The following is a 144,179-nucleotide window of genomic DNA, read 5'->3' as shown; positions in this document are numbered from 1 at the left end:
GTAAAACCACTGTAACATACACTAAATAAAAAAGATAAAAGAAGTGCAAAAAAAAGTACATTCAAAACCTCCACCTGGGCCATGGCCAAGCCCTTAGAAAGCTGCAGCTATACACCAGACATCAGACGGATTAACAGCATGGAATGTCTTAACAAATGTGGGGAAACGGTTAAATCTATACAGCTTGACACTACTTTCATTAGACTACATTGCACTGTGGTTTGTAAACTGTAAAGTCATAAAACCTTCAGATCAATGGCATTTTTGCCATTGATGGTGGTGTAGTGGTTAGCACTGTCACCAAAGAGAGTGGCTCAGCGTGGTTTACCTGGGGTTCCTGATTCCTCTGTGTGGAGTCCGTTTCACGTGTAACTAAATGCCCGCATTCACCAAGTGTTATTTGGCACAGATTTTCACACTGGGTGCCCTTTCTAACATGTCCACGATACAGGGATTTGTGTTTTCTCCCGGTCTCAAACCAAGATTTCTTGTATATTATCCGAATGTGTTAGCTGCTACACTGTGGAGTAGGGCTGCCACACACGATTATTTTGATAGTCGACTAGTCACCCATCATTTTTGCGATTAGTCAACTAATCAGATAATGCGTAAAACATACATCTTATTGCACCAGCATGCATCTTCTCTTATATAACTATCATTAGCTTACAGTTTAAGGTATGTGCTAACTAAAAATAAAGACAAGATGATCGTTTATTAAACTTTTAATGAAATTAGCAGATTGTCTCGGTTGAGTTTAATAAAGTCAGCCAGCTACTCCTTGCTATCCAAAATGTAACAGGACGTTGGAGTAAATTCTCGATCATCTCACACTTCTGTTAAATCAGTTGTCTGTTTGACGTTTATCCTACTGCTTTCGGATCTTACAAAGCTTCAAACGACGCGTCGACTACTAAAATAATTGGTCGTCAATGATTTTGATTGATTTTGTAACCAGTTGGGAAGTGGTTCCTGGCAGTTGCAAAGTGAAATTGAAGGACAAAGGGGTGCTTCACTGAAAACTTCTGTGATTGGTTTGGTAGCTAGCAGACTATCGCAGGCACCAATAGATGTCGACTTGTCAGTTTTTGTGCTATTTGTTCAAGTTTCACCTCAGCTTGCAGCATAATCAAGCATTTGCAGGCCTGCAAGTTTGACAATTTTGGTTTTTACAGAGTGATTATGTCATCTCACTAGCAGACTAATGTTGATCATTTGATTCTGCTGCTGTGAGTGACGTGACTAAAGCAGAAAGATTGCTTCAAGCTGAGGTCTGACTTGTGCTGATATGAGTTTTCTGATAGATGAGGGTGATTTTTGTTTTCTTATCCTTTTTTAGACATGCAAATGAAATGCAGAATGTTCCAAATAGTGAAACCACTGACTAGTAACTTCCTGCAGCAGAAACCTCAGCTCAATCAAGAAAAACCACAAAAAAATTCAGCTCTAAAGGAAGCTCCTGTAATCATTTACTAGTGAAAAGCTCTGAAGAGCTATTAATACCATCACATTAGAATAGGAAAACAAATGAGCTTTGCTTTTTTTGTTTGTGATCTATTTGTTTTGCAAACATGTCTCACATCAGGACATCATGACATCTCACATCAGGATTTACATGAAGCTCAAACAATTTCCCAAAATCTGAAGGCACCAGAAAGTAAAGCAAAGTCTGCCGGCTGGGAATTCCCACTTCTTTTTTTGTTTTTTTTTTACCCACCGCTGTAGTTTCACTGTAGTCTGTGTTGTTTCTATCACACCATCGTCATGCTACAGTGTCCGTGTAAATGAGTAACGACACATTTCCCACTTGCTTTCTGTTTCATTTGCCTGTTGCACAATTGCACAGTGCATGACAGAGAGCAGACATGAAACTAGGCCAGATGCTTTTCCTCTTTTAAACTTATCGAAGTGTGTGTTGTATTTGCTCAAGGACTGAGAGGAGTTCGCTGACTTGGTGACAGAGATTTGCTTAAATCTCTCCCAGCTACCAAAATGTGTAAGAATGCTCTGTTTGAGTTTATGTACAGGCTTTATCTCTCTGTTGGTACAGCAACTAACCTCATACAAAGGATATCATCCCACTTTGTTTCCGATTATGCACGCACACATACATTCACACACCCACATGCAAACACAATCCCAAAGGACCAGCTTTTCACTGGACAGTTGCTAAATATGGATTCTTCTTCGCTCTAAACAAGTTGAGCGAGTTTCTCCTTCCAACAGGTTGCAGCATAAATATTTTTCCTGTTAGCTGAGCTTTACCTCCTTTTATAGTGTGTTGTGCTCTGTTCCCAAAAAGCTTATGGGGAATCGCCGATTTAGCTGCGTGGTTTATTTAGTATATCTTTATTTGTGTTTACTGTGGTTTATCTGTTGTATTTTATTTCTTTATTTTTTTTAACCAGCAAAATGTTGAACAATTTTTACTGATGTCTGAGTTGTCATGCCACAGTGTTTACCACAGAAAGTCTGGCCTTGCAGCATGAAATAGGCACTCTTGTAGCAATCAGGATCAGTTGACGTTAATCTCTTTCGGGGGGGGGGTTATTGTCGTGTAGTTAAGCCACTGGGATTTCCTTGTATGCATGAGTCACGCCTCAAGACTTGTTCCTTTTTATCTAAAATCTGAAAATATTGGGCCTTCTGTTTTTTCCCTGTAACTTTCAGTGTTATCTCAACTGTTGTTGGCACGTAGTGGAAAGTACACCTAGCTTTGATCTTTCTGATGCTAGGAAACGGCTACTGACTTCAGACTATTTGCAGTCTTTAGTCCGCAGATGACGACACCTTGCATTATCCAGAAATGGTGAATGATTGATTGGGTAGGTATTGGTGATCAGGAATGAGATTGCTGAGCTCCACTGGGAGGATTTGCAGGGTGTTGTCTTGAAGGGAATGAAACAGAGTAGAGAAAAGAAACAGGAACGTGTCAGAACGTGCTTGGGCAGGCCTGCTGCTAAACATAAAGAACAAAGTATAAATCACTTTTCTCTCTCTCTGTATCCCTCTGCTCTCTAATAAAGGCACTCTTTCAATCCATGCCCCTGGTTAGTTTAATCCGTGGATCATGGATTTTCACAAGTCGACATATCGAAGGAGATTACAGATTATTTGAAGCTGTTCTCTGTCCCATTTTCCCCTTTTCCGCCTTCAGCATTCCACAGTCCATTTGGCACCAGTTCCATTACTTATTTTGATTTGCAAGTCAGCAACTGCGACATTTAGGTGTTCACTGGTAAACATGAGCTAAGCCAACCATTCCTAGTGTGGGAATTGGCCCCCAAAAAAGGAGAAGTTAAATGAGCAGGATTTCGAGAGCGTTTAGATGATGTGCTTGATGTATTTTACATGATGAACGTGTCTGTCTGTCTCAGTGTTTGTTTCTTTGCCCAAGTCTTGGTCTAGGACAATCAAACGTGACAAAAATGTATCTCAGGCCCCTGATGGTTATTAACTATATCAGACATTATCATGTCATTGTGTTGCCTAGCAATCACCTAGCATTATGATTATATTATCAGCATGATAGCATTTATGTACCTATAGCAATAAAAGCACCAAACCATTTTTTTTATTGTCATGACAGTAACCTCTCACCTGTACTGTCAAAAGCCAAATCATACAAGCTTAAAGCAACATGCTAGGTGATTTTTTTTTTTTATTCTTTTACATATAACCATCCTCTACCACACTTTTCTTTTTTTTCTTTCTTTTTGCTTTAGTTAGTGTGATTACGTATATTAGTTTGCTAACAGAACAAATAAGTCAAACAGTACTGTATTATGCAAATGCATTAGTCAAATAAAACAAGACAGAACATTGCTGCTGTTGATATAATATTCATATTCAAATCAGCGGTGAAAGGTGTCGCAGACTGTCTGCACACAAGCTGGAGAACCACAAAATTTAATGAAAGAACAAAATAACTACTCCAAAATCGGAGGAATTTTTTGACATTAATGCCACATTTTTTTGTGTATTAGCAACTTTATTTTTATTGTCATCAATTATTTCATTTCCAATTTTTTTGTTTTTAATCAGGATCTCCATCAGCTTCAGTCTAAGCTGATCTACCTGGGATCTGTACACACACCATCCAACAGCCACGGCACATAAACATGAAAGAAGCAGGTTCCTCTTACACAAGCAGCATTGAGTTTCATAGACACAACAATAAGAAATTATTTTTTTTAAAAAACACCTGCATTAGAGTCAATGCATAATCACTCTACAGACATAACGTATTCTCCAGTATAATTTCTATTTCATTATATCACTGCATGTCCCATTTACGTATTTATACTTTGCACTCATATTCACACAGCACATATACATCCTGTCTCCATCAACTGTCTTCTGTATTCAGATAACTTTAGTTACAGTTCTTGCTGGTTTTGGTAATACTGCTTTAAATTGTGAATGGGCTGATAGTCGGTCCAACAGTGAGCCGGCCCAATTTACCATGAACTTTCTTTGAAAAGGACCAGAACAGATAACACGACACGGCATTTAAAACCTGTTTCATAATCTTAGCACTGCTTGAAAAATAATAAACTATAAAATATATTAAAATTTATCACTGAAATTTTCTTCTTCTTCTTTCATGAAGAATAGAAAACAGCTTATTTTTTACATTTGCATGTCCTCAATGTGAAAAAAAAAGTTCCCCATTATAACTTCTTTCACTTCTGGTATTTCCCACTATGGTAATTGCTTTTTCTCAAGGCTAATTCATAGAGACCAACCTCACAAGCATCTACATATCTACCTGAATTAGTACCTCCATTATCTTTGGGTCTATAAAGGACCTCCATCTTTTTTCTGCATATCATGGGTTCTCTGAGTTTTGACGAGTGAGTGCACATTTCCAGCATGTGATTGAGGATGGGAGAGGAAGAATACCTGGTCTTTGTTATGTTCACAGATTGGTGGTTTACTGTGATGACTGTGATTTTTGTTCTGGTTTTCTTTACACCATCTGCGTTTGTCAGTGTTGTGATGGTTAAGTTAAAATTGTTACCCGTGTTTGAGGGAGCTGCTCGTTACACTGAGTCTTGATCCCAGTATAAAGTCTTTTTATTTATACTTTATACTGCATACCAGCTATCTTTTTGTCTCTCCACATACCTTTTATTTTTTTCCCAGCTGCATCCACCAACATTATTTAGTTGCCTTTATTCTTTATGTGAAATTGATTCATCTGAAATTTGATAGTCTGTCGAAATTTACATGGGTGTAATTTTGAGAACTTTTCAGTGATTTTTAAAGTTGTTCCTCCTGGCATGTGATCAGAGCCGTGTGCGTATCTAGCTCACTGTCTGCACCGCTGCTCTGACCTGTTAGGACATGACCGTCAGCCGAGCAGATAAAGAAGGGGTGTTAGTTTAGCACCTGGGCCTGATTAGGAAAAACTATTTAATCACTACCCAAAAAAATGCAGACAATTACCGTACCTTTCTTTGAGTGTGAAGAAGCGTAATTAATTCCCGTAAACATCGCCCATTACAACAAAACCTGAACAGCCTGAGGTTCCTAAGAAAGAGCAATTGAGTCATGACTTTTTAATGTCACAGTCATCATGCTAAAAATACAGTGACACAGACAATTTATCATCCTTACTTCAGTGGCAGGGTGGTGACTTTGTCTTTAAAACAGTCAAACTGACCTAAGTGCTCTGATTTGGCTTAAATGAGCAGCCCCCAAAACTTTGCTTTCCTTTTTAGAAAGTTTTCAAATAATCTGGGGGGACAAATTGGACCGTTTGGTAGACAGAATCCATGTGCGTCTCACTCTGTCGCACATGCATGCAAGCTTTAGATGGTTGGCATGGATGAGTCAGCAGCATCTATTAAGTGACAAACAATTATGGGCCTTTATCTGAGACTTTTAATAGCAGGACTAAGAAGAGACCTGATAACCGTGACAGTGGTCATAAAATTCCTTCAAGGAAGGGAAATAAATCTTAGTTTAATTGATAACAAATATAAAAGACAAAAAGACGGTGGTATAAGAACCAGCTGATGTTGAGAATTTTAAAAGGATGCATTAATCAGCGCTTAGCTGATAGGTTTTAGTTTTTGAATAAACATTTGTGAGGTTGAGCAACAGCAGGCAGAAAATACCAGCCAACAAAGAAGGAACTGGGCCTTAAATGACAGCAAATCTCTTTTCTTTCTCTTTTTTGTTTTAGTTTTTATGAACTCATGAGCAAAACACAATTTCAATGAGCTTCTGTTCTCAGTGCTCCTGCTTGTAATAGAGATGAACAGCTGTTAGCGACCTCTCTGAGCAAAACAGGTTAAATATCTGCAGAAAACACAAAAACAGTTTATAAAGTGAAGGTGCTTTTTTGCTTTCCTTTTTGTGTTCACTCCTGATTTATAAGATGTGCACTGAAGCACAACTCATTTACACCAACTCTATCCATGTCATTACATAAAACCGACTAATGGTAACAGTAATCTGCCATCCACAAACCTACATTTACTGTGTTTGGGTGCCAGTGTTTGTGGAAAACATGCCGATGAATTAGTCTGTTTATTTTACTGAAAACTGATGTTCTTTATGTTTTAAACAGGCCTTTGGCAACGCCAAGACCACAAAGAATAACAACTCCAGTCGCTTTGGGAAGTTCATCCAGCTCAACTACCTGGAAAGTGGTGTCATCAGAGGGTAAAGCGCCCTTTATTGTTTTTCTCATGGACCACCTCTGATTGAGTCGTGTCTCTTCAAAGTTAACCGTTTGTTTCATAGTAGTTTTTCTTCCAGTGTCACAAAAGAACAATTGCAGCTTCATGGGTTTTGTTGACGTTCTCTTCCTTTGTCTCTCGTTCAGGGCCGTTATTGAAAAGTACCTACTGGAAAAATGCCGCGTGGTGACCAGAGATAAGAGTGAGAGGTATAAATAAGACTCAAATAGAATACAAGATTCAAACATGTGCAATTTTTAGAAAATCTCTTCTGGCAATAATCATGTTCACACCACTCCCCAGTTTGTACAAGAAACCTTATGTCTACCATAGCCCAATAAAAGCGCTGAGTCATTGGGAAAGTTGAAGTGAAAATTGCTTCTCCTGCAGAAACTTCCATGTGTTCTACTATCTGCTGATGGGCGCGTCCAAAGACGAGCAGGAGGAGCTACATCTTCTAAAGCCACAGGATTATCTCTACCTCAAACAGGTACCTTTGATCCACAGGCTTTACAGCAGCAGTGAGAGAGAAAGTGGAAGACCAGCTTAAATACATGCCATATATAACGTTATCAAATGCGTGAAAACCAGCGAGATATGTTTTATGGAAACAGACCTACAGGGTCTTGAAACTTCTTGGAAGTAAAGAGAAGCCTGTGAAAGCAGCTGCAGTATAATTAATAAACAGATATTCACATGAAGCTAAAAAAAAAAAACTACACTTTAATTGCACTTAACACCACACATGCTTTTCCTCCAAATAATATTACTATATGGAGGACCTAAGAACGTGTCTGACATGTTCGTTACTTTTCCTCACTGACTCTTTTACCCTCGTCTCCCTGTTTATAGATGTAGATTTAACTGAAATTACAGGTTAACCACCTGATAAGAGTGTCTCCTGTTTATTGCATCAACCAGGGAAAATTGATATTCCCATTTATATTTTTTAATTTTTTAGCAGCTTTTATATTTTAATGATGGTAAACATTTGTTTTTATATGTTTTCCTTATTATAGTCATGTGACATTCATCTGTCGTGTGTCATAGCCAGCAGCCCATAACTTGAAAGGAAGGTGACTGGATTTTGTGGCAACATTGACTCATACTATCTCACCACACAATGCAACAGTAACTGCAATGCTACAAACTGGAGTAAAAGTAATCCAATTCAGTTTCATTTCTATAGCAACAACAGCAATAGCTATCTGTAGGGGCTGAAAACATGCCTTCTATGTGAGGATGAAGAGGAACCATAACCCTAAAAAGAGCCCCTGGTACACCACCAACCTGTTCATGTCTCTAATTGTTTTTCCTCTCGTGGCGACACACCCACTGAGGAACAAACGCTGGGTAATGGCGATTCTGTTTTGAGACATGTTAAGCTAGAGACACCAGCCGTAGTGAATTGTCGTTTAAGAACCAGACAGTGAAGGGACTTGAACCTGCTGGCCAACGATAAACATAAATGTTGTGTCAGTGTAGATGTGTATGTATGCTTTACCTGAGGTTGTTCATTATGCAGCTGCTGTACAGGAAATAAACATCTGTTCACGTAAAGCTGAAAAACTGCACTTTTAACTGAAACACTGCCTGTGCTTCTCCACTAAATTACATTATTAAATGCAGGACTTAAGAACAAGTCTGGCATGTTTGTTTATTTTTCACTGACTCTTTTACCATTGTCTCCCTGTTTATAGATGTAGATTTAACTAAAATTACAGTTTAACCACCTGAAAAGAGTGCTTGTACACTCAGACATGCGCAGACTGTTTTCCTTCGTGGTGATGAAAGGAAATGCTGGGCTGGCATGTAAAAGGGCATTTATTCTTCCAGGACCTGAAGCTCAGTAAAGGACCTCTCCAACAGCCAAACCCATGACATGACATTGACCAATAAGATGAAAGGAAGAAAAATCTGGTCAAAATTTGTACTTGTAACTCTAAACTTGCACACAAGCAAAGGGACTTGAGCGCAGAGTTTTACAGGTAGTTTTTTGCTTTCTGTGTGCAACCTGTGCGACCTTAACGAAAAAATTTTAAAGTTGTGTAAATATTTTTTACAAACAAAAATCTTTTTTACACGCACACAAATTCTCATCTAAAGATGCACAAACATCAAATTTTCAGATATTTTGGTTTACAAGGTTACAAAACTCAGTTCACAAATACGCATTTGATTTAGAAGTACAAATTATTTATTACCACAATTTGAGCCCATAGTGCAGCAGCTTGTATTCTGCCAGTGTATACATCTGCCACTGCTCTCGTGTTCTTTCCTCTAATAGTTCGTTCACTGTGAAGACGCGATCACTGCTGAAGTCTTGTACGTATCAGAAAAAGCGACTTTTGCTCAGTATTTCAAGTCCAACATGATCAGCTCAGTTTCACTCATGAAGACGTGCCAGTGCACAAGTATACATGGAAACAACAGCGTTACCCACTGCAATACAGACTCTATACCTGTGCATGCACACATAAAAATCCACACAGAAAGCATTTGATCTCAGCGTTACTGAGTTAAACCAAACATACAGGTTTGTGCATTCCTCAGTTTGCATGTTCTTGCATGATGCAGTGTGTGGATTCTTATATAACTACATCCATAAACATCTGTCTTTGCTTAACATGTATTTGTGTTCTGCATGTTCCACAGGAAGACCTGCTTTTAGACGATCAGGAGAAACTTGGGCAAGAGTACAAGAGGCTCCATCAAGCTATGGAGATGGTTGGGTTCCTGCCCTCCACTAAGAAACAGTATGTATGATAATGATAGAAAGAGCTAAAATGCTACAGACTAGAATAAAAGTTATACTATACTAGTGTCAGTAACAGGTCAGAGCTTGTCCGAAAGCACCTGGCAGCCTCGGGACAAGGCATGTGCAGAAAAGCAAAAACAACATAGTTTGTATGCTGTTCAGGTTGGTTTCCCTGACAAAAAAACACCCACAGCAATTCATAGTTTGAAAAGGTGGGAAGTTTAAAAAACAAAAGTAGTAATAAAGGGTTTTATAGATTTGGTCATGATTTTTTTTTTTATATTGAAGGAGGTGCAGACTTACACATGCAGCTTGCTTTTAAGCTTTTTTCTTTTAAGATAATGTGAAGCACTGGATGTCCCAAAAGGCAGCACTGATATATTTAGAGCAACAAAACAATGTTAAATATGCCACCAGTTCATCAGTGATGTGTGGATGAGATTGAGGGGGGGGGAAAAGTTTAAACAGTAATGTAAAAGTAATTGTGTGTCCTTTGGCTGTCTCATTTGGTCTTGGGCACAACTAGATTAACTTTGCATGGTTCACAGTTTTAAGTAATCCGTATTTAGCTCATACGTTTGTTTTGTGGGTTTTGCTGAGATGACTACATTGAAGATGTTGCCAGTGTCATTTAGAGCAATCTGAGGTTTTAAGGAACACTGACCACCTTTAATATGAACACTTAAAAAGTAAAAAAACCAATGAATTTTCTTCTACTTATTTAATTAAAGGGGCGGAGGCCTGGTGCCTGCCCCAAGACAGGCCCTTGGGTTTGAATCCATCTGTGTGGACTTTGCATGTTGTCTCCAGGTGCTCCAGCCTCCTCCCACAATCCATTCAGGTCTTTGGACTGTGGGAGGAAGCAGACGAGGATGAATAGACAGATTATATTACGGATACAGATTATATTGAAATTGAAATTCTGTGATATTATATGACAAAGTGGACATTTGGTTCATACATTTGATAAGATTAACTGACTGTGTTTGTGTCCAATGTGCAGCATATTTTCCATCCTCTCCGCCATCCTCCACTTGGGTAACGTCACATTCACTCAGTCAGACGACCCTCCGCGTTTGGAGGTTGGACCTCCTGAAGTCTTGTCTATACTGTCAGACCTGTTGAAGGTATGATCAGAAACAGCCGATTTAGTGTTACTGCAGTGTACTGCGTACTGCTACATTTGTAATGGTCACTTGAAAGGGTCCAGTTAAGTTCCAGAGAAAATGAAAACTAAACTGCGTCAGTGTGGTTTGTAAATAAACATGTCTCAGTCTGTAATTTTAGTGGCATTTGCAGAAGATTGAAGAAATGCCTCAATACTTATGTATTTCTTTTTATTTCCAGGTGGAAGAGGAATCACTGGTGAATACTTTGATCAAGAGAAAAATGATAACTGCCAGCTTCACCATAGCTTTACCGTACACGCTAGATGAGGTAGTTTAAATGTTAACTTGATCTTTAATTTTACAAGTCAACTTTTATTGCCTTCTTCCTACATTAACGTCACATTTTAATCATCAGCTATATAGAAGAGAGAGATGATGATGTCACTCAGTAGTTGGTTAGTTTCTTTTTAGGAAGCCTCAAGCCTCAGCATGTTCAGCGTCATCATCAAGATGACCAGACTCTGTGTATGGAAAAAAAAAATTCCAAAATTAGTCTCCATTCTGATTCTTACATGAACCAAGATTTACAAAACAAAACAAAACTCATGAGGAAAAGTGTTGCTAAGATTATAGATCAAGGGGCTTGAGCCCTGTTTCTCTCATAGACTTTTATAGAATTAAACCCCTAAAACAGCGGTCCCCAATATTTTCATGGACCGTCCTTTAATGTGTAGCAGATAAATACAACAATACGACCAAGACAAAAACTGTGGTGTTTTGTAACTATAATAATAAACGCGAATTCAGTGTGTAATTGTGTAACTTTATTAGCAGCGTCCATAGTACCAGTTGAAAACACGCCTCAACCACATTCCATAACAAGGTATAGACACCGCAACATTAGTGATTCAGCAATTCCAAGATGAGCAATCATTTGCTGTTGGTTACTATCACTGCAATTAGGGGAGGCTTTTTCCCAAACTCTGGGAACGAGCAGGCAAGTTAAAGCCGTACAGAAGAGGCATGTAAACACATCAGGGTAGAAAGGGAACACTCCCTTTTTACACTGAAAAACGAGTTTTGACACTCGTGATGCTAATATTATGTGACTGTAATGTTATGCTCCTGTGCTTTCAGGCCGTCGCAATGCGAGACTCCATGGCCCAATCTTTATACGGCGCTCTGTTTGACTGGATCATCCTTCACATCAACCATGCGACCATGAACAGACGAGACATGGAGGAGTCCATCTCAGTGAGTCGCATGATTCAATATAATAACGATATAATTGAGATGAAAAGCCTTTCCTTACTTTTCCATGCCCAAATTCATTCCTGCCAGGTTGCTTCACTTTAGATTCATTTAGTTGGTTTTTTTTATACGATTAGATTCAAATAAATCCATTAATATATGTGTGCTTTTTTTTTTTTTAAATGGAACAGGTCTGTGTAATATTTAGCTCATAAATTAACACTTTTGAGTATGGTGCCTTTGAATTTGTCTGCATTGCTGTTTTGTTTTTAGTGTTTGTCCATCGGTGTCCTGGATATGTTTGGCTTTGAAAACCTCCAGTCAAACAGTTTTGAGCAGCTGTGCATCAACTACGCCAACGAGACACTGCAATGTTACATCAACCACAACATCTTCAGGCTTGAGCAAGTAGGTTTATTTATACACATTTACAACAAGAAAAAGTTCTTTTCATTATTATAACTGGACACACCATACACGTGCGCTTAACTGGCAAGTTCTGAAATACGTTCTTCTTCACAGCTTTTCACGCACATATTGGCATGTTTTACAACATACACTCAATGGCCACATTTTTTTCTGTTTTTCTCTTTTCTTTACTTTCAAATCAAAGAACATTGAGCAATCAGACAACAAATTGAATATGTGCAATAAATTGAAATTTGCGGATAGTAAATTTCATTTTACTATCATTGCAACACTGTATTACTAACGGCATTCTTGAGCTTGGAAGACTGATTCACAGTAACACATGACATGATTGCGTAAATATGTTGTGATAAATGCCAGGAGGAGTTTGTGGAAGAGGGCATTGTCTGGAAAAACATCGAGTTCAGCGACAACAGCGACTGCGTTCAGCTGTTCGACAAGAAGTCGATCGGACTCTTCGACCTGCTGGAGAAGGAGAGCAAGTAAGTGAACTCATATTACTGTAGACCTTATTAATTTAATTTTCATCTATATATATATTTTTTTTTAATTCAGTTTCCATAGTTCATTTGCTTGTTGAAATTATTTTTTTGTTACATAAAAATGTCTAATTAGTTCAGGTGTTCGTTTTACACTCTAATTAGACTGTCAAGACACAGAAAATGTTTCAGTACTTAAAGCCACCTCAGGCTGGCTGTGTAGGGAAAATAAACTATGACATGTTTTTTAAAAAAATATTGTTTGTTAGTTTTTTTTTGTTTGTTTGGGTTTTTTTTTTACTTTCGCTAAAATGTATTTTAAAACTAGTGTGAAATCTTAGTTTAGTTTTTGTTAATATTTTTGGGGGGGGGGGTTAAAGAAACAAATAAAATTTACATTATTGAAACTATTTAATTGTTTAATTACAAGGTAATGTAGTTAAAATAGAAATTTTGTATTAATGAATAGCCTATAATGACAATTATAACTTCGGTGAGGACATACTTTATACTTTAGTTATGTATTAGCAGACGAGTTAAACTTTTTGCCTTTTGCATCAGTTCATTTGTTACCAAAAATATACTGAAATCAAAGAAGTATCCGAGAGCACAAACCTCCAGCGAGGCAGCTCACATTCTGGGCAGTTTTAATTTTATTTTGCACATATTCAGATTGTTTTGTTTCATTTTTGTTTTTCTTCACACTTTAAGAAGTTTTTAGTGCAGTAAAAACAAGTTCAGACGGGCTTTTATTTGACCTGGTGAAAGACACATTGATATACATGACATAATTCTGTGTGTAATCATTGTTTTTTTTTTTTTTTTAATGCGGCTGTAGTTCATGTGTAGCGTTCATTTAATTGTAGTAAAATTCATTCAAGTGTTCAGTAATTAATATTAATTGAAGTTTGTTTTGGTTTAAAACAGGTTGTACACGTATTCAAATGGTTATATATTTAAATGATTGTAACCTGTTACTGTAATAAGAAAAAAAATCAAGTACACTTGCATTAGAACAGACTGTAATTAATCTTTTATGAACGCTCAAATTAAAAAGGAGTTAAATAAAAATTCAGTTTGAATTATTTTTCGGGCAAATCACAGCTAATAACAGGTAGAGATGATTCAGTTCATCACAGTATACTTTCTGTATTGTCAGTCTAGTAAATATGCCAGAGCCAACTCTTCTTTTTAAAATGTAATTATTTCTCTATGTAACGTCAGTTTAAAAAAAACAAAAACCACTATGGGATGAAATGATTTTTTTTATTTATTTTTGAGGTTGCCTTTATCTCGTCTTACCATTGTTTAGTCGTACATTTATTCCATATGTCAGCGGTCCCCAACCCCCAGGAGTCGTTTGGTGCTGGGCTGCGAGAGTTGAGGCTTTCAGGTCTTCAGGGTTTTTATTGTTTTTTATCTTTTTTTTTAGTGTGTTTTTATTTTTTATTTATTTATTTAATTTTTTTTGCGTTTTTTATCGTTAACTCCGTTTTCCTGGGTCTTTTCCTGGGTGTTATCAATAAATCTTCTTTTTTGGGTTATTTTTGTTGTTGTATTTATCTGCGACACCTTAAAGGCCGGTCCGTAAAAATACTGTTGGACATAAACTGGTCCGTGGCCCAAAAAAGGCTGGTGCCTTATGTCATGTATTTTTCTTTCTCACTGTTTCTTCAGCCTCACCGAGGCCACAGACAAGAGTCTGCTGGTAAAGATAAAGAAGCAGCATCAGGACAACCCATACTTCAAACCATCTCCACACACAGAGCCAACTTTTGTGATTCAACACTTTGCTGGGAGGGTTAAATATCACATCAAGGTGGAGTAAAATTCTTCTTCTTTTTTTTGGCTTTGCAGTAACCTTGTTTGATAAGGAAGTGTGGGGGAAAAAAACTCTTTGCAGCCAAGTAAATCATTAATTCCCTCCACAGAGAAAACTGTGGAAGCATTGTTAGTTTTTAGTGTCAGACACATGTGTAAACACTGCGAAGGCTGTGAACCACACACGGTTGTGTACTGATCATTACTATTTCTCATTCATTAGGACTTCAGAAAGAAAAACACAGAACACATGCGTCCTGATGTCATATCACTTCTACGGAGCAGTGAGCGCTCCTTCATCCATCACTTGGTTGCTTCCAGCCCGGAAGCACAGTTCAGATGGGGTGTCCTCCGAGCAGCCATCCGCATCCTCACAGTATTCAAGAACCTGGGACGTCGACGGGAAGAATTAAGTGGGTAGTTTAGTTATGGTTGACAGTTATCTAAAAAAAAAAAGAGAGAGAAAAGTGAATTTCCTTTGTAGGACAACATTGGCACCTTTGTTTGACTTTCTTTCCTTAATGAGTTTGTCAGCCTTTATCAAGACAGTCGAGTTTCTTTATGTGAAATGTTTCTCATTTTTGTTATAATGTACAACTAGCTTGCTTTACTGTCGCCACAGCTGCTGCAAGGCGGAAGTCTTTTAAAGAGATACTAGATAAGCGCCGGAGTACTTTGACTCAACTATCCAGGTAAATATAACACACAAGTACATGAATGGCACATATTGGGAATTGGTCTCGATGCAGACACCAACAAGATATATGTCGTTTAGCACTGGATGATGAATAAAAAGCTTAACATCCAGTGAGTTAAGTTTCACATGGTCATATAAGCAAAAAACAAAACATAACATAAGAACGGTTCTGTGCTGATAAAGTTAAAGAGGTTCTCTCATTCTTGCAGTACCAGCACGAGTCTGGATTTCTCCTTTGATCACTCTGATGAACGACCAGTTGATGTATTTGATTTTTTGGCCATGGGTCACGACCAAACCAGCCAGCCCGTCTGCTGTACTGTGCAGAAAAGGTGAGCTTGCTTTTGGTTAAACAGTTATATTATATATAACAGTTTTTCATAATCCTCTTTCTGTCTGTTTTCTGCAGGAGAACTAAAAGCGGTCGACAGAAGCAGATTATCCCAAAGGTAAAGCCTCATAACTCATGGATGTTAACTGATTCTTTATCAATAGTCTTTGATTTTGTTTTAGAGTCAGGAAGCTCACAGTTATATTTATGTTTTATCAAACAGAACCTTGTTGATTTGCGTTCTCTCCGACACATTATTGGTCTCACGGGGCACGACCTAACCAGCAAATCCATCTTCCATCCTCACCGAAAATCAAATCCTTCTACAGTAGGCTCTCAGTTCCAGGTTTGTCTTCAGCATAACATCTAAAATATCCCTGGTGTGGAAACATTTTAATACTATGTCATTCTTAACGGTGATATCCTCAAGTGACACCCTATCAGAAAGGCTTAAAAACTCTGTTGCCGTTTAAGATGAAGTACTTTAATGAAAACTTGCTCACTGTTTGTATGCTTCTTGCAGGCATCACTCACAACTCTGATGGACAGAATTGCAAAAGCCGAGCCTTTCTTCATTTTCTGTGTGCGCGCCAATGCTGAAAAGGTAATCTGTGAATCTGTGGCATCATCATTATGAAGTTTATATGTTTCACTGAATAAGAAACTTCATCATTTTTTTTTGTTTTTTTGTTTATTTAAACAGAAGGAGCTGTGCTTTGATGATAAACTTGTCCTAAACCAAATCAGGTATACAGGCTTACTGCAGATAGTTCACATCCAGAAGTCTGGCTACAGTGCCAAATACACATTTGAGGTGGGCACTCGTTTTAATGTGATTCTACTTATAAATGTATATAAATAATCATCCTCAGGAAAGGAACAACTGATTCATTCATTTTCATCTTCTGATGCTGTTTTTCTCTCAATGGCAGGAATTTGTTGAGAAGTTTAGGATTTTGTTTCCACAAGGAACTGCTGCAACTCCAGCGCACATCACGGCACTGTTTGAGTGGATGGCTTTGGATAAGAAGACCTACCAAATAGGAAAAACAAAGGTAGATCACAATATCGCTTTTCAAACCAATCAGCCCCATATTAAATTGCCTCTGGTCTCCCTTTAAAAGCGTTCGTTAATAACTACAATTTCAGAATTACAATAATACATTTTAGAATTCTGACGCAAGTAAACTAATAAACACGCATAAATGTCAGAGAAGCAGGGTGTGTGTGTGCTAAAATCTAGAGAAGAGTTAACTGCACAAATGTGTCTGCATTTATTATATGTATGGCATCTTCTTATCTACTCAGGTTTTCCTTAAGGAAAAGCAACGGCAACTGCTTCAAGACACACTCAACAAAGAAGTGATGCGCCGCATCATCACCCTGCAGCGCTGGTTCCGCACGTGCCTCATAAGGTTCCACTTTCTGCACAAAAGAGATGCTACAATGATCATACAGGTGCAGCACTTTTGTTTATGCTCACTGCTAAACAAAAACAAAAAACTCTGAGGCTGAGCCAGTAAGATTTGGGTCACTTAGGCTCTTTTTTTTTTTTTCTTGCTGTGCCAGTAACTGAAAATGTTCCTCAAAGTCAAAAACATACTTGATTAGGGCTAAAATAGTATTTCTGCTCTTACAGAGGAGATGGCGTCAGTTTTCTCTGACCCAAAATCGAACCGCTACATTGATGCAGGCAGCATGGAGGACGTCCATGGAGGCATCCAAACACACGGAGTGGAAGCAGGATGATGGCGGCTCCAAAGACCGGGGCGGACGGGAAAGGTACTGATGTGGCTGAAGTGCATTACAGGAGTAACAGCTCTTGTAGTTATTATTCAGATATGCCATTACTCAGATTGTGAGCATTACACTGATTGATCTCTTTGAATTGATGATGTATCCCACACTCAGTGCATTAGGCTCATTTATCTGGCGCAGAGTGCTGCATTCAAGGGCATGCAAGCAAGCAGTAGATGATTTCAGATTAATACTATAAGGAAATATGTGTTTGCTCACAAACACATGCCCTTGACAATCCAGTTTATTTTTAAAGGCATGCATTTATCAGGGTATGTACGCTGAAATGCACCATTTGAAAAATATGCTTGTCAGTGCCCTCTGGTGGCTAAATAATAGTAGGACAAAATAGGATATGTGCTAATCTGCTGTATCTGTAATAGCTTTACGGAAGCAAAATGGTCTCTGGTTTAATAATAAATTTCAGGTAAAATGAGAATTTAGCAGTTAAAAACTGTTAGGATTCATATTCATTTCACTTTTTTCTCTTATCTTTTTCTTTTTTTTTAATAACAGCTTGGGAAAAAGGGAGTTGAAGAGGCAGGAAAAAATGGAGCAGCCTGACCCAGTCAATAGTCTTGCTGTACAGCGGGACAAAGGCAATGAGAAACGTCAAGGCAAATCCCCTCCATCACTCACCAGACCCTTCTCCGTCCCTGTAGATCTAGTTTCCATTAACAATGACTCCACCAGCCACACTAAGGGAAACACACTTCAGCGCTACAAAGATTTCGGGGGATTCAAGGAGAAGGCCGATAGGTGGAAGGACAACAGACATAGTGAAGGAGATTCAGGTTCTGAAGCACTCCGGCAAAGAAATTATAGGAGAAATAAATTTCAGTAAGTTTTTCAACTTCTACAGTCAGTGGTTCTGCTAACATGGCCTCAGAAAAATGTTTTGAATACAGTCCAAGGTCCAAATTTGGGCAACCACCACAGTGCATTTTATTATTGATGTTTTTGAAGTGAAGACTTTGAGCTCACAAAGACTCAAAAGTAAAAGTTTAATAGGATGCCTGTTTCCTCATTCTTCAGTGATCAATTAAGCAGATAAGTGTTTAACTTTTTTTTTTTTTTAGATTTTCACTGAAAATCTGATCGTGAGACTCAGTGAGACGATGATGTAGGTGAAGGAGGCCATTGTTAGGCTGAAAAGAAACCCACCAAGAGATTTTTGAAACTTTAGGCGTGGCCACATTAACAAATCCAATAAATTTTTAAAGAGTAGGGAGTGCAAAGCACACCAAAAGGCCCAAAATGGGAGACACGTTTTTTCCTTAGCTAAGAAAAACCTCACCCAGCAAGTCCAAAACATTCTTTAGCAGGTAGGCGTATCATTGTCAAGGTCTGCAATCAAGAGGCGCCTTCATGAATGTGAATAGGGTGAAGATGAGACAATAGCCGGGAAAATGTCTGTTACTGCAGCTTTAAAAAAAAAAAAAAAAAACTTTGCTCAGAAAGTTGAAAGTCACACTAAAGAAGGAGTTCAGTTAAACAGCGAAGAGCTCAGAGAGTCCAAATCTAAATGATTCAGCAAGAAGCTTAATCCCAAAATGAATGTAGGGCGTGCGGTATGACCAAGGTTTTCTGAGTCTGTCTTTGTGGCAGCACAGTGCAAACACGTTTGAGAAAGTGATTAGCTGCATCTCCACTATGTGGTGCAGAGGATGGTCATTATCCACAGCCACAGTTATTTGGATGACCTCCGCATCACCTGACAGAGGAATCCAAACAGTGTGTGGATTCACACTAGATCCAAACACCAGCAGCAAGGACAAATTCCCTTAGTGAGTAATACGGATGCATTTCTGCAGGAAATTATTACGCAATCAACATCCCAGTCTCCCTGAAAAGTCCTGAAGTCATGGAAGGTCACACTGTGGTCCGGGAAGTGAGAGTGTGTCTTCATGAAAAGCGCATCAAACTGCACTCTTTGTTCCCTCTGGTGTTAATCGGCTCACCACAGCTGGTCCATCTTATATTCCACAAAGATCACATGCTCCCCGATGATCGTTAGACCAGCTCCAGATTTCAAATCGCAGCTGGGATTTCAGACTTTGCTCCGGGCAGTCACATCATCATTGATGATCAGGTGTTGGAAGTTCTCTGTCGTTGAGAGTGCAAAGGAAGACAAGTAGTAGGCTTTTAGATCTTGACTTTGAAAGACTGGGGGGAAACAAAAGACAGCCACTTCATTTGCTTGAATGTGAGCCAAAAAAAACAACGTTAGATGGAGATAAAGTTAGTAAAATGAACAAAAAGCACAACAGCAGCAGGTTCTGCCACTTGCTTCCAATGAATGGCGTAATAAAAGCAGAGGGTTTACACTCAGGCAAAGAAAGGCATTAAACTTGATTGGGCTCGCACAGTTCTGGAAAAGAAGACAAAAAATTTTTTTGGACAGATGAAATCACCTGAAATTATGTCAGTTTGTCCAATTACCTTTGAGCCTCTGAAAATGGGGGACTGTCGGTGATTTTGGTTTTTTGGTTTTTTTTTAAAGGCTGTAATTCCTAAACCCTGTACAATAGTACTGGTACAACCCTCGAGTTAAAGCTGCAAGTCTGCACAGTCTGCCTCAAAACTAAAAAGACAAAACTACAAAGATGATACCATTGTCCAAATAGTTATGGGTCTAACTGTATGACATGCTTTCTGTTTAAGCATCTTGAATAAGTATTTCTGCCTTAAGATCCTAAAGTATAGATTCTCATGCTATTAATGATTGGAAAGTGTTTTATATTTAGTCAAACAATCACTCATTGCTTTTATTTCCCTCTACAAACAGCACCAAAAAGTCCATGTCTGCAGATGAACTTTCCAAGATCAGCTCATCAGGCTCTGACAGCTCATCTTCAGTCAACGAGGTAACATCAGCTCCTGTATCAGTGATTGACCTAAAAAGTTTAATTTAACCTGTCTTTATTATTTTTGTGCTCTTATTGAGTGATTGTTAGTGTCCTTGCTGCATGTATGATAGTGTTGTAGCTTTGTGTACTGTGAGCTAATGTTACAGTGAAAAACACATGAAAGGAGGCTTCTTGCACATCAAAGGAGGTCTCACAGACCTCGTACCTCATCACTTTCCCTGGCCCAATTAGGTCAAGGTCCGGGTCCGCAAGCGCAAGAAACACAAGCGGCGCTTAGCCTACGCCCGCAGTGGTTTGATGTGTAACTTTGCTGGCTCCAAGGAGAGCGAGTACTGGAGCTTTCCACTGCCGCCCATAAGTCCCTGTGTGGCCAGTCTGACGAGCTTGGTCAGTAGCGCCGATGTCCGGGACCTCAAATCCAAGGTTGGATATAGGGATTTTTTTGCCAACCAGATCTCTTCTCTGCATGCAACTCTTGCATGTGTATGTACCAAATGGTTGGATAGCTTGGATTGTTCTGGGACTTCTGATTTCTGCTGTGCAGGCCAGGACAGTGAAAAATGGGCTGTTGCTTTCAAGCAGAAGGGAAATATTAAAGCCCGTTTTTAAAGCTCATTTCTGATCTTTCTTGTCTTTCCGACCAAAATGAGGAGAGGGTCAGCAAGGACAGAATATTAGAATATGAAAAGAATATTATTATGTGCTCTGATGTCAGTGTGTTTGGTCACTTCTTGTCGTTATGGTTATGCAACACAAACTAACATACAGTATTTAATAGGCGGCCATTATTAAATCAGTTTTGATTTATTAACTTATCATCAAGTCTTTTTAATTGTGGACTGAAACTTCTATTAATATTTAACTATAAGGAATTGTACATATTAAAGTAACATATGTTCCCCTTGACCCTGATAATGCATATATGCAAATATGACTTGTTGATTTCCTCTTTACAGAGCCATCCTGGTCTATTAACGACTGCTTAACATTAGGGCTGCCACAAAAAGATTATTTTGTTAGTAACCGATTATTTTTGCAATTAGTCGACTAATCAGATCATCATCCATTGGACGTAAAACGTACAGCTTATTGCACCAGCATGCATGTGCTCTTATATAACTATCATTAGCTTACAGCTTGAAGTGTTTAAGGTATGTGCTAACTAAAAATAAAGACAAGATGATAGTTTATTAAACTTTTAATTTTTAAATTTGGAGTAAACTCTCTACCATCTCACACTTCTGTTTAATCGGTTTTCTGTTTGACGTTTATTCAGCTGTGTGAACAATATAACAGTAGTTATAGTATAGATTTGAATGCTCGAGGTGTAAGTGCAGCCACTCAGCCTGTACTGCATGTGTCACAAGTTAAAAGACAAAGGCAGACTATGCTTACAGGATGTGATGTTACAACACTAGTGAAATATTAATGTGTCATATTTCAAACGTATTTCTTTGTTCTAACAAAGAAAATTAAAATCATGATGAACAACAGGAGTAGTGATTACTGTAACTATATCACCAAGTAAACTCGCAACATTTTTAAACATTTTGTTGTTCAGCAGCAACAAGACTGACGGACTGTGTTTGAGGTAATATCACAAATGTCACAGATTTAATATTTGGTGTTTATTTGCTGGCTTGTCGGTAGCGGCCCTTTAAAAGCAAGTCTACCACACATCTATTCGACCAACGCCAGCTGATCTGCGATGCCAGTTAATCTGGAACACCGGCTCTAGTGAGCCTTAACCACCCGGCTAGCTATCGAGCTGGTGGGTAACAGACGTCTCCGAAAACGTCAGGGCACTTTTGCAAATATGTGATGTCTTGATAAATTGGGCAAATATTTGAAGTTTACACAGCTACATTCTCGCCTAAAAATATCTTAAAAGTTTATTTTGTGACCCAAAAAGACACCCGACACAAATCTGGTAAAAGGGAGGACGCATTTGTCGCAGCATTTGGAGGAGTCTTTGAGTTTGGACATCCTTTGTCGCATCGCTGTTACGTAATCGACCTGCAAATGCGACTTCCGAAAGATGCAAAAGACACCTCTGAACTTGGACACAGCTAAGATACCGAAGACTGCTTCTTCTTCTTTGGCGTTTAACGGAAGCTGGTGATGGACTGTCACTATTGTGCTGCAGTTATATCATGTGCATTGGGTGTGGTTTGGTGGAGGCACTTGTAAATTTAAATGTAAGCCTTTAAGATGATATTGGTGCTTGCGCAGCAGGGGAGCACGGTTGGGGGGAAAGGAGTGACTGTCACTTTGGATCAGAACGTGATTTGTTTTGTTGTTGTTGGCTTCTTTACACAATTTGTGCTCCAGTTTTTAAAATCTTTGTGTTTCAGATAACTGATGGCTCAACGTTCTCCCTTCCAATCCACAACACCAATGAGGACAGCATAGGACATCACGACACCAGCACCCCTGATAGGTGAAGCCCTCACTCAGTTAATTTATAAAAATTCAAAATCCAACATTAACGTTCTGTGGTAATTTGATATTCTGCTACATGGAATTTATGCAGGTTGTCTTTTTTGCAGGACTTGGTCTCTCGGTAAATTCCTGAGGAAAATGGCACCCAGAATATCCCCCAGCAGTGAATCTCCAACAGATAAAGCAGGTAACCACAAGTCTGGAAATGCAGATTCAGTGTATTTATATAATGCAACACTGATGACACTTTAATGACTGACATGTAGTAAACTTTAAATGGGCTGCAGGAGATATTTAAGTCAAAAGATGTTGGATTTAGAACTGTATTTGATACGTTTTATAGCTTTAACTGTTGGATAAAGACCTCCTCCATGGCCATTTCTGCTACACCAACATAGTTTTAAAAATTGAGCATTTCATTAAAATTACAGGATTTAACCTTCAGTTAAGTCAAATCTTATTGTAATGTTATTACTAATATTGCTATCTGTCCTTTTGCTGCCAACAGTCACCTTCTCCAAGCACACTTCACATTCTAACCAAACGACAAACCAAAACAGTGCGAAATCAAATCGTAACCCCACCATTCGAATCAGCCGTGCCACACGGGGGTTGCAGTGGGACTCCTCTCTGGACCAAGAGGTTACTGACAGCAAGGAGCTACGAAACCTGGATGAGTTCCTTGGGAATCAGGTGAGATCACAACTTAAGAGGGAGAAGGAGCAGGTTTCTAACTTGAGTTTAAACCCACACGACTCTCTCATTTATACCATAAATGTGCTATTTTCAGGACTTACTTCTTAGGTAGATTATCATTGTACACATAGATGGGCAACATGAAATGGGTCCCAGTTATAGCCAGCCCAGTTATTTTACACAACTTTAAAACCAGATTTACAAGTTATTTAAAAAATGCCTTTTTTGGCACTAAATATTGTCCATATTTAGCACATTATTTCCTGTCTTCAGCTTCAATATCAGCTATCCACGTTTAGAAAAACGTCTAGTTGTTCACACTTTCCTCACCTTTGTCATCAGGTGAATGAGCTGCAAACTAGAAAGGATCTGTCGCCAGCTGAGACGATTTTTCTCACAGCCACGATGCAGTTCAGAGAGAACATCAAAGACATGTACTCTGTCCAGGTCAGTCAGTGTTTTAACTTGTTGGCTCAAATGACAGAGGAATATGGAAGGCAGCTTTTTCATGTTTTCCTTGTGAAAATCTTCATTTTTTTTACACTTTTACTGACCAAATAGCTTGAAAATAATAATTCTGTTGGCACCCTCAGAAGCCCCAGATTCACTACAAAGATCTGATGAAAGGCTTCCATAACAAGGTGAACACGCTAGCAGGAGCCACTGAAAAGGGAGAAGTTCCAATGGTGGTAAACCTCTTCCAGTCTGTGCTGGACGGCTTCATCAGGGCCACAAAGAAACGAGCAGCGTCTGAACCTGCAAAGGTAAATTTTATTGCATTCGGTCGATCCTCAGTTGCTAAAATACTTTAAGAGTACAGCTCATTTATATGTATATTTCCCTTCTGGGTTCTAGACGTTGAAGAAGAGAAGGAAAAAGGATAAAAGTGTAAGTGAAATATCATAATTGAATTTACTTCTCGTGAATCTTGCTGAGTCTCATGAGGGATCTTGCTTTATTTCTTGTGTCTACAGCTTGACAGTCCTCTGGATCACCTGTTCAGCACATACCAGGTGAACATTATGCAGTCATGTGACTTGTGTGGCTCCTACATCTGGGGAATGGAGAAAGCCTATATGTGCAGTGGTGAGTTAAGAAAACAATTTGTATGAGCATTTCAAGAAACAATAGACAGTTCAATTTGACTGTGTTTTCCTCCTGTTTTTATTTTAGCGTGTAAGTTGATATGTCACAAGAAATGCCTGAGCAAAATCATCACGGACTGCTCGACACGGTGTGCCAGGCAGGTAGGTATTTTTCAATCAAATATCGTAGTATGAAAGAATAAGTATAAAAACGTTCCCTTTTATTGCTTGAGACTCATGTCTACTCTTCTTATCTTGTGATAGGATGGCAGTTTACCAGCCTCAGCTCACTTTGGCGTGCAGGTGTGCGCCCTCACCAGTAAAGCCAACCCCGTGCCCATAGTGATGGAGACGTTGCTGATGCACGTGGAGCTAAACGGCCTCTACACCGAAGGGATTTACCGCAAGTCGGGCTCGGCCTGCCGAGCGAAGGAGCTTCACCAGGTTCTGCAGAAAAGTAAGAAATTAATGAAAGTTGAAATGCACGAAGTTTCCAGAAAAACTATTTTACAAGAGTATAAATTCTAAAAAAAAGTCATCAAATCTCCATAACCCAATGGCAAAAAAAGCCATTTAAAATAACCTCTTTTTGAGTATAATTTTTTGTGTGTGTGTGACCTGTTTTTTACCTTCAGATCCTGAGACAGTATGTTTGGATAACTACCCGATCCACACCATCACAGGCCTGATTAAACGCTGGCTCAGAGAGCTGCCTGACCCCCTCATGACATTTTCCCTCTACCACGACTTTCTGCATGCTGTGGGTGAGGAACTGTTTAAACTTTGAGCACTTTTTTTTTTTTCAGAAATGCCTTAATTCTCTGCAAACATCCTCTTAGACTTTGGTTCCATGTTTACATGTTAGTGTCACACAGCTTCTCCACATTTTTAATTACCTGCTCAGCCACGTCCCAAAGGTCCTCCACTTTATTGAGATCTGGAGACTGTGGAGGTCATTTAAGTACAGTGAACTAACTGTTCAAGAAACCAGATTGAGATGATTTGAGCTTTTTGACACAAGAGCAATGACACAATGTGATCTTCGTTTGGCACAGTTGGTAACAATATGCAGGTAGGTGTGGCATTCTGAGATGCTTATCAGGGCATTTTCAGCCAGAGAACTCCTGTTCATTCGGTTTCTGATCATTCTCTGTAAACGTTGTGTAAGAAATCCCAGTAGATAAAACACTTTCTGAAATAATCAGACCAGCCTGTCTGGTACAAACTACCACACCACAAAGTCTACTTTCTTCCGCATTCTGATGCTCAGTTTGAATTTAAGCTTGTTACTTTTACCATGTCTATATGTTTAAATGCATTGACTTGCTGTCGTGCATTTGGTTAATTAGATATTTGTGTTAATAAACAGTTGAACATGTGTAACTAATAATGTGGCGTGTTATGTGTATATGTTATTGCTTAAAAAGAAACATAGCAGTTATAACTGTGTGACTATTCTGCATAATATTGACAGACACTATGTACATGTTGACTCTGTGTTTCAATGGTGACTTTAAAATTTTCAGTATTTTCAAATATAAACAAATGTGAGTGCAGATATTTAAAATTTCCCCTGTTAATTCATCCCCAGAATTACCCGAGGAAGAAGAGAGAATAAAGGCCGTGTACCAAAAGCTCGAAGAACTTCCTCCTGCTAATTTCAGCACGTTAGAGCGGCTGATCTTTCACCTTGTCAGGTAGGCAGAGTCGACTTTTCTTCAGTCATGTGGTGAAAGTCCAGTGAGATTTTGACCCGTTTGTTTCTCTCAGAGTTGCAAAGGACGAAGAGCACAATAAGATGTCACCAAGTGCACTTGCTATTGTGTTTGCCCCCTGCATCCTGCGTTCACCTGATTCTGATGACCCCCTCCTCTGTATGAAGGACGTGCCTAGGACTACACTGTGAGTGATCATATTGTGCACTATTGCAACTTTACACAGTCCTTGTTAGACACTGTATTTCTAAAATAATAATAATATTAATTGACTGTTTTGCACAGTTGTGTGGAGATCCTGATCACTGAGCAGTTCAGGCGCTACAACGAAAAGATGCAAAATATCCAGGAGCTGGAACACGCGCAGGCCATGGCTGTCAATCAACTCAGACTCAGAAGACAAGCCACGGTGAGAGGACGCTACAAAGGAAGAGCAGAACAAATGTGACACCAAACAGCGTTTGTTTAACTGCATCAGTCCGGGTGATGTTTTGCATTAAGACAGACCCTGCTAAAGAGAAAAGTAAACTATCCCAGAAACACATATTGGAACTGTCCTTTCTGGGGTTCAGTGACTGCTCCAAGCTCGAGATGCGTTGTTTGTGGTCTTCCACCGCTTCCCACACAGCTTGAAATTTGGTCTCATACTTCTTGTAGGTGTCTCTTATTTCTGCCAAAGGTTCAGCTTTGTGCTCTGCTAGCTTCTCGGTTAGCGGAGCTGTGATTGTGCTAGCAAGGCTCGCCGACTCATCACGTTCTTGTTCCTCTTTCTTCCTATTTTTCGACATTTTCCAAAATAGCGGGCGCAAATGGTCCTTAGCAAACAGTTCTGAGCACAAAAAAAGTAAAGTAGGTAAATGATTAAGTAGAAGTTATAAAAGTTCGGGAGCACTAACAAATACGAGAGAGAGAGAGATAAACCCACAGATAGCTCACAATAATGCTGCTCTGGCCTCTGTGCAGGTTGTTGAACAGTCTGAGCTCAAGGTTCCACAGGAAACACAGCCTGATGAAGCGGTGAAGACCCTCCTTGAAAGGATCAAGTCCCTCAAGCAAGAAAAGTGAGCTAGTAATGTTTACTTCTAGTTGTACTCCTTTTATTCCTCTTATTTCTCTCATTTGAATGTTAATATCTTTTTTTGTTTACAGGTTGGACTTGGTCTCCAGGTTGCCTGAGCTGGATCAGGAAGAATCTGACATTGAAAACTTAGACTCCTCATCATGGTTGAGCACCGACAGCCTGGACCTACTAGGGACACTGGACTTGGAAGGTCAGTAAAGAGGTATGGTATTTTCGCCTTCCTCTGGGTGTAACAATGAGAGTTTGTCACTTGGTTAAACATTGTAAAGTTGTTTTTCACAAACCACCATTCACTTAACCTGTGTTCTGTGTTTTTTGATGTCACTGAGCTGGTCCGGGGTCTGTTTTGGCCACTTTAAAGTTTTTGCTCTCTCTCTCTCCCTCCCTCCCTCCCTCACTCTGAGAGTGTGTTTACTTTTGTTTTTTTGGGAGGGGGGGAGGGGTTGTTTTTTGTTTGTTTGTTTTGATATGATAGTATCTTTCACTTGCACTGATCTCTCATTATAGTGCAAAGCTTTAAAGTACATATTCAACACTGAACCAACTTCAGGTGTTATATCTGCCGCATTTCTAATGAAATTACAAAAGAACAGGCCTCGCCTGGCCATGAAACACATGTAAATGAGGAATTATGTATAAATCGCAGTAATTCCCTAACAATAAATCTTTTTTTTTTTTTTATAACACAAAAATTATGTCTTAGGTCAACAAATTATGACCTAAACGGGAGCTTCTCTTGTGTACTACATCTGCCATACCAAGTGTGTTTAGTAATGTTTGTGTTCTCAGGAAAACCAATCACGCATGTGAAAACCCAGGAACCTGACCTCCCTCCCAAACCTGCTGACCGGACACAGAGAATTAGACATCTAATGGTTCAACGCGATCATGAACAGAAAGAGTTCACATCTGGAGAAAAAGCAGATGTTATCCAGCCTCGAAAAGACACTCCCTCCCCAGCCAGCACGCCCCAGATAGCCAGTAAGAAGTTTAACGGGAGCTCTGACGACCTGGACATCCCTTACATTGACGAGGATGAAGATTTAAACGGAGAATAACACCATAAATTGTTATAATTTGAAAAATTCCCAAATGTGTATTAATGGAAACAAAAAAGTGTGCGCTTTGTTTTGTAGACGTTTCGATTTGTCCATGCTGGTATGGAAATGAACTGCTTTGAAAATGTATATGTATTTAATGGGAGATGATGCTGACTGTTCTTTCGGGGGAGGTTTTATCATTATTATTATTATTATTATTATGGCAGATCTGGATTAGTACTTCTCTTTGTATCAGTATACTGCGTGTAATTTTTTTAACCTATTTCAGAATTGTACAGCTCTGATTTTAATAAAAGGCAGATATTTTTGACGTGTTCTTTGTGACGAGCTCCGTCAAGAAATATAGAACGTGATAAAGAGCACTCAAGTACACAAGAGTGTCTTTTACTAATTAACTCTGAGCTCAATCACTGTGTTACTAATGAATGCCTTGTGTGTTGTTGGGGAATAAATAGCTTGTGCTTGTACCAGAAAACTTCTGACCTTGTACATAAAGTGATTCTGTCTCCTAAAGACTTCAGTGCTGCATTTTGTGTTCTCATCCTGCTCACAAAGACATCCCTTTAGTTGTATTTCTAGTTATATTGATTTAATTCTACACTACTGTGACTGATTAAGTTTACCTGACTGACTTTATTTGCTATTGCAAAGCTGTGCAACTTCACCAAGTCAGCATCTGTTTATAATTTCGTTTTCTTTTTTATTTTAGGACATCATCCAAGTTTTGCCAATATCACCGACTGAAATAAACCAAATGTTATCAAGGCTCAGCGTGCTGCAACATCCTCTAGTCACTAATGTACTTATTTTCTGTCATGTGTTAAAGGTTAATAGGAAAAATTTATTTTGATTATTTTATTACTCAAGTCAAGAATAAAAAATAAAAAAATGAAGCTGGAAATCGGGTCAAATCATAACAAGCTGAATTTAAATGTAATGCTGTTGACATTCAAACTCATATTTGCGGCAAATTTAATAAGTGAGTATTTAATTGGAATAAGTGTTAGAGTATTTTTTATTTATTCCAATAGCTGGGAAATTACAGTGTTACAGCAGTCAACAGTGAAACACAACTCAGTAAAACAAACACAACATCGGAGAATGAAGTAAAGTTATGAAATGACACTAGAATAGAAAGAAGTGAAGCCCTGACCACATCAAAATTGAAATGTCAGACAATTGGAGCTTAAATCTAAAATGTATGCAGATATTGTCATATGAGGTGGTTTTGAAAAACTGTTTGTGACACTGGGAAAAAAAATCACATCACATGTGAAAATATCAAGTTATCTCAAAATCTTTACTTAAAAACTTTACATTTCTAGTTATTTACTGGGAGGCTTGAGTTGGTAAGTTCAAATTGTGAGATTCTTATGTTATGCCTGTTGGAGAGATACAGTTCTAAATTTCAATGTTCTTGTATAACAGCCATAAAGTTTTTACTGTTTAATTCTAAATGAGATTTCAGTCACAAAAATGTGAGTTCAATAATGATATTAATTGAATTTCGTCTTCATTGATTACGCTCTTCAGAGGGCCAAACTTGGAGGTACATGGTTTGTTTTGCTTTATTTGTGGCTCACTGTGAATGTTACATCTGCACACATCCTGTGGTGGTTTTGCGTTTCCATTACCCAGAAGTCTAAAACTTTCATTTGTTTTAATTTCTTTTTTCTTTTTCTGCTACACAAGCAAAAAGAGGCACCAGCCCCTATTTGCTTTACATAGTAAATTTTATGTTTATATATAACTAGACCGTTTTTGCTGATATTTTAAATCATAATTTTCGTATAACTATTTCACATTTCTTATTTGTTTTTATCAATTGGTGTTTACATATTTTCTCTCCCACTGTATTGGTTTTTTAATGCCATGCAAACTTTTATTTTAAGGCTACATGTAACCAAACTTTCACCTACATCTATACTACACACACGCACAATCGCTAACTTAGTATGCATACTACACAATCTTAATCCTAGGTTTAATAAAATAGCCATCTTTAGAGTATGATGTTCATTAAATATTTTGAGTTTGAATACGTATTTCCTCCAAAGGAATTTTCTTCACTGGGTTCGAAGAAGTAGTCAGACACGGTTTACGTTTCTTCGTAAACACAGTCACTCTCCAAATAAAGCATTTCCTCTTTGTTACCCGCGATGTGATGCTCACAAATCACCGTGTGAGGATCGATAGCGTTGACATCATCTGAGCCAATCCAACGCCCTGTTCTGCTTCGCCCTTGTATTAGACAGCCAATCGCTGGACGTCATTGCGCCAGAAGGGGTGGGTTGACATCTAGTACAGGAAGCCAGGCTGAGGTGAGGTGGGGAGGAGAGATCACAAAATAGTTAGCTCGCTGCTAGCTGCCTCCTGGAGCCGATTTGCCCGAAGTGCGATGAGCCCAGGAGGCGAAATTAGTGGGTTTTTTTGGTTTTGATTGGCGCAACGATGACCCTCTGACCCCAAGAATGGACATAAGTTAATGATGACGGGGGAGAAGAAGAAGAAGAAGCGGCTGAACCGCAGCATTCTTCTTGCAAAGAAAATTATAATAAAAGATGGAGGAAGGGTGAGTTAAATATTTATTTATCTCCCGTAAGTTAGCCTGCCATTGAGTTAAACGGGCTCTCGGCCTCCTGTGCTGGTGTGTTTATTTCGTGAAAATACGCGAGGTAATGCAGCTTTTGTTGCGGCTGTCGGTGGTAGCGGGCAACGTTGACCGTTAACGGAGGCTGGGTGTTGGGAGGGCTAACACTGCTAGCTGTGGGCTAGCATTTCCAGTATTAGCGGCCTGCGTTAGCTGCTTGTTAACACGTCAGCTCAGGTAACGGTAGGTCGTTGATACCGTTGTTAGCTCTGTTTCTTTTATTGATAAAGCAGACATTCAGTTACCTTTACTTTTAGCTTTTTCACTCTACATTAATGCTAATAGGAACTCACGTTTCTTTAAATTATGTGGCACTAAAAGTACCAGCTGGGACTAGCTCAACGTTAGCTTACAAGCATATGTGTTTAATTGGGCTTATTTTTTATTTGCCCTTACTAGCTGAATAGTTACATCTGGGTAGTTTTAAGGTGCTGTATGCGGTACAAAGCTAATGTGCAGTTACTTGGTTAATCTTATAAGTAGGTGAGGGCAGCATATTTAAACATGGGGTTTGTCATGTTGGTTAAAAACAAGCAGAACACAACATCGGACAACTAAAAACATTGGTATTAGCTTCCGAATTTAGAGCCAATCCCGATCTGATGTAAGGTAGGATAAGTGTACGTTAGCTGTCCAGAGTTTGGTGAGTCAGGTCCTATTGCCATATTTTTCTCCTGTCTCTGGTTTATTGACACCTGTAAAGCTGTAATGTTGTGACATTTTTTTATTTTGGATATTTGTATAAAGTTGCCTTGACTAAAGGGCAACTCCCATACAAGGGATTATATAGGTGATTCATTTAAATTTGTTTTGACTGTTGACTGTAGATGGTGGTGATTCTCCTAAATTAGGCTGCTGGCAGTGTGAGTATGGTGGAGCTGTTATAAACTCAGTGAGGCATCTGTACCGGTTACGTAATCAGTGGGACAGTAATGCCAAACATACTGAAAATCCATATGAAGACTAACAATTGTGATCATAATGAGGAGAACCACTTCAGATGATCACCTTACTTGATGGGGCTCTTTTCCACTCAGGCTCCATGTTTGTAATCAGTCTTTACTGTGGCTGTGACTGGTTCTGACCACTCAGCTATTAAGATTTCATTTATGAACATTGAGCAGGAGTGAATGATAGCATTAGACTCCCTAGTCAATGGCAGTGCATTAAGCTCTGAATGCGAGGCAGGGTGTCATTTAAATGGAGAAGTTGCTGCATCCATTCAGTGACACAGTTAGATGTTGTTCTTCATTTTCTCGGAGAAGCAGGCATCCCAGGGATACAGTTGTGATGGAGCAAAAAGGGTGGGAGCTTATTTGATTTACGCCCCTGTCAGGCCTGCAGGCTAGTGTGGTATGCTGGGAAATTACAAACCGCACAAGAGTCTTTCGGTTTAGGCTGGCGTATTTTATAGTTTCTACAATTATCACACAAAGTCATTTCCTGCCATAATTTGTTCTCAGTGTCCATGTACACGGCATCATGCGACATCTTCACCTTTGCAAAGATTAAATTGAGCTGGAATATAGTGACTTCCTCCCCACGATGTGGTTTTTATAAAAGGCAAAGGGGATTTCTATTTGCGTGTTACTCATTACAGATCTAGGCCTTTATTTTAAGAGTGACCCAGTAAGCTAAAATACTAACTGTTGTACTATGTCATCTGTTAAATCAAACTGTATAATTTAAATTTTTATGAATTTAGTAAATTATGATTGAGTAAACTTGGGTTTTCCCCTGGTTTACAATGGAATTTTGGGTGGTTAACATGATTGGTTTGAATATTGCTAAGAGTTGCCTTAATTGTTCATTTCTTGTTATTTCTGTCTGTTTGATAATGAAAAATCAATTTTAAGCTTCAGGAAATGAAACTCCACTTCAAAGAAAACGATTCTGGAGATTTTTACTTTGCGAGAATGTCCAAACCCATTTAGTAGGCTCCAGACAAACCTCGCATCTCTTGGTAAAAACGAATCCTCTTGATTTACATTCTGGTCATTGTCTTGGACTTAGTGCAATTCATAATGAGGGCAAAGCAGTATAGATGTGTCTTAATGTTGTAAGTATGTAATGCATTAATGTAACCACTGTGCTTCTTTTGCTCATGTCAGCTTGTGCAATTTAGATTTGAACGCTGCATCATTTACTGCAACTTCCTGTTGTAAAGTGCGTTCAGAGAAGTGTGTTGGTAACAAAATATTGCTCATAACTTGGCTATTGCTAGTGAAAACAAATGCTAGTTTAAGTAGAAGCAATCTGAGGTTATCTGTAAGGTCTTATCTGCAGGCTAAAATACAAAAGAAACATTTCTTACTCAGTAAGTGTCCTTTAGTCTATTTTATTTATAGTTTTCACATAATTTATGTGCATGTTAATCTCCTAATCATTGTCAGGTTGAGTAAATGTAGTCGTTTTATGCAGAAAAAGCATATGAAATACAATTATTTAGCAGTGTATCTGTCAAGTCAAAAAGAAAAAATCCCGTAATTTGGACACTTATTCAAATACAGGGTATGAAGTGAATTTCACTCTTGTACCCATCTGTGGGTTGTTCCACAGAATCAGGCGATGTGGAGTCTGTATCATTTAGCAGATTCCAGCTCTAGGTTTGATTTGTTAATGTCTTCCCACAAACAGGCACTTAAATGCATGTTACGGTCTCTGTTGCTTGTCATCTAACCGCCTTTCTACCTGTATGTCTGTGTTTGTCTCCATTCAGCCTCAGGGAATTGGGGAGCCCAGTGTTTACCATGCCGTGGTGGTCATCTTCCTGGAGTTTTTTGCATGGGGTCTACTCACTGCCCCGATGCTCACGGTAAGCCTAGAGTGTACGCATGCACATACACACTCTGTTATGTATACTGACATAACTGTTTATAGTCTAACACACCCACCTTTCCTCCTTTAAAACCCCAGCCAGCGAGTGGCATTTCTCAGACCATTGGTGTCTATGAATAATTGAATCTCCAATCGATTGAGCAAGACCAGGGTGGCGTGGTTTTGGTTTTTGTGAATGTGCATTGGCAGATGTTTTGCCAGCAGCTAACGAACTGAAAAATATGAAAAGGCCACCAAAGTGTTGTATTGTCTGAGCACTAGTTCTTTGTCTAAAAGGCTTATCAGGGGGTCGCTGGTTGGTGCCGTCAGCCCGGAAAACCACACCATACAATCACCTCGCTGCACCACACAGCAGCGTGGGGTGGGGTGGGGTGGTTCCAAGTATTTGACTCACAGTTTGAACAGCGTCATTTAGAGGAACTTCTCTCTAAAATGTCTCAATCAAGAAGTATTTTGCACAATTTCATATTTTTTTAAAATAAATAAAGGGCTAAGATGACTGAGACCAATGAAGTACTTTAGTTTATACCAGCAGGGATTGTGTGTTCATCAAGCCTGTAGACTCCTGGTGAAACAAAGGACTGCAACAACACCACGCCAACGGGGGATTGTATGTTAATAGTTTTCATTCTTCTCACCCTGCCTTTTCACATTTCAGCCAAACTCGGCATTTACTGAATTCTTTCCTTTCTAGTTTCTCCTTGGGTTTTTTTTTTGTGCACATTCCTTTTCCTTCTCGTGTAAATGTCTGTGAGGAGAAACTGGTGTCTCAACAAATAATGAGTAAACATCTGTGAGCCACATGATGTAAAGCAGACAGGCTTACGCAACACGTGCTTCACAGCAGTCTCCTGTTTGAGGAGCTTGTTGTATGTGTAACTGTTTAGCATTAATTACTGGTTGGATGGGTGGGGTGGATTGGGAGGGCTGTTGCCTTCACAATCCCTGGACAGAGGCAGGATTTGCATTTTAGACTAATCAGAGGACGCCTGAAGATGAGAGCCACTGCTTCACTGCTCCCAGTGAGTGCACTGCTTCATTAGTATCCAGCAGCAACAGTCTTCACAGAGCATTCAGAGTGTGTGTGTTGGGTAACTGACTCCCAGAGGAAAACAGGGGATTCTTAGCTTTGCCATCAGCTTTCCCTCAGTACCCCCAAACAATAATCAGATCCTGTTGTTGTCCCAGTTGTGCTCATCGTGTCCTAAACTGCTTGTTCCTGCGCCAGTGTCAATGAACCATATCTGCCGTGGACTTTAAACCTGTGAACTTCATCTATCTGAACGCCTGTTTCCGTTCTGCACCCACTAATAATGAGCTGCTTGACTATGGCAAAAATCAGAATTGCATTTAATTTGGTTAATACTGAGATCATGTTTATTTAACAGGGTTACTCTTGGACTTGCAGAAAAAAAATAGTGGATTTTTCCTGCCATCAAAAGACACGCTAGGTACAGTCCTTAACAAATTTGTTAGATCACCTGTCGTAAATTAAATGCCAGAGAGAAATAAGTCAGAAACTTGTTTAAAACTGAAAATGACTAAATTAACTGAACTGAAGTCGTGTCTTTACACTCAGATTTGAGCTAGAAAACCAGATTTCTCTGAGAATTTAGAAATGAATCAAACAGATTTCAGGAATGCAAGTCAATGACTGTAATTTGCCATTTCTCTTTTTGTTGTTGTTGTTTAAAAAATTCATGGATAACAAGAATTATTATATTCGACCATTACACTGGGTGGAGTCTACTAATTTTGTTAAGCCCTTTAAGTCCCTACAAAAGAATTTCTTAATCTCAAGAGTGAGACAGAGACTGACAGTTCCCACTTTTTTTCAGCTTTATTTGCAGATTCTTGATTTTTATCAAATTGGTAAACATTTACTCTTAACAGAGCAGAGTGAAACAAATATGCTATAAAACAGAAATAATCATTTTGTTGATCAGTCTCTAACCACTCCACTCTGGAGATGATAACACCGAGGACAAAGGTTATTTATAGTTAACTAAAATTAAACCAAACAAGTAGTTGATGTCATTTTAGTTAGCTGGAATATAAATGAACACTAGACTTTAAAAAATGTAAAAACTAAGAAAATATTGTGTTTAGGTTAACCAAAATAAATTAAAAGTTTAGTTTAGATTCAACTGACAAATTCTTTTTAATATATCAGCACCTTCAACCTGAGATGCCTTTGAATTTATTGAGATGGCAGTGTTTTATGACATTCGGCCATTTGGTTTGTAGTATACTGTTATTATAACAAACAGTGATTGTGAAACCAACAAAAACTGATGTGAAACTAAACATTTCAGACCAATAAAAACTAAACTGAAGGAGTCTAACCCATCGTGGTTACTAAAAGTGAAACTAAACATTTCTAACCAATAAAAACTAAACTGAAGGAGTCTAACCCATCGTGGTTACTAAAAGTGAAACTTAAAACACACATTTGAAATAAATTTGAAACAAAAACTAAAGAAAAACACAAAACTGTAGTCAGCATAGCGCTGAGCAACCCTGGAAGCTTTATTAGTTTAGTAAACTTTGCAGGTCATTTGACTGCTCAAACAAATGAGGCTGTGAGTTTATCTTCCCAACATAAGCAGAACAAAAGCAACTTCATCGTGTTTCCTTCCCGAATAAAATGTGGGCACTCCAACATGTTCGGGTCAGTTGTTGTGGAAAGGAAAACTCAGATTTACTAGGGACCACCGGGAGCATGTTGTCTGGAGCCTTTATGATCTTTGCGCATTTGCAGTTCGATTGTGTTTAGTGCTCACAGGTGGATGGGAAGACAAGTTTGTCTATTGTGTGATTCAACGTGAGCATTGAATCATGTTGTAATAAGCCATTAAAAAATAAAAAAGGAGGGGGAAAAGCCAGGTGCTAAATTCTTTAGTCTTTTTTTTTCCCCTCCTTTTTTGTGCAAGTTTTAACCTTTTTCAGTGACAGTGAAGTCTCTGGGATCTTTTTTCTGTTTGTTTTAAACATGCAAAGCAGCTACATTGTTCATCCAATCAACCAAGTGTGCCCTTATCCAAGCATTTTCCAAGGGCGACTGCCCACATGGTTCTTTCATTCTGCCCGGGTTAACCTTTCAAACAAGATTGCACTGTTGACAGGAAAGGACGTCGTGCAGACGTTCTTGCGGTGGCTGGGTTTTTGTTTGGTTTTCCTCCCCCTATCAGCAGCTCTTGACCTTTTGTGGAGGATTTTTTCCAGCACAATAACAAAACATGAAATTAGGACCTTTCAAAATGATCCCTTTTCTAAATGGACATTTACAGCATTCATAGTAAAAATAAATAAAATATTTCAAATGGCCCTTCTTGAAGATCTGCATCAAAACTTTTTATTGAATGAAATGGCAAGCAGAAAAAATGTTACAGAATTATATGTGACAGCAATTTGTAAAACTACATCTGCTGTAACCAGTGTAGCAGGGAGACAACGGTTTGTGGTATCATGGAAAAATACGTTTTGTTTTTTTGTTTGTTTTAAATCTGTGCCTTGGTTGGTTGTTGGGGTTTTGTTTTTAAATATCCATCTGTGTGTTAATGAGTAATCTTATTAAATAATAAAATTTGCAGTGTTCCCCCTAAATAATTGTGATCATGTTTCTTGCCATAATTCTGCAGGCTTAATTCAGTGTTAATAAAGTGGTTTAATTTACTTTTATGTGTGTTTGCTCTGCAGGTATTACACCAGACATTCCCCCAGCACACATTCCTGATGAATGGGCTCATTCATGGTGTGAAGGTAAGAGACAGCACAACAAGACAATACAATAACTGGTCCGATTCATGTGTCTCACTATAAGACAGCTGGTTCTTGTCCTTCCTTCTGATTGGTTGTGTGATGTTCAAAGCTGTTGGAAAATGCTCAGACGTCTATGACTGTGTTACATCAGAATTATTGCACCAGAGTTTTTTGTTTTGAAATAAATAAATAAGGAAATGGGAGAAACACCCTTTAACCATCTTATCAGTGTTGAAGTTGCATAGGACTCATAAATAACTACATATAACAAATGTTATAGATATCTGGTTATGTTTCTTGTTATTGAAAGAAAAAGTACTAGTGGATTTATTGGATTTCTAAATCTGCAAATATAGAAGGCACTTGAGGAATGATAACAATCGCACAGTTAATGCCACTAATCAGATAAAGAGTATCCTCAATCTTTAAGCGTGCTTTGGTTTTTGTGTGTGTTTGCTGATAAGTTTCCCCTTCATATGTCATTGCTTAGCCAAAGGTGAAGAATTTTTGTTTTTGCTCATGTGTACATTACGCAAGTTTAGTGAGATTTGTGCAGTAACCATTTTACAAAGACCTTGTAGTTCACAATGATTTTACAACCATTACAAGGGTTATCTGTCCTTCACATTATATCTCACAAAATTAAATTGAGTGTAATCAATTAGGGTTCTTTTTTTTCTTTTTTTAAAGCAGGCTATAATCTCACTTTAATTTCATCACTGTCAATATATCTCAAGGCTTCTGCAGCAGCCGTGCGAAACAAAGTGATATATGAATGGAAATAAAAACCAAAGCCAATTTAAAAGTACCAAAAGAGGAAAAACAAACAGGGTTTTTAAATGACCCCATTAAAATCTTTCGTTATTGTTACTGCACCAAGTGGCCAGTTCCCATAAAAACCCAATCAGTGTCCATCATCATGTTTGCCATCAGTGTATTTCCATGTTGAAATATGACTGCAAGCTGTCCAGTAACTGTAGCAGGTTCCCAAGCTGGACTAAGAATAAATGAAGCTCCTTCAAAGGTGATGTAGCGTAAGATAATCTACAGATTGGTTAAGGACACCCATATGGAAAAGATATATATAAATCTTATAAAGTTTGTATCTGTCTTGTGTGAAACTTGTATGAAAAGCATACAAGAGTGAAAACAGATATAAGATCCCTTGAAAAATTATATAATGAAACTTGTATGTTTTGGATACTTACTAAAACAATGTATGAAAGTAATGCGAAAGTGGCCACTTTCATGAGTAAATCATGTAAGCCTTATATGATTTACTCATGAAAGTGGCCACTTTCATGAGTAATCACATATAAGTTTTTACTATTTCTTTTCCGTATGGGCATGCTTGTAATCATTTCAAGTTTTTGGTTACTAGGATTTAAGAATTGTGGCCCAATAATTTTTCCTTGCAAAACTGCAAAGCTTGTTAAATTCAATCCTAAGCAAGGTTCCTCTATGACAGGTCACAGCATTTTAAAGATGGTCTCGGTTCTCAGCGTGTGTTGGCCTGTAAGTCTTTATTTATTCTAGATTTAGCATGCCAGCCAGCTAGCTATAAGCGCTCTGTTATTATTTTGTTTGCTCTGGTTTAAAGTTTCCATTAGGAGTAAGTAGGGACTGAGGATGACTCACAGACAGCTGGAAAAAGTTTTATATAATTTTATTTTCAGTCACAGCAGCATGTTAATAGCAAAACTTTGAACATACAGTACTTTGCTGTTCAGTATTTACAATACCCCAAGAGATAACAGAAAGAGAAGGAAAACAAACCAAAGAAATCCTTACAAAACTAAAAACAAACAACAACAAACACAAAAATAAAATGTATAAGGGACATTCAGTGTACAGTTAAATATGATAGTGATATAGAGATATGGTATCCGGTCATGATAAGGTGGTCATTTTAAATGTTTCCATGTACATTAGAAATGGCTGCCATGCCTTAAGAAATTTGGTGGTTGAACCTGCCAGTGTACATCTCATCTTTTCCAAGTGCAAAAACCTCATGAGCTCTGCAAGCCACTGTTCATGTGTGGGAGGAGCTTCCTGCTTCCATCTTAAAAGTATAACGCGCCTTGCAATGAGTGAAGCAAAGGCAATAGAATTCGAATAGTATTTTGGCAGAGTGATGTTTTGAGGTATCACCCCAAAGATAGCCGTTAGAACAGAAGGATCATATTTAACGTTATATATCTCTGAAAAGGTGTTAAATATAGACACCCAATAGTTATGAAGATTGGGGCATGTCCAAAAGGTATGAAGGAGTGAACCTGTTTCTGCTTTACATCTGTTACACAGGGGGTCAGCTCCTGGATAGAACTTGGCTAACTTTTCCTTGGAGGTATGTAATCAGTGTAGGACCTTGAATTGGAGGAGCCCATGCCTGGCACATATCAAAGAAGAGTGTACCGCATGGAGAAAAGATTGCCAGAGTTCATCTGTTATATTCATCCCAAGGTCTTTCTCCCACTGTACTTTAAGGATGGAGAAAGAAGGAGATTGAAGACCTAACAATATAGCATCGATTTCTTTAATCGCCCCTCTCTTATCACTGTTTATCTTAATAATAATCCAAAGAAGTCTTCAAGTAATTCCGGAAATGAAGAAAAATAGACTCTTTACAAAGTGGCGAATTTGTAAATAGCGGAAAAAATGTTGCTGGGGAACATTAAAGTGCTTCAGGAGCTGCTTCACTGCTTCAACTCAACAAAGCTGATAGGCACGTTTTGACACAATTGGATGACTCAATTTGGAGCCAAGCTGGAGTCTCTGTAGTAAAATTTCTCATCCAGTACAGCATATTTTGAATATTTGCTGCCAAATATGGAAAAAGTTTTTTCAGTCATCGAGACTTATTTTACAGTTTTGAAACTCTGAGTTCTTGTTTACAGTGTGTGCATGTTCTTGAAAGTGAAGGTTACCCATTAGTAACATTACTGACACATCCAGCAGTATCTTATTCCTCTGTTCCCCTCTATCTTTTCAGGGCCTGTTATCATTTCTGAGTGCTCCACTAATTGGAGCGTTGTCAGACGTATGGGGACGCAAGTCCTTCCTGCTGCTAACAGTCTTCTTCACTTGCGCGCCCATTCCGCTGATGAAGATCAGTCCATGGTGAGTGCTGAAGCTTTGAAACGCCAGCATGTCACTGATCAACATTAACCAAAACAATCTGTAGTTTTAGCCGTTGTGTATGCTCACAGGTGAAGCTTTTGTCTTTTATTCAGGTGGTACTTTGCAGTCATCTCGATGTCCGGTGTCTTTGCCGTCACCTTCTCTGTGATCTTTGCCTATGTGGCAGACATCACACAAGAGCATGAGAGGAGCACTGCTTATGGTTTGGTAAGGAGGCACATTTCAAAAGCTTTTCAAAGGTGTCAGTTAAGAATCTGTCAATTATTTCATCCCTCTTTCCCTCTTTCCTTCAGGTATCAGCTACCTTTGCAGCAAGCCTGGTTACCAGCCCAGCCATTGGAGCCTACCTGTCTGAGGCTTACAGTGACACCTTAGTTGTGATCCTGGCCACAGTCATCGCTCTGCTCGACATCTGCTTCATCCTGATGGCTGTACCAGAGTCGCTGCCGGAGAAGATGAGGCCAGCATCATGGGGAGCGCCCATCTCCTGGGAACAGGCAGACCCCTTCGCTGTGAGTAACACAGTAATCTTTACTGATAAATTTCAGTGTACAGGCTGGGCCAACACAACAGCAGTGTGATTTATTATCTGTTAGTCTCTGGCTTAAAGAAAAACACAAAACATTGTGTGAACACTTACTTCACGCATAATTGAATGTTTCTAATTTTAGCTAAGAGCCTTAAACTGAAAGAACACTTAACACTGTGATTCACAACCAGTGATAAATTAATTGAAATAAGTGAGAAATAATGAGAAAAGTAACTACCCTTTACGTTCAAAGCACAACACAAAAAGTACAGTTTTTTTTTAAATGAGTCATTAATAATAATCTTTAAAAATCCAAATTATGCATTTAATCATTTAGCTGCTGGTTGCGCACTTCTCAGATCTTGGTGCTGCTGACAAGAAAACAAATGATTTACCTAAAGTTGTTAAACTATTTAAAGCATAACTTCACAGTGTAGTTATGAAAGCTTAAATCCACTGTTGTGTGGCGATATGTATTCCTTGAGACTTTCGAAGTCTGGATTATTGGAATCGTGTCTCTTCCAAACTTAATCTTTTCAGTAGCAAATTTACTCTGTAAGTACTTTGCTGAGCTGCTGTGAACACATAACACTGGGAGGAATTTGTAGTAAACAAGAGCAGTCTGAGGTTTCATACCAAGGCTGATAATTCCAGCATTGACAACATGCATGAGCTGCATCCCTGGATCCAAGAGGATTATCTGAATCTCGATTAGCTTGTGATATTTTCTTGAACATCTAGGTGATGTCTCCCAGTTTTACTTTTCTCAGTTCAATATGTATTTGTGAAAATACAATGTGGATGTCCAATTTTGAGCTTTTTCATAATGCTAAAAAGACACTCTGACTTTAGTCAGTACAGTCCAATAACCGCGCCAGAGGGAGTGTTCGCCCAGGGCGCCAAACAGGCTAGGACCGCCAATGTCTGTTAGCATTTTAATGCAAATCTGTCCAATTATTCCTAGAACCTCATTCCCACCAGCAAAAACTTGCAAAGTGTCAAACTGAATGCAAACTTTGTTTTTGCTCTAAGGCACTGCGCTGTGGAGTTTTTCCTCCCATCTCTTGAGTTTTCCAGTGAAAACATGTTCAGATGAAATATTTCAATGTCCATTAAGAACAGAAGGAATACATTTCCTCTGTTTAACAGAACAATCTGTTTAAATGTGCAGATTATGGACTTCTCTCATTTTCACACAGCGTCTTCAAAAAGTCCTTTTATTACAGAGTCGTTATCATTGTTGCTGATGGTTTGCAGATTAAGATAAAGTTATGTTAGCGTATATATGTAGCACATGTGAAAGTAAAGCTTTAATTTGAACACTTCACCCTTATCGCCCTCACAGCCTTTGCAGCTTATGGCTTAATAAATAAGTATATTTGATTAAGCGAGCATGTCAGAAACCACTCCTGTTTTGAATTCTTGCTCATGTTAACTCTTCTTGTTGCTCTCTTGGTCAGTCTCTGCGTAAAGTGGGCCAGGACTCTACGGTGCTCCTCATCTGTATCACAGTGTTCCTCTCCTACCTCCCTGAGGCTGGCCAGTACTCCAGCTTCTTCCTCTATCTCAGACAGGTGAACGCCAAACTTTCTTCCTCACACATTTCCAGAAAGACCACAAATGCCTGAAATATACACCAAAGCAAAATTTAGACACATCACAACCACTTGGTGGGACTGAGCTGCTAAATAAAAATGGCATTACTGGAGCATAAAGGAGATGCTATAAAAGTGTAAAATATAGTATACTGGGGGGGGGGGGTGTTTTGTTTGTTTGTTTTTTATTGAGGACAATAAAATTTATTATTTTACATTTTGGGTAATTAAAGGCTGAAAAGCTCAAGGACATGAGAAACCTGCTGACCACACACTTTCACTTCCACTGCTCCAAGACTGGCCGAACAGGTTTGCTGAGCCGCACGTTTCTTTAAAACTAGAGCAGATTCATTAGGTTTCTCCACAAAATGCTATCACAGGAAAATCATTGCTTTACACCCTAGCAGAAATAAGTGGACGGCTTCATTCATTATGCTGCAGGAGCATACGGGAGCAGCTGTGGGATTGTTTCTGTTTAACTGAAAGTTTCGAGTGGGGGTTTGTTTAGTTTGTGTAAACGGTGTCAGGTGAACCAGTTAGGCAGGTCCTTCACACGCAGGCTCATTTTGTGGGGGGAAGAAGCGACGCTGTCGTTTTGGGGCACCAGGGCTAACACACCCCTTGTCTGCTGTCTGCATTGATGGAAATAAAAGGGAGCACTCCTGGTGTACTTAGCATAAATACACCAGGAATGTAAAGAACGCATTTTCTCTGAGGAAAAAGTAGTGTTACTGAAGACTCCAACCAAACCCTGTTCTTCCAATGTGCACACAATTGAAGGTTTTATGGTAAGATCTGTGCTCTATTGTTCATGTCCTAACCTGCGATAGCTCAACGCTCTCTCTCACCCTCAGGTCATAGGCTTCTCCTCAGAGACAGTGGCTGCCTTCATCGCTGTTTTGGGAATCCTCTCAATATTAGCTCAGGTACTGCTGTTTATTTACATTTACATCTGATATCAATCATTCTACTTTACTTCCATTAAGCATGACGGTGTTTTGTTTTTTGGTTGTTTTTTTTTTTTTTTTACTGGCTGATTTATTTTCTCAGTCAAAATGCTGTCTTTGTAAACTTTATAGACTGGCTTTTGGATCATGTTGCCCCACTTTGATTGGTCTATTTTGATCGGATTTCTTTTTCTCTCATTTATGCTTTTATTTTAATGCAGCGCTGTCTTACTATTCTTACTATCTCTTATAGTCTCTATTTTGTTGATTTGTGTTCCCGAACACAAGTTTTCCAGCATTATTTTCATGTTCCTGAACACAATCCGTCTGCGGTCTCATTTTGCTGTCGATGTCCACCAAATTATTCTTTTCCACACAAAAAAATACCTCATTTGGGGGTTGGAGGCATTTGTTGTGGCAATGATGATTTTACTCCTGAGACCCAAGTTGAAATCATAGATGGGTTAGGCATTAAAAGCCATTTGGTTAGAGTTGTTAAAACATCATTTTTGGGGTCTCTGACACTTTTTTTTTTTTAGTTTGTTGGTTGACATGGTGACTCTGTGGACCCACATTGTCTGTACAATTTGCTCCCTACATTACTTTTAAAGCCGTGCCGTCAAGAAAAACATGGGGGAGTGTTATGTAAAAGAAGACGAAAACAAAATTTCTCTCATTTGAATTCATGCATAATTATTTCAGCTGCGTTTCAGGACTTGGATGAGAAGCTGTTTAAGTTTAATGTGGGTTTTGATTGTTGTTGATCAGTGCCTGGTATAATTTGGGTCTTTATGTTTTGTGTTCCCTTAGACGGTTGTGTTGGGGATCCTGATGCGCTCTATAGGAAATAAGAACACAATCCTGCTTGGCCTCGGCTTTCAGATCCTCCAGCTGGCCTGGTATGGCTTTGGATCTCAGCCCTGGTTAGTATTTCCTAATGCAAACACTCACATTTCTTCATTTATTCGCATCAGCAGAACTTGAGGTCACCAAGATCCTACTGGTTGAAAATTGGAACGTGTAGTTGTATTTCATATTTGTTTTCACTTCCTCCATGTGTAATGTGTGTGTTCATGGAGCCCGGGTTGAGAGTGTAGCATGGTTTCTCTGGTGACTGCGGTTAAATGTTGTAACACCATCCAGCCGCTGTAATGCTGATTGTGTGCAGAACAGCAGGGCTACAAATGCGACGGAGGAGAGTTAAAGAAATGAAGCCAACGCCTGAGTGCAAAAGCACTGCGGCTCCTCTAGTGGCCATGCTAGCTACAATGCTAGCTACAAACGCCAGTTGGTTCCCGTAGACTCCAGTGCTAAAATGTCCAACTTCATAGTGTTAAAAGCATACTTATAGCCCCTTTGTAATGAATCCATGTGGGTTGAATTTCTTTATACCTCGTAAACACGGTTGCCTCAGTTGGGCGTGGTCTTTTTTGGCAGGTGTCCTAACACAGACAGTTGGACTATAAAACAGCCACAATCTGAAAACATGCAAATACCTGGCGTACCCCTTCAACACAAAATGAAATACAATAACTGTTGTGCCTATGATTTCAAAGAATTGGGGAAGGAAGTTTATCTTGACAAATCATTTCCTGCCCTTTTTGTGACAGTGGTTCTAATCCTTCAGGATTATAAATAAAATAAAAAAACAAGTAAGTATTAAATGTCTGAGAAAACTTAAAACATTTATTTGTCTTTATTTAACTTTAAAATAATAAGAAATCATCAGAAACACTTAATTTACTCATCAATCAGCACAATTACATTTACTATCGTTAAAACCAGCATCTGCATATCAGGACTGTTTCTCCATTAACACTAAAAGCTTTTCTTATTTTTGCAGATAAATTAGAAAAAACAACAACTTTGTACTACAGCTAGTTATCTATTGGCACTCCTATTTCACTACCCTGAGAGACCACTAGAGGGAAGCAGAGGCTTACCTAATGCTACTATTGTAACTTAAACATAAGATGTAATATTTTTTTATGTGACTCTTTGAACACATAAATGATTGATTGTGAGACGTTAAAACAAAAGTGTAGATATTTAACCCTATCAAACTTGCACTTGACTCTCAGTCAAACAATTAATCGATTTATTTTAAGTCAGATGAATGAAAAATAATATTTCAAGCTTTTCTTGCTTTAAACCTGCTGATATGAAGAACTCGATAAACGACCACCCCGACACATTGATCACGCTCTGTTTCATTTCTCTTCAAGTGTGGTCATAGCAGCTTCAGTTTCTCATGTTGTTTTGGCCTGAAGGAGAAGACGGGCGACTATAATATCTATTGATTCTGAAAGAAAACATTCAGCATGTCTCTCTGCTGCTCCTCTGAGCTTTGGTCAATACTCTTTAAATCGGGTTAAATAAAGGTTAGACTGGCTGTGTCATATATTAAGGGGAGAATCCTCATGTTGCTCACAGAAGGGTAAAAAAATCTGCCTTTAAAATCAGAATAGAAATCACATTCTGATGAAATGCACGTTGACACACTGTTGAAGTTTAGATTTTCAAATAAAACAGGAAGTGCAGCTTCATCTAAAACTAGCTTTGTCATCAGAAAAGTGCATATTTCACAATTTATTCCTTAAAGTATTAGGCAAGTAAAATCTTTGTGTTGTGTTTGGTGACTGTAGGATGATGTGGGCAGCTGGAGCCGTTGCTGCCATGTCCAGCATTACGTTCCCCGCCATCAGCGCCATTGTGTCCCGTAATGCGGACCCTGACCAGCAAGGTGAGAGTGTCATCGGAACAGAGGTCAAAGATGCACAAAAACATGCCTGTTGCCAAATGTCGGCCAACTGTGGTCTTTCCTGAAGTCTGCATGTTCTCCCCGTGTCTGTGTGGGTTCTCTGTGGGCACTCAGCGTCCTCCCACAGTACAAACACATCTATTTTAGGTTAATTGGTGATTCTTTATTGGTCGTAGATGTGAATATGAGCACATATGATCGAAGGTTACAGGAAAAGACCAGTTTTAGATCTCTGTGGGAATCCTGTTCTGACCACTTGCACTTAAGTTAATGTGTGTACTGTCAAAAGTGGTGACCTTTCAACTCGCTTCTCATTTTTGAGAAGGTGTGGGGATCAAGGCAAGTGTTGAGCAAAGCAACGTATTATTATGGCCTGAAACTGCTGCCTCAGCCCACCAGAGTCCGGGTTGTTTCCACAGGATGTTCTGCCACATGGCGATACAGTAGAGCTCACCCTGTGACTGTTGTGGGGGGGGGGGGGGGGGGAACAAAAAAACAATCATGACCCTGATCTTCTTCCTCACCTGAGGTCCTGGACACTGTAAACTGCTCAGATGCAGCTGGAGGCCCAGTTTATCACCATCACTATCATCATATTTATTGATCCTCCAGTACAATCCCAGGAGGAGATACAAATCCAAATCCTGTTGGAGTTGTATCAGGAAGGGCATCCGGTGTGGAAAGTCGGCCAAATCAAACTTGCAGCCCTCTGTGGCAACCCCTTGTGAATAAGGGAGCAGCTGTGTACTTGTGTTATTAGAGGGGTAGCTATGCTCCACATAGTGGCTCGTCTACAGTATATAGGTCGGTGGTTGATATTTTTCAAGGGCCAGGAGAGAACATATCATTGTAATAAATGATCAACATAATTCCCTTCATCTGTCAGTGGTTTTAATGCATTAGCTAACCCGTTCAGAACCAGAAACTTGTGTCCATTTAAATGTTATTGATTGAATGTTGTGTGTTTCGCGTTCCAATTTTTTTGTGGGGGGATCTACTGAAGGTTTTTCCATATGCGTCTTGTTCAGGTGTTGTTCAGGGCATGATCACTGGAATTCGAGGCCTCTGTAACGGTTTGGGTCCTGCTCTTTACGGCTTCATCTTCTACTTATTCCACGTGGAGCTGACCGACACGGACGGCTCTGAGAAAGGTGCCAAACCGAACATGGCCAACCCCACTGATGAGGTGAGCTTGAATCAGAGATAACATTAAAGCCATCTGCAAGGATGTGTATACAGAATTTCCTTATTCATGTGCTCCATAATGACCAAAGTGTTGTCTTCTCCTTCTTAGAGTGCCATCATCCCAGGTCCTCCCTTCCTCTTTGGTGCATGCTCAGTGCTGCTGTCTCTGCTGGTGGCCCTGTTCATCCCGGAGCACACGGGTCCCGGTATGAGGCCTGGCTCCTACAAGAAGCACAGCAACGGGGCACAGAGTCACTCCCACAGCCCGCAAGGCAGCGGGGCAGAGGGCAAGGAGCCGCTGCTGGAGGACAGCAGCGTATAACCTCAGCTCAGGGGGGGCAGACTCCCTCGCTCCACCTCAAAATGCCCTGCACACATGGACAGATACACATAATTTATCACAAGGACACACACACACCTCAGGCACACGTCACACTCGAGTGCCGCAAAGAGATGTTTGTCTGTTTTGCTGTCCACAGCACAAAGTTGGGCGCTCCTTCCTTAGCAGCCCTTTTCTTTCTAATAGCTGGGTTATTGTGAGGACTTTCTAAAGACCCTGTGTGAAGAAAGTGTGTCGAGCATTATCAGGGCTGCAGTGGAAGTGTGTGTGTGTGTGTGTGTGTGTGTGTGTGTGTGAGAGAGAGACTGAGCTGGACTCCAATCTTTGGTTTGTCTGAAGTTGTAACAGTGGAGCACACAACAGCTTGTCCCCCCTCCTGGCGCGAAACAGAACTGAAGTGACTTGGGTTTAAAGTGCGAGTGGGGATATATCTCTGATACGTTACTAAATACCTGTGTGACTCTTGATTATTCCTCTTTAGTTAGCCAAGTGGCACCTTCGTTTGTCTGAGAAGAGCGTAACGAACGCCCTTTCACAAGCTAACTTCTGTTCTGATGCTTGTCTTTATGACTACAGCTCTGTTTAGGCATCCAAGAAGGAAACATAGTTCTTCTTCTAGTTGTTCTTCTGTGGGAGCGCAGCAGCTGTTAAACCTGTGAAAGGAGCCTGCAAACCAGTATTGGAGAGGCGCTGCCTAATTGCAGTCAGGGTTGGCAACCAGTTCAGATACAAAAAGCTTTGTTAGGACCAGGTTTTGTTCAAATATCAAATTTCTTACAGAGAGATGACTAGAAGAGACCACTTTATTAGCTCAAAATGGTTTTTCAATGTTTACTTGCCATTCTCTAGATTAGTAGTACAGTTTGGGTTGTATATTTTTCTCTGTTCAAACTGAAGGCTAGTTGTGCTTCAAGTTTTTATTCAAGAAACAAATGTTGCCTTGAAGTCACTTAAGATATATATGGAGACATTACGTAACCTGTATGAAGACCGAGGTCTGAGAAGGCTCTGTAATCTTGTGCTATTGCTCCCATCGGAGCCGTTACACACTTTTTATTCCTTTGTATTCATGCCCTTCCTGTTACTTTGATTCCTGACGTTTATCACCATCAAGTTGAGGCTTACAGAGACACGGTTTTATTTTTAAAAAGCCTCTGGACCATTTGGAGCTGGAGCATTGCTATCAGGATGTCGGTGTCGGCACTGACTGTTTGAATTGATATCATTAGGTTCAGCAGAATATCAGCCATGCTGCTGCAGTAGTAAATACAAAGGGTAATCAGTGTGGCGTAAAGTGGTGGATAAGAATCATAACTGTGTCATATAGTCCCTGACGTTTAACCTGACATGTGTACACTCAGAGGCAGGCCACGCTTCTCCAAATGCCTGACATGAAGCACCTCACAGACGTGTCTGGCAACTTATGTAGAAGCTCTGCAGATGCCAGCCTGCGCCACCTAAGAGGCAGAAACGAATAGCAGTAGTGGATTAGATGGCTGAAAATGTTGATGTCATCCTCAAACAGTGAAGCAAAGTAAAATCTGGAGGTTGTGTCGATGTGGAGAGTATTGAGAAATCTGCAGTCATCCCAGATTTCATTAGTTTGAAAAAAGAGAAAAGAAGAAAAAAATCCACTTAAAAGTGTAAGCCCTGAATTTTTATTATCGTCAATGCCTGCAGATGTCTCTGGGTTGGTCTGCAGGTCTGAACCGCTGCTGCCATGTTTTTGGTTTTGTTTTTTTATTTTTTATTTTCCCCTGTCAACAGGTGGCGCTGTCTGTACCTGGCATGCCTGTGAGGTGCTTGTGTGTTTTTTTTTTTTTGTTTTTTTTTTCTTTTTTCGGTCATTTGGATCAGCAATACTGCGTTCCCTTCGTTCACATAATACATCGCCACCTTTCCACATTGTAACTTTGATTTGTGAATGCCTCTCGTAGCTAACAACTGGTTTCATGCTGTTTAACATCTGTATGAACACGTATTTAGTGCCATATCTTCTTGATTTGCTTTTTTCTTTTGTACTGTGTGTGTGTGAATGTACACTTGTGTGATTTGAGTGTTATTGTTGTTCTTTTTATTTTCTCGTCTTCATTTCTTTGACTGAAGATTTAAGTTTTAATGCTTTTTTTTTTTTTTTTTTTTTTTTTTTTTTTTAATAGCTTTTTAAAAATTCAGTCATTTTTTAGGATTAATTGTCAAAATTGGATGGGAAATTATCAAATGTCCATGTGTCCCCTTTGTTATGTTTGTTTTGGATTTTTTTTCCCAGCCTCTGTCTTCATTTAATAACAAGCATTTCACCATGGTTTGTTAAGCTCATATTTTTTCCCAGATTTCTCTGAATGTTTCGAATGAAACTGAACATGTTGACCACACATACCCTCAATACCCTCAAGGGGTTTTTGTCATTTAAGAGGGGATGTTTTTTGTTTGTTTTTTTTTAAATCATGTAATTGGAAAAACAGAAAATCAGATCCTGCATAAATTGGTAAGATTCTGCACCAGCCCCCCACCACCACCCACGTGCACACCTACAGCCTCCAAGCAGACGACTGTAAATGTACAAAGATCACCTGTACCTAGAGAAAAATGTATATATTTATTCCTCAAGGAGATGGCCACCTCTTGGTCAATTTGGTTGTATGGTGCAATTATTATAATTACTATATATTTCTCCAGAATTACCTGCTAGCCACTCCTGTTTTTAGTACAATGTGGTTTGTGGCCTGAACCCCCCCTCTTTGTGTGCCTAAAATTAGCCAAGAAATGAGTATGGCAACCTAAGTAAGTAAAATGGTGGTTATTAATGTAAATATGGGAAACTAATGATAAACTATTTATTAAAGGTTTATTGTACAATGAAACGTTTCAGGTTGCCTCTGTTTTCTGGGTGGGTAACACAGGTGAAATCGTGTTAATGTGGCAGTGAGTGAGAGTCTGAGCAGCGATAATCACTCGGTCGTTTCGTTTAAGGCGATGATCCAATAGTTAACGGCTGCTAAATCCCAGTGAATCTCACTATAAACTGGTAGCATTCCTGTTGGGCTTTATTTGCTGTTATATTACTGCCCCCCCCCCCCCCCCCCCCCCCCCCCCCCCCCCTTTGTTTTGTAATGTAATGCTCTGAGTTTGCTGGCTGTTGGTTTAGTAAACCTGCCCTTTGAAGCTTAATGGTACCACTAATGCCTCCTCCACCTACATTGTGTATATAGTCGTGCATTGACCTGAGCTCATTTATGGGTGGTGGATTTGTAATTAAATCCACATGGAGGCGGTAGTTACATCTGGCAGAAACTTTAGAGTCTTCTCCCTGAGTAACAGTGAATGCAAAGCGGGATATGTAAAAAAAACAAAAAAACCCAAAATGTGATATTAATCCAAAATAAAAGAATGTGATAAAGTGGCCAGAATAATTTATTTTTGTTATCAATGTTAATGTAGGGGAATTTAATGTCTTACAATTAGCAGCTAATAACTTGCCCATCATTTTGTTGAATTACTGTGTGAATGATGAAGTTTTACTGGGTCAATGCTCAAATCTTAATGTGATTAATGAGTATTTGCATAATATAAAGCAATGTTTCCTGTTTGAAGCCTTACTTGTAATTACTGTTTTCTTTTGAAAAGCGCTTGTGGATAAAATTGTTCGAAAGGAGAATTATTAGATTCATTAATTCTTCCATAAAGCCAGCCTAACTACCCCAGCTTTCTTCTGATTGGCTCTAGATTTAAACAGTAGGTTTGAACAACAGGTGGTTAGAGTTGATGGAAGTACAGCCAGCGCTGCCTGCCGTATCTCACGATGTGCACTCCCGTTAACCTGTCTGAAATTGACCTTTTTGGTCACAGCCATTACTTAGACATACATTCTATTAGGCACACCTGTTTAATTGCTTGTTGATGCAAACATTTAGTTGGCCAATCAATGATAGCAAGTTGACGTAGACTGCTGAAGTTCAAACAGGCCATCAGAACAGGGAAACACAGGTAATTTTAAGCGACTTTGAATGTGGTTGTTGGTATCAGATGGGCTGATCTGCTGGGATTTTCCCATCCAACTGTCTCTCGGGTTTACATTGAAGGGTATGAAAAAGAGCTACTATCTAGTGGATAAATCCCTTGGTCTGATGGGAAGGAAACACAAACACTGGTTACACTCAAAGTATACAGAAGTGCATCTTGGAGGAAGAAAGGGCTACAGCAGCAGAAGACCACACCCAGTGCCATGAGCGCACCAAAGTTGGACAATAAATCATTGGAAAAACATTTCCTGGTCTGATAAGTCTCAATTTACGCTTTGACATTCGGATGGTAGAATCAGAATTTGGAATAAACAATATGAAAGTGTGGATCAATGTAATGATTTCACCGCACTTTGGGGGCATCATTTAAACACACCGCGATAACAGAGTATTGTGCTGGCCGTGTCCAGACCTTTATGACCTTAGTGTGCCCATTTCCTGATGGAGATATGACATGAACGACCGTACGTGACAGAAAACTTTTGTCCTGCAAAATAATAAGTCTGTGGGATTGTTAAGAGAGTGTTGACACGTGACAGCTTCCTGTCATCACACTCTTCACACATGCTGACATGTTGCTGTTTCATTAAGGCTGTTTTTTCATCACTTTTTTTCTTGCATTGGAAAGATGACAAACTGGGGGAACTTCCAGCCACTCTATGCTTAAACATTTGCACTTAAAGAGAAATCTTTGCATGTCTGTGCAGAGTTCCTCTCCAGTGTTTCCTTGTGTCAGCAGGAATATGATGATGTCCGCAAAAGTGCCCAAGTGGAGCAGCAGGTGTTACGTGGTCTTAACCTGGGATAAAAGAGATAATAATAAGGCTCTTAACCATAATCCATGCCCATTGTTTCCCGACGAGCACTCTAACAGCACTGGAAGCTTCGCTTGATTTAGTTACGACAGCTTTATCAGGACAGTGTGGACTCTATCAGTCCTCAGTAAATCACAGACACGCATACTTCAGTAAACAAATGTGCAGCGTGGGAAACAAGCACTGTGCTGCTGTGGTTACATGGCACAATGATTTTGGCTTCCTTTACATATCCCATGAACACATTTGGTTTTAAAAAAGAAACGAGAGGAGATGCTTTAACTTTGCAGCCTCCACTGCTTGTAGCGCCTCAGCAAGTCAACAAATAGCAGGTTCCAGCTTTCCGAGAATTAGGGCCACACAGTCTTGTCGGGATTAACAGCTCTCTGGCAGGGAAAGGATTGGGCATGTTTTAACAAGCAACTTTACTGAGCGCTTTGGAAAAGCTACTCAGGTGACTTCCAAGATGTAAGTGTGAGTGCAGGAGCCCATCTAGTGTTTCCCCTGTCGTTTATTTGTGCTCATGTTTTTGGATGAAACGAGGCCGTGTGACTGTTTGGAGGAGCTGCTGGAATGCATTGTGATGCAGAGTAGCTGTCATGTCGCATTTACTTTCCAGGCCTCTGTAAGGTGCACAAGAGTGAAAGAGCGCTTACATGTTTGAAAACGGGCCTCCTGCACTTGGCTGGAGGCCAGTTCACAGCACCACTGCTAAAAATGTGAGTGTCCATTAACCTCAGAGAGGCACCCATCAAAGTATTATCTTTGCAAGCAACGGAAGGAAGAAATCCTTCTCTGGAGTCGTACATCTCGTATGCCCCGAGGACGCCCTGGAAAGGGGAAACGGACCGAGTTGGTGGATGTCCTACTACGTCCTCACATACGGGAGCAGCTTTCCTGCAGTGAAAAAGTGTAGCACACTGGCGTCTAGGAAGAGCACTGAGATGAATCATATGTGAACCTTATTGTTCCCTCCAGTCAAGCAGGTGGGGTTTTCGCTAACCTCTCCCTCGCTGACTCCTTTCCCATGTTCTATAAGCAGACCACCGATGCGTTCTCACATGACTTCCTGGCACTTGTGGTTGACGATTAACTTTGGGATAGGCGTGGGCCTAAACAAGGTTTAACATCACAGCTCTGACTTTTTCCTCTAAGTCTATACTTTAAAAATATACTTTACTAACTTTAAACTGGATTTTCCTCACCGGTACTGCATCTCCAGCACCTCTCACAGATCGCACGGACTGAAAAAAGGAACCCAAGTACGTGATATTCAGAGAGAGAGTCGGCCTTATCGCTCTGAACCCTGACCCTGTTGTTTTTGCTGTCACATTCAAACAGGGTGTTACCTACATACAGTGTTGGGACTAACGCGTTATTAAGTAACGCGTTACAGTAACTACGTTATTATTGTGGTAACGAGCACGGTAACTAGTTATTATGCCAAAACCAGGAACGCGTTACTCGTTACTGGGATTTAGATAGGCTCGTTATTCGTTACTTGTGTGGTGGCTATCGCGGAGCTTCCACAGATTCAATAATATTAGCAAGTGGTGGAAGCCAGCAAGTGGATGAAGAAAAAGGGAGGCAGGAGGAGAGACCCGAAGCGGCCGCTGGTCCGAGAGTGTCAGGTGAACTGAACTTCAGGTAAGAAGTTATAACCTGCAGTCCATCTGGGTCAGATATGAACCAAGTTTAGGTGGAGTTTATTTTAGTTATGCTGACTTTTTCGTACTGCGTGCTAGCTAGCATGACGGAGTTTCTATACAGCTGGGTGGGTGATACTGATGTTGAACTTTATTTTGTTCATAAGGTTAATTATTAGAGTTGCCAACCGTCCCGTAAAAAACGGAATCGTCTCGTATTCAGAGAAAATATTAAGCGTTTCGTATTGAGGTGAAAAGGAACAGTTTGTCCCGGACTTCAGCTACAATGAAAAAGACACAAAGCTGGAGTTATTCTGTGTTTACGCCGCACAGCTGCCTCTTCTTCTCTCATCCTCTCACCCTCCCTCTCCTGTTTCTACTTCAATCATGAAACTGATCAATGATCAGCTGATCGGCTTTTCTCTCTTGTTTGTTTATCGCCCACTTTGCGCCAGAAAGAGGAAACCAGCGGATGTCGCGGTAAACAACAGCAGCACTTTTAAGCTTGATCAGCTGTTGTTAGAATTTATTTAATATTAATTTCTAGTATCAGCTGATGTTTGCTGGAGCCACAGCTGTAAACCTGCTGGTTATGATGTCGGTTTGGTTATGTGATGAGAGGGAAACATGAAGATGAAACCAGGAGATGTCCTTACTGAATCATCAGAGCTGAACAGGTGATGGAGAAACAGGTTTACCTTTTAGTTAACATGAATGAGTTGAAGGGAAGTTATGAACTGTTTCTGAGAGACTAATAACACCAGGATCCTTTTCTAAGCAGCTGACAGCTGGTAACTGTGCAGGGGCGGGTCTAGCAAAGTGTTGCCAGGGGTCCATGTAGGGCATTAAAAGGGAAAGGGGGGCACAAGGAAATACTTTCTTATTCTCATTTAAAATGTCTCACTTTTAAAAAAAATAATTATCTGAGTCTTGCAACAAACAATTGATAGATTGATATATATATACCATCAAAACAGTGTACATCACTGTCACAACAGTGTTTATTTTCATTCAAAGGCTTTATGATTTTTCCTATAATGGTGGGCCGGTCTCTAGTCAAAATGCCCAGGACGATTTTTTTGTCCCAGTCCAGCCCTGTATGCAGCTCATCTTCAGTCTGGTGTTACCTACATCTTCCTATTCAGAAGGCAGAATTTCCGAGTTCTGAGTACAATCGAAAGCACCACGACTGCAGTTTTTGTGTTGGATGTAAAAAGCAGGCTAGGATAGAATCAGGTGTGGGATTTCTCTTGTGGAAATGTGCACATTATTTTTTCCTTTCTATTGGTAGGTGGCACAGTGCACTTGTGGCAAGTAAGCAAGCTAGAAGACCAGCAATCTTGCTGGGTATCCAGTTACGGAAGCAACACATTAACAAGAGAATTCTGAGTAAAACCAAAGTTACTTTCCCTAGTAACTAGTTACTCTGAAAGTAACGAGTAACTTGAAGTAATTGAGTTACTTTTGATAGAAGTAACTAGTAATGTAACTAAGTTACTAATTTAAAGTAACTTACCCAACACTGCCTACATATAACCATATGTTGGAATAAGGTAAAGTGGCAGAAAGTGCAGCTTCAGCTTTTATGTAAGAGCACTTTAATCCCTCTCAGCAGTGAGCTGATAATTTCAGACAGATTTATGTCATTACTGAGAGGGAGACGGCACACACCAACGCACCTGTGCTATGAGTGGCAGCTCAAAGTACCACAGCGGTGGCTTTCGCATCTGTGAGGCTTTTAACCACATGCCTGTTGCGCTGCATCCTGCTGTTTTCCACAGCACAACAAACGATTAGACCAAGTGCCTTCATCTTTAGCTGAACATCTCCACCCGTTTTCAACCCCCAACTAAAAGTGATTAAAATGGGCCTGTTACAGTTAGCTTCATAATTTGTTGGACAAAAACGTAATTTTTCTAGTTTTGCCTCTTTACGCCCCTGCAGTTGATTTTAAGCCAAAGAATCAAGATGTGATTGAAATGCAGATTATGAGCTTTAATTTGAGAGGTTTATAAATACACGCGTTATTTTCATTCTTCTGTTGTTCTGTGACCGCCCCTCCTGTTAAACACCTGCTGTTTAAATTTTTGAGAGGGAGCCAGAAGGAGAAAGGCAGCCTTAAAGTCAGAGGACCTAAAACAGTTTGTTACAAACAGTGTATGAACTGAGGGCTCCTCCAAGGCTCTGGGGATGAATATAAGATAAATAAAGATTATTTTGAACTGCGATCCATGCAAAGTCACTCAAGCAGAGTCCAAGAATATGAATATAGAGTTTGAATCAGTCTCTGCACAATAATGGTTAAAATCTGTATGAATCAGAGACACATGATGGATGAAGAGTAAAAATCTAAAATAATACATTATATACTTCTACTGGACTTTTACATGGATTTCTGTTTACTGTTAGTGTACTCTGTACACAGTAAAAAATATATATATATTTTGTGTGTTTTCTTTCATAAAAAGTTGCATTATGTTAATCTGCTGGTATTTTCAAAGTCAAATTCTGAATAATGAATTCATATGCAGCAGTTATCATTAAGACCAAGGTTAGTTCAAAGAGTCAATTGAGCAAAAGTTTAAAAAATATTTCTCGAAAAATACAATTATAATTTGGCATGCAGCTCATAAATATGTGGGCGATCCTCCATCGCTTTCGCGATTTAGCCCTATTTGGGGAAATGAAAAAGTGATGGAGGATTTAAAATATGGAAAAAAATAAAGGCATTCAAAAAATTAAAGACCTATATGCAGACGGCATGCTGCTCACATTTGATCAGTTATGTAAAAAGTATTTAATACCCCCAAAGCACTTTTTTAAATATTTACAATTGAAAAACTATTTGTCATCAAAACTGCAAAGGATTGCTGAACTTCCACCATTGACAAAAATAGAGGAGGCATGCATTAAGAATACAAAAGGGAAAGGTTTTCTCTCTATATATTATAATTTACTGATGCTTTCCTCCAAAGACTCAGCAGCAGATAAACTGGATGCTTGGAGAAGGGAGATCCAAGAGGACATAGATGAAAATGACTGGAACCAGGCTTGCTTAAAAGCACAAAAACAAACAATAAACACACGCTTTAAACTACTGCAATATAAATGGCTCACGAGAACCTATATAACACCTGTCAAGCTTCATCATATGTCCAATGATATTCCGGACATCTGTACTAAATGTTTAGTTGAAAAAGTAACTCTTCTTCATTGTCTATGGGAGTGTCCTAAAATCCAGGAATTTTGGAAAGATGTTATCAAATATCTTTCTGAAGTGTTTAAGGTAAAAATCCCTTTAAAAGGAAAACTCTGTGTACTTGGAATATATCCAAGGGAATTTAAGCAATCGGGGAAAAAAATGAAATTACTGGACTATGGACTACTTCAAGCCAGAAGAGCCATTGCGCTATGTTGGAAGAGTATGGATGCTCCCTCCATGGGACTCTGGAAGAAGGAAATTGCAGTCTCTCTAGGCCTGAAAAGACTAACATATATTGCCAAGGGCAAACAATGGGACTTTGTGAATATGTGGAATCCATATATGGATATTTTAGGGAGTGGAGGTGAAGGACATTTATGAAAAAGAAGGAAAAGAAGAAGGGAAGGAAGGGAAAATCTTGTCTCTCCTAACCCATTGTATTTTTGTATTACTGTGAGAACTGTGCTCATTTCTACATTTGAATGTGATGTAGGCAGGTTTGATGTATGGATGGGTGTGTGAATGTGAGGGTGTTCAATATTTGTTTGTATTGTACTATAAAAAATTTCAATAAAAATATATGGAAAAAAATATATAAACAAATATAATTTAAATGTCAGTTATTTGATGTGGACAGTTTTTCTCTTTTAATGACTGATCAGACACACAGATTAACAAAATACAGACACAGCAGGAGTCACAACTTTACAAACATCACAGGAAGCAAAACAAAATGTTCAAGCACACACAGCATCAGGCTGACATAATTACATTTTAATTACTTGGGCTGTCTGTAGTCGGTTCCAATAACGGTTAATTAGGCAGAAAGAAGTCCAGTCCTGAGGGTAGTAAGTGTTTACTGTTTACTGTACGATTTAGTCCCATGTTGCAACCCCGGCATAATGAGGAAGCTCCAGCAGGTGGCTGGCAAATAAAAAATAAGCTAGCAAATAATAAATAAATATCTGATCAACCCCCACCAAACAGCAGTCAGAAAAACTAGCTGGTGAAGATAATCAGTCCCTTCTTTTAATCCCATAACAGAGCCAGTAGTAAGTAACCCAACAAGCACCAATCTGTGCTTGTTGGGTGTATAAATGCTTCATTTTTCTCATAGTGGTTTTTATTTTAGATAATTACTTAGAGAGAACATTAAGTGTTCAGATTCTTATTGTGTTCAATCAGCAGCCTTTTTTGAAGCGTGTGCCAAACTCACCGTCCTTTCCAGTAATACGTGTTTGCTTATTGTTTTGTCTTCCGGGTCTGATTTGCAGACAATGAAAGCCTGTGAAAGCCATGCTTTTCGACAGCCAGCATGTAAATATCGGATGCTGAAGTTTCCTTAAAAGATGCCACAAAAAGAAAAGCTCCTGCCACAGTTGGGATTACCACACCGCAGTCGGGGAGTTGTTCAAAAGTCTCAGCAAAATTACTTTTATATAAATATTATTGTTAAAAAAAAATTGGAGTAAAACTCGTGTCTTCGTGAAATAATTGCAGTATCTTGATGGACTCAGTGGAGCTTTAATTAGATTTTCACATTTGAGTTTTTCCATTTTTAATGCAGCGATTTGCTTCCATTAATTTGTGAGCAGTATTATTTTAAGCTTGCTGACACTTGCTTGGTAACATAACATAACCCTAAGAAAGGAAAGGTAACCACAGGAAAAACCCATGAAAATGTTTGTGCAGGCTTGTTGGAAAGGTTCAGCATCATGCATTTTTTTTTCTTTAAGATGTCAGATCAGAGGATTTTCTTATAACTTGGAAAAGAACTGAATCACACTTTATATTTTTGGCTTTGTCTAAAAATCTGTCTGGAAAGGGTTGCAAAACCATTTCTAAGATTTTGGGACAATGAGAGTCCATAAGCGCACATGGAGAAAACTTGGAACTGTAGAGAACCTTTGAGGAGTGGCCAGCACACCAAAATTACTCCAAGAGCGCATGGACGACTCGTGCAGGAGGTCGGAAAAGAAGCCAGAACAAGATCTAAAGAACTGCAGGCCTCACTTGTCTCAGTTAAGGTCAGAGTTCATGATTCAACAATAAGAACGAGACTGGGCAAAAATGTCATCTATAGGAGAGTTTCAAGGAGAAAAGCACGAAAAACCATACACACTGAAACAGGGTGGTGGTAGCGTGATGGTCCCGGGTGGCTTTGCTGCTCCAGAACCGAGACAGCTTGTTATAATTGAGGAACTGTGAATTCTGCTCTTTACCAAAAATCCTGAAGGAGGCATTAGTTGGTGCCCTGAAGCTCAAGCTTACACAGTTTCAGGTGGACAGTGATCCAAAATACACCATCAAGTCCCCCCTAATGGCTCAGAAATTAAAATTACATAAAAATGAAGTTTTTGGAAGTGTCCGGTCAAATTTTGGACTTAAATCAGATTGAGATTCTTTGACACGACCTTAAACAGTTTATGATTGAAAACTTTCCAATGTGGCTTAAATAAAACAATTCTACAAATAAGAGAGGTCTAAAATCATCCACAGTGATGTGAAAGACTTTGTGCCAATTATTGCAAACCTTTGATTGCAGATGTTGCTGCAACATATTAGTATTCTTCTCCTTTAAGTGTTAGCATCAATCCTCAATCAGATATCAGTTCTTAAAGTCTATTTGGGTTTAAACTCTGCCCTGTTAAAAGACTGTTTCCCACCTTGACCCACTGTCTACCTGAAAGAGTTTCAGGTACACTGACCCACTCTCAGTACACTGACATGACCACAGAGGTCATGATTAAGGAGCCTGTCAGAATGCTTGGGGCACAAAAACAAACATTTTGGTCCCCAGCAGCAGCATTCAAATCATGTGCTTGCGTCATTGTTTCTTGGCCTTAATTACACATCAATAGTTCTGAGACATAATGACCCTAATCTGGTCAAAGTAGCAGAGTAGGGTACATAATCTGCTTTGATCAAAATGGTTAAACTAGAGACAAAATGCCCTACATAGAGCCTGACTAATACATCAGTGGGTGAAGATTTATTGATTTATTGGTATCGGCTGACAAATGAAAATGTAAAAAGTAAATCTACGACTAGTTGTGACAATCTTAGTAGGTAATATCTGAATAAAGATTCATACAATAACATACAATAACTGTTTAGAAAATCTATACATGGTTCATGTGTCTGAAAGGAAAAAAGTATTGTCTGCTACATCGGATTTTCAGCTCATCAAATATCAGTATTGGTCTTAAAGATCATTATTTTAATCTTTGCAGTTTATCACACTGAAATTCAAGAGACCTTCAGCAATGATGGAGATGAATAACTTTTCAACAATAAGTAACATAAGTAAGCTATAAGAACATTTATAATATATTTGTTTTTTTGCTTTTAATTTGCGATTATTATCTCCTTTTATTGTTTTGTTATTCATCCATCCATCTCTTTTCTGGTGCTTAACCAATCCAGGGTCACGGAAGGGCTGAAGACTATCCCAGCTCTCAGTCTGTTGCTGGGCTAACACGTCGAGACAACCACTCATGCTAACATTAATAACCTAACCACTACGCTTTACTGTAAGACCCTTAAAGAATTTTAAAAGATTGATAAAAGTATTTTTTAATGTTGCTTGATTTGACAAACGTTTAGGCTGTGTCTTCTTCTGCCCCACTAGAAGCACAATATATGAGGAAAAGTGAAAATCTAACCTTTTCTTCCTACGTTATGAGACGTTGTGAGAGCCAAAAATAAACCAGAGGGTAGCTCATGAATGGGAAGTGGGACACGGATTTATCCAACCACTTACTATACTTTCTAATCTCATCAGGACATCTCACTCCTACGAGCTGCACACTCCACATGGGATTAGGCTCAGGATATAAAATTCACACTGCTGCAATTCTCTTCTATTTCATTTGCAATCCTGCACATCCCTGCATTGCATAAAAGTCCTGCAGACAAATTACTGGTAAGCTTTCTCTCGCTTGTGCTTGTGGGAAGGCGACGGCGACCATCACCTCTTGACCCCGCAGCTTCGGCTTTCCTTTCGCCATTTCAGGCATGTTGTTGTGCACATGAGACACTCTGAGTTTACCTTTCATTACATGCTGTGGCAAATACCTCCTGTTTTTCCCATAAGTGGTCACTTTCCCACTGAATTGATGCCTGCATCAACAGGAGATGGTGTTGGTGGCCATTCCTACGGCCTGCAGTGATTTACAGATAAATGCCAACCAGAGGGTATTTCAGAGTAAACCGAGCGTCTGTCAGAGACATGGGACAAACAGAAATCCTGGAGGAGCAGCTCTGATTATTCCAGTAAGGTTTATTTTAGCTAGACAAACAACAGGATATGATTATCTTGCAACAAACAAGCTTTGATGGAGGATGTAAACAGGTAGTGAATTGGCGGTGACGATTAAGATGGCATTGTGGGGGTTTTTTTTTAAAAAAAGGAAAAGAATAAAAAAAGTTTTCAGGAAGAACAGCCTCGGATATTTTCAGCCCGTGAGAGTTCAGTTGTGAAGACGGTGTGAAATACGTAATCCTGGTGTTTTTGCGAGTGTGAGAACATCGCAGGATCAAAGGGAGAATCAAGTTCTGTTTTCAAACAATGGCTGGATTGCAAACAGATTTTCCTTCCTCACTGTTTCTCCCTCGGTTTCCTAAATAACAGAGAATCTTAGTCTATTTAGAGAAGAGCCAGACAGTTACCGGCAGGAAGAAAATTAAGGAAGGTTTTTTGTGATTGGCTCTTTCCTTAACAGCATGTGATCCTGGATTAAACTGGAGGGAAGGAAACAACTAAATTAATTAATGCACAAATCCTCCAAATTAGTTTCTCTCCCGTGTATAGATTATGTGAACGTGGAAATCTCGACTTTTTATCTGAAAATATTTTAATTGAGGAGCCACTGTGTGCCCGTCAATTCATATTAATCGTAACACACTGTGATTACATGACAGGTACTTTCTGCTGCTTCCTTATTTCCCAGTGACCTGCCACAGACGATAGATCTTCATGATTAGGCGCAAATTTTATTTATTTATTTTTTTTAATGCCGGATGCTCTTCCTCACACAACCCTCCCATTTACAGTGGGGCAAAAAAGTATTTAGTCAGCCACCGATTGTGCAAGTTCCCCCACTTAAAATGATGACAGAGGTCAGTAATTTGCACCAGAGGTACACTTCAACTGTGAGAGACAGAATGTGAAAAAAAAATCCATGAATTCACATGGTAGGATTTGTAAAGAATTTATTCGTAAATTAGGGTGGAAAATAAGTATTTGGTCACCTCAAACAAGGAAAATCTCTGGCTCTCACAGACCTGTAACGTCTTCTGTAAGAAGCTTTTCTGTCCCCCACTCGTTACCTGTATGAATGGCACCTGTTTGAACTCATCATCTGTATAAAAGACACCTGTCCACAGCCTCAAACAGTCAGACTCCAAACTCCGCCATGGTCAAGACCAAAGAGCTTTCGAAGGACACCAGGAAAAGTATTGTAGACCTGCACCAGACTGGGAAGAGTGAATCTACAATAGGCAAGCAGCTTGGTGTGGAAAAATCAACTGTGGGAGCAATCATCAGAAAATGGAAGACATACAAGACCACTGATAATCTCCCTCGATCTGGGGCTCCACGCAAGATCTCATCCCGTGGGGTCAAAATGATCATGAGAACGGTGAGCAAAGATCCCAGAACCACACGGGGGGACCTGGTGAATGACCTGCAGAGAGCTGGGACCAAAGTAACAAAGGTCACCATCAGTAACACACTACAACGGCAGGGAATCAAATCCCGCAGTGCCAGACGTGTTCCGCTGCTGAAGCCAGTGCATGTCCAGGCCCGTCTGAAGTTTGCCAGAGAGCACATGGATGATACAGCAGAGGATTGGGAGAATGTCATGTGGTCAGATGAAACCAAAGTAGAACTTTTTGGTATAAACTCAACTCGTCGTGTTTGGAGGAAGAAGAATACTGAGTTGCATCCCAAGAACACCATACCTACTGTGAAGCATGGGGGTGGAAACATCATGCTATGGGGCTGTTTTTCTGCCAAGGGGACAGGACGACTGATCCGTGTTAAGGACAGAATGAATGGGGCCATGTATCGTGAGATTGTGAGCCAAAACCTCCTTCCATCAGTGAGAACTTTGAAGATGAAATGAGGCTGGGTCTTCCAACATGACAATGATCCAAAACACACCGCCCGGGCAACAAAGGAGTGGCTCCGTAAGAAGCATTTGAAAGTCCTGGAGTGGCCTAGCCAGTCTCCAGACCTCAACCCCATAGAAAATCTGTGGCGGGAGTTTGAAAGTCCGTGTTGCTCGGCGACAGCCCCAAAACATCACTGCTCTCGAGAAGATCTGCATGGAGGAATGGGCCAAAATACCAGCTACTGTGTGTGCAAACCTGGTAAAGACCTATAGTAGACGTTTGACCTCTGTTATTGCCAACAAAGGTTATGTTACAAAGTATTGAGTTGTATTTTTGTTATTGACCAAATACTTATTTTCCACCCTAATTTACGAATAAATTCTTTACAAATCCTACCATGTGGATTCATGGATTTTTTTTTTTTTCACATTCTGTCTCTCACAGTTGAAGTGTACCTCTGGTGCAAATTACTGACCTCTGTCATCATTTTAGGTGGGGGAACTTGCACAATCGGTGGCTGACTAAATACTTTTTTGCCCCACTGTATCTGGGTTTGAGTGTTGTGTGTCCTTCCGGGCTCAAACCGGGGATCTGTGATTACAGACAAAGTCCACCATCCCAAATCACAGGCTCAGCTGTGAAAATGCACCCACCTTAAGATGTTGGAATGCTTATTATAATTTTAAAAGGTTCTGCAGCTCATTCTGAATACGCCCATGTCAGCTGATCTTTTTGTAAACTGTGGTTTACAGTTTGAATTAATAACTATAACAGTAAAATTGCGCAAAACAAGTTAAACAAGTTAAACTTCATGAGGGGGAAAGGAAGTCCAGATATCCTCTGTTTAACAGAGGATTGAAGTTGATGGAAAATGCACAATTTGAGTTCACTTCAATGTTTTTAATAACCGGATAAAAACGGTAATTAAAAAACAATAAACAAAAATTCTAAATGATGCATTTGATAAAAGTCATGGGCATTGCTTTGTTTTATGATAATCACATTACTGCTCATTTATCTACCTGATAATTCGCCTCATGTTTGACTGACTTCTTTGGGTTTTTACTGGCAGCACGGTGTTTACAACTTTAGTAAATATCCATCTTATTTCACCACTAACCCATAATCACATCAGTGTCATTTTAAAGGAACACTTTGTCTGCTACTACACAACAATATTGCTTGTTCGGTTCATTAATTTACAAAGAATGTGGGTCTGTACACACAGCGTGCACCTAATATAGTCTGGTTTCAAATCAGGAGATTACAGTACTTTATGTTTCACTGTATGTGATCAGTAACCTCGTGAACTGAATAATGTTTACTTCCGGAGGTTATCTGGCCTTTTTTGGAGCTCTCTGTTCCTTATTTGGGTGTTTCCTGTGTGATGTCTGTTATGGAAAACAAAATGCTCTTTGGTTTATTGTCTTTCTTTTTTTATGTGTGTGTAATAAACCCATAAAATGTGTATTCCTTCGAGTCAGAATATATATATATATATATATATATATATATATATATATATATATATATATATATATATATATATAATAATATGTATAAATATAGTTAACTAGTAAATATTGCTTATTTAAATATTTTTAATTGTGAGATGCACATAAAAGTGCAAAGTGATTATGCTTACTGGCAAAACTGTTGTTTTTCCTTTAATTAATTTTCACAAGGCTCTAGTGATAATAATAATAATAATAATAATAATAATTTCTTTTTAGAATTACAAAGTACCCTGTCTACTCAAATAAAGTTAAATTGAACCTGAAAAGAAAAATATTTTAAGAGATGCTTGTTTAGATATGTATTATTACTGTTATTATTATTAGTAGTAATAGTATTAGGAGTTAGTAATAGTGATATTTAAGGAATAACTTAAATATCACTAAATGGTAAAGTAATTTATTTAGGGAGCAACTTGAATGATTATTTTTTAGCTAATCATTAATATTTAGGTCTTTAAATTTCATAAAGTGTAAATGATTATTGTTTTCAAATTCACAACAACCACAAACATGCAAAAAATAATAATTTAAAGATTAATTGGGAGTTTTTGATGAATTTTATATCGATCATTTGACCGATTATTTCGTCTGTAGTCGTACATTTAAAGTTCTAAGTACGTTTCAAATCGAGTGACACGGCAGTAAATCTAAAGCAGTTTTCGAGGTAAACTTCTCCTTGTTGCAAATTAATCGCAGGAGTAACTGTGTTACTTTCTAACGCGTTACCGGCTGACAGTAGGATCAGTTTGTTGTGTAATCCAATAAGCTCCAGTCCGTATTTCCCCTCAAGCCCATCTGGCTCACTGGCAGGGTTTGTTTACTGGCGGAGGGGCTGGGAAGAAGGGGATCCTACAGGACCAGGGAGACCTACCTCTGTGTGTGGAAGAAGAAGAAAAGGAAAAAAACAACTATAAACTCCGATAAACCTACTTTCCTCTCGTTTAGATACACACTTTTGACCGTAGCGGGCCGCCGTGCAGTGCACTGAGCACAAATTGGAGCGTGTATGTGAATTTCTTTTCTTTTTTTTAAATTCCCAAACAAAAACAAAAAAAAGGAGAGTGGTGCTTCTGAGCTGCGACGAAGTCTGCGCTGTCAGCCTTTCAGAGAGCGGAGGTGTTGCTGAAATATCTACACGGACTGTGGAGGAAGTTTTCCAGCCAAGCCGACAAAATTCACAACACAAACATGAAAGCTGGGCTGTTTTTTGCTCGCTGTGGGACTTGACGGGATTTTTTCTTCTTTTTTCTGTCTCTATCTCGCTCCCTCTTTTTTTCACGCTAACGTTACGCCACGCATGCCACAACCATCGAGTCAACAGCAAACGACTCCCCTATTTTTAAAAAAATCCCTCTTAATCACACTAAAGCTCGCTTTTATTAAGATTTTTGTGCATGCATCATTTCTATTTTTTGAGGATGAAATGCATTGCAGCCGAGTTGCCACGCGTCGCATTTGGTGAAGTTAAAATTAACTGAGTGGGCTGCTGAAAAGCGGCGCAAACTTCGCTTGTGGCCTGAGCTGGAGTGGAGCAGGAGCCAGGCTAGCTAGCTCAACTGTAGCACCAGCGCTAACCAGCTTCTTCTCGGCTAGCGAGCCCGTTTTTGCACTTTTTTTTTCACCGACACTGACACACTCAGCTGGGCCAGAATAACAACCAAAAAGCACTTAAAGTCATAAAAGAGCACCCACGCCCTGTGTTGGCGTTTGTTGATGGTTGCGCCCCCCGCCCCACAGTGAGGTGGCTAACTTTAGCAGCAGCAGCACTGCTAGCTTGTGTTTGACTGAACACGTTGGAGTCGTTCCTCCGCCCATCTTCCGGGATGTCTTTTATTTATTTTTGTTTACCTGTTGGCCCACGCCGCAAAACAAAACCAGTTTCCTGAAGGTACTTCTCTCTCTCTCTCTCTCAAGTCCGAGCTGTCCTGCTCGTCGGGAGGTTTTTCTTTTTATATTTTTCTGATTTTCGACCGGGAGTAAGCGCTGCATGGTGTCAGATATGTGGCTCCGGACTTTGCTTTTGGGGTTTGTTTTGACCGCAGTCTGCTTTATGATGAGCTGTCACCAAGCGAGTGCAGAGAGTAAGTAACACCAATTTTCACATTTCATGTTAAGCTCTTTTTAAAAACTGTGTGAAACTTAGAGTAAGTAGCTGTTTGTGCTGTGCAGATGCCTGTTTTCTACCCTGAGAGAAAGCAGAAGTTTTTTTGCGAAAAAGAGCGGAAAACGCACAGATTGAAATTACGCTTGATTAAAAAATGACAGCCAAGTGCTGCGAAAATTCTCCTCAGTTGCAGTGATTGGGTTAACGAAAGCAATCAAAAAATCTTTACACATATTTTAATAGTGCCAAGATAATGGTTGATCGATTTCATAAGTGACTTATCAGGTTTTCTTTATCTACAGATATTTACACCCACGTAGTAGCTGCTGTAGTTATTATATGAACATCCAAAAACACAGTAAATCACTATTATTATTATTACGGTTTTACTCTTAAATGAAGCAAACATCCCGCTGATTAGTCGGATACCCTGCTGCAATATTGCCATACTGTTTTTTTTTCTCTTGTTTTGTTAGTGATGGTGAGTTGATAAAAAGCACGCAGGCTGCAGCAGCAGTGCTGTAGACAGCCCCTGCATTGAAGGGACAAAGGTTAGCAGTTATCGGCTGTGTGAGTCTGCACTAACTGTAAACAAATTAAGTAAGTAGTCTGAGAATTTAGTAGAATTAATTGGTTGTTATTGTAGATGCTTAAGCTTGGCTTGTTGCTCTGCTCTGTGCAGGAATGTGACAATAAGCCCTCTTTAAAGCCCCTCACAATCCCTTCTACACCCTGTTGATAAGAATGAATGAACGGCATTTGCAGTGACTCTGCAAACTGACAGTTTTCCACTGTGGGAATCTTTATTATAAGGGTAATATTACTAAGAAAAGGTGTGGGACATTTTTAAAGATGTCTGCACAGCAGAGCAGTGATATGGCAGAGATCAGTCATTGCCCCATATACCAGGAAGTTCAGTTTTATCAGAGCAGATGATTCATTCCAGGTTATCTTTGATTTATAGGTCAGAAGAAAAATTTTAAAACCTTTTTTTTAATCTGCAAATAACTCTTGGGTTGTTTCCTTATTGTCCAGCCAGAATAACTTGTTGAAATAATGCTTGTCACAGCCTTTGGTGGAAGAATATTGGCTCGTGTTTGGTACATCTGTCAATACTTTTTGAGTTTTATACAGTGAAATTACTCCCGAAGTGTGCATTTTTAAAATGACTTTAATGTTAAAATCAGACTTTAAATGTGGTGTAAATGCCCTTTTTATATGATCTTCAAAAGTCTGATGTAAACTGGTAAGCTAACCAGTTTTCCTCAAGTTGTTTGTTTTACAAAAATGTTTGCCTGTAGGTTCATTTGATGGTCAATTTTGTGCGCGGTTGCAAAGTAAAAACGATGTTGTACTCATCACTTTTAATCCTGTTTAGTTACTGTAATATCTAAGAGAAAATGCTCTGCTTTTTGGTACAGTTCTGTTACACAAGCACACAAACACGTTTTCAGATGAACAGATAAACAGAAGCCCCTCCCGTGTATGTACATTATGACATTTATACAGTGTGTGCACAGCCCCAGGTAGCTTTGACACTCCTACTGCTTCACTATATGGCATTGGTTTGACGTAAGAGGCAATCGGATAAAAAGAAAAAGCGCAGAGTCTCTTGCCTTTCATCAGATTTAAATGAGGAGCGTTTGGAGCGATGCCATCAAGTCAGGCTGAGCGAGAATTTTAAGATATAAATCTGAAGCGAGTTGTGTAATTGCTGTGCAGCCCCCCTCTCGCTCCTCTCAGACTTAAGGGTGAACCACAGACGGGAAGAGTGGAACCTGGGCCCCACACTGCTCGATTTCATAAGCTGCACTGACCAGTGTTGAAGTCAGAAAATCTTTTGAGCTACTTGTTTTTCGCTGCCCAGCTCAGCTTGATGGAAAAACTCACTTAATAATGGAAACTTCATATTCACCGTGAATTGATTTCATTCACTAAACATCAATTGAAAATGTTGAAGCCGTCACCATTTTTGGTAAATATTGTGTATTTTATGCTTTTAGCTGGACCCTGTAAAAAGTACCACAGATCGATTAGAAAGAGTTTTTTTTTTTTTTACATTCACACTTTGAACATTTGGCGACTGCAGAACTGATGTGATAAACATCAGCTTAAGTCATTTATAAGTGTCACCTTCTTTACTGATGTAACAGTGCAAGTCACCAAGAAGAGTAATTGCCAATACATACATCCAAGAAACTGGAAATATGACTTCAAGTGCCAGAAGTTTACGATTCAGAAAGCAAATAATGTAGGAAAAAAAACATAAATACAGTTTTTTCTCCAAACGAGGGCAACAGAAACAGGTGCTTAGTTTGGGGTTGTGTTTTAACGTCAGGGGGGAAAAACAGACTAGTTAATTCTAATTTAAAAAAACAACCGACTTTCAGAACCTCTAATATGTGTAATCCTGCTCTGTTGTTAAATTCTCTTAGTACTTCCCCAAATTATGTACTGTCACCTTTAAAATATACTGTGTGTGCTGTCACATGACTGTTCTGTGACTCCCCCGTCTGTGACATGAAAACATCATGGAGGAAATGTCAAACACTGAGCCAACTGCGCAGTTTGTACCAAATAAAAATGGGTTGTTTTTTTTGCTGTTATTTGGACGCTACTTTGGTTTTAGTAAAGACAACATCAACCAAAGCAAAGGGAACAAAAAAAGAGTGCGAAAAAATAAGGCCATACATCAGTCTGTTCCAACACTTGGAGTACAAATAAATCAATATATAAATATTCAGGGTCTTATCACAGCAGTCTAATAGATTGGGTTAAATTTAAAAATATATTATTAAATATAAAATATATAAAAGCATGAGCTGCTTCGATCTTATGTCCCCTTACGTCGCGCTTCAAGGGCTCAGGTGGTCGAGTCGTGTTATTGTTGTGCCATGATAACATATCACCTTAAGAGCGTTAAACAGCCGGGGCTCGCCATGAAGCCACCGGCACCCTGTTGTCAAGCACCACTTTGGTCAAAAAATCAGGCAGCGATCCAGCAACCTGGCGCCCTTGATTTACGCCACCCGACAAAAAGAGCAATTGTAGGGCAATGAAACTGTCCCTTCCCCCCGCCACCTCTTCAAAAACACTACACACAAGCTGCCACTGTGCCCTCAAGTACCAAAGTCACAAGTGCAGTTGACATGTATACAATAGTGTGATTTTTGCATTTGTCATCCGAAACAATGGCTCTCTAATCCTTGTTGGCACGTTCAGGTTTGAAATTTATGCACTGCTTGAAAACGGTAATCTGACACACCTGCACTCATTCGTTTTATCCACTCATGCTGACGGTGAAACCTTGTAGTTTCTGATCTTTACCCTTGACACTGTGGCCTTGTTTAAAGAAAATATGCTTGTTAGAGTGCTGTCACACTTCAGAGGTAATAATTACCTCGGTGCTCGTGCTGTTTGTATGAACTCTGTGGGTTTTTTTTTTAAAAGGCTCTTATGAATCCCGGTGGTTAAAGCCAGTAGTGACATTAGCTGTTTTGGCTGCTACTGCACTGTGTCAGCAGTTTTGCAAAGTAACAGGCGCCCCAAATTTAAAATGAAGGACAAATAATAGGGTTGTGATTTATATTTTTACATAAAAAGGGGGTACCAGCCGAGAGAATAATGTGTGAGTGCCGCTGAGTGGGTACTAAATGATCTTTGGTCCACAGCCACAGTATACAAATCACACAATCCCAAGGGGAACTTTGTGGTGTGGTCGGGCTCTCTGTTTTACTCAGTTTCACTCTATTTAAAGACTGAGGCCTGATTTCTTTGGTTTTAACGTTTTCCTTGTTTTTTGCACTGTATTGTTAATGTGCTGTGGTTCCCAGTTGCTGACATATTTGATGATTAAACTCTCAACCCACGCCCGCTTTCTGGACTCTTGTAAGAGATTCTACACTGCGGAGGATGACTTTGACTCTTGACCAATTTCTGAAGAAAGTTGCATCTCTTCAGAGTCGTAGTAATGTCACTTTCTGGCTGTTGTAATATCTGACCTTGCACAATTCAAAAATGATAAATTTCTGAGCTGTAATTGGTGCTCAGGAGCTCTCCATAGCAGATAGTTGGATGTTTTGTTTTTGTTTTTTTTTATAAATACAACATTTAGTTGAAGTAATTCTTAGAATAGTTTTGAGCACGATGTTAGATAAATGAAACCTTATTTTTACAATTAATTTACAATTTACAATTTTTCATTTTCACTTTGAGGTTTTAAAACCCGTCTTAAAGAGGATCACATCACGTGCCAGTTTGTGAATGTTCAGTTAGTTGTAGCCCTGTTTGAGAAAACAACACAACAGTGAAACTTAGAAAAGGGAAGTGTTGCAATCACTGAGTGCTTGCGCTCCTGCATGCTTATTGAGGCTCAGTGATAATATACACCATCAGCCTAACAGCCCGAACCCCCCCATCCACTTCCTTCTCTACATCAGAAGCCTTCTGTGCCTGTTGATGCTTGCAGCTGTAGTGAAAGGATTGCGGTTTTGTACGTAGTGCCACTGAGCACAAAGTGGACAGATTGTGGCGCTCAGACTGTGCAGCATTGACTCCTTTGGTTCACATATGCACACAATTTGTGTTCTGCATTAAAGCTTCAGTGAGCTATAGATTAGTGCATGTTGATTCAAATTAAAGTGCAACTTGTGACCTAGGCGGGATTTACACGAGGCATTCACAATCTGCTAACTGTGTGGATTAATTATGAGGACGGTAACATCATAACTGTGTCTGCACTTACTCATGAAATTAATTGTGTGGTCTCGTTTGCTGTATGGCTTCATTATTATATAGAATTGGGTCACACTGTTGGAGCTTGTGGGTAGATTTAGTTTTTCTCTCAAATGTGATCAACTTCTATGGATTTCCTTTTTGCCTGATTGACTTTTATTACAGACTGATTACATCGTGAAGCAGACCACCTTCAAACATCACCCAATGAATCTGAGTGCAATAATGTGCCGTAGAGCTTTTAGAGCGATTAGTCGATGAGCTGGTTAAGGGAGAATTAATCTGCTTGTGTTCTGATGTGAGATTTCTTTCACATTGTCCAACCCTTAAGTTGGATTGCGCATTCTGAAAGTCAGAAAAGCCCCACCAACCCTGACTTCTTAAACACAAGTAAAACTGTAAAACTTGTAATTTGTATTACCGCTGCTGTGTATTTGCAACTCACTAGCAGGCAGCGATCCAACACTCACTATATAAGCTATACACAAGCACGCGGATGTGCTGCAGCGATGTTTTTAAGCACAATAAAACCAGGCATTGTGCTGTATTGCTAATGATGGATGAATGGCTTTACCTTGCTAGGGAGCACAACAAAGGCTGCTTTTCCATCTGCTACTACTGGAATGCAGTCAACTTGGGAATGACGTCACTCCCAGCTCCAATATCCAGATTCTGAGGTAAAAGGGGTAAAAGGAACGCTGCATGAATCCATGTCTGGAAAACTGGGTGATATTGACATAAGGTTGAGTTCCAGACCAGTTGGCTTTAAAAAAAAAAAAGTTTTATGTATAAAATTATTAAACAATGACAAATAATAATCTGCTTAATTATCAGCTTTAAAAATAATTGTTGGGCTGCAACTTCTACCTGGTGGTGCACAAGTTGTGTTGGACATTAGTACAAAGTCTGTGACGTCGGATTGCACTGGTTTGTGCGAGAGTAATAGAGTCCAGTTAATTCACAGCTAGTCACTGGAGTTGTGAGTCATATGTGCTGCCTCCTAAATGTAGGGATGTCACCAGAACCAATACATATGGTACCATTTGATTTTAAAATACTTCAAGAAATAATTCAAGTTGAGTTAGTTTCAAAAGCATCCAAAGTATTACGTTTCTTTTGTTATTCTGAAATGGACGTATTGAATTGGGTATCGAGAATTGCTTAATTCTGCCGGTATCGTTATAGACATTCCTACCTACGTGTTCCTCCTAGGCAGCACGCTCACTTAGGGCCATGTGTATATATATATGGTTGCAGACACAGACAGGAAGCTGGAGATGTGTAATTTGTGCATTGTTATGTAAGTTTTCTGTCCACATGGTCACAAATAACATGCAAGCACATGGACATCGGCACGGGTCCTTGTGCTCACCATGATAAAATTGACCTCATGCGGACCCGAGCAGACTTCTGGATGTGGAAAGTACAGTCCGGGTGTAAGGGTGTTTGTATGTCATTCTTAATGAAGGGGCCAGGCACCCAGCAAGCATCTCACTTTCATCTTCTTTCCAAACTTCAGCTGGGCACCACGTCCATTTGTCAGGTTGCTTGCGTCGCCTAGGTCACAAGTGTGACTTTGTTGGTATTGTGTCTCGACCTCTGCACGTGCAACGTAAAGGATACATGGCTATTTTACACCATCTCTTGTGGTCATCTGAAATTCACAGGACATCGTTTCATGTCTGCACCGTTTAGTCGTTTAAACCGAACTCTGGTTTGTTTTCCTGCTTGGTGCGCTTCATTTCTGAAGATATAATTGCATTTGGGTGCAGACCAAAACAACTGCACCAGGACCCTTTAGAGGAGCTGGTCTCGTTTTTTTCCAGATGAACTCAAGAGTCGTTCATTTATCACGAGGTGTTCAGACCTCGAACCAACCTAACTGTTAAGTGTACACTGTAAGTTAAGTCCCTTCCAGGCGCCAGCTTTTCTTTGCATTTTGGGATTGGAGAGAGTACCGTTGACCAGCGGGCCACGGACGACGTACCGGTCCGTGAGTCGTTTGGTACCAGGCCACAAGAGTTAAGGCTCGGGTGTGAAATGTATGGTTTTTAGAGTTTTTAGAGTTTCTTTTTTAATCGTTTTAATCGTTAACTCAGTTTCCCTGGGTCTTTTCCTATGTGTTATGAATAAATCTTCTTTTTTTGGTACCAGTACTGATTTTATTTTATTGTATTTATCCACGACACCTTAAATGCCGGGCCGTAAAAATATTGGTCGGACATAAACCGGTCCGTGGCGCAAAAAAAGGAAAAATAGCCGCAATCTCCAATCGTCCTTTATATTTCTTCATCGTTTGATGTACCAAATGTTCAGAACTCAGACATATTCACCTTACAGTGAATAATTTACATTGAAAGCAGCAAATCTCCTCCAGCTCTGAGAAGCTGATTATTTGTTTAACTAACTGCTTATCAGAATGTTGTTTCAGTGCTAATGATCTGCATTTTCCCCTCATCCAGATAAGATAATCCAGACACGGTAGTATATTGTGGACGTGTAAATGGAGGCTGAGTTATTTGAGCGATAATTAATAAAATGCCCAAAGAGGCCAAAACCAACTATTTATCCTGCTGATGAATGGTGTTAAAAGACCCAGTTTTTCATAATAAAAGAATATGTTGCTCAAAAGAATTCTATTTCGTCTTTTCGTGCGATTTGTTGCTCATTATAAATTTCATTTAGGGAAAACATTTACACTGTGATTATTATAGTTATTATTAATACATTTCTGCCTGCTCTTTTGTGTCTATCATAGTGCTCCTATTCGATTAATTATAAAGTAAATCTCTCTCAAAGGTGTAGGCAGCGAGAGACATGATGTCTGTGGTGAATAGAAATGTGCCCCTCTAACGACTCTAATTGATGACTCAAAGCAGTCTTTTCAGTGTCTGGTTCAGACTAAGGGATGTATGGAGAGTGGAAACCTTTGTGAAATCTCCCAGTTTCTCTGTTTCTCACAATACAGCATGTAAATTCATCAGTGGTCCCAGTTTGTCTTGTTTCAGTCATGACATGTTGTCATGAGCTAAATTTAAGCCGCCTTAGTTTTTGTCTGCCAGAGTTTTGTTTTTGAACTTGCTGTTCGCAGGTAGAGAAGAGTGCTCGGACAGTTTCTTTCTCTGCCGCTGCTCCAAAATTCCTCACTTACACACCAGGGCTGCTATGTTCCACTTTCCAATGTGAGCCACTATCGGTAGGACTGGAGTGTATTAGATTCTCTATTGGGAATGTGGTGCTAAAAATACTGGCCTGGCTGAAAGTGTACACTGATAGGAACTTGCACTCGCCGCCCTGTGATTATTCCCCTTCTCATTTTAGTCCTCTGCTTTCTGCCTTAGCTGTGACTACACAGCCACTGACCCTTCGTATTGTAAACTTCGGCTGTTGTTTGTTCTTTTTAATGGCGTTGCTCGACTGTGTGTGGGGCCTTGTATGATACAGAGAGAAGCTTGTAGTTGTAAATGTGTTTCCTAATGGATCTACAGTAGGCTGCTGGCAGTTTGTCAGTCAGTTTGATGTGAAAAGTTTAAATTTGAAGTAGATGTGCTGAAAGTAAAAGGATTGTGGCCCGTCATATGTGCTTACAAGTTAGCAGTGCCTCCAAGGAGAGCTGCTGATCTTTGTGTAGTTTAAGAAGAGAAATGTGCTTTTTAACAAACTGAGCTGCTTTTAATGGGCAGCAGCTGAAACCCTCATTTGAACATTTTACGCTCCGTTTTAAACACGCCTCCGAGTTGTAGGCTCAACTCCAGATAAGTGCTGGAGAATTAGCTTCCTGGTTAAGGTTACAAAGTGAAACGCTTGTTGTTCAGTCTCCCGGTGATTGGACTCCGTGTTTGTGCTCTGCTTGTCTTGTACTGTTATGCAACAGAAGGTGTAAAATGAGCTGCGGCCATAAAGACAAGTACACCTAGTGGTTACATTCGTCTCCACACGGCTGACCGGTTGACTGGTTGATGTCCCCGGCTCAGCGGTTGGTCCTTTGGTAAACAAATGCAGTCCACTCTCAGCAGGCCACACACCTCCAGCATGACTAAGGCTGGGGTGACCCATATAGCACTTCCATGAGGTTAAGAGTTTGGCTCATTTGAAAAAAGGCATTTTAGGAAATTACCTTTAGTTTTCTTTATACTCAACTCCCTGTTTTTTTGTAGCTCTTGCAACACACTGGACATTCATCTAAAGCTGACGAAATCAATTTATTTATTAATATTTCTTAATTTCTGCTGCAAGTAATAAAAGTAATTTTATGTCTGCATGACTCTTACACCTGGCAGAGTCATCAAAAGTCCAAAATCTTTTAATTCATGCCTTATTTTTTAATTCTTTCTATTTCAAGCTGGGCATGTTCTGTTTACATAAATATGCAGGTCAGGAAACTTAGTTCAGGGTGAGTAAAAATGTGAGAGGATTTCAAAAAAATACCCAGAAACTGCTGTGGTTCTTAGGGTTAGCTGTAATATTGTTGAGTTTTGGACTAAACATAAGCAGTGGTGTCAAAATAACACTTGACAGACGAATGATAGTTTCTGGCTAACATTAATCTCACGTGTTGCGTCACAGCGATACAGTAGACAGAAAAACATGTAACCCGTCTGCGGGGTGGCATAGTTAAGGAATTTCTCATCGAACAGGATCATGTGCCTGGGTGAGCACTGACAAAGCCACAAATCTGCTACTGGTGCAATACATGGCCATTACCAAGGACAAATATTTTTAATGCATTAGCTAATGTTTTTTATGGTCTTGAGTTACAGAAGCAACTCCACAAATCAACTCGGCATAACCAAGGATGAGCATAGCCTCACGTTGATGACAGCACTCCATATTTGACAGAGGCTCACAGACAGATATGTGGTTGCTAAACAAAATGTCAAGGAAGATGGTCTGGTCTTTATCAAAGTTAGGGACATAGCCACATATTTTCTTCAGGAAAGAAATATCTCCTAATTATCAAGAGATCTATTTTCCCCCCCATCTGTCACGTCTTACTTCTTCGACCTTGTTTTTCCTGTGCACAGAGCAGACATCTTGTGTAATGCACGTTCGGCACTGAGAAGAGCAGACAACACATAAGATTAATTGTCCTTAGAATTTTTTTTTGTCTTCACACCCAAGAGCCAAAACATTTTTCTGAAACGCATCACAGTTTCGTCACTCTTAATGGCGTACTGTACATTTGAACCTCTCCACCAATTTACTGTTTATTATTCTGTATGTGACACTAGAACTCGTTTCTAAAGAATATGTTTCTGTCTTTCTGATTCTCTTTTCAGTTTGTCCAAGCAAGGACATCCGCAACAATGTGACCAACCTGCGGACGCTCGAGAATTGTACTGTGATTGAAGGCCACCTGAAGATCCTACTCATGTTCAGGACCAGGCCTGAGGATTTCAGAGGCATAAGTTTCCCCAAGCTGACAGTCATCACCGACTATCTGTTGCTCTTCAGAGTTTACGGGCTAGAGAGCCTTAGCGAACTCTTCCCCAACCTGACGGTCATCAGAGGCAACAACCTCTTCTTCAACTATGCCCTGGTTGTGTTTGAGATGCTCCAGTTGCGCGAGATCGGCCTTCACAGTTTGATGAACATCACCAGAGGAGCTGTGAGAATTGAGAAGAACCCTGATCTCTGCTATCTCTCCACCCTGGACTGGTCCAAGATCCTGGACTCGGTGGAGGACAACTACATCGTGGCCAACAAGAATGACAGAGAGTGCGGCGATGTGTGTCCAGGGGCGGCAGTCGGAAAGACCACCTGCCAGACGACCACCCTCAATGGGCACTTCAGTGAACGCTGCTGGACCCACAACCACTGTCAGAGAAGTAAGCAGCTTTTTATTAAGATTATCTACTAAAACGTGTGCTATCTGTGATGCAATCACCTATTAACACATCCATTCATCCATGTCAAGTCAAGTTTGTTTATATACCACATTTAAAAAGCAGCAGCTGTTGACTAAAGTGCTGTATTAAAAACAAAAAATAAATAAAATCAAATAACATAAAACAAAGGACAAAATGATAGCCTTTAAGAAAGGAAACAAAGTGAGAAAATCCGAGTAAAAACAACACAAATAAAAGGAACTCTGAACTCAAGCATTTAGAAGCCAAACATTAAAAATGGTTTTCAGGTGTCTAATGTCAGAGAAGTACCAATGTTGGCCAGTTTGATTCACAGTTTTGGTGAAAAAACTGCAAAGGTTTCTCAAAACTTGGATTGTTGTTACACACTTCTAGATTCCTTGCCAAGGATTTTTTAAAAAACATTTTTAAAGGGCTGAGGTCAAAGTCAGGAGCACCGAACACTGACCTCTGCTTTCTGTTCATTTAAGTTAAGAACATTTAAAGCCATCCATGTCCAAATATCTCCCGAAACAGCGCAGCAGGGCCTTCAGAAGAATTGATGTTTGAGTGGCACGTAAATCTTCAAGTCATCTGCATATAAGTGAAACGCAAAAATAAATAATAAGTAATAAATAATAATAAAAATTTTTTTTTTAAATGAGCAAGGGGGAGCATATGAAATAGAAAAAAGGGCATTTGAGAAGATGTATCTCGGTATTAAATGCAGCGCTGAGGTTTAAAAGTACTAAGATGGCAGAATCTCCTTAGTCAGTAATAGTTAAAAGGCATTTAACTTGAAAGTTCAATCCATCCATCCATCCATCCATCCATCCATCCATCCATCCATCCAGTGAAACACCATTCCACCTACCCATTCATCCTGAACTTTTCAGTGACTCAGATAGTCACAAGCCTTCTTTTATAACAAATGTTTTTTAAATACAAATTCATTGGAAATTCAAATTCACTTCTAAATCTACACTTGACAGTTTAGATATACAAAGATAAAACTTGAAAGGTCTCAAAAAAATAGTCCTGCAATAAATCTGGCCTTCACGAGGAGGATAATGTCCAGTTTTCACTAACAATGTTTGAGGTCGTGTGTATTCGGCTGTGTGATCATTCTTGAATGATGCAGTTTGACATTGACCCGTTTCTATTGTGTGCTTATACCCTTATTGATATTAATATGAACAAAAGAACATGGCTACCTGTATGGATAGCATGGCCGTGTGGATACCATGAAAGGGCATGGAGGGCACCACAGGAGCTCCTTGTGACATAGCAGGCATTAATGACAGCAGACTGATTGTAAAATGGCTTAAAGCACAGGTGGTGCAGTTAAAGTAGGTTTTTGTATGCAGGCTGAAGCATCTTAACTGGCATTGCATATGATCTTTGCCAATAGGATGTGCAGAAGGAACTCAGCTGAAGCATCGGCTGATGTGTTGTGGCACTGATTGCTGGTTGAGCTTGACTTGTGGGCTGCCAGAGCCCAAGCTGTGCTCATTTTGTTGAAAGATATTTGTTATTTCCACACAGGTGAATTGCTTTTGCTTCTGTTGTTGACCAAAGGCTCTCTTTTTGGCTCGAGCTGAGCCTAATGGGGAGTGACAGCTGAAAGGTCACCGATGTAAAGGAAAATTGTGCCCTGGATTTACAACATAGCACAACACAAAACAAGGGCTTCAGTACAAAATGTAATGCAGCAAAATCTCCTTCATAGCTTGATTTTTCAGTGTAATTGTGGATTTAAAGTCATAATAAAATGAAATTCCATCGAAACATAAAACCAAGTGAGGGCTATTGTGTTTCAATGCATTTGTTTCCTTCAACAATTTTAATCAAGGGAGTTATCGAAATGTTCAGATCTTTTTATAATGATTATTGTTAAATAATGTCCAGATTTCTCTATCTCAAGTTGAGATCTATTTACGAGCCACCATTTTTATCTGGAGATCAACTTGGCTCAGTTTTTCTCCCCTTTATGTCACCATTTAGTGTTTGCAGCAGTCAAAAAATCACGTGTTTTTTTTTTTGTTTTTTTTTTTTCCATGATTGTATAAGAAACTGTGTCTAACATTAAAAATTAGATTTGCCTTTTAGTTTGTTATGATTTTTGCCAGCGATTAGTGGCAGCTTTGCAGAGCCCTTCTCAGCTTCTTTTCATTGGTACATCAATATTTCCATTGGCTTTTGCCACACGTCTTACCCATCCAGCTTTTACAGAGTTCAGTTCAACTTAAATAAGAGCTGATGATGGTATTTGTTAGAAACAAAACATGTCTTTGTGTCAGAGTAAATCTCATAAATATAAAATACAGAGACATAACAAAACAAAAATGGGCATGTCGCTCCTTCTTGATGTTGAAATGTCAGACCTCTGTCATGTGCTAGGGTAAGTTAAGTAGGCCAAGCTCTGTGTCAATGTTGCCTGAACTGTACTCTAATGTGATGCAACACCTTTCCAGTTAGTCTGTGAATGTTTACTCTCAATAAACTGTAGTGTCGTCATTTCTTATGTTGTGGGGACGTTGTATAGAAGACGTTAGACATCATGAATGTTCATGATGTCTAACGTACATTGTGCCTTTTACTGTACAACAAGGAGCCCACCAATTTACACATAAAGAGTTCAAGTTCAAGTGCTGAGAAGAGTTTTACACATGGGTGTCGGCCCATATCATTACACAACGCTGCCTACATTATGTCCTGATGCATGCTCAATAATCCAGGTAAGGAAATCCCAGAAAGTTGATTCTGTTCGTCTGCATGCAGCGCTTTCAGTGGGAGAAACGTTTCATCACTCATCTGAGTGTCTTCTTCAGTCTCAGGTTTATGAACCGTAAAGTTTCAGGTGAAGCCACTGGAGATCCCATATGTGTCAAGATTATCGGTACAGCTCCAAACACAGCATCTCTGTGCCTTTCAACCCCCAAATAACACACTACACCAACAACTGAACTCAAGGGGCTTTATATTGTAAGTAAAGACCCTACGATATTAAAAAGAAACCCCCCAAATCACTTGATCTCCATAAGCAAGCACTTGGTGACACTGGGAAGGAAAAACTCCCACTTAACAGGAAGAAACCTGGGCTCGGGGAGGGGCAGCCATCTGTTGTGACTGGTTGGGAAAGAGGGGAAAGAGAAGAGAGCACAAAATACAGTAGTAGTATATAAACAACCAGAGAGAATGAAGAGTATCAGGAAAACCAAACAACCTCTAGCTAAGTTGATGGCACAACACAGAAGAGCTACCTCATTACTATACTGTCTGTTTACACCTACAAGTGACGCTGAACTGAGGAGGTGCCTTAAGAGTGGATCCTCCACCATGCTAGAGTGCTGTAATTAGGGCTGCTCAATTAATCGAATTTTAATCACGATTACGATCTGGGCTTTCAACCTAAACCAAACCAAAAATGCCTGAGCCGATTATTAGCCCCTCCCTCGTGCTTTACTCTCGTGCTGCTCCGTGTGGCAAATCGAGCGCACCTCTCTGCATTTCGAACACGTGTCACAACAATTAAGAGCAGCGGTCCCCAACCTTTTTTGCGCCACGGACCGGTTTATGCCCGACAATATTTTCACGGACCGGCCTTTAAAGTGTCGCGGATAAATACAACAAAATAAAACTAGTACCGGTACTGAAAAAAAGAAAATTTATTCATAACACACGTGAAAAGACCAAGGAAAACCGAGTAAACGATAAAAACGATAACAAAATAACACTGAAAACCGATTAAAAACCCTGAAAACTATACATTTCACACCGGAGCCTCAACTCTCGCGGCCCGGTACCAAACGACTCACGGACCGGTACCGGTCCGAGGCCCGGGGGTTGGGGATCGCTGATTAAGAGGACCCGAGGGAAGCTCGGAAAGCTAAGCAGAAGTTATTTGGAGAGGAGAGTGACTGCCGTTGGTTGAAAAGAGAGGTAAAAAAAAAACTTCAGGGGTGTGGAAACATTATGGGTTCGCGGAGTCAGACGTGGATCAAGTAGACATAGTGTGTAAACTTTGCTACAGTGTCGTAGCTGCACCACAGAGCAACACTGCAAAGTTCACTAAACATAGATGTTTACATTTTTCATTTATTTTTTATATTGCAAACATTTGCACTGTTATCAGTATTTGCACACTATTTTATATTATTTTTTGACAATCTTTAAAGTCATTATTCAATACATTGTTATTGTTAAATAAATATCGTAAAATAATCGAGATCTCAATTTCAGTGAAAATAATCATGATTATCATTTTTGCCATAATCGAGCAGCCCTAGCTGTAATTGTAGCCATTTCCCAAGTGTCAGTGAATAATACTCATGGCCACTGATCAATGGCAGTGAAATTTGAATATTAACAGTCATGAAACTGAGGTTGTGGCTGATTGTTTGGCACTGGTGTGAGTTTCGGCTCCCACTGAAAAACTGGGACTGCCTAGATTAGTTTAACAAGTCCACTGAACCAGTGTTTGTTTGCAGCAGCGGTAGTTTCTGTTGCGCTGAGCGCGGCCCCATTATTACGCTCATCAGCGCCTTTGCCACTGAGAAGTGTGTTTATAGTTTTTCCACTAATGACTTTTTTGCTTGTGGCCACTTGGTTCACAGCCATCTGAAGTCCGTCTGAAGTATCTGCAGAATCGGCTCAGAAGACCTGTTGTCAGTTTGCGGTGGCGGTGAATCTTAATCCGGAAGTGTTTAAATAAAAAGTCTCACCGATGATTTCCTAATCGAGACAATGAATCAAGGCCAGATGTTGGCTGGCAAGCACTGATCTCCAATCATGGGCCTGCGGTATTGTGGTCTGTGACCTGCGGTTTTTTTTTTGCCTACTTTCACTAAAGCATGAAAAAGACCTGTTAAGCTCCAGCTAGAACCACAGGGCACAGTGTTGCATTCGGTGTCCTCTTCTGATGTACTCTGTCACTGCTTTTTATAGACCTACAGGAGTGCTTCAAGTTAGAGGCTTTCCAAAAACTTGCTGCATTTATTTCCATGATGATTTACACAAAGGAACATGCATGCATGTTAAATATAAACACAGGAATACACCTGATAATAAAAGAAAAATGTAATGTAACCTCTTTCTAATGCATAATAATTAATCACTTTTACTGCTTTTTGCTTTTTTATTTTGTTGTAAAAGAAGAACTAAAATTTATCATACTGTGATACTGTTATTTTTAAAGGAAGCTTTGGATAGACAGTGGTTAAGTGCCAGGGGTGACTGTGGGTCTCTTACACACACACACACACACACACACACACACACACACACACACACACACACACACACACACACACACACACACGGGTTTCTATGTATTGTAAGGACACTTTTTCCAAACCAGCCCAGGTGGTGGTCTATGGGGACACCACTTTCCGCTTGTCCCTGAGAGATGCTGAATACGTCAAAAAATCTGTTTTGAGCCACAGAGCACAGATCTCACTTCAAAGTTCCTATACACGCAACACAACTAGAGATATAAGAACCTGTTTTTTTGCAACCTTATCAGGACATAGATAATTAGGTGAGAAGCCCCGCCTATGAAAATATTAGACATTTTAACACCCAACAGGATTTGTGAGGACACTGGCTATACAACACACATACCTGTCACCAAAGTATATTATAGGGCCAAAAATGAATAAGTGGGACATGGCTAAACTCATACACTACTAATGTGTATTAAAATTAATAGTTAACAAACATGTGGTCTTATGACAGAAATCAAACATCACAAAACACAAAGACCTGAATTTGAGAACCAGCTCAATGCAATTTGCAAAGACAAACCTTATTCTTAGATTTGTATTGGAGCCATCACATATTTATATTGTAAATTCAAGGATCTGATAGATCCATATTAAAAGGAGACATATACAGACATATACTCTTCTTTCTTCACAAGTTGACACAATTCCCTATAGTCTTTATGAATTGCCCAATGCTTAAGTCAAAGTAGTACAGGGATAAGAGTTTCACAGGTAACTTTTCAACCATGAATTTACAAGTCTTGTCTAGAAAAATGTTAAAAGTTAGCAATTAGAGGTTAGATCTCCTTGTTTGGAAATAGGACATTAAGCTCATATCTTCCGTAACAGAATTGAGTTATACAACTGCTGATGAGAATTTGCTCTTAGTAACTTCATATGGACCCTCCATATCAGAAAGCCTCACTGAAAGACAAATGTTCAGATCTAGGGGGCCCAAAAAAGCTCCAGGGTTGTGCATCTTTAGTTTTGTAATTGGTAATAAGTTAAGATACCCAAATATATGCTGTCAAGCACAGATAAAGTGCTTTTCACATATCATGTTCCCTTTAGGTACGATCTTTAGAGGCAAAAAAAATATCACAGCCAGCCTGCTCGTGAAAGGTCAAGTTTATTTTGAACGCGTACTGCAAACTAGAGCAGGGCGATATGACTAAAAATATTTAGCACGATATATGTTTGAAAATTTGCGATAACGATATAACTGACAATATAATTGACACTAGACAAAATACTTTACAACTCCACAACTTTATTAGTGCAAAAAAAAAAAAAAAAAAAAACACAACAACCCATCAATGTATTTCCACTTAATCAAGCAGCTGGTTTTTTTATGTGCATTAAAGTTACATAAAAATTTAACAGTGCAAATTCCTTGCTGACAGTTTAACCAAAATGCATTTCCAGTGGAAATTGGCCGACATATCCTCAGCATAACCATGTATAATGTCCACAAAACGTAAAAAGAGGTTATACACACACACAACACCGTAATACTATGTTGACGCACAGTTCGCATTACTCCGCGAGGCTCCTGCCTACGATAGCCGCAATGCTCCGACAATCCATCAAGCGGTGCGGGTTCGTAGCTTAGCAAAATCATACTAAAACATTTGACAGATTTTTGAGCGCCGTGTACCACATAAAATCGTTTCGAGGTCAGTAAACACAACCAGAATTCATACATAAGGCACACGGGATTATAAGGGGCACTGTTTATTTTCAGGAAAATCAAAGGATTGATTTTAAGTGCCGTATTTTCCAAAAAACATGGTAATAACGACGGCCCGCTAGCATGCTCTACCAAATAGTGCTTTGTTGAGTATCTGATGGACGAAAGCTAAACCAGTTCCACACCACTGAAGTTGCAGCATTTTTGCAAACCAATTCTGGTTCATCCGTTTCATTCAACGATCCGCTTTTGCCCTTCTCATTCTCCGCCATGCTTTATCCGTCATGTGCGTATGAAAACAAAGGCACTGTGCATGCGCGTTTTACCCATATTCTATTGCGATATTTCATTTTCTTATCGTTGCCCAAAATTATACCGGTATTACTGTGAACGGTATGATATAGCCCAGCCCTACTGCAAACTGAATGACTTTTGCAAACATGTATATGTCTCAGATGTGTCTATAGATTTTTTTTTAACCTGATTATTTAGCAACTGTTCCTCTTTTTTAGCATTAAGCCACGATTCATGACAAAGTCTCTTACATTTTGAACAGAGCGACTGTCTCATACAGGACATTGAGCATTTTTACACTGTTTGAATTCAATCACAATGGATAGTCGCCCATTAGCAATGTGCCCACTGAAATGTCTCATCACTGCTGCAATCTCTGTGGGACACCATGGAGATTTTTGTTTCCTTTGAGGATTTTTTCCCCCTTCAGCACCATTTTCAGAAAATGCTAAAAGGAGGAGAGAAAATAAGATCAACTTACTTGTGATATGTTAACTATAAAGCTATTATAAAAGGTACTCTTTAAGAACAATAGGGGCGTAAACATCAAAGCCCTTTCATGGTACACATATCAAGAACTCCAGGTACATAAACACAGCATTTTTTAACTGGTTTTAAATAGCTGTGGGGCTTTAGGTTTACACTGGGCTTCGTCTTTTTGCCATGTTAGATGAAGACAATCTCTTAAAAGCTACATTCTGATCAGCACATCAAGCTCATTTAAAAAAAACTCAAAGGAAACTATTAAAGATAAAACTTCTATGTGAAAGCCACAGGACACCGAAATACAAAACGACTATGTCATTTAGGTTCTAAACCACACAACTATAGAAAAACAGTAACTGACATTTGTTTCCATCCAGTTTCAACATGTCATACTTAATGTTTTTCTTTTTTCCACTTTCAATCATAAAGAATCCATTTCCGCTTTGTCCCCTGATTCCTTTACTTAGCTTGTCAAGAAAATTATTCGTCGTTTCCCCCACTCTTATTCTCATGCGATTTTTTACTGTGACAGTAAGCCAGTTCAGAACTGCATTATCACAAGTTCTGGGTGATCAGACATCATGCAACCAGCATTAACTAAAGCTCTAAAGATAACCAAGATGCTTTGAGGATGCATTCAAGATCCAGTGATGGAAGGCAAACATTTGTCTGCATTCCTCTGAAAGTCAAAACAATCTGTACCGAAGACGATGTAGGACAGTCTACTCTAATGGCATACTCAACAAAACAAGACTCACGAGGAACCTCTCTCTCTTTTGATGAAAACATCAAATATTAAGTGTTACGGGTAAAAATTTCCACTTGTTATATCTTGACAGATAATCATCTAAAATGAATGAACAAAAAATCCTCACCTTTACAATTTATGTAAATCAATTTCAAAGCAGAAAAGTGAACATTACAAAAGGCACATTTTTTCAGTCTCGTCTCTGATGAATACACTACATCATGCATACAGTTCTCTTGAAAAAATAAAGTTCATTAAGTTTGAACCATGAATTTTGAGTGATTTCATGTAATGCAAAAACATCACTCATTTGAGACACTGCAGCCATTGTGGCATGAATACATCCAGTAGGAGCCAACATTTCAGGGTTTCCCATTCATTGTTTAAGCATGCTTTCTGATAAAGTGACATTATTTTTTGAGCAAAAGAGCATCTGAATAACCGCTCCTCATTTACTTTGAGTTGAAGTATGAGTTAAATCCAAATAAAATCACCTAGCATCGTCTTGATGCATACTCAATCATCGAGGTCAGTAAATCCCCAAAAGTTGATTCGGTTCATACGGACATACCATTTTCAGTGGAAGAAACATTTCGTCATTTATCCAAATGAGTTCTTCAGTCTCATCCAACAAGAACACACAAGTGTTGTTTGGATGTTGATAGTGACTGAAGAGTCTCTTGGATGACTGACGAAAGGTTTCTCCCACTGAAAAAGATACGTCCAGATGAACAGAATCAACTTTTGGGGAAGTCACCTACCTGTTGATTTAAAACCTTAGCAAACCACTGGAAAGCATTTTGTAATTGTTCATTTTAAGAAGAGCCCATCTTTCAATGGATTTACACATGCAAAACACACACAGTCCTCACAATTTATGAATCTTACATTAACCAGCACTGTAACTACTATGTCTACCAACCTCACTATCAACATCCAAACAACTATATTGTGTTATTTTTGCCATAATAACAACAGCAGAAAATTAGTTACCTGCTCATCATCTTTGAGGGAGGACGATGCCATGGGCGCATAAGCTTCATCTTTGGGTTTAAACTTGTCTCTTGGCTGCCTCATTGTAATGCGCTTTTTCAGAAAAAGAAAAAATAGTAAATTTGTGTAATACTTCATCACTGTAGTTTACAGTGAAAACTGATCTTTTACAGGAGGTACTAACCCTCTGGAGTCAAGGGTATAATTGGCTGTTATACAACTATTTACATGAAAATGCAGGAAATTTCTCAGGTGGTTTTTGTAAGGTTATTTACAAATTTACTGGTTTTCCCTTCTCCTCAGGTTAAGAGCCTTGGTGTCATCCTACATAGTTCACTTTCCTATAAATCTCACATCAATAATCTCACCCGTTCTGCCTATTTCCATCTACGCAATATAAACAGATTACATCCTTCTCTTCCACCCAGTCTCCGTCCATTCTTGTCCATAGTCTCGTTACCTCTCGTACTGACTACTGAAATTCTCTCTTGCACGGTCTTGCACACCTGGAGACAGCGTTTAGATTTCAGTCTGCCTTTGGTAGCTTTTTAGCCAGGGTCAGGGTAACATTCACCTCACCATTTTGACACATAAAACAATCAAACAAATCCAGATTTAACTACAAAAACCTAAATCTCTCACATCTCAAAACTTGATATAGACACCGCTCTCTCCTGCCATCACTCCCAAAAGTTTACCCTCTTCATAAACAACCAAAACAGCCATATAATTGTTTGATCGGCTCTTGTTCATTTATCCACCACAATAGGGAAGGAGAGGTAATACTATATCTATCTATCTATCTATATTTTTTAAAGAAAATCACATTTTTATTTGTTCCTGCACTAAACGTGATGACAATTTTCAGGAAAAAATTTGAAATTATGTATCATAACTCTGCTTTTACGTTGCCTATCAACACATTTTAAAAAACTGATATATACAAATATTGCTGATAAACTGTAAATTTGCCATGTGATCTGCACTCCAGAAAGTTAAATGTTAGCTACCTCAGTTATCTGAAATGTCTCATTACTAGCATGTCACATATATTTTAGCATTGCTTAAAATCTGGAGATAGTGGGATGAATAAATAATAACATCTCAGTATTTCCAAATGTCATAGTTGAACTAAAAAGATATGTGTTAGACTAGGTTGCAATAATTACAACAGCAGAAAATTAGTCACCTGCTCATCATCTTTGAGGGAGGATGATGCCATGGGCACATCAGCTTCATCTATGGGTTTAATCTTTTCTCTTGGCTGCCTCATTGCAATGCACTGTCTCAGAAAAAGAAAAAAATGTACAATTTGTATGATACTTCTCAATGTAGTTTACAGTGAAAACTGATCTTTTACAGGAGGTGCTTTAACCCTCTTGAGTCAAGGCTATAATTGGCTGTTTTCGACTACTTTTGATTATACCTCTATATTTCGCTGTTAAAAAAAAGTTTTCCTTGCCTTGTTTGGCATCATTCTTTACAGAACAACCTCACATATCTGACTACATTTATTTTGTAATTTTGACATATTGTATTAACACAATTGACCTAAAAAAAATTACACAAAAACATAAAATCAGAGTGGGAAAATGTTATACTTTTTACTATGAAAACCACAAACATGTTTAGTGGTTTTTTTCTCATTACTTAATTTCAAATTTCTAAAACATATGTACAAATTTTACAAACCACATTCTATACGAATGTTTACATAAAAATGCAGGCAATTAGTGTATCACTCCTCCTGTTGCACACCTGGAGACAGCGTTTAGATTTCAGTCTGCCTTTGGTAGCTTTTTAGCCAGGGTCAGGGTGACATTCACCTCACCATTTTGACACACAAAACAATCAAACCCAGATTTAACTACAAACTAATAATACACTCCAGACACACTTAATGTCACAAATCTCTCACATCTCAAAACTTGTTATAGACACCGCTCTCTCCTGCCATCACTCCCACAAGTTTCCCTATTAATAAACAACCAAAACACCCATATAATTGTTTGATCGGCTCTTGTTCATTTATTCACCACAATAGGGAAGGAGAGGTAAAAATCTGTCTGTCTGTCTCTCTTTTAAAGGAAATCACGTTTTTATTTGTTCCTGCACTAAACTTGCTGACATCTTCACTCTGGTTTTTCTTGGCATTTTAATAAACAGACATTTTAAAAAACTGATAGGCATGTTGTTGCTAGACCATAAATTGGCCATGTGATCTGCACTTCAGAGAGTTAAATGTTAGCTAACACGGTTATCTGAAATGTCTCATTACTAGCATGTCACGTATATTGCAGCATTGCTTAAAATCTGGAGACAGTGGGATGAGTAAATAATAACATCTCAGTAATTTCAAATGCCACAGTTTAACTAAAAAGATATGTGTTAGACTAGGTATTTAACCTTGACTAATAAATACACAACGTGTCATCAAAAAAAGCTAGATTTAGCCTTTGAATTAGCTTGAAATACAAAGCTTAATCAAGGAATATACATCAAAGAAAAACCTTGACAAAACTAAATCTAACTGGTTGCTGGACTACAAAGCTGGAAAAATTCAAAAGTTTAAAGTTACCTGTTAGCGTCTCCACACCAGTTCATAGCCTTGCGTCAATACTCCTCAACTCAAGTCACGAAGTGAGGGGGGAGGGGTGAAAACTGAAGCTCATTGGCTAAAAAGTGGTCAGGTGACGAGAGTGCTTACCCTTTCTTTTAAATGGAATTTCAGTGAAATATTTACAGAGAGGAAGGACTGGGTTTTTATTGCATTTGTTATTTTGTTGTTTTTGTTTAATAGGACATTCCTTTAAAAAAAAGTATTAGTTATTTATTTGAAGCAAAGGTACACTCAATGGAATAAATGTTTCCTCACATACCACCAGCCAAGGGCCACCATTAAAGCAATGGTTTCACACTTAATTTATATCTGCATATGTTAAACAAATCTGAGATTCAACCAGTAACATAGTGGAACATATTTTAGCTTCTTATGTTAAAACAGCATGTATCAAGATGTGGCTTTCTTCTGAAAAATGTATTTATTCATATATTTTTGTTCTGATTTTTTGTATGAAGATACAGAAGGTGTATCTACAAACCGATGCATTTATTACTAGCAATTATGGATAGTTTGAAAAACCAAACCTTGTTTTGTTTAGCAGTAGGAACATCAAATAAGATGTTCAAATAAATATATGATCAAATAAGATCATATGATATGACTAAAGAAATCTGAAACTTCTAAATCCTGTGGAAACTCTACAGTGTAAAACTGGCTTTGTTTACAATATAGAACTGTACAAAATTATGGCAGCTGGTATATGACGGCATTAATAGCTCCTCACCTAGTATTTCCCAGAGACTCCCATCTTAATCTCATCTTCAGAAGCATAGTCCAGGGTTACAAGCATTACGAACACACAGAACAATACCTTAAAGAAACTTGCCATTTTCCTGCAGTAGTTGCTAGCTATAACAACAAACGTGATAGACTAAATGCTAACCAGTGTGGAAATGATAACCCAGTCTTTCTGGGGGCTGGGAGAATTTGTATTGTTGATTGTTAGGGAGAGAATTAGGTAAGTAAATACAGATTGCAGAACTTGACAGCTAAATCCATTTTTAGTAATGGATGAATATGTTATTTGTATTCCAGGATATACTTCTGTCCATATATTATCAATTATTATATGAGTTACTATGGGTGGCACAGTGGTATGGTGGTTAGCACTGTTGTCTTACAGCCAGAAGGTTCCTAGTATAAAGCCTTGGCTGAGTTTGCATTTTTAACTGTGCATGTGTGTGTTTTCTTCAGGTACTCCAGCTTCCTCCCACAGACCTAAAACATGTATGTTAGGTTGAACAGACATGATAATTTGATAGCAGTTATTGAGTGAGTGGTTGTTTGTCTGTGTGTTATAGACAGGGGTGCACATAACTGGTACGCAGGTACGCATGCATGACAAAAATTAGGAATGCCTAGTGACACTTGCGTTACCAAGTGCCTTTGCATACTTGACCGTGTCAGTTAACCTTCCATGTGTTTCTTGTCACCAGCTAAATGTCAAAAAAAAAAAAACCCAGACATTAAGCAGCTTCTTTGGTGTGCCACCACCAGCTAAGAAACGCCAACCAGAGCCAGAGCCGAAGAAAATACTTTTTTTCAGAAAAGTGGCTCCAAGATGTGCCATGGCTTGAAGCTAACAATGAGCGCACTGAAATGTGGTGCAAGATTTGCCGCTTTCATCCACATCTAGCAGACAAATCAGGTGCATTTTTTAAAGGCTCAAAGAATTTTAACCATTCTTTATTTGACTAACATGAAAAAGTAAGGAGCACATGAATGTGGCATAAGTCATTGCTAATAAACAAGCTAGCCAAAATGAAATGTCCAGTCACCCACTTAACATACGGCAAAACAAGAAAAATGAAGAACAGCGGTAAGCACTGTTAAATAATACCATTTGACTCTCCATCAGCGGCACTTGGAGTGACAGCTGCAGGCGGGCTGGGGACACAGACGGTGCAGGACGGCTGTTGGCTCCTTCCTCACAGCTGCCCTCGCTTATATGGGAGCACGCCATACTACCGGCTCCTCTTTCACCTCATTTTTTTGTCGCCACCTCTGGCTGTCAGTCCCGGCTCTGGTCAGAGGGCTGCCTGATGAGGCTGCCGGTCGACCCTGCAGCCACCTCACTGTTGAGGTGCCTATGCGGGCACATGGTCAGGGTAGGGGGGCCCAGAGCTTCTGGCCCCCAAGACTCCAACTTGGGGCCCTGGAGATCTCCGGCCCCAGTTTGAGTCCTTCGCAGACGGCCATATACAGGTGAGACGTGGAGGACTTGGAGCTAAGACTCAGCTGTCCTCCAGCCGCCCTCCTCCCCCCTGACACCCTTTGAGTTGGGCCTAGTGGCCAGCTCCTGCTGCAGGCTATGTTCCCCTGGCATATTGCCCGCGGTTCACAGGTTTATATGACAGTCGGGCCACGCTGCGTTGACACCTCAGGCAGTGGTTCACAGTTCTCCAGCCTGCGGTGATGGCACTCTGTCTAGGAGATTGCCCACATGTTGCGGGTTTACATGGCCAGCAGGGGCCCGCTCAGTGAGCTGACACCCGCCGATGAGTCATGTCCCTGACTCTGCCCTCCACTTCAGCTGCAGGCTGTGTTCCCCTGGCGTGTTGGCCGCATTTCTCAGGCTTATGCGCCAGTTGGACCTCGCTGTGGCGAGTGAGCGTTCTTCAGCCTATTTTAGCCAGGTTTCTCTCTGGCATATAGCTGCTGCAGCTGCAAGCTGTGTTCCCCCGGTGTATTGCCTGCATTCACCGGTTTACACGCCAGCTGGACCTCGCTGTGCCTGATTCCTCAGCCGGCGAGTATGTGTTCTCCAGCCTGCAGCACCGGCTGTGCACAAGTGTCTCATTCTCTAGTTCACTCTTGCTGCTCCCCTTTCTGCGGACAGTGCTAGCAGCCACTCAGCCCTGGGGCAGACCTTCGGGCTAAGTCTCCACTTCGCCTTTTAGCGGGCTAGACCGCCAGCCCCCTTTCGGGTTGCATCCCTACCTCAGCCCATCACATTAGCAGCTGTGTTGCCGCTGCAGGCAGTGCACAGGTTTACGCGCCATTTGGATCTCGCTGGGTCTGATACGTCCGCCAGCGAGTCAGTGTTCTCCAGCCCACAGCGCTGGCTCTCTGTCTAGCCAATGTGTTACGACTTACATGGAAACTTCCTGAGTGTCCACACGTGTCTCGTTGGGTCCACTCTTGCTAGTCCCCTGTCTGCGGACAGCGCAGAGTGGCTGCTATGCCCTGGTGACGGACCTTGGGTCGCCTCCCCACTTGGGCCGCCTCCCCACTTGGGCTCTCCACTCTCCATGGACTAAGCCACCAGCCCCTCCTCTTGTGGGACGGTGCAGGTTGGATGCTCGGCTCCTAGCACAGGCCTTGCGTCACATCCTGCTCGGCCATCCACGGCATTAGCTAGCTGCCATGCTTAAGTGGCTTAATAGGCTGTGCTCCCCTGGCTTATTGCCCGCATTTGTCAGTTTACGGGCCAGCTGGACCTCACCTAGTCTGATTCTTCAGCCGGTGAGTGAGTGTTCTCCAGCCTGCAGTGCCGCCTGTGCACAAGTGTCTCTCCGGACAGTGCTTAGCGGCCACTCTGCCTTGGGGTAAACCTTCGGGTTTAGTCCCCATGTGGCCTTTTGGTGGGCTAGGACGCCAGCTCCCCCCAACCAGATGGGCGTATTGCCTGCGGCTCGCCGGTTTACGCGCCAGTTGGACCTCGCTGTGTGTGATACATCAGCCAGTGAGAGAGTGTTCCTCAGCCTGCAGTGATGGCTCCCTGTCTGGTGTCTTGCCCGCATGTTGCAGGTTTGTACGGCCAGCGGGGTTCCCGATCGTCAGCTCAGTGAGCTGTGCTTCTTTCCTCAGTCTGCTCCTGGGATTCCAGGTTCTGGCCGTAGGATTCTCAGGCCCCAGCTGGAGATCTTTTGCAGAGTGTGCACACGGGGCTCGTCAGCCAGTGAGTGTGAGTCCTCCAGCCTGCAGCTCTGGCTCTCTGTCTGGTGCACGCCTGCCTGTCACGGCTTACGCGGCCTGCACAGGCCCACTCAGTGGGCTGTAACTGAATGATTGATCATGAGTATCTTGTTTGCAAGTTCGCTCTTATTGCTCATCTGCCTGCGGGCAGCACATAGTGGCTGCTCGGTGCTGGGAGTGGACCTTCGGGTCCTCCCAATGCTTAGCCCTCCACTTCTGCAGGCTAGGCTGCCGGCCCCCCTTCCCTGTCTGTCGATGGCATGGGGCGGCTTTGACTCTGGGGATGGACAGGTCACATCCCTACCTCAGCCTGCTGCGTTCCCCTGGCGTGTTGCCCGTGGTTCGCCGGTTTACGCACCAGTCAGACCTCGCTGTGACGTGTGTGTTCTCCAGCCTTTGGCGCTGACTCTCTGTCTGGCATATTGCCCGCATGTTCTAGGTTCGCAGCCAGCAGGTTCCAAACTGGTGCTGTGCTTCCTGCCGTCGCTTGGTGGTTCATGGGCTGACTTTAAGTGGCCAATCAATTGTGGTCCTTGCATCTGCAGGGCCAGTTCAGGCCAATCTTGCGCCTGCTGACTGATGCCCCCCCCTCCGGCTTGGCCTTTCCGTCTGGTGAAGCTCTGACCAGGGTGGTATGCTTATATGTACATTTGTCAACAATGGTTCATTGGCACATTCACTCTCGGTTCAGTTGCACCATCTCCTCACGGGGTGTCTTACAGAGTTACCCCATACATATGGAATATGTAACGGAGTGGAGAGATAGTCTCTCACTCACAGAACCAAGGTTACACCGTAACCGTACATTCTTTAGATGCTGTTCTGGCTGTTTTCTTGTGACCTCTTGAATGAGTCGTCAGTGCCCTCTTAGAGTAATTTTAGTAGGCAGGCTGCTCCTGGGAAGGTTCAGCACTGTTTTAAGTATTCTCCATTTTTGGATAATGACTCTCTGCTGTCCCAAAGCCTTGGAAATGTCTTTGTAACCCTTCCCAGACTGATAGATGTCAATGACTTTGTTGCTCATATTGTTTCTTTAGATTGTGAAGTGATGTGTTGCTTTTTGAGATCTTTTAGTCTATTTCACTTTGTCAGACAGGTTCGGTTTTAGTGATTTCTTCATTCAGCAGGTCTGCAATAATCAGGTCTGGGTGTGGCTAGTGAAACTGAACTGAGCTTGACAAAAACTGTGTTTAATCACAGCTAATTGATGATTTAACAAGAGGGGGCAGTTACTATTTCACACAGGACTGGGTAGGTGTGGATAGCTTATTTCCCTTAATAAATTTTGTATTTACTCAGATTATCTTTGTGTAATATTAAAATTAGTTTGATGTTCTGAAACATGTGAGTGTGACAAATATGCAAAAAAACAAAAAAACAAAACAATACAAAACTAAGAAATTAAGAAGGGAGCAAATACTTTTTCACACCACTGCATGTGTTTTACGATCCAGGTGGGAGGGGGCAGTATGCAGAGCTAATGCTATTGCATGATCTGTGAATCTTTTTGGCCCTTCATGTAAACTGAAACAGGTCGAGCAGGATTCGAAGACGTGATGTGAACTTCGACTATATGCTCAAAGCACTTCATAACGATGGAAGTAAGTGCTCTTGGGTGACAGTCACTGAGACAGCTCACATTAGGTTTCTTCAGGACGGTGGTCCTCTTGAAGCACGAGGGGACTATAAACAAGAGAAAAGTCATCACTTTACCTGCTGTCTTATCTAATTATAGGCCAATCTCCAACCTTACTTTTATCTCAAAAATTATTTAAAGAGCACCAGAATGCTGAATCTGTTCATCTGGACATACCATTTTTAGTGGGAGAAATGTTTCATCCCCAACTGGTGACTTCTTCAGTCTCAGCAGACTGCAGGTTTCCCCAATCTTATAAACAGTACATTTGCATAATGACAGAATCTAGCACCAACAATGGGCTGTGAGGTCAGTTCCATGATCATTAGTATCCAAATTGTCGTGACCATCTATCATTGGCCATGAGGGCCTTCAAAACTAGAGACAAGGAGGAGCTGAAAAGGGTGCAGAGACAGCTGAGGGGACTGATAAGGAAAGAGAAGGACAGCTACAGGCAGAAGATGGAGAACCAGCTTCAACAAAACAACACTGGCGAGGTCTGGATAGGCCTCAGAACCATCTCGGGCCACAAAGGTCAGAACTTTCTGCCTGGGGGGGATGTGAGGTAGGCAAATGAACTGAATGATTTCTTCAACAGATTTGATTCATCCATGAGGCAGTCTTCAACATCGGCTGCAGACTCACCCACCCCCACTGCTGCTGTTCCACCTCTGACACCTCAGATACTTAACACCTCCTCTACTCACCCTGTTCACTCCTCACCACCTCCAACAACAGCATCCAATACACTCTCAACACAAGGCTCCAGCCTGTCTCTCTCAACCACCCAGGTTAGGAGGGAACTGAGGAGGATTAAAGCCAGGAAAGCTGCGGGTCCAGATGGCATTGGCTCACGGGTGGTCAGGTCCTGTGCAGACCAACTGTATGGGGTGATGGAGCACCTCATCAACCTGAGCCTGAGGCTGGGGAGAGTCCCACAGCTCTGGAAAACCTCCTGTGTCGTACCAGTGCCAAAGACTTTACGCCCCAAGGACCTCAACAGCTATAGTTCGGTGGCTCTGAAATCCTGATGAAGATCCTGGAGCGGCTGGTCCTTGCTCAGCTTCGGCGCCTGGTGAGCTCATCACTGGACCCACTTCAGTTTGCCTACCAGCCTGGCATTGAAGCGGATGATGCTGTCATTCACCTCATGCATCGTTCCCTCTCTCACCTGGAGACCGCTGGGAGCACTGTGAGAATCATGTTCTTTGATTTCTCCAGTGCCTTTAACTGACCTGTCTGGTTTGTTCTTTGGACTTCATGGTGTTGTTGCTCCCAATATTCTCTTATACAACCTCTGAGGCCGTCACAGAGCAGCTGCATTTGTACTGACATTAGATTACACACAGGTACACTCTATTTAGTCATTAGCAATCATCAGGCAATGTCTATGGGCAACTGACTGCACTCAGACCAAAGGGGGCTGAATAATTACTCACACCCCACTTTGCAGTTATTTATTTGTATAAAATGTTTGGAATCATGTATGATTTTCGTTCCACTTCTCCCATGTACACCACTTTGTATTGGCCTTTCACATGGAATTCCAATAAAATTGATTCATGTTTGTGGCTTTAATGTGACAAAATGTGGAAGAGTTCAAGTGGGCCAAATACTTTAGCAAGCCACTGTATGTTTCCATGAAGAGAGAGGCTGCAAGCTATACGCAAAAGCAAAGAGCATCTAAGTAATACTAGATACTCATTATTCTAAACTTGTAAGACATGTGGTTGTGAAATACTGCAGTCTAAGAAGACATTCTGGCACCAGAGAGGAGGAAGCCAACTCTTTAGAAGTCCTCACTGATGAGCAGATTAATCACAGGTGCATTGTTCCATGGGTGATAAGAATTTAGACAGCCTCTTTAACAAAAGAATGCTCTCCAAAGAGTGGAGATAATAAAATAGGACACAAAAACACACAATCATGACAACATTTATAATATACAGGATTCCTAGATCAAAATATGAAAAAAGAAATGCTTAAAAAATTGAACTGAAGGGGGGGGCGCTCGTGTGCAGCTATGGAGTAGACGTGTTTTCTGTGCTCTCCGTGCCTTCTCACTCATAAAGTTGCACTTTAAGTTTATTTCTAGCTGGGTAGTTTTAAAATCTGTTTCGCGGACTGTCGGAGCCGATCTTTTGTCATCATGCCGAAGAAAGATGAGAGCCAGAGGGATACGTCCAAGGCGAGCCAGTCGGCGGCAGGTAATGATGCCATATTAGCGGCTATCGCTAACCATGGAGCTGAGCTTTCCAAAATAACCTCGCTCGTGGACGGGTTGAAGAAGTCGGTTGAGGGCCGTCTCGATGCAATTGATGCAACGCTAACTTCTCTCCAGAAGAAATATCATGAGTCTGAGCGCCGGTTTGAAGACCTTGATGAAGCTATGTCCGCTAACGATAGCCGATTAGCAGCGCTGGAAGCATCGTGCAAAGAGCTACAGGTGGTTAACACTCTCCTCAAAGCTAAAGTCAACGATCTGGAGGGGCGCTCTCGCCGACTCAACGTGAGGATTGCGGGAGTTAAGGAAGGGGATGAGAAAGGCAGCCCTACCGACTTCGTTGCTAACCTACTTCCAGAACTTTTGGGTCGTGAGAACTTCAGCAGGCCGATAAAAATAGACCGAGCCCACCGTAGCCTGAGACCAAAGCCACAGCCCAATGAACGGCCACGTGTCATCATCGCTAAAGTCCACAACGACCGTGATGTGTTTGACATACTACGACTCAGCAGGCAAAGGTCTCCTTTGCTGTACCGCGGAGACAGAGTTTCCATTTTTCCTGATTACACTGCGGAGGTCTCGGCGCAGCGGCAGGCCTTTGGTGGTGTGAGGAAGCGGCTGATCGACGCCGGTGCTAAGTGCTCTCTTCGCTTTCCCGCAAAGCTCCATGTCGAATATAACAACACATCGAAGACTTTTATGTCGCCGGAGGAAGCTGCACGGTTTGCTGACTCCATTGGCTCTGCAAATGAATAATAATTCACAAGTGACTTACTAATTTCACGACATGTTTACATATTCGCGCATTTTCTGCAGTAATGTTCTCTACCCAGCTATGTTGAATGTTTTGATCCAACATCTTTGTCCTCAGCTGATCAATGCGCAATATAAAGGTTTTTTTGGTTTGCATACTGTGATTTACATACTGTAGAGTTCATCTCTTTCCCGCACTGAAACGGTGTACAGTGCCTATTTTGCCTATTGGGTTTTGCCTCTACAGTATTTGTGTTACGTTGTGATATTGGGAATATGCACATGTTTCTGTATGCTCTGTCTCATTTCTGCATATTTGCAGTTTTGTTGCAACGGTTAAAGTTTTATATCCATCTAGATATTTGAGTTGGATCTTTCGTACTTGGTGCACAATTTTGTTTTTCATGTTTGTTAAATAGATTATATGTGGGGCGCACGGGGCTCCACGGTATTTTCTTTGAGTATTAGTGTTCAGTCAGGCTGGCCCTGGTTCCCGGCTGCCTCCCTGTTGGATATTGGGGGTGTTCCGCTATCTTTTTTTCTGCGGTTTGTGGGGTGGGTGGGGGTGGGAGGGGGGGGGGGGGGGTCTACTTGTTTCTAAATATGTGTCGTTTTTGTTTTTTGATGTAAGTGCCAGCTCTTTATTTGTCAAACCTCAAAGCCTTCATTTTGTCCTTCCACATCGTCGTACACCATCCACTCACTTAAGATGGGGATGAGCCACATCACTTTTACAACCTGGAATTGTCGGGGTATGGGCAAAGCTCTTAAACGTGGTAAAGTATTTTCGCATTTAAAATCTCTGTCTTCTGATATAATTTTTTTACAGGAGACCCATATCCAACCTTCAGAGCAGAGGCGATTAAGATCGGTATGGGTGTCACAGGTGTACCAGTCCGCCTTTTCTTCCAGGGCGAGAGGGGTTGCCATTCTTGTTCGCAGAACTATTCCTTTTATATTCAAAACTCAGATATGTGATCCAGGTGGGAGGTTCATACTTGTTACAGGTACAGTCAACTCCACCCCTGTAGTCCTCTTGAACATCTATGCCCCTAATTTTGACAACCCTGACTTCTTTAGTAAAATATTCAATCTTGTCTCACAATACAATGACCATAATATCATTATCGGTGGTGATTTTAATTGTTATTTCGATCCATTGTTGGATAGGTCTTCTTGAGAGCTGTTTCTGTACTCAATACTCTTACTAAATCTTTGGACTTGGTTGACATTTGGAGGCACCAGCATCCGTTAGAAAAGCAATACTCTTTCTTCTCCCCTGTCCATGGCAGCTTCAGTAGAATTGACTATTTTCTTATTGATTCCAGGCTTATTTCGAAAGTGGTTAGTTCCACTTATCACAGTATTTTAGTTTCGGACCACGCACCTCTCTCAACGGTAATTGACTTCAACCTATATACCCCCCAATACAATTGGAAATTTAACCCCTCTTTATATCTAAATGACTCTTTTACGGTTTACCTATCTACTAAAATCGCAGAATTTTTACAATTTAATGATAATGGTGTAGTTTCAGACTCTGTTTTGTGGGAGTCCTTTAAAGTCGTTATTAGAGGCCATATTATTGCTTATCAAGCTTCTCAGAAGAGGGACAAACTCAGGCTGCGTACTAATATTGAGGCAGAGCTGTCTGTGTTGGAGGAGAAGTATCGCGATACCGGGGCTGCTGACACACTTAATACCATTCTCAAATTGAAATATGACTACAACCACATGTTGGGGGAGCAGGTCATGAATTGTATTCGTCGATTAAAACAGAAGCATTTTGAGCTTGGTGAAAAGGCTGACAAGGTGCTTTCCAGACAGCTGAAGGGCATTCAAGCTGAAAGGGCGATACACAGAATTCTCTCTGCAACTGGCCAGTTGCTGTCCGATCACAAGCAGATAAATGACAGATTTCGCAGTTTTTATTGTCAGTTATACACATCTAGTACTACGGCCACAGTTGCTGAAATCACTAATTTTCTTAATGCTTTAGACATCCCGACTCTTCCTGAGGCTGCACGGGGCTTACTCGATGCAGACTTTACGCTGGAGGAAATTAGAAATGCAATCTGCTCCTTTCCTAATGGAAAAGCATGTGGTCCGGACGGTTTCGGGATAGAGCTTTATAAGACACATATTGACGTTATCGCTCCCCTGCTACTTCGGATGGTAAATTGCGCAGTGTTAAACGGCTCATTCCCTCATTCTTTCTACGATGCCCATATATGTCTCCTCCTGAAAAAAGACAGAGACGAAACTAATGTTTCTTCCTATCGTCCCCTAAGTCTTCTCAACTCAGACCAAAAGATAATTGCTAAAGTCCTAACCAACCGGTTAAATAAGCACATAGGCTCTATAATTCATCCTGACCAATCGGGTTTTATCCCCAATAGATTCTCTTTTTCTAATACTAGATGTCTCTTAAATGCGATGTACTCAACGACACTGCCCAATTCTGCGGTGATTTCACTCGATGCCCAGCAGGCTTTCGACCAAGTGGAATGGAGTTATTTGTTTGCTACTCTTGAAAATTTTGGTTTTGGGTCGAATTTTTTGAATATGATTAAGTTGCTTTACGCTTGCCCTCGTTCCTCGGTCCTTACCAACCATGAGAGGTCGCTCCCGTTCCTCTTACACCGTGGGACAAGGCAGGGTTGTTGCCTCTCTCCAATGCTTTTTGCTTTAGCTCTTGAGCCGTTGGCCATTGCCATCAGAGCCAATTCCCATATCTCTGGTATAAATTGTGGCACGTCAGAGTACACCATCGGTCTGTATGCAGATGATATCATATTGGCTCTTTCAGATTTAAAGATCTCCCTTCCTCCACTTCTTAAGCTGATTGACAGCTTTGGCCACCTATCAGGGTTCACCATAAATTGGAAGAAGTCTGTTCTTATGCCGCTATCGTCTGGTCTGGGCCCTGATTTCCTGTCTAGTTTGCCCTTTAAGGTCTCCCAGGATTACTTTTCATACCTGGGTATTAACATCCCTAGGAACTCAAAACTCCTCTTCAGGCTTAATTATTCGGTTCTAACTGATGAGCTCAAGTGTATGATAGATAGGTGGAAACTTCTCCCACTTTCAATGATTGGCCGTATCAATATAATCAAAATGGTTGTGCTCCCTAAATTCATGTACCTATTCCAGAATGTTCCTATTTTTCTCAGGTCTTCCTTTTTCAAAGCGTTGGATGCCATTATCATGCCTTTCGTTTGGGCCTACAAGCCCCCCCGCATCTCGAAGTCTCACTTGCAAAAGCCCTCGGACGAGGGTGGTCTGGGCCTTCCAGTTTTCAGACATTATTACTGGGCCTGTAATGCCAGAGCCTGGGTCTTCTGGAATCTGCCTATAGTTGGTGATGCTGTGGGATGCAGGTCCAGCCCTAAATGGCTCGAATTGGAGCTTAGCACTGCTATCGAGCACACTGGAGCATCCTTGCCAGCTATCTTATTTTCAAAATCGGTTATTAAAAGTGCATGTGATGACTTTATTCTTTGCAACTCCGTAAAAATATTGAATCAAATTAAGAGAATCTTGAACCTCCCGGTAGTGTCAACTTTTGCCCCGATCTGCCACAATCCTAGCTTTACGCCTAGTACAATGGATGCTGCTTTCAAACAATGGCCTGTCAAAGGGTTAATTGCTATAAAGGATCTTTATATCGACAATCATTTTGCCTCTTTTGCTCAGCTTCAGACAAAGTACAATCTCCCTACAAGTCATTTTTTTCGGTACTTACAAATTAGGAATTATGTCAAGCAAGCATTCTCAAATTTAGATACCATCCCCATACAGCATGTCTTTTACAATATGATGAACGAACCTCCCACCTCAAAACACTTAATTTCTCGGCTTGTCAACCTTTTTTCTTCGGCAGCCCCCTCTTGCCATATTAAAGAGGCTTGGACAAGGGACACTGGTTTGGTTATCTCTGACGATCTATGGGCTGAAGTGTTAAGTCGGATAAAACTATGCTCTGTTAACGCCCGGCTTCAGTTAATTCAATTTAAGGTTGTCCATAGACTGCACTATTCCAAAACCAAATTGAACAAGATTTTTCCTAACGTTTCCCCCAAATGTGATAAATGTAAACTTGTGGACGGTACTCTTGGGCATCTTTTTTGGTCCTGTTCTACGCTTACAGCCTTTTGGACTAGTATTTTTAGTTTCTATAGCACTGTTTATGATAGGCAACTGTATCCTGACTGTCTTATGGTGATCCTGGGCTGCTCCGGCGACTCCTTGGCACTTCCCTTTGCTGTTCAACAGGCCCTCATGTTTGGTATGGTGATTGCCAAACGTTTGATTCTGGGGGAGTGGAAATCTGCCTCCCCTCCCTGCTTCAAGAGGTGGCTCGAGGAGATGGTCTCCTGTCTATACCTGGAAGAAATTCGGTTCTCTACGTCTGATTCCATGGAGAAGTTCAGGAAGATATGGGGGCCCTTTATAGACCACATTAAGAAGGACAGTCCACGCCCTGGGTCCTGACCACATTGTTTTAACTGCTTTCATTCTGAGCTGTTGCCCATAACTGTTTTTGCATGATTGTTATCAGCTCCTCCTAGCGATCTTTGGATTTGATCTTGTGGATTGGACTCACTAGATTGTGAGTTGTTTGACATGTATACCACTTGCTTTGTTTGCTTCTCTGCTGTTTTTAATAAGTGCTGGCCTTGTACCCTGTTGTGTGGTTTGTTGCTCTGTTTTTTTTTTTTTTGTTTGTTTGTTTGTTTTTTTTGGTTGTTATTGTCTTTATTGTCTGTGTTCTTCTGTCCCGCTGTTTGTGAATGTGTAAAAAATTTTTGAAACTTGCATAAATAAATACATTAAAAAAAAAAAAAAAATTGAACTGAAAAGTGGTGTTTTAAATTTAACAGAGGAGTTTTAAGGACCATTTATCTATGGTCATGTTTTGAAACACACAATTTTTAATAAAAACTACAACAATGGGTACCTTCCAACTGTCAGCCAATCAGAACACAGAATTGTTTTATGTAACACACACTATCTGACAAAAACCGTAATTATAGGGACCTTCCGGCTGTTAGCCAATCAGAAGCCTTAAAAAATACACGTGTGAATATTCATGACCAGGTGTAGTACCCAAACCGGTCTACAGGGGCGCTGTGTTGATACACAGATTATACACAAAAGTTGGGTAATTGTGAATATTAAGGACTTTTTTTTGTTTTTGCTGAAACTTAGAATTTAGGCCTTTGACACCTATATAAGCACTCTCACATCGAGTTTTCATTCCATGAATTGTGAGGACATCGGCCCTGTCCTCATAATTCCAAATGTCCGGACAGTGTGGCGTGTATTCTTGCAAAATGTCCTCATAAACCACCTTTGCGCGCGCACACACACACACACACACACACACACACACACACACACATTCTTTCTGCAGTCTGTACAACAGCACGAAACAAAGCTGCGCAACCACGAGGCTTGGCTCGGCTCCCATGTTTGGAGTAACAACCCATTTCTCTTCCCTGCTTCTATATCAGGGGTAATTTGAGCCTCTCGGCGAGCAGCCGCTGCAGATTCCCCCTCCTTTTTACCCCAAATTGGAAGCTTCCGTTCAGCATAGTGGCAAAGCACGGTTACCGGAGATGCTCATTACCAAATTTGATTAGATTTAGCTACAGGCGCGCAAAAAAACACCATGTAAACAGCCGTAATAGTGGCAAACATGAGACACCGCCCTTCTCCCTTCTTTATATTTGCAATTTGCTCTTTGAAATGTCCAATTTCAGCTTCAATTCTGTTTGTTATGAAGTTTCATTAAAACTAAATGCCAGACAGAAAATACACATCCACGTACAGTGCACTAGTGTTTCTGTAGTTTAGTCATTCCAAGATACAAAAATGTTTTTGTTTTATTTTTTAATTTTTACAGAAAATGACACAATCACCCCCCAATTAGACAGCTAAGTTGTGGATTAATTAGTAACTGTATTTACTTAGGCCCAAAACAGACTATGCTTTGAAGTCATTATATCAAATAACCTGAATAATAACACATAAACATAAAAGGTAAATAATGTTAAATAAAAGTCAATTATATGTATTTTATTTTAGCTCTTTTTAACTAGGTCATTTACTAAAATCACACTCTCTTGTAGCCTGGATGTTGTTTGGAGGGTTAAGGCCGAACTCCATCGGTGCTCCGCTTCTGTACAGGTTAAGACATGCCACGTCACTATTCAACACCAGTAACCAAATATTCACCTAAAATTAGCCTGGGGAAATGTGCCAGGACACTGGAGCTGTATCGTCACCGCTAGACACTCGTTAGACTTGCTTACAGCATCATTCGTGACACGGTACAACAGAACTGTACTGTGAAATGAAGTCAAATGAAGTGCAATGTTTGTATTTTCCCCATTTTTCTGTAAAGTAGGTTAATATAAAAGAATAAAGGGAGTTGCAGTGTAACCGAGGGTAACCACAGGTTTATCAGCGAAGAGTGATTTATTTATTCATATAAGAGAAAACATGACATTAAACCGAAAGCAGCGCACTCCGCGGTGCATTAAAGCCAAAGTGAACAAACAGAACAGAGATGTTGTTGCAGAAAGGAATGCTGCCTAACCCTAAGTGAACAAACAAGACACAAGACATGTACTGGGCATAAAATCCCTAGAACACACACAGAACAGGAGGAGGAAAAGAAACGTACTCGACAAATACAGAAGGAATAGAAAGAGTCTGGAGGCCAGTGACAGGACCGAGATGATGATGATGATGCTGTCAGTTTCTGTCAGCACCAGAGTTACAAGGCTTTAAACAGTAAGCTGTTACAAAACAATCCATCAGGAGCAGACACTTCAACAGGCAAGCCAACCAGTCAGGTCATTCAGAAACAAACCTGCAGGCCTTATTTAAAAAGGCATGTTTTGGCTACGGGACAGGCTTAATGCACTATTATAGACAAATATTAAGCTTATAGAATGTAGTTTAAAAATGTGATCATTGTTAATTGATCCACAGACGCACATATTTTTCTTTCTGTGACCAGGAAAGTAATTTACAGAACAGTTTCCTTCAAATCTGCAACAAGTGACCCTGAAATAAATGAAGCCAGTTGAATAATGGTGCAATAAGTGTACTGTCCTCTCACCTCATCGTTTGGTGTCATTGTTAGGTTATGTGAATGGCACTACGTATGGTTCGTGTGTAGGCTGTAATTTAGCTGTAAAATCTCTTATTAAATGCAACTGCTTTGTCCTGTACTTAAACCATCCATGCACACTGAGATCAGCTGAACCTCACAAGGGTCAGTGTGAACGTGCTTCTATGGCCACATGGTCTCCACAAGCTGAATACGTGCACGTCTTTTTAAAGAGACATCTAATGTGGCGCAAACCAAATCAGCGCCTTTATGCCAAAGAAAATATCGACACCCACTTTGAAAGACGTGGTCGCCACTAACAGTCGATGGTTACAATGCTCCTTCCTCTGTGCATATTTCTGTTAATATCTGAAGTCTTCTGGCTTTTTGTCTGAGAGGCGAAACAAACCAGGCCTTTATTTTCCTTTTAAAAACTGAAATTGTGAGCTGGCACGAGGGGGAATGTTGTACTTGAGTCTGTTTTCTTTTTAATGAAGTGCTGTTTCTTGCCAACGCTCAACTGAAGATAATGGGCATTTGATTATGGTTTGGTAATGGCTGTTATGTGGCACGGCTCGTTTGGCTGTTAAGTCAGCTAAGCCTGAGTCCTTAAAGGGGCTGGCAGCTGAAAATATTGGATGTGCTTCAATAAGAAATCCGGGACTTCCACTGATGATCCTAATATTTTCCACTGTTTAACGCTGCTGACAGACATTTCTCCAATGTGTCTGTCAGATTTGTCCTTTTATACATGAGAGAGAGGGATGAGGAATTAAATGCAGCGTTGCTTCTTCGCTGTCCCCTAGTCTTTCTTATCTAGTAGTCTTTTAATTTGTAAGGCGAATGTGCCTGAAGAAATAACAAACAAATTGGATTAGTGCGCAGTGTTTCACTTACCAGCTAACAGTTTAGCTCTGATTTGAGGAACATATGAAGAATCACATTTACTGAAATGAAGGTTTATTGAGGCATTATCTGTCATTGAGAGGCTAAAAAGTCATAAAAAGTAGACCTATAATGCTCATTTAGCATTTTTCAGGATTCATAGTTCAAAATAATCCTTATTTCTCTTACACTGGGCTCGGCGTCTTTTGTCTGAAACAAGCTGTTTTAGTGCCTCGGTCTTTTTCCTTCTGATTGGCTGGCTCTTACAAACAAAATGCTGAGCTCATCATACAGAGCCGAGAAAAAAAAGCTGTCTCAACTCTTGCTCACGTGCAGACTTCAGTATGCGCATCCACTGTTTTATCAGTGATATAAAAGAGAAACAGAGCTGGGCGGGCTTTAAGTGTGTCTTTCGCCGCACAAACGCAGCCGCACTGGCTACAAAAATGTGTGAATATACTCGTGCAGGCTGCTTGGCGCAAACGGAAAGTGTGATTGCCAGTCAGTTGACAGTTTCAAAGCTTTGAGATTTGAAACTAACACTGTCACCACTGCTCCCTGCAGAGGCTCATAAAGGGCAAAAAATTAAATTGTCATTGGATATTCCACCCATCTGTGTTCTACAGGGTATCTGGGTACTGTTTAATTAATTGATTACATAAAAAGTTGTCAGACTTATTGCAAAGTCTCAACAGAAATGTGATATAGCTTTCCATCATACACTACTTAGGCGAGCATTAAATTGCTGTGTTTGGTATCAGAGATCTTTATATTAGACTGCTAAATACTGCTTGAAGGACGCTGGAGAAACAGTGTTTTAGGAGTTCATAGTCTCTGCCAGAGATGCGACACTCAGCGGGTACCATCCTCATCCTCCTCCTCCCCTGCCACCACAGCAACTTTCACCTGTGTCTGCTACATAATTAATAAGCATCCATGAGGTGGAGTACAGCTCTCTGCAGAGACACAGCCTGCCTCAAATTCAACGTGTGTGCAGGCTGATTCTCTGACAATCGGGGAATTGTTGCGAAACAGCCCGAGCGGGTCAGGTGACGATCGTGTGCCGGACCTCGCTTGAAATGGAGCGCCCAAAATAACCCTGGGCTCATGCCATGTATATCTGCGCTCCAATCATGAGATGAACTGGGAGATTTGTCAGGGTCAGTGTGTCTGTGTAACAGACGGACTATAAATCACACGGGGACATAACCTCTGCCAGTGTGTGTGTGTGCAGACAGAGCGGGCGGCCATTGTTTAGTCTTGCTGCTAGGAAACACGGGAGTAACATTGTGGTGTAATCGTGGATATGAACGCATCAGTTATTCATGCAGGCCGTATCGGAAGGAAAAGCAAAGCCACCATGGGGGTAAGGGAATGGGCCCCACCTCGCCGTTGACCTCAAGCCAGTCCTCTGTGTCGACCTTGTCGCAGGTCCATCACGCAGCAGTCAGCGCTGGCGCCATAATCCCTTTCCATTCTAAACAATGGTGGTTGTAGAAGTTCACGGAGTGTTCTTCCCAATTGTTTCCTGTCTTTGTGGTCCGCTTCCTCTCCGAGGTTATGAATGGACGTTGAGGCCTAGAGTGTCGCCTCGGTAGCGGCAGACACTTTTATGAGACCAAAATACTGAAGGCTGACCTGTGGAGAGTTTAGCTCGCAGAAAAAAAGACAAACTTCGCTGCTCGTAAAGCTGTTTGTAGGGAAATGAAGGATTTTCTAACCAAGTTTTATTATTTGGGAAAATTGAGTCACCTCTGAGAAAATCTTTTAAAAAAGCTTCATCAAAGTGTCTTAAATGACTCATCGCTAATATTTTTATTTTAAACTATGACTCCGCAGGTGTCTCCATCTTTGTCATGAAACTTGAGAGCTAAACTGGTATTTTTCCTTCCACTCATCCCATGAATCTTTTTTTCTCACACACGGCACTCGTTCACGCTGATTTCCTATGATTTATATAATATTAATCCTGAAAGCTTAAATCTGTAGCTTTCTGCACACCCCAGCTGCAAGACGTAAATTAAATGGTATTTAAACTAAAACAAAGGTAGAAAATCCAGATCCGTGTGTGAAAGACGGCGTGTCCTTGATGAGCCTAAACAGCTTTTCTACCTTTAAACACACGCTAACACAAGCTGACTCACTTACACTGTGCACAATGTATCACACCTCCTTAATACAGGCTGCTGTGGTTTTATTAAAGGATTGAAACTGCTGTTTAGTGACGTCACAAATTTGGACCAGAAGCTGTTTTTTTTTCCATCCAAAAGAAGCAGCACAACCCCAATTTTATGTCTGAATTCCCTTTCTTTTATTTATGTTTCCGCTGTGCTTCTTTGCCAGTGTGCATCTCATCTGTGAGCTATTTGGTTTTCTTTCTTTCTTTCTTTTTTATCGCACCACAGATGGAGTTGTCTTTTTACTTAGAAATAACCAAAACTACATTTAAGAAGCGCCTTTCAGAACCAGTGCAACAAAGCGGTGCATTTTGGAAAAGTTATGCAAGAACGAGAGCACATCTATCAGAGGAAGGATCGATAAAATGCTCAAAGTTGCTTTGAAGTAAAATAAGTGAGCAAAGCTGCTGAACTGAGGTTGCTGTTTATTTGAGTTGGCCATGGCAAACACCAGCTCGGTTCACAATACAGTAGTTGAGCTGTGCAGTGATGTATGAGGACCTTAAAACCCAGTTAGCTGATAAATTGTGTATAAATTCTGACTCCTTTGACCTTATTGGTATCACAGAAGTTCAATTTGGAATTGGGCAGGAAGTGGGGAGGGAGGGCAGAAAAGATGGGACAAATGCGCCAGTCATTAAAACTTGTTCCTCTTTTTTTTCTTCCCCCCTCAGCTACAACTATGCTCTTCATGGTCGCAGAGTACTATTTCACCAGCATAAAGCTAGCCTCAGAACCCCCAATACACGCACCACAAGTCTATTTCTTTGAGCTGACTTAAGTGCTCTGGCACTCAGTGTTGTGGAGCTGCACCCTGCAAACCCTCTCCGTTCAGCTACTGGAGCCTTTCCCATGGAATCCCAGACATCTCAGGCATCTGTTAAAGCAGGGCCGACAGGCGTTTCTTCAGCGGCGTGCACGCTCACCATCGCCATAGTGGATTTGAAACATCTCGCCACAGTTTTACAGGTTATTGAATAATATGTTAAGAGGAGATAAAAAGAAACAAGTTACATGCAGCTTCGATCCAGATGTTTTAGCAGTTCCTTGTCGTTCAAGTGCCGCGTGATCAGGGTGGATAACATTTGCGTTGCAGTGGTGATATTTTTTTCCTGTGCCAGATTGTTTTTGTTCTTGAGCCGAGTGTGAGGTATGCGTGTGATCTTCAATGAGCGGTGGAGCAAAAAATATCACTGTTGTATAAATCCATAACACCTCACTCCATAAAATGGCACTGATGCGTCAGAGCCGAGCCCTGTTATGTTTTGTTTTGTACCCGGGGCTACAAATAAATCACAAAATAACAAAATGCCACGTAAAGAGTGCTCTTGAAAACGGTCTTCGGTGAAAGGAAGCAGATTTAGAGACTCGGTTATAATTAATTTTGGCATCCTGGTGCCTTAAAGGTGGTGAATAAGTAAAGCTTCTCATTTGCTTGAATAATGGCTGCTCCTTGCGAAATAATAACTCCTTGAGATGGCTGCTTTTGTTTTATCTTCCTTTGTGATATCGGGTGTTTTTCCAAGCAGATGTTCATTATTTGCGTGCTCAGAAAATCCCTAACTCTCTTTATGGTTTTCAGAGATTTTCTTTTCGTTCCACAAAGTCTGTTCTTGGTTCTGCTAGAAACCTAAAACATATGCACTTTCAAAGATTTAGGAATCATAAGTAAAAAAGAATTTTATATAACAGCAACAGTAACCTTGGTTTTCCTTTCTAAACAAGTCAAATAAGATGTTATCTGCTTAAAAAAGAAAGGAAAAAACTGATGGTGATTGGTTTGGATGCCCTTTGACAGCGTTAATCACGAGTAAGAAGATTATTAAAGACGTTGTGACGTTGCATTAATAACATACATGCTTTTGATGTCATAACAGGTAGTCGTTATTTGACCCTGGCATTGAACCCTGGCGGGAAATTAAGATTCAAGGCTGTGGCGTGCGTCATTTGCCTGTCCAGCAGGAAGCGCAATTACCCATCAATGAGCGCGCTGTTTATCATTTCTATTCCAGTCACGGACAGAGTGGATATCCTGCCTTCAGATGACAGAGATGGCGGCGCAACATTAAAAACAAAAAGTGCTTTTCCATGTTGTTTATGTGTTTTTGTTCTATTAACTGAGGCCGGAGGCAGTTAATGAAATTGTTTACGGTTCCTGTTGCTCTCGTAGTCGTCTTAACCGAGCCCTGCTGCTGCTGCTGAGTCAGATCAGCTGACAAGTTTTTAAACGAGACAAATAAACCTGGCTCGTTAACCGTTGCTCTTTGAAAAGTCCCAATGACACAACAGCTCTTTTTTTTTTGTCTCCTGTGGCATAAGTGGCTTTAGTTTGAATAAGATTGGATGCAGGTAGTTTTAATAAATTCAAGACACATTATTGACTACTTTGAGTTCTTTCTGTTCGGCAAGACTAAATCATTGAAATAAATTCAAGCTCAGAAGAAGACTCAAGTTCAGAATAGCTGACACTCAGATTCTGCTGTCTTTTTGTTTGAGGATTTTTTAAATTATTAATAGTGTTTATTTTGGGGTTTTTTGTTTTTTTTTGGGGGGTTTTTTTTTTGGTTTACATTTTTTGGCTGAAAAAAAACAACAACACCCGACGGTTATGTTGGAGTGTAAAATATCCAGATCCTAACTTAAATGACATCCTCAAAATAAAGCTGGAGATCATGACATTTGTAGGAGGGACATGAATATGAAAATGGAAAAAATTGGGATTTGTAATAAATGTTTTAAAAAATAATAATCGCTGTTTGCTTGACGATGTTTGTGTAAAGTTTTGATTAGATCGGCCCAGATACGATACATGCATACATATGCTTTGATCGTTATAGCAACACATTATGTCAAACCCATCAGAGTTTTGGTTTTGTCTAATCTATAGCTTTCACAATATCAGATTCTTTCTAGATGATTACAGTGGCCACAGTAATTTGAAATAAGTTTATTAGAACAATGTTTATTGATCAGAGCTACCACTCATCTAATTTACTGTGTTTTGTCTTTTATTTGGAAATTGAAAAAGTGAATTAAACTCTGTGTTTGGAGGTGGTGAGAGCGTTTGGAACCACATGTGCACAAAAGCATAAAATAAAATTGAATACAAATGATAAATAACATATCAGCATTCTTAATGATCGTGGTTATTCTTAATACTAGCATTTCACAGTACCATTACTCTGTCTGACGGTTATAGAAAAGCAGCAAATATGGCCACCTAACTATAAAATGAATGTTGACAAAAAACAACAACTATTGAATTAAATGGGAAAAACACAAACGAGTTCACCTTATTGCACCTACCCTTTTTATTCAAAATGTCGACATTTTTATAACCAGATTTCACCAAAACAAAGACCAGAGAAAATAACACAAACTGATGCCTCATTCATGACACTTGTACTTTGAGTTTATATTTGTTCACTGTCTGACTATATCACACTTGTTTCAGAAGTTTTCCTCTCTGACAGATACAGATTTTATTTTAAATATTTTTTAAATGTATCTACCCCTCAACCTTTCAGTTAACTAGTCCAGACAAAATAATTTTTAAGCAAAATTTCAACGTTTCAAATAAATAAATACACATAAAAGAAGAAATGTGAGATGTTATTAGCAGTGGTGTCGCTGGTCATCACCAGTGGATTGTTGTTGTTTTTTTTAAATTTTCCTTTCTCTGTAAGACTTTGGTCAAATCAGCATCAGGTCTTAAATGTCACCCACTTGATTAATTGCCACCTTTGCACTTTCATTTGTCATGTATAGAGGGGAGGGGTAGGGACTAATATCACATCTGTTCCCGACAGGCAGTGCTATGGTAGTAAAATGAGTTTGTGTCAGGTAGTGCAATGTGTCTTTACTGCTTTAGATGAGCTGAAATCATGAATTCAGTGATGGAAAGGATAAAATCCTGGATAACTCTGTAAATATTATGTCTTGCAAAAATAACTGTAGAAAATGACTCAGCCACTCTGTCTTCTAAAATTACTCTTTCAGCATATTGGCAGAAAAAAACAGACCAGTGTATATCAACTTCAAGTCTTCATCAGAGTGTGTCACCAACACACAATCAGTCAGAATGAAACACCAGCCCTGGGTGGCAAACAGCTAACGCCTGTGTCAGACACAGGCATAAGTCTTGAGTCACCCCTTATTTCTTTTATATGCTGCAGGAAAACGGGATATAGGTGTAGTGATTTATTGATGCATTTCAAGCATGCATAGAAACAGAAGTTTATAAGGCAAATGCAGGTTTGTACAGAAAGAAATTTGCAGATTGTTCTTTGGACTTTTACCTGTCTCACTGAAGAACACCTGTCAGATCAGTCATCAGAGCCATATATCAGGCAGCTCGCATGTGATTCTCTGTCAACACAGCTGATGTTATTAACAGCGGTGTCCAGAGTAACATCAGATCAGCCAGTAACAAGTTGGAGTTTAGAAGAAGCTGGAGTCAGAGACTGGATATACTGCTGTGAAAGAGTAACGGAAAATAAACTGTTAGCAAAAATATCCCAACCTTTCGTACACAATGCTGCACTTTCTCTGAGTCCACCTTCCCACGGTTGTTGTGCAAAGCAAACGCACCCAAACTCGTACTCCAACATTAAAGTTCAATCTGTCTTTAATCTGTTACATTAGGGCAGATTATTCTTTACTCTAGGTCTTTCTCTGCTAGCCTTTTTTTCAGCACGATCCTTGAGTTTAGCATCTACAAACAGAAATGTATTTTTTTCTTCATTTTTCTTCTTCTGGGCCTTCAGCAAAAACCTTCTTTCATAGAAACTAAATACTACCCTTGTCATAGCTGTGGAATTTTAATTGCCAGCCACTGCACCACCACGTTCCTGTTTGGCATTTTCTCAACTCTCATGTGATCTCAATGCAAAAAAGGTTTGAATAGGTCGTCGTTTCATCACCACCAAAAGAGGAAAAAGCTAAAAAAAAAAAAAAAAAAAATCACTAAATTATTTCAGGGAGGATTGTGGTTAATGAAAACATGTAGAAACTCTTTACAGTTTATAGCGCTTTAACTGCTTGAAACAACACAATAAGAACCTCTTTATGCAGTTTGTGTTTTAATTGCTCAGCGGTCCAGAACAGTGGACCTGTTGAAAACTTGAGTGCGTCACTTTTTCTGTCTTTCTGACACCCCACATTGCTGCAGCTGGGCAATGCAAATCTTTTTTTCTTCACCCCCTTTTTCCAAGTTGGCACTGACTTGATAGGCTGACGGAGACCTGATGCGGTGTTGGTTGTTGCTGTCCCTTTTGGGCCGCGGGAGATTGAGCGCCTTATTGTGCCGCGCTGCCGCCTCATTCAAATGAAACCTCAGCTTATGAGATAACGTGCCAGACATTTCTGCAGGCTTATTCCCCAGCCTTCATGCAATCCTGCTGTACTTTGCATGGAAAAGACAGAAATTGACCAACGTGTCAGTGGAATAAAGCAATAAGAACCAGGAGACTTTTTTTTATTTTTGCACGCATCTGTAAAGAGAAAAGACAGAGAGGGAAAGAAAAGTGTTGATATATCGATATAATGTGACCAGGTGATTGTACAAACAGAAGATTAGAGATGGAGAACTCAAGCTCAGTGTGTCTAATTGGTACAGATCAAACTGAGAAAGAACCTCTGCTCGTCAAAAACTGCCAGCGTCGGTGTTGACAACAAAAAGAAGAAGAAAGAAAGCAGCCATGTATTTAGGGATTTGCATGTTTTAAGGAAAGAATAGCAAACCCCTCCAAACAGCCTCCTCGGGATCCTTCCCCGCTCTGGAAGATCAAAGGTAGCTTGGTGTGGCCTCGCTCTCACAGGTCATCACGGTCTCCACCTTGAAACATTTCTGACAACCGCACAAGAAATGAGTATCTCCTTCAGTGTGGTCGCTCGTTATTATTATTTAAGCCTGCATGGATTGCGATAGGGGATACTTGTGATAATGATCATTTAGGATCATTGAGCAGCTTCGCAGATATGGCAGAGTGTGGAGTAAGTCATTTGGACAGTGAACAAGTGACTTTCGATTTGTAAGTTTGCTCACTTACAAAGAAATGGACCGTCTCACTTTTATGGTAGTTTCATGTTAATGGAGAGAGACAGAATATCAAAAAACAAAAGTTATAAATTGATTTGCACATCGTTGAGTGATACAAGTGTTCATTCCACAAGCATTGAATTGTTACTTGGTGGAGGAACTCAAACCTTCAGCTCACTCCACAGATTAAGGTCTGGAGGCTGGCTAGACCGCTCCATGACCTTAATGTGCTTCTTCTTTAGCCACTCCTTTGTTGCCTTGGCAATATATTTTAGGTCATTGTCATGCTGGAAGACCCATCCATGACCCAATAATCACACCAACAGTGTCATCTTCTTCTTTGTCAGCTTCTTGCTCATGTTTCTTGATGTCCTGTCCTTTGACAGCTCTTTGGTAGAGGTTGAAATGGAAGAAATTGAATCTTTTGTCAGCTGTGCTTTAAACATATAAAGAGTTGAGATAAGGAGTATCTGTAATTGATTGATTGTAATCTGTGCCACATGGAAGCCATAATCTGGATGGTTAACGGGATAAAATAGTTATTTCACTCAGTGCAAATCAATTTAGAACTTTCATGTAAAGTGTTTGGTTTCTGGATTTTTGGTTAATATTCTGTCACCATTAAAATGAAACTACCATAAAAATGAGAAAATGTTCATTACTTTGTGAGTAAACTTACAAATTCAACGGGGATTTGTCTGAGACTGTCATTCAGGAAAATACTTTAGCGAGCCTGAGCATGAGTATAAATGGTGACATTGCTGGTGACATTTATGTGTATATTGGGCTGGACAGTGTAATTTATTTCCTTTCTGATAACTTTCAAACTGTAATTATATGAGGCTATCCTGCAAAAAGTGGCAGTTTTTCGCATTTTCAAAATCTCTCATTTATATTGAGATAGTAGCTTTATATTCTAGTGGTTTACACCATCATCAAACAAATTAGAGAGCTGCGGTTTAATCCTGAGAGGGGCGAGAAATCCCTTTGGGATAGTGTCAGGAAGTGTATCCGTTTCCACAGAAGTGACTGCTTGTAAAAAAGGGAGCAGCTAAACATAACTTTTAATTTGTATTGCAATAAGTAGCAGTGTATGGCATCAACTAAAATTTAATTTGTGTTATTTATTATTGTATGTGAAAAAGGCCTACATGATGTTCTGAGTGGACAAAATGAATCTTTTAACAAAGTATTTCTTAGACCAGCAGTCCAAAACCTGAAATGAAAAGACTTTATTGGGAGTTAATGGCAAAACTGACTAAATATTATTATTTTTTTAACTTTCTGTAAAGTATTACTTCAGCTTTGTTTGTTGCTCAGTTTAAAATCTTAGCACATCCGTGTGGTTTTGCTGCATAGGAGGTTGTAATCGGTTCTTTAATTATAATGGTTCCGCATTTAAAAATTCTCACTGAAAGCATAACGAAGGAAAAACATCATCGCCATCTTTCACCACATTTATGGATTTCCTTGGACTTTAACATTTAACTAACTGCAGTTGCAGCTGAGGGAGGAGCTGTCAGTTGCTGAAAGCGATATTTCAGTCTGGGTGGAAAAGTTTCCAAAGCTGTTGAAATCTGTAAGAACTCGTAACAGGTTGTAGACATGATGAGGCATGATCATCGTCCTGAGGCGCCGAGCTGTTCAGTGCACAATCAAGATTGTCTTAGCATGAGTTTGTAGCAGAAGGAAACCATGTTTTTCTCAACTGGCACTTTTCTTTTGAATGTCAGAGATGCATATGCATGCTAAAATATACTCCAGGCGCTCTTAATGGGAGCAGCTTGTGGTTTATATCAGCGTAAAGGCAGCTGATTCATAGCAGTGAGGAGATGGAAAGAGTGGAGCCACGCTCCTTGCTTTCCCTCAGCTTGAGCCTGTTTCTGTGTGGCTCTCGTGTTGGTTTGCGTATGACTGTTTGAGTAGGACACAAAGGGTTAAACCGTCTGCTTGTCTTCCTTGGAAAGGGGAGAGGCTACTTGAATGGCTAGCTTCTACAGCCAGCCAACACATTGGCTAAGGCTGAGGGTGGATCTGTTGGGTCTGTGCTGCGACATGGAGCACACTGGAGGATCAGGAGTCAGTCAGTACACACAGTAAAGCTTTTGTGTATGTGTGTCTCTTTGTGTTTGTATGTGAGTGGGGAGAAAAAGCAGAAATTCAGCTTTTAAATGAACTTTGGTGATGGAGGCAAAAGGTCAAAGCAAGAAGCAGTTTATTTTATTTTTCTACTGTCTGTAAATCCTGACTGACTGACGTTGATAAGGGGCAATTATATCATTTGTTTTTCTAGCTCGGTGCCCCCCTTTAGCTTCCCTCTCACATTCTCATATTGCTGCTGCCCTCACCAAGCACACTCCTCGTGTGCCTCAGCAGCTTACCTCTGTTAATAAAAGAGGACAGGGGGGTACATGTTGTTTTGTTCATTTAATGGCAGACCTCGTGACACTAATGAAGACAAGCCGTTTCAACACATGCACACTGAATCCGAATGGTGCTCAGCGATTGCTGCCCAGCAGAGAAAACTGCTACAACAACTGCTGCACGTTACTCAGATTCATTGTTTCCTTTCGCACACATTCCCCTTGCATTTAATGTCAGTTCAGCCTCATAAAGACGCACATGCTCACATCTATACGGCCTCACCTGTAACGTACCCTCATTATCAGCCCTGCTGCTGAGCGGTTTTAATCTGACTATCGTGGATGAGGAGCTAATCTCAGCGGGCAGGTCAGTCTGCTGTATTTACCTCTGAGAGTCCTACATCTCCCCTTGGACTCATCGACAACACAGTGTGGCACATTCACACACCTGCCAATCCACACAGCCTCCTGTTACGTAATGACTGATTTACACGCATGCACACAAGCAAACATGTGTAAACAGCCGATCTGCAGACTTGAGTCTTTAGTTGAGCTTGTTTACGCCCAGGAGACATTTAGTCGCATATTTTTTGTAACCGTCAGGACGCTGCGATCTTTCAGTGTTTTCATTTCTCTTGCAGAGCTCTCTATTCTCCCAAAGAGAGGCCCGTGGATACATTTTCTGCAGCCGCTTTAGATCATTTGTTTATTCCGTGGCTGTTTCGGCCAAGAGCTTAGAAATACATGGATATTAAACACAGGCCATAATTAATAATATGTTTTTAGGTTATATCATATCATACATTCCAACACTTTGTGGTGTGTGGCAGTTTTATCAACATTAAGGCTTCAGCTAAATATTGTTTTCATTGAAACAGGACAAGGTTTCTCACAGCCTGAGGAGGATAAAGCTGCAGCAACACAAGCATAAAAATGCCTTTACAAAACATCCCAGACCCAAATGACGAGCTAAACTAGTAACTGACATTTAGATTAAAACATAATTACTTATTATTGACCTTCATAAATAAACTCTGAAATAATTCTCCCAGCATTAATTAAAAAGACACGTTGGTATGTTCTAATGAGCCAGACAGTTTGATTTATTATTTGCCACATCTTAAAGATGGATTGTTTGCATTTTATATTAGTTTCTTTTAAAACCGTTTTGGAGGTGCACAAAATTATGACACACACTGGTCTGTAACACTGAGATCAGAGATGTGGGAGAAGAAATCTTCATAAAGGGCTGCTGAGATTTTAAAACATTTGGACAGAAGTTTGGAGCTCTATCACTGATTTCCAGTCTTTGTCAGACGAGCTCCAGTACTTCTTAATCAACAGCAGGTTTCATTTGATTTTACTGCCTTGCAAGCCGTTCAGATAAATTTTAAACATGTGAAGTCAGCATTTAGGTCTGTTTGGTAAATCCTAAATTCATACTAACTATATGAGGTGGACATTTAAGTATTTTTAAGCATAATTGTATTGCAAATAAATAGCAGATATTGCTATTGAAATGTATTAATTAGTAAAAAAACAAAACAAATCTTTTTAACCCTTTAATCCATCATTTTCAGCTTCTTTGTTATTTTTCCAATAACTTACAGACTATTTAATCTTCTCAGCTGTTTGCTAATTAGTTTTCATTAGCCACCGCTGCCCTTTTCATTATAACAACTATTACAGTCGCATATTAAACGTTTTTTATATAGCACCTTTAAAAAAACAGTCCTTTTAACGTACAGGCATGAGAACAACAGTAAAAGATTAGATTTAATCAGAGAGCAAACATAAAAGTTCACAAAAAACATGAAAATGTTCCTTGACTGATTAACTTAATCTTTCCATGTACTGCTTAGAAAACAAGATAAATACCACCCAGGGTACAAGTATCCCTGGTTACTTGTGGTCTTGTGGAGATTATCATATCATGTCTCCCAAGCACTTCAGTTGCTTAGTCATTGTTTTCTTACTTAACTTCATGAGCTTGGATAGTGCAAAGCTTAAATGACAATAAAAGGGATTGCAAATAAACTCATTTTTAACCAGCCCTCACGTGCAAAATACTTGCATACTTTAAATGCCAGTTTCTCCCCTTTGTCTCACTTTCACCAAGCCTTCTGGAGAAGTATTTTTCTTTGGTCGACTTGGTATTGGATCCCTGCTATTTGTATTTAGTATGCTCCTTGGCCAATGGCAGATGGTCCTCGGGGCTGCTGGCTTGCAGAATAGGGAGGGATTTCACTCCTTCTGACAGAGATCTGATCACATGAGGTTTCTCCAAGAGGTAAAAGTTCAGTGTCAGTGGGGACTAATCAGAACATGTAGGTGTTTGATTTTTGATAAGCTCCTTTTCCTGTCCTTTCTTTAACTCGTGTCATCTTCGTTTCACCTGCAGCACACTCTTTCTAACCTCATCCTCCTTCTCCAATCCTCAGTGTGTCCTGTTCAGTGCAAACATCGGGCCTGCACCAAAGATGACCAGTGCTGCCACAGCCAGTGCCTGGGCGGCTGCCTGGAGCCCAACTCAGCCAGTCACTGTGTGGCCTGCCGCGGCCTCCAGCACGAAGGTACCTGCGTGCAGCGCTGCCCAGAAAACCACTTCACCTACAAGGGCTGGCGCTGTGTCTCATTCGAATTCTGTCAGAATCTGCACAACACATGCAAGCGGGAGAAGGAGCGCAGCAAGAGCACGGACTGCCGCGAATACGTCATCCACAACGGCGCCTGCATCCCCGAGTGTCCCTCTGGCTACACGACCGTCAACTCCTCCTCGTAAGTGCACACGCCGTCAGGCTGAGAGGCTCTTAATGGCCCATAGAAGAGCCACTGGATCAATGAGGCTGCAAACATAAACACACAGACCCCAACGATATACATTTACCTACTCAATGGTTTTGTTACACGATGCATAATTTTCCCTACAAACACGTCTAAATTTGTCTAAATTGGGTTGCATGTTGCTAAAAATGCTGCGATACTTTCATTTACCAGTGCATTTATAATAACTGCAGGCTGACTATTGTTAGTGAGCAGACATCGCAGGAATTTTGTTATGATGGTTTTTTTTGGCACAAAATGCGAGATTGCTTCAGGGCGCTTTTTTTTTTCTTTTTAGTTAGAGGCAATCAATCAGAAAGATCTTTCATCCTGCAGTAACATGAAAAAACAAAAACAGAAAATATTCAACAAATTCAATGTGGAATTAAAAATAGTCGGTCGTGTTGCTGCCACTGTGTGTGTTTGTAGCACACCATGACGGTGCAGGAATTGGTCTTTTTGCTGAGCTCAGACGTTGCTCTGTGTCTGTGTGTGTACACAGACACAGAGCAACGTGCACACACAGACACAGAGACCTCTTTTTCTTTCTGTGTGTATATTTGTGTGTTTGTCAGACACCGCAGACAGCTAGGTCAAAGTGGTACGGCACAGCAGGGAGCCGGGCACGTCTGCATTTCTGAATTTGACTCAGTATCCTACATTTCTGTGTTGCTCACTCGCTCGCTGTGTACCAGCCAGACGCTTGTGTCTGCACTGCAGCGTGCGATCTTTATGTAAATGCAGACACTTGTGAGTGAACTGTGTTTTCCCTTTTCTCTAGCTCTGCAGTTACCTCAAATAGGTGTTGTGCTTGTGCTGACCTGCCAGTGACCTTCGCTGTGTCCCTCTGACACCTCCGCTTACTGTGACTGGGCTGTCCACAAGGGTGGGTGTGCCTGTAAGCACAAACACTCCAGACAGCCGAAGTCTTTCTGCTTGGGCAAAGGCTGAAAATGCAGCTCGGTCTTTCAGGACACGTAGTCGTCTGTTACAGAACCACTGGCCAGTGGTGAAACATCAGGGGACAGGCTGTCAGCACCCCGGGTGCTTGGCCTTGACTCCCCTGGCTGGCTGCGGAGAGATAGAGGGCGTGTCTGGCAAGCAACACGCAGCAACAAAGTCCATGCAGTCTGTCAGTGATGACAGGAAAGGTGGCAGTGCCACTGCTGCCAGGTGTACGGCGTTACGTGTATTTCACCTTTATTAATCCACAGATGATTTGCCAAGCACATAATCTCTGTTTGAACCACATGCAGCTTCACATTCATGGAGTTGCATGCGGTACATTCACACCTGACAGGTCATCTGAAAGCAGATCCATCTCCAGTGGAGGAGATGAGGTGCTTTGTTTGAAAACACCAGTGTTACAGCCTCGGGCTTCAGACAGCTTTAAGCTTTCATTTTCAGGCAGTTTTCTATTCTTTGCTTTATATTATGTGAGTTAGTGTCATCTCACACACACATCATCCCATCTCTGGCTCTAAGCACAGAAGCCCGACCTACATGCTGTTCAAAGGTCATGCCAATCAAATGAAAGTGGGCTTAATTGGTGGTCTGCCTTAAATGCAGAGGAGCTAAGCAGCTTCTTCCAGACGAAAAAGGAACCAAGGCACTGCACTTTTGCTCATCACAAGATAAGCAGCGATTATTTTGATATGCAAATCATACAAAGACACCCTAAAATCTAGGGATTAAAAACTTGGAGCTGGAAATATGAATAATAGGTCCCCTTGAAGTCAGAAAAAGGGTGAGTGTGTAAGTATATGGATGATAATTTATATTATTATCACCAAAAACCTTTAGCAAAAATACTGAATATAATATTTAATATACCTTTAGTTTTGTGTATAAAGGTTTTAAAGAGACGGCGCATTTTCCAGCTGCAGCTGATTTGTGGCGATTCAGCTGTACTCCCATTTCATCCTTTTCACTTTGACTTCCTTTCTGTTCCCTTTTTTGGTTCCTCCTTCTCAATGGCGTCCTCCTGCTGTTGTTGGCTTTAAACTAAGCTGTGGAAATGAAAGTGCTTTGAAGGATAAGCAGTGTACTCAAAGGTGTGATGAGTGTCTGGGCTGAAAGTGCAGATGTGGCACTCGGGAGGGAAAAGGGTCAAGGGTAGTTCAAGGCGGGTTTTGAGCCAGATTAGATAATAAAAGAGAACAAACCTTCCTTTACTCACCGGCATGAGTAAACTTCTATTTTATTTGTTTTTTTAGTCATTCTGGCTTTTAAACTGTTGTCATGTGGCTGGTTTGTTTTGTTGAAAGCTGTTGTTAATTTCATATACAACTATATCAGTGCCAAAGCTCACAGTGTATACTTCATTTTTGAAATATTAAGTATTTATAGTCTGTAAATGAGTGATTACCATTAAAAGCGTACCAGAAGAATCCATTATTTGCCATTTTTCTCTAATTGTCCTGCCTGCTTAATCAGCTGTTACTAAACAAAGGCCATTCTCACCTCATAAACCAGGACAATGACCTGGAGCAAACAGTCCGCCATCTTCTAATCCTCCACTTTAATCCCTTCAATTTGAAACATTTTCCACAGCAAATGTGTGCCGGCTGTAGGATGTCTGTTCAGTAAGCTGAGAGGGAGAGAAAAACGTGCACAGATGTACTCTGTTTGTGTTTACCTATCAAATATGTTTTGGCCTTTTTCCACTGAAGAAAGAAAGAGGGACAGAAAAACGGTAAAGTAACAGATTCTGTGCCTTGACTGTATTTGGATCAGTCATGCTTACGTGCATAGCCTCACAACAAAAGGCTGATTTTGAGCCAGGAGAAACCTTTGCCAATGCCACTCCTCCTCTACTGGATGTGTAAATAGACATGTTTACTAGCAGGGTTGTCATATCACCTTGAAATATGACGTCAGAGTTGATTTTGAGACGTTTGTCTGCTGTCCAAAAATCACTCATCGCAGGTTTAAGGTTTTAGTATTTCCGTGTGTGTGTGTGTGTGTGTGTGTGTGTGTGTGTGTGTGTGTGTGTGTGTGTGTGTGTGTGTGTGTGTGTGTGTGTGTGTGTGTGAGAGAGAGACAGAGAGAGAGAGAGACAGAGAGAGAGCAGAATATAATTCAAAACTCATCTTGTTCCTTCCTGTTCTTTAGGCTCAACTGCACTCCCTGCGCAGGGCTGTGCCCCAAGGTGTGTCTGGGTCTGAAAGTCGTGGACTCGGTCACTGCTGCCCAGGAGTTAAGAGGCTGCACCATCCTCAACGGGAGCCTGGTCATCAACCTGCGTGGAGGAAGTGAGTGTGTGCGGTTTGTTTGGCTGAATCAGATTACATCGTGCAGCAGATCAGCACAGCAGAACAACAAACACAGAGATGTTGACATTGCAGGAAACCAGGAAGATACTCCAGAATGTACAATCAAACAACCAGCAACGTTAATTAAAGAGAAAATAAAAGCTATGGGAACTCTGGAAAACATAGATGTGTGATGATTTTTGAACATTTTAAAAGCTAAAATAAATTTTAATAGGAACAAACAGCAAGCTCATAGTTTCATTTAGATTTGATGTACAGTGGTGCAGAAGTTCCTCTTCATTTGAAAGTTAATGGATGTGAATATTTAATGCAGTCATTAAAATATAAACGCTGTGCTGAAATCAATCCAGTTATATTATTTACAAAGTAAGCCTGCGATTTAATGGGAAAAAGATGAAAAGAAAATGGGAATCACAAATGAATGAAAACAGTTTGTTGTGTGTCTTTTATGAGTCATGCTGCAGAATCGGTAGTCAGTTTTTAAAGCTCATGTTTTTTTTTGTTTTTTGGGGGATTTCTGTAGACAACATAGCTGCTGAACTGGAGGCCAGTCTGGGCCAGCTGGAGGAGGTCACTGGCTACCTGACAGTGCGACGTTCCTACGCCCTCGTGTCCCTTTCGTTTTTCCGTAAACTCCGTGTTATTCGTGGAGAGGAGCAGGAAATCGGGTGAGACTCTTTCTTCTTAGCTGTTCTCATCCTTGCCATGTCCTGTAATTATGAGTTAAAAGCGGAAGGACTGACCTTTTCAAAATGTCTTTTTGTGGTAGCCGTTTCTGGTTAGACTTTCCCAAATCATACACGAGGCTTCGTTGAGACGAAGTGGAAGACGCCTGCAGCACAATGAGCTGCACTTACAGAAGAAATAGCAAAGGACAGACATGATATAAATTGAAGACTAGCCATGCTCAGATAACCTCCTGCTCATGTTACTCAAAGGAGCTTTTTGTACCCTCAGCCAAATGTCATGTATCATTAAAGTATGTTCATGCTGTCTTCACTCTTCTTTTCCAGGAATTATTCCTTCTATGCACTGGACAACCAGAACCTGCGGCAGCTCTGGGACTGGTCCAAACACAAGCTGACCATCCAGCAGGGGCGCATGTTTTTCCACTACAACTCCAAACTCTGCATGTCTGAGATCCGCAAGATGGAGGAGGTGACGGGAACCAAAGATCGTCAGGTCAAGAACGACATCGCCTCTAAGACCAACGGAGACCAGGCTTCATGTAAGACCCTCGGCCCTCGAGTCGGCTTTTGCAGGATGTTATTATAGCAACGAAAAACACCGAGTCGGGCTTGGTACATGCAAACATACTCATAGTTATTGTTATGATGGTCATTTCCTGTCCTGTGTTTGCAGAAGTCTTCCTGCAGACCTTTTACCGACATTGTGTAACTTGTGTAGGAACAACCAACAAAGCAAAGCACTCATAACCGCTATGCATGGTAACTTGGTGATCTAGGCGTTGCTCTGATTGTGTCCTTTCCATCCTAATTCATATGTGTACGAGCTGGTTAACAGGATGTTATAAAACCTGGCACCAGCATGGTGCCTCGACATTGCTGGACCAAAGGTTTGACTGAAGAAATTCATGATTTCTCATCAACCTGGGAATTTTATCTCAGTTTCGTCAAAAAAATAAATAAAAATCTCCATAGTCACTTTTCAAGTTTTACATTTCCCAAGTGGGGTCCATTCTGTACCCACAGATCTTCAGTCTGTGTAACTTGGACTTGTGTTTATATAGTTGGGATCTTGATGATCAGCTTCTGATTGGCCCTGAGTCTCTTTTTTACCCCTCAGCTGTAAAAGGCTGATGGAGTGTTGTGTCACCCTCACTTTGTGAATACAATATTTCTACAAATAGACAATGTGAGACTTTCAAATTGACGTCATAGGTGGATCTAATAGGAGGGTGATGGGGGTAAGACTGGCGGCCATCAGGGTTTTTGATAACTCTGAGTTCAGGTAGATTTCCTGTCATCCGTGTTTTACTTCTGCTGCAAAGGCCACAGAAAACATTTGAATGCCAGAGCAGTGCGTCTTCATAAATTGAGCCACAGAGATGCACAAGGCCAAGGTCGTCTTTCTTTACTGACATGTTAAAAGCCTTCGTTTTTTCTTTATCAAAGACCTTGATAAATTTGGTAAACATGTAGGAGTGAAGCTGCAGACAGCGGCGCTGAGGAGACCTTTGTTGTTGTTGTTGTGTGCTGGAAGACTTTAATTGTATGTCTGCTGTGCTTTTGAATTGTTAACCCAGTTTTGTTAGTTCTTTGTAAGCAAGAGATGTGCTTTTACACATGTTCAGCAAAGCAAATGAAAAAGGATTTAGTTTGTAAGCTGAAGAAGAATTTAAGTTTAGAAAAGTACAATTGGCTGAACAAGTGGAGTTCATGAAGATCTTCTCACAAATGAACAAAAGCAGATATGATTCCTTAGTTTTCTCCAGTCAACAGAGATTTAAAAACCTGCATAATTACTCATTATCTTTAACCTTCACTATTTCTGTCTTATGTGCTCTCAGGTGAGAACCACGTGCTCAATTTTACCCAGATTCGAACCATGAGCGATAAGATAATGATCAAGTGGCAACCTTTCTGGCCGAAAGACTTCAGAGACCTGCTGGGCTTCATGGTGCTGTACAAAGAAGCGTGAGTTCATCTCGAGTCATCAGTCAGCCACTCTCACAATCAGACTCAGAATCTGACTCGGCTCTTTGCCAAACCAATATTGTTCTAAGCTGCTCAGATACTCTGCAGAGGACAGCAGAGATACAGTAACTTCTGAAAAGTATGTTTTAAAGCGACCAGATCAGTTTTAAAGAACGTTATTGTTTGTCTGTACTCACACATCTGATACATGCTCACCAGTGTTTACTGGCCCCTCAAAAGTTTCCTATAATTAAAAGTGATCCCTATAGACCGATAAAATCTTAAGATAACATCCTGGAATACCCTCCTTTCTAACCAGAAGCGCTGTGAGCGTCACTCTAACATCAGTAATCTTATATGAGCAGATTTTCCTCTGTAGGCTGTTGAAATAAATCGATAAATTATTTTTCTTACAACAGACCGTTTCAGAACGTAACGGAGTTTGATGGGCAGGACGCTTGCGGCTCCAACAGCTGGGTGATTGCCGACGTGGACCCTCCGCGCCGAGCCACAGACGGAGAAAAAGAACAGATCGAACCGGGTCATCTAATCTTCCCCCTAAAGCCGTGGACACAATACGCCATTATGGTGAAAACCCAGCTCTCGGCCTCTGACGAGAACCAGGTCCACGGAGCCAAGAGCGAGATCATCTACGTCCGCACCAATGCCACAAGTAAGTGTGATGAGTGGATCGCAGCTTCTTCCACCTGAGTATTGCCTTGATGTAGTTGAATTGTGAAGTATATTTTGATTGAAGACTGTGGAGTTGATTTAGGAGACTTTGTCCTCATGCAGGAACTTTACTACCTGCGACTGTTTTCCACTAGTTTGTTTTTTTAATACCAAAAATGTTTTGTGACTCTACCTTAACATTATAACAGAAGCAACTTGTCAGGGTATTATTACCAACCACAGCACTACTCAGACATCAATGATGTTGCATTGTCAAGCCTGTTCTGGACCTGAATCTAAGGACTGTCCTACCAAACCAGGCATAAAAATTGCTCTGTGTAATCTAAACATGGAAACCACTGCAAACCTAGAGCTAAAGATGTATCAGCTTCTTCAAAAGCAGGTCATCGGCTGTGAAATTCTCACAGTGGAAAAGGTCAATATCTTGTCCTGTACTAGAATTCAGCTATTTTTAGGCTCATCCCGCGGTGTTACTATCATTGACTGGTGGAGTCAGTGTTGTGTGTGTTGCTGTTGCCAAAATGTCCTTGGCACAAGAACAAGGAGGAGCAAGACAGACGGCATGATTTGCTTACAGTGCCACAGACCTGCAGGGCCTTACCGCGTGCAAGGTGTCCGTATCAGTCACTCAAGCAGCCATCACCGTGCTCTTCCCCACTGCTTAATTGTACCTTGCCACCCACAGATCTCGCTGTGTGCACCATGGTGATGGCCTGTCTAGCTAGCTTCCTTTTAGACAATATACGTTTCCTTCCAGATGAACCGCATGAAACATGACATCTCTCGCTCACATGAAATAGGCTTCCAGCAGAGGCGCATCACTCACACAGACAGCCATGTCAAGCAGGGTTTTGGGTTTTTTTTGTTTTGTTTTTTTTACCCGTCTGGCAGGCGCTCCGGGTTCCTGGCCTGTGTCAAATCTAACCAACAGGGCAAAGCTGTCATTACAAATAAGCTGTTGCTGGTGAATCTTTGTCAGACAATGTGGTCTGACCAGTGTGTGGCAAGAAACAAGGACAACATAATCACAGTGTGACAACAGAGCTCAGGTCTCTGCAGCTCCCAAGGGTTCTGTCTGGCGCCCCACTTTTCTCACGTACACTCTCCTGATCAAACACTGGAAGCTCGGCAGCGTCATAACGATACTCCATCTCAGGCCAGAACACTTTTGAGATCTGAAGTGTCTCTTGTTCTTCCTCCTACTCGAAAAATCTACGTCACACTCAGAAAGAAGGCCATGTGTCAGCGATCAAATACAGGGCGATGCCAGTCACTGATCAACCCACAAGCTAGCAACCTATTTTTTCTGATCTGCAGGGCTTTTTGTTATCAGCTGACCACAACTGATACAGATTCCAGATCATGAAACCAGATGTTAAAGAAAAACAAACTTGCAAAGCTGTCAGATTTTTCCCCCCCACATATTTACTAAACCTCACCAACAACACACACTTGTATAAATTACACACACACCCCCAGCAGTTAACTCAGTGTCAACATCAGTGCATGTGACACCACAAAATAATCACCGGGGTAATTACAGTAAACTAGAAGCAAAGCAATAGCTAGTTGTTTCAGTAAAACTGTCATCAAATTGCAGCTGAATGAAAAAGTTAAAGCTACTGCCGAAAGCACCCATGAAAAGTTCGATCTTCATTCCCCGTAACCTGAAACGCTGGGCTCTGTGAGAGTTGCACGTTACAAGCATCAAACTGTAATAACAAATAACAAAACTGACGGGGAATACCCTGAGCAGGCAGCTGCTGGTCACAGAGCCAAACTGTGCCAGTAAGCGTGTTTCAGTATGAAATGCAAATTGGATAGAAAGAGGACTCCTCGTCCTGCAATAACAACAAATGCAGATGATCAAACCGCAGCCCGATCTGTGGAACAGTGCAAGTTTTCATCTCAAAGAGAGTAGAGAGTCTCAATATAGACTCATAGAGAGAGTCATAAAATAGACTCGTAGAGAGTCTATTTTATGTAAATTCAGATTCCTGGTGCTTTTAATATGTGTACATTGAAGCGAGATGTTCCTAGTTCATTAAATGTGAGTGAGGGGGAAAAATGAATAATCAGTAGAAAATTACAGTGAAAATAGTCAAAACTGAGTTTAGACATTAAACAGACGGTCCTTTGCAGCAGATAACCACAATCTTCAATAACTTCGAAACTGTTTTAATCTGCTGAAACGGCAGCTGCTGTTTGGGATGCAACAGGCCTGTGTTGAGCAGAGTGTACAGGGTGCAGAAAAGCCAAATGTAATGTCCCCATAAGTATGCAGGTTCTCAGGAGCTTAAACTTAGCTGAGTTATGGTCCTGCAGATAGCAGTGCTAGGTGGTGACACGGCCTGGATCCAGCTCTTTAATTTATGCACCAATATATGGAAGAACATGGTGTATGTTGTCTGTCTTATTTATTCATTCTATTATGCATCTATGTGATGGTAAAATAGTGGAAAGACTAATTTCCTCCTGGCAAATTTCAGAGAATTCACAAATACAGGAAGAAAGTAAATATAGAAAAGTAATTTTTTTTGGCAGCAATTCTGGTAACAGGTCATAGTATTCACGTCCCGCAAACAGCCATCCATGTGTTGATAAAACACTCTGGGCAAAAAACAAAGATTTCCCAAATTTGGGAGTCTGACTATCTAGGGAGATCATGAATGACTAATTGAACACATCACTAACAATGAGTAACAATCTCAGTATTGTTCTTTTAATGTAAAGTCATAATTTAAGTATTTATTAAGTCTTCTGTGTATTTCTGAACTGCACTCTTGGGATAAATAAGGCGATTTATTACTCGGTGTGCTTAATATACGTGTTGCTTCATTTTAATCGGCTACTTCTGTGATTTTCCCCCCAGAACCGTCGGTACCGCTGGACCCCATTTCTTCCTCCAACTCCTCCTCCCAGATCATCCTCAAGTGGAAACCTCCCAATGACCCCAACGGCAACATCACTCACTACCTGGTCTTTTGCCAGCGTCAGCCCGAGGCCAGCGAGCTTTACAAGTTTGACTACTGCCAGAAGGGTTAGCCACATTGTTTGTGGTCATTTTGTGTTTGTGCGTCTGCTTCTGTGTCCGACACGCTGAATGCTTTTCATTAGCTCGGGAGCTCGTCTCAGTTTAAGGCTCTTGACTACTACAGGCTGCTGCAGTCTACTCGTATGACACAGTAAATATTTTGTGATGTAATTCTTCTTGATGGCTTTTGTTACCTTGAAGAAAGGAAAGTGCTGTGATAGTTTTATTTAACCTAAAGTGTATTTATTATGGCAGGGCAATTAACTGAATTTTATCTATAGTTGTTGTTTTGCTTTTCAGTTAATTTGAAAACAGATATCTATCTTGTCACCATCTTAACTGGCAGGTTCCTCTTTGTTTTATTGTGCCGGTCTCTACAGATAACTCCTGTGCAAGTAGCCCGACCAGTGAGAACACAATGGCTTCACTTTCAGCACCTGAAAACAAATAACTAATAGATTTGCTGAATCTATTTTCAGAATAATGCTTTTGTTTTGTCTCATTAGCCAAAGGACCAGTGACCTTGGGTCATGGTGAAACGTATATCCACATTTCACTAGAATCACTAATTCCCCTACAGTTTTGGTAAGAATTTGATCAGACTTGCACATAATAATAGGTCTCCACGATAGGTTCAAAGTTCAGGTTAAATATGTCCAATAACCTCTGAATTTGAATGCACTCTGCCCCAGATGAGCTACTACGTCATTGCTGTTCTGGTATTGAAAATCCAGCTTTTGTCTTTACAGCCGTGTGAGGGAGTCTTAACAAGTTTCCGTAGGTGAACCTGCACAAACATCATTAATGGTTGTTGTACTACCCTTTCATTTGTGTCTGACACTTGGGGTCTCTCCCTCAGTCCAGTGCAGGCTCTATGCACCAGAGCTGTTTGTTAGCTGATGACTTGGGACTCATTCCCTCTCCACGGGTTCATTATCTCAGGAAGCCACTGTTTCCTCCATCGGCACCTTTGGACCTCCTGTGGTGAAGGCAAAGGATGGAGGAGACCAGTGGATGAAAGACAAACTGAATAATCAAAAAGAAAACACACTGTTTAAAATATATTTTAAATGATGTTCCCAAAGGAAATGAGTCACCCAAACCAAAACACTGGCCTGTTTTTTCTAAAAGTCACTAAACAAGGAAATGAAATTGAGTAAAGTTGTGTCTTTTGTTAGGGCTGCAGTGCATAACTGAAACTAAATGAAACGTGGTACTAAAACAGCCATATTCTTCATCCACTTTAACTCCAATTCAGGAAGACTTCATATCTTAGTTGATTTATTTTGGTCGTAGCCCAGCCTGCATGTGTGCCTTTCCATCACTGCCCGTCTGTGTCAACGCAATCGCTCCTTTTTTAAACTCCCATAACGCTCGCTCATACAGAGATGGGAGTCTGCAGGGAGGTCGTGTCACTCGTAATTTATCTCCAGCAGAGAGAATGAGGACCTGGGGATGACAGTGACAGACATGCCACCGGGGCATGGGGGGTGCGAGGGGTTGTGCATAAGACTGTGTTGTGTATCCGTGTTTATCGCACCTGTCATCCCAAACTGCCTGGCTGAAATGCATTTTTATTCTCTCCTGACTACGTGTCACTAGGGATGAAGGTGCCATCACGACTGCCCACTCAGGTGGACAGTGACGAGGAGCAGAAGTGGAACCAGACAGAGGAGCAGGGCCAGGGGACACGATGTTGCGCCTGCCCCAAAACCGAAAAGGAGCTCAAGAAGGAAAAAGAGGACTCAGAGTACCGCAAAACCTTTGAGAATTACCTACACAATGAAGTCTTTGAGATCAAGTAAGACTCCTGACAACAAACCTGCACAGGAACAATAACAGTCACTAAAAATGTCCTATGTTTGTATGTTTGTTTGTTTTATTGGCCTGACTTTTTAAATCATTTTTAAAGGGTTGGATGCACATAACAAGTAATGTGGTTTCTGTGTTTGAATAACTTTAAATTTGACCTCTGTCATCTAGACGCTCGAGAGACCGGCGTGATCTGAATGGCATCGCCAACCGAACGTTTTCCTTCCTAACCACCGCACCAAGCCCTCGCGCGGGTACGAGCATCCCCGAGGATGAGGAAGCCTTTGAAAGCACCAAGACCGTGGTCACCGTCCATGCCAAGGAGTCCACCATTATCTCCGGCCTGCGCCACTTCACCAGCTACCAGATCGAGGTCCATGCCTGTAACCACCCAACCGACCCGGCGCGCTGCAGCATGGCGGCGTATGTCAGCGCACGCACAATGCCTGAAGGTAAAGAGGCATTGCTAACGTTACCAAGGAACTTGGTTATGTAGGTCTGTGTAATAAACCCGGATCTCTTTTAGCTAACCTTCTTCTGACTCGCTCCTTGTTGCAAATAGAAAGTTTGAAAAGAAATGACCATATTTGGGATTTCCCCTCTCTGGGACATCATACAGAGCCAAAAGTAGTAAAAACCTGTGTATAACAGAGTGTTTAGCACAGAATGAACCCCTGAGCTTTTCTCTGTGAAGGTTCTCAGTCATCCAGGTCATCGTAGTCAAAGGAGCTTGCAAAGAAAAGCGCCTGGACTTCTTTAAGTTGCTTGAAGACGGATGAGAGGTGAAACGTCTTCAAGCAACTTAAAGAAGTCCAGGCGCTTTTCTTTGCATGCTCCTTTGACCCCTGAGCTTTTGGCTCACAGGAAACAGTTTTTAATATGAGCAGCTCATCTTTTATTTACTCCAAACACGCCCAACTCTTCACACAAATATGACTCATGTCGTTTTGTTCGCCACAGACAAAGCCGATGACATCTTGGGTCTCATCAAATGCGAGGTGACAGAGAAAACAGTACACATCACCTGGATGGAACCGCAAGCCCCGAATGGGATGATCATCCTGTATGAGATCAACTACAAGAAGCTGGGTGACTCTGAGGTGAACATGTCCACAGGCTTCCACATCTGCATGCACATTTGTCATGGCTTTACTGCCTTAGTATATGTAATAGTTTGAATCTTGGATGGCAGAGTTCATTGCAAGTTCATGCCAATGCAAATGGTTCTTACACCAAGCAATTTTTATATTCCTCTTTCTCATTAAACATAATGACTTTGGCTTTCAATGGAAAACAATATAGAAGAAACAAATTGTTCAGCTTAAAGCTCACCACGCAGCACAGACGGCTAAAAGCAACGTTTATTATTTGGTCTGTTGGTCTCACTAATGTCATTTGGGAGATAACCTTAATGGAGGAGTAATTTTAACGATGCACCATGTTTTAGTTGCTATAGAGATCAGTTAGTCAGAACATCTTGTTGATGCTGGTGATTTTATTTGTAGTGCAAAACAAACCAAAAGAGTAACAAACTTGTTTTTAACGCACAGATATGAAACAAAATGAGTCTAAATTAAGTTTTAAACTTTCCAAACCTGAACGGCCGCGTTGTTCCTCCGCAGGAGCTGCACTACTGCGTGTCGAGGAACATGTACAAAGCGAGTCGCGGCTGCAGACTGAAAGTGATGCATCCTGGGAATTACACGGTGAGAATCCGGGCCACCTCACTGGCTGGGAACGGATCATGGACCGAGCCCACGTACTTCTACGTCGAGGATCCAAGTAAGTAGACAGAATGAGTTCAGACATGGTTTGTCTACGGACACCTTCTGTTTTCTGAAGGCATGTGTAGACGGGTTTGTCCATTTATTACAGTCTGATCTATATCACGTTCTTTGTAAAACATGATGAAAATGTATGTTTTCTTCTTGGCTATCAGTATATTTTGATTTATGCACTAATAAGAAAAAAAGTAATCTCTCTTCTATAAACCTTGGCACTCTAATGTGCCAGCAAAATTAAAACAAAGATTTTGAACTTAGCTTTATGGAGTGTTTGGATATTAATTTACAAATATAAGTAAATATAAGTTTCAGCATGGTGACTTTGCTCTAGTCTTGCCTGATCTGACCAAATCCTGCTAAATCAGTTGTCTATTTTAGACACACAAAAATAATCTAATTGGCCTGCTGTGCACACAAAATTATAAAAGCTTTCAAAACCGTGTTTAATAAAGCACCTCCTGTGGTCCTACCTAAGAAACCAAGGTGCTTATATTAAATTTTATACAGTTTGATGTTCTTATTTTGACCTGCTGCTGAAAAAACCCCTCTGAGTACAGCTCAGAAATGAGTGTAAATACAAATAAATGCAGAATTTTAACTTGAAAACACGCAGACAGACACCTGGCATGACTCAGTCTTCTTAAACCAAATCAAAAGCTTGTACTTGAAGCAGATTAGGATCACAGAGCAGCATATTGATCCCAGCTTAGCAGGTTTATTGTGTGCAGCTTGTTTTTGTTTTTCACCTGAAATTTGACTCACTGTCCGGGCGGACTTGTTGAACAGGCGATCCTCTGCATGTCGTCAAGATCGTCATCGGGCCCGTCATCTGCTTTGTCCTGGTGCTGTTTGTGGCTTTGGTAGGCTTCGTCATGTTCAAGAAAAGGTAAATATCTTTCACATCCGGCTCATTAGTCATTCTCTTATTATTCGACATGTTACCAGTGTTCTTATTAAGCTTGTTTTATTTTTTTCTCCTTTTAGTCAAACCCAAGGACCCAGCGGGCCCATCTATGCCTCTTCAAATCCCGAGTATCTCAGCACTGATGGTAAACAGGGTTTGGGTCTCCTGTCAACAACAGAATAGTTAATGATTTTAGCTAATTTAAGGGATTTTGACAACTTAGTAGCAATTACACATCAGCGTTATCAGCGATTGGATCCCCTGGTTTGTGATTGGCTGGTGAAATTGTTCCTGGTGGATCAACTATTAAACTAACTGTTGCACCACGACATCTCTGCAGGATCTCATTAAATTAGTTTTGTTAGCATGAATTTAATTGCTGCTGCATTTTCTACTCTCACTTGCAAAGATTTAATCCAATAAGATCTACTATTGCATTAGTTGATAAACATTATTTTTGGGGTTTCAGCAGTACAACTAATGAAATTTGGATTTAATTTCATAATGTTATTCACATAGTTTATTTTATTTTATTATTAGTAATGATGGGCATGCCTGTTTTCCTATGCATTTAAATGTTTTTTTCTTTCCCTTTTTCTTTTTGCAGTGTATGAGGAAGATGAGTGGGAGGTGCCCAGGGAGAAGATCACCATTTTGCGGGAACTGGGTCAAGGCTCCTTTGGCATGGTCTATGAGGGCATTGCCAAGGACATTGTCAAAGGCGAGGGTGAAACACGAGTAGCGGTGAAGACGGTGAACGAGTCGGCCAGCCTGCGGGAGAGAATCGAGTTCCTGAACGAGGCCTCCGTCATGAAAGCCTTCAGCTGCCACCACGTGGTAAAGAGAAGCAACATGTTTTTCTCATGTTGTTCATGAGCAGAGGACATTGATGGTTTTGGTTACTGGCGATGTGTAAAAGTTTAAGGTGGGGTTGGAAGCAGTGGGCCGTAGCTGTGTGTGTGTGTTAGCTGTTATTTTTGAGTATTTAGAACAGAAAGTACTAAATGTACTAAAATCAGAGCTGTGTGAAAGGCAAGCACCTGCTTCACCTGCTGACTTCTAATTCCCGTTTTTGAAAAAACTAAACTACATTAAGATGAAAATCCCCATGTTTCTATCTGCCAGGTGCGTCTGCTGGGTGTGGTGTCTAAGGGGCAGCCCACCCTGGTGGTTATGGAGCTGATGACCCACGGAGACCTGAAGAGCTTCCTGCGCTCTCTGCGACCCGACGCTGAGGTAAAACATTAGTTTGAATTATGTTTATTCTTCTTTTATTTCAGACTGTACTTCTGGTTTCTTTTCTTCTTTTCACTTCTGCATTTTGTGAGTATAATAGGCAAACTAGGCTTAGGTTGCATTTTCTTGACTTTATGCAAAACAATCTTTTATAACTGGATGCGGAAATTATTTTTACACTGAGCAGCATAAAAGCTTTTAAAGCGTCATGTTTTAATTGGGCTAATTCTGCTCAGTCGAGGAGCTATTGCTGCTCTTACTGACACATTAGGCTCTACTTTGGTTCTTAGTGAGGTCTTATCTAGAGAGGTGCTTTAAAGATACATTCAGTTTACTGCAAAAGTGCAGATAAACAACACTTTAAATCCATCAGTGTTTAAAGTAAGCAGCTGTTAACAAAGTTGGAGTCATAGGGTATTTTTCCTGGTGAAACATCTGCTATTTTGTTTCCAGTCAGATTGTTTTGGACTAAATCACATCTACAGAATAATAGTGTGTTACATCAGAGACTGTGTGCACAAATATGGATCAGTTTATGTGGCATTAACACTGAAGCCTTCAATATCAAAATCTGCATTTTCTTTTAATACATGTTGAGGGGGCTTCTGTGTACAAAGCGATGCGGCGCCTTTTTAAGTAAACATGCAGATGGCGTTTTTGTTAGAGCAGAAGCAGGGCTGAGCTGCAGGATGCTGACAGAAGGTTTTAGCAGTAAAGCCAACTGAAAACATGGCAGCTGCCTTGAAACGGGTGGCTGGTGTGTTGGGAGCAAGGTTATAATAATTCACTAATCTAAAAACTAAAATGACTTAATATTGATTTTCTTGTTTTACTACGGTGACCTGACCAGACCTCAGAAAGAGAACAAGTCCAGAAATTTACTTTTTATTTTTCTAATTTTCATAAGATTAAAACACATCTCATTGATCCATCTTTGTTTATTTTCTTTCAGTTTTTAACTTGAAGATGTTAAACTGTGTCCGTTCTCTGAACTATTGTACTTTAGTTTTTGCATTTTTTTTAACTTGTGAAAAGAACATCATTGATCAATCACAGAGTTAACAATACAGTATGGTAACAAAAAATGTATGTGTGTTCAGTGTGCGCACTTTTGCCTTTTTAGCTGAGACGTGTGCTGGATGAGGATTTGGGACATAAAAGTGTGTTTGGGGTTTTTTTTTAATCAGAAACTGTTCAGTTGGCTACATTTTTCAGGCATAGTTTTGAGAAACAGTGTAGTTAACACAACAAACAGTGGAAATCTGAAATCTGCTGTATGGCTAGATAATGAGTCAAGTGTTTGTACAATATTTTGCTTGGTTGATCTTCAGTCTGATATCATGAAAAACTACTACTTAAACTGAAATTGAACATCTTTAAGATTAAAAATGTAATTTGCAATGAGTAAAACTCACTCTGGAAATTAAACTGGAACTAAATTGATTAAACTAAATTGAATTCAAAACTAAGAAAACTGCAAAAGTGTTTCTGAACTGACATGCTATGTTTGTTGACATCTGCACAAACCTCATTATTTTTCTGATAAGTTCTGAGTGTTCAAACTGAAAGTCGAGCCTGTGTCGGGGTGTTATGTTGTGTAACCGTGTACGATGTGTTATCTTGTCAATAATTTACCTAAAGTGTAATAATATAATGACTGTGCCTAGGGCTGCTCGATTATGGCAAAAATGATAATCATGATTATTTTCACTGAAATTGAGATCTCGATTATTTTACGATATTTATTTAACAATAACAATGTATTGAATAATGACTTTAAAGATTGTTAAAAAATAATATAAAATAGTGTGCAAATACTGATAACAGTGCAAATGTCTGCAATATAAAAAATAAATGAAAAATGTAAACATCTATGTTTAGTGAACTTTGCAGTGTTGCTCTGTGGTGCAGCTACGACACTGTAGCAAAGTTTACACACTATGTCTACTTGATCCATGTCTGACTCCGCAAACCCATAATGTTTCCACACCACTGCAGTTTTTTGTTTTTTTACCTCTCTTTTCAACCAACGGCAGTCACTCTCCTCTCCAAATAACTTCTGCTTAGCTTTCCGAGCTTCCCTCGGGTCCTCTTAATCAGCGATCCCCAACCCCCGAGCCTCGGACCGGTACCGGTCCGTGAGTCGTTTGGTACCAGGCCGCGAGAGTTGAGGCTCCGGTGTGAAATGTATAGTTTTCAGGGTTTTTAAATCGGTATTCAGAGTTATTTTGTTATCGTTTTTATCGTTTACTCGGTTTTCCTTGGTCTTTTCACGTGTGTTATGAATAAATTTTCTTTTTTTCAGTACCGGTACTAGTTTTACTTTGTTGTATTTATCCGCGACACCTTAAAGGCGGGTCCATGAAAATATTGTCGGGCATAAACCGGACCGTGGCGCAAAAAAGGTTGGAGACCGCTGCTCTTAATTGTTGTGACACGTGTTCGAAATGCAGAGAGGTGCGCTCGATTTGCCACATGGAGCAGCGTGAGAGTAAAGCACAAGGGAGGGGCTAATAATCTACTCAGTCACTTTAATGATCGTTGAAAGCCCAGATCGTAATCGTGATTAAAATTCAATTAATTGAGCAGCCCTAACTGTGCCAAACCTTTTGTTGGTGGATCAGAATTTCAAAGTCTGTCTCATGTTCCTCAGAATAACCCTGGCCGTCCACCACCCACTCTGAAGGAGATGATCCAGATGGCTGCTGAGATTGCGGATGGCATGGCTTACCTCAACGCCAAGAAGTTTGTTCACAGAGACTTGGCAGCCAGAAACTGCATGGTAGCTCACGATCTTACAGTCAAAATAGGAGGTAAGAATTCATAAAGTAAATGGGCACAAAAAACTGCTTAGATTTTGGTGCCTCATAGTGGAAGCATGAAAAGCCAACAATGCACTGTCACACTGATGGGTGTTTATATTCAGTCATCAGACATTACTAAGACAGTATTCAAATCCACAGCTTTAGGTGCCATGTATTGACTGAACAGGTGTGAGCAGAAGCAATGGTAATGGCACCCTTATAATTAAGATAAATTAGATATATCCTGATTACAAAAGGGAACTTCACAAGGTTACACAAGCTGATATCACAGCAGATAGTGAATGTAAAATAACAACCACCAGATCTTTCTGATAATTGGTGCAGGTTTGGCTGTAATTTGGAGTCTGATTTATGTTTTCCTTCCAGACTTTGGTATGACCAGAGACATCTATGAGACCGACTACTACAGGAAAGGAGGGAAGGGTCTGCTGCCCGTCAGGTGGATGGCACCTGAGTCTTTGAAGGACGGCGTCTTCACTGCACATTCAGACTGCTGGTTAGTGACACGTGTGAATTTTAGACTCCATCTCCTCCTTCATCCTTTACTTCTCACTTTTGAAACCATCCATGTGGAAGTTTTAAATATATGACAGATATTTAGGCGACATGGGAGCAGACAGCATTGTTTATCAGTATCACCTGCACCTGTCTGCACTCTGTCTATCTGTTAACAGCATCAATCATGTTTGCAGGCAGATTTATTCTAGGGTCTAATTGCTGCGTTTTCATTCTCCTCATGTCGTTCCCTCTTCTTCGCTTGTTTACCAGGTCATTTGGGGTGGTGCTGTGGGAGGTAAGCACGCTGGCTGAGCAGCCGTACCAGGGCATGTCCAACGAACAGGTCCTCAAGTTTGTCATGGAAGGAGGCTTCCTGGACCGGCCGGACAACTGCGCTGACAGACTGTGAGTATGATCACGGGGATTTGGTGGCTACGCACTGAGAAAAACAACTTCTCCTGCTTAAACTACAAACTGTGTCAAAACACTTTTAAGCAGTTATTTCACAAGTCCACAGTCAAAAGTTGAACTTTATTCAATTTAGATCACTGAGATTGGAAGTGAAGCATAGGATTTCATGATGTTCATAAATAACTATTAACGATGTGCTAAAATACATTATAAAATGGAATGTGCAGGGTGCTAAATCTGAACTCAGCTGTGAGAGCAAATATGTAAATATTTTTTTAAAGAAAAAAAAAAGAAGCTGCTAACAGATGTACAGTTTACTTTTTAGTTTCCTAAAACAGCTGGGCAGAGCAGTTTTTAGCAGGTGTTGCTTAAAGTGTGCTCTCAGGGTGGCCATATTTTTAGCTGTTGATGTCTGAGCATTTGCTGCAGCAGGACAGTGACTCAAAATAATCAGTGCACATGGACAACAGAGGTGAGGGGAAGGGAATAATATAAATCAGGGAGTTGGTTTTGTTTTTAATGTTGTTTATTAAAAGGATAATATCGTATCTATGAAGCCTGATCAGGTGAAGTTGATTTGACTGAAATATTCTTAACAGAACAACCATAAGTACATTATAAAAATAAAGATGTAGACAGTTCAGCTCCTAATCTCCCCGTCTCATCCTGCAGACACAACCTGATGCAGATGTGCTGGCAGTACAACCCCAAGATGCGTCCCACCTTCCAGGAGATCATCGAGATGCTGCGGGAGGACCTGCATCCAACCTTCCAGGAGGTCTCCTTCTTCTACAGCGAGGAGAACAAGCCGCCAGAGAGCGAGGATTTCGACCTGGACATGGAAAACATGGAGAGCATACCACTGGACCCCTCGTCGTACTCGCAGAGGGAGCAGTGTTTGGACAGGGACGAGGCCTCCTCCATGGGCCTGAGGGGCAGTTACGAGGAGCATCACATCCCGTTCACACACATGAACGGGGGAAAGACCAACGGACGAATACTGGCCCTACCACGGTCCAGCCCCTCCTAACATACTGTACACATCCCACACAAACTCATTGATGCTATAGATTTAAATATATTTTTGTTGTTTTTGTTGTTTTATATAGCTCACACTCAAACACTCTCCTCAGCAGCCCCTCAGTGCATATCTCAGGACCTTATTTTTCTCTTCAGATGCCACAAACACACACTACAGCAAGTCCAAGCTCGGACGCCAGAAGACACTTTTTGTATTTAAGGATGAATCTCCTGTGTCTCTCTTGTTCATGATTGTAGGTTATATACTGTATATAAATATATATATATTGCCAAGTTTGTGCTAGTCTGGGTGGATATTCGATTCAACTGTGAAACAAACTCTTGACAAACAAGAAGGCTGCTAACCCCACTGACCCCCCACCCCTAATTCTAGACTCCGTCTCCTCTCCCTTATTTCATCACAAGAGTTCATCCTGAGTTTTTGGGGAAAAGAGAAAAAAAAGTGCCCTTCTATTTTGTCTGTGGCCTACATCACACATCATGGAGCTGCGTCTGAATCTTTGCACGCACACGAAGACGAACTGAAAAGGAAAGCTTCGGGAGCTCCCTGCTGGATGGTCAGAAGCGGCCCATCCTCGAACAAACTCTTATTCACTGGAGAAGCTGGCTGAAGCAGCCTACCTCCTCACACTCTGCAGTATTCCAAAAAAGGCACACGGGATACACACAGGACGTTTGTCGGGTTCTGTTTTTTAATTTATATAATGGTCTTTCTTTTTTGTTTTCTCCTTTTTCCCTACTTATTTTTGTTTTGGAGTTTTCACACTTATAGCTGAAGGATATTTAAACTGTTTTCAAAAACACGTTGCCGAACGAGTTCCTCAGATTGACCAATAGCTGCTTCGTTGGTATATTTTAGGTGGGTATAGAAGATAAAAATATATATATATATATATAAATGTTATATTGATGTTTTTGTACATAGTTGATGTCAATTTTGAGGTATTTCCGGTCATAGAAAATGTTTTTACATGTTAGTCTATTACCTTTATTTTTTCTAATCCAGAAAATCATACTAATTAGCTTTTTTGGACTCATGATCAACCAACAGCACTTGGTCTTTTTACTATGTGATCTATGTGATGCCCGGGGGAAGGAGTGTGTGGCGTCTTCGGCTTAAGATGTTTGCCCGTCATATCAAGATCAAATAAAATAGTGCTGTAAATAATGCAGCGAGATGCATTTGTGAGTAGGCTCTGCCACTGCTTGTCTTATTTTTCCAGCATGTTTGTGTTCACAAAATGGTTATGTGTAAATTTGATGTTTGTGTTTTTCCCCAGTGAGTACAACACATCTGAAGCATTTTGTTTACCTAAAAAATATCATATACATACACAGAAGTTAGTTTACATACAAAGTGGCGGCTCTGCGTTACTTCAACACTTGATGCCATGATGTTTCTGGGTGTCTTTGCCATAGCAACAAACACCTGTCACTTACAAAGCAACCTAGCCAAGCTTTGGTTAGGAGTTGGCTATCTGTCTGTTACTAAACAACATGGTGATGATTAAACTCTCCTTCACTTTGATGCTGAACTCCACAGCCGGCTACCTCACGCTCTACTGATATATTTCTAACGGGATTTGATTGGCTGAATCCGGCTCTTTTACCAGGAGTGAAGAAACAAATCTACAATTCAGCAGCATACGACTTCACCCCATTCAAAGTAGAGATGGACCGATCCGATATTAAGTATCTGTCCGATACTGGCCTAAATTACTGGATCGGATATCGGAGAGAAATAAAAAATGTAATCCGATCCATTAAATATCAAAAAAGCACCTCACAAAACTTGCGACATGGCGTAACTCGGCTCATAACCGTAGCGTGTTGGAGCAGTATGCATCACGTGATAGAGCGGCTGTGGCGTGCGAGATCTGTTGTCTGGTTCAGCATTTGGAGCTTCGCTACCAAAGTGGCATTTCATCTCCGAGAAAGTTATCCCAGAGAGAAGTAAAGCAAGTGTGTAAGTTCATCTCTGAATGTTTGTAAAGCATTCCAGCATTAAGCTCAACAACCTGAACAGCCTCTTCTCTCTCCTGCTGCCACTTCAATCGTGAAACTGATCAATGATCAGCTTTTCTGTCGCGAGTGTATGTCTCTCATGTTTGTTTATCGGCCACTTCGCGCCAGAAAGAGGAAACCAGCGGCTGAACAACAGCAGCACGTTTAAGCTTGATAAGCTGTTGTTAGAATTTATTTAATATTACTTTGTACACCACGATCTTTTTCTACTTAGCTGACAGCTGGTAACTGTGCAGGGGCGGATCTAGCAAAGTTTAGCCAGGGGGGGGGGGGGGGGCGATAGGGCATTAACAGGGAGAAGGGGGCACAAAGAAATACTTTTCTTTCTTATTCTCATTTAAAATGTCTAGTTTTTAATAATTATCTGAATCTTACACCCAAAGTTTTAATCTGATGTAAAATGTATAGAAGTCCATTACTGTATATAGTAACTGTTAAGTCTAATATACCTTAATATACACTTTTTCCTTTGGGAAGATACCATCTGTGCAGTCTGCACTTCTGTTGAAGAAAGATGTTGAATCTATTTAATTATTCTTGAAAAATAATGGATTTCTGTGCATTTTCTTTCACACTGAATCAAATTAAAGTTGATTACATCGATTAAGCATCATGAGGTGGAGGGTGGTTCCCAATTTCTTTTTTTTGCTGGGAGCTTGCAACCCTATTAATTAGGTTGCTTATGATATCACTATGAAATATTTTGGGTACATTGTATTTTTTTGCATACAGGTATAACAGAATAGCTTTAGTGTTTGTTTGTTTGTTTGTTTTTAACTTGAATTTGAACTTATACAAAATGCAGCAAGATATTACAAAAACAGTTTTAATTAAAAAACACTATATCAGATTCATATCGGTATCGGCCGATATCCAAATTTATGATATCGTATCGGACATAAAAAAGTGGTATCATGCCATCTCTAATTCAAAGCAAATGACAGTAGAGAGCTGTGAATTCTCATTACATGTAAGATCAACCAAATCTGAAAAAAGTTGCCACCTTACATCATCAAAATCAAATTGTTTGTGTGGTTACTGAAGCAATTCAACAGTTTTTCCCTCAAAATATGAAAATCTGCAGTTAGAATTATTTTGTACAGCATTTTTGCTGGTACTAAGTAATTACTGTAGTTAGCCAGATGGAGTTTTCAGGACTCTTTCCCCATTGTACACCCACCAGGGTAATCCTTGTTTCTTTTCTGAACTGAGCGGTTTATGATATTTCAGGCCTGTTTCTAGAACAAAATGATTAGGTATGGATCAGAAATTTTTGAGGATAATCTCTCCCTGTATAGCCTACTTCTCTTTCCTTGGGAGAATGGCTGCCAAACTATGTCTTTAATGTTATATATTAATATGTCGAAACATACTTCATTAGGGCTACAAGTGAGTTTGTCAAATACTAAAAAATGTTGATGGGGGAACAGTTAACGCTTAAGTAAAAACTAACCAAATCCACTTTACACTTTTTCCAAGTGTCACTATTATGGAATATATCATTTTTACAGTAGTAAAAAAGGCACCAGTCTATGGTCTGTGACTTCTTTCTACCTACATTTTGATACCAAGATTCATAGCTGGAAGGTAAAATTTTGCATCAAGTGTACATGAGTTAGTGCTGTGTAGCTGACCTGGCACTTCTACTCCATGTCTGCGTGGGTTCTCTCCAGGTACTTCAGCTTCCTCTCACACAGTCCTCAGACATCGAATTAGGTTGTATGGTGATTCTGTTAGGCCTGTGGCATATTGGCAACCTGTCCAGAGTGCACCCTGCCTCTCACAGCTTATGCTGTGACCCTGAGTTGGATGAATGGATGGATCGATCTGCTAAATAATGTAAAACTGTACTTGAGACTGAATTGTGTTTTGTTGTTTA

The 144,179-nt window shown here is 40.4% G+C and overlaps 3 protein-coding genes across 5 annotated transcripts in view; all 3 read left to right on the top strand.

Annotated features, from left to right (window-relative positions):
• The window catches only part of LOC308412845 (myosin IXb), a 31,201-nt gene extending 2,063 nt beyond the window's left edge, over positions 1-29,138 (top strand). The window contains exons 3-41 of one of the 3 annotated variants that reach the window (XM_080907461.1): positions 6,581-6,675; positions 6,839-6,901; positions 7,083-7,182; positions 9,348-9,448; positions 10,454-10,577; positions 10,798-10,887; positions 11,697-11,813; positions 12,084-12,218; positions 12,600-12,721; positions 14,396-14,537; positions 14,763-14,952; positions 15,162-15,231; positions 15,446-15,568; positions 15,646-15,685; positions 15,791-15,913; positions 16,091-16,171; positions 16,271-16,381; positions 16,500-16,622; positions 16,876-17,025; positions 17,207-17,349; positions 17,881-18,204; positions 20,153-20,231; positions 20,466-20,657; positions 22,589-22,674; positions 22,784-22,863; positions 23,185-23,369; positions 23,715-23,819; positions 23,966-24,136; positions 24,228-24,260; positions 24,347-24,458; positions 24,546-24,619; positions 24,722-24,914; positions 25,093-25,221; positions 26,049-26,154; positions 26,228-26,359; positions 26,458-26,581; positions 27,136-27,233; positions 27,322-27,443; positions 28,043-29,138. In XM_080907461.1, the coding sequence (XP_080763587.1) occupies positions 6,581-6,675; positions 6,839-6,901; positions 7,083-7,182; positions 9,348-9,448; positions 10,454-10,577; positions 10,798-10,887; positions 11,697-11,813; positions 12,084-12,218; positions 12,600-12,721; positions 14,396-14,537; positions 14,763-14,952; positions 15,162-15,231; positions 15,446-15,568; positions 15,646-15,685; positions 15,791-15,913; positions 16,091-16,171; positions 16,271-16,381; positions 16,500-16,622; positions 16,876-17,025; positions 17,207-17,349; positions 17,881-18,204; positions 20,153-20,231; positions 20,466-20,657; positions 22,589-22,674; positions 22,784-22,863; positions 23,185-23,369; positions 23,715-23,819; positions 23,966-24,136; positions 24,228-24,260; positions 24,347-24,458; positions 24,546-24,619; positions 24,722-24,914; positions 25,093-25,221; positions 26,049-26,154; positions 26,228-26,359; positions 26,458-26,581; positions 27,136-27,233; positions 27,322-27,443; positions 28,043-28,311 (4,857 nt within the window). In that variant the 3' untranslated portion in view covers positions 28,312-29,138. Of the gene's footprint in view, positions 1-6,580; positions 6,676-6,838; positions 6,902-7,082; positions 7,183-9,347; positions 9,449-10,453; positions 10,578-10,797; positions 10,888-11,696; positions 11,814-12,083; positions 12,219-12,599; positions 12,722-14,395; positions 14,538-14,762; positions 14,953-15,161; positions 15,232-15,445; positions 15,569-15,645; positions 15,686-15,790; positions 15,914-16,090; positions 16,172-16,270; positions 16,382-16,499; positions 16,623-16,875; positions 17,026-17,206; positions 17,350-17,880; positions 18,205-20,152; positions 20,232-20,465; positions 20,658-22,588; positions 22,675-22,783; positions 22,864-23,184; positions 23,370-23,714; positions 23,820-23,965; positions 24,137-24,227; positions 24,261-24,346; positions 24,459-24,545; positions 24,620-24,721; positions 24,915-25,092; positions 25,222-26,048; positions 26,155-26,227; positions 26,360-26,457; positions 26,582-27,135; positions 27,234-27,321; positions 27,456-28,042 lie in introns of all 3 variants that reach the window. The other 2 variants (XM_080907463.1, XM_080907462.1) reach the window with 2 other exon arrangements.
• A 1,494-nt stretch (positions 29,139-30,632) lies between these two features.
• Positions 30,633-50,234, top strand: mfsd14a2 (major facilitator superfamily domain containing 14A2). Its single transcript, XM_080907596.1, has 12 exons — positions 30,633-30,886; positions 33,684-33,779; positions 37,502-37,564; positions 40,557-40,684; positions 40,798-40,912; positions 40,999-41,217; positions 42,695-42,808; positions 43,684-43,755; positions 44,587-44,699; positions 46,422-46,519; positions 47,566-47,723; positions 47,832-50,234. Exons 1-12 carry the CDS (start codon positions 30,800-30,802, stop codon positions 48,042-48,044), a joined length of 1,476 nt encoding a protein of 491 aa, XP_080763722.1. The 5' UTR covers positions 30,633-30,799; the 3' UTR covers positions 48,045-50,234.
• A 15,977-nt stretch (positions 50,235-66,211) lies between these two features.
• insra (insulin receptor a) lies at positions 66,212-141,457 on the top strand. The gene is made up of 21 exons (XM_080861776.1): positions 66,212-67,462; positions 77,499-78,047; positions 119,724-120,060; positions 123,220-123,359; positions 123,904-124,048; positions 124,394-124,608; positions 125,911-126,037; positions 126,457-126,710; positions 129,603-129,770; positions 131,367-131,565; positions 131,748-132,028; positions 132,537-132,676; positions 133,199-133,358; positions 134,147-134,246; positions 134,345-134,409; positions 134,872-135,101; positions 135,390-135,500; positions 138,154-138,313; positions 138,692-138,821; positions 139,094-139,228; positions 139,907-141,457. The coding sequence occupies exons 1-21, from the start codon at positions 67,369-67,371 to the stop codon at positions 140,262-140,264; spliced, it is 4,098 nt and encodes a 1,365-aa protein (XP_080717902.1). The 5' UTR covers positions 66,212-67,368; the 3' UTR covers positions 140,265-141,457.
• Positions 141,458-144,179: the final 2,722 nt, after the last annotated feature.

This window comes from Rhamphochromis sp. 'chilingali', assembly GCF_963969265.1.
Source record: "Rhamphochromis sp. 'chilingali' genome assembly, chromosome: 16".
Taxonomy (NCBI): Eukaryota; Metazoa; Chordata; class Actinopteri; order Cichliformes; family Cichlidae; genus Rhamphochromis; species Rhamphochromis sp. 'chilingali'.
The sequence above is the reverse complement of the archived record's forward strand: the minus strand, read 5'-3'. Positions and strand labels throughout refer to the sequence as shown.

Coding starts and splice junctions, on each gene's coding strand:
- mfsd14a2 (XM_080907596.1), top strand. CDS start 30,800: ATGATGACGGGGGAGAAGAAGAAGAAGAAGCGGCTGAACCGCAGCATT. Junction 30,887..33,683: donor TAATAAAAGATGGAGGAAGG/GTGAGTTAAATA, acceptor GTCTCCATTCAG/CCTCAGGGAATTGGGGAGCC. Junction 44,700..46,421: donor GGCTTTGGATCTCAGCCCTG/GTTAGTATTTCC, acceptor TGGTGACTGTAG/GATGATGTGGGCAGCTGGAG.
- insra (XM_080861776.1), top strand. CDS start 67,369: ATGGTGTCAGATATGTGGCTCCGGACTTTGCTTTTGGGGTTTGTTTTG. Junction 135,102..135,389: donor CCTTCAGCTGCCACCACGTG/GTAAAGAGAAGC, acceptor TCTATCTGCCAG/GTGCGTCTGCTGGGTGTGGT. Junction 139,229..139,906: donor GACAACTGCGCTGACAGACT/GTGAGTATGATC, acceptor CTCATCCTGCAG/ACACAACCTGATGCAGATGT.